Source organism: Artemia sp. Qi Xiang Cuo, chromosome 14, assembly GCF_049724085.1.
Source record: "Artemia sp. Qi Xiang Cuo chromosome 14, ASM4972408v1, whole genome shotgun sequence".
Lineage (NCBI taxonomy): Eukaryota > Metazoa > Arthropoda > Branchiopoda > Anostraca > Artemiidae > Artemia > Artemia sp. Qi Xiang Cuo.
In genome coordinates, this window is record NC_142807.1 from 33,322,196 (window position 1) to 33,442,195 (window position 120,000).

At 34.8% G+C, this 120,000-nt stretch overlaps 1 protein-coding gene across 1 annotated transcript; it reads left to right on the forward strand.

The window, feature by feature from the left end:
- Positions 1-30,043: 30,043 nt before the first annotated feature.
- Positions 30,044-79,585, forward strand: Rpp30 (ribonuclease P protein subunit Rpp30). The gene is made up of 6 exons (XM_089100245.1): positions 30,044-30,163; positions 41,115-41,305; positions 43,383-43,463; positions 68,124-68,192; positions 73,959-74,162; positions 79,269-79,585. The coding sequence occupies exons 1-6, from the start codon at positions 30,070-30,072 to the stop codon at positions 79,518-79,520; spliced, it is 891 nt and encodes a 296-aa protein (XP_088956371.1). The 5' UTR covers positions 30,044-30,069; the 3' UTR covers positions 79,521-79,585.
- The last annotated feature ends 40,415 nt before the right edge of the window (positions 79,586-120,000 follow it).

Here is a 120,000-nt window from a genome sequence, read left to right on the forward strand (position 1 = left end):
AAATATGCATACATATTTAGGGTGAGGGGGGGGCAATTATGTTGGGTTGTTCTCTGTGGGGAGGGAAGTTTGCAGGGATGAACTTTTCAAGGAAAAATTTACACTTGTGCGATTTGCGAGATTTCCTATACCAAATTCCTTTTATACGCCTTGCTCTTTTCCTACTCAATTGTCCGGGTAAAACTTCCCCGGGATTGAATTGTCTATAAGGATATGTTCGTTGGGAGGGGGGACTATTCCAAGGAAGTGGAGCCAGATTTCCTGGCATTATTAAAAAACAATCAGAAATTAAATAAGAAAAACAAGTTTTTTCAACTGAAGGTGAGAAGACACGTTAAAACTTAAACAAATAAATGATTAAGTATATGAGGGGGGTTTTCCCTCCTCAGCTCCTCGCTCTTTACGTTAAAGTTTCAATTTTGTCCCAAGTCTGTAAGAACGGCTCCCGAAACACAAGTGTCGCTTAATTAGTACTAAATGACTTAAAAAGCTTTAGTGCAAAGAGCGAGGTGTTGAGGAGGGACAACTCCCCTCATATACGTAATAATTTATGTTCGTTTTAAGTACTAATTTTTTTTATTATCTCAGAGCTTGTCAGACCCTGCGGCAAAAAAAACGTTTAAGTCCAAAACACTTCAAACAGTTTCTTCTCTGAACATATGTATGAGTTCTGAAATACCGGGGTCCAACTCACGAAGAGGTAGAAGAGGGTGGAGGACAAAAGCCCCCTCCTATACGAAATAAATTCTGCTCATTTTGGGGTTTAATGTTACTCTTTACTTTCATAGCAACAGCGTACACCAGAAATATTCCCAGAAATCACAAGGGAGTAGATATCAATTTGATATTTTTGTGTATTTTTTCGTTTCTGTTGCACCCCAGTTCGTTTCTCTTTAGTTCGTCATTAATTTTTTTTTCAATAGCACGATTTGAGATGTCATCACTACATGACTACATGTATCCATGGTTTGACAGAGTCACAAGATAAAGTTCTTTAGAGACATTTGGCGCTCCTGGCGAAATGCTGCCAATTATTGTATTCAGTGGAAAATTGTTGATAGTTTTACCCTGTTGATATTAATATACTAATTAATCATTAAAAAAACTATTTTTCTTTAAAAGAAGAATAAATAACCACAAAGGAATAATCACAGAAGAATAAAACAAAATACATGTTTTTAGCACAGTTGTTTTTTTTTTTTGCCGCAGAAAAAAACATAAGCAGCCGGTTTCTTTCCCCTCCTGGTTTTTTAGCCCTCCCTCTCCTTTCTGTATCCCCCCTCATTTATCCTAGTTGTTGTAATCCCTTAATTAATTCTAAAAAAGAAAAACAGTCCTGATGCTTAGTAACAGTTTCTGTAGCATTTGGTTCAGGCTCTGTATTTTCTTTTGGTTCGCAATATACCAACAATATTCGTTTTATTTTTAAAAGAAAAGCAACAGAGCGAAACATATTGTATATACAGAACTGAATATTATGCTGAAGTAAGCTGCTACCCTGGGGAGGGTATATCCCGGAAATAGGAAATTCGAATAGGAAGTTGGTTGGGCATACAAATCTTAATGGCAATTAAGTCTCTCTGGTTACTTATGATTAATTAAAAACTGAGGATTTTAAAACTAGATAAGTGGAAAAACTGTCATTGGCATTGATTCAGTCAAGTTTTTATAGTGGTACATGCAACATATTTGGAAAACTATAAACAAAAGAAAAATGGAAAACTATGTTGTAGTAAGTGTTGTATGCAAAGTTACGATGGTTAATCACATATATTTAGACTAATATTCTACCAAATATAACAGTAGCCAATGGCATTGCCCTAGACAGAATACAAATATACTGCTGTTAAAATTAACTTGTATTATTTTTAATACTTACTTCTTTTGAACAGTTGTTTCATAGTGCAAATTTGTATTGCTCTAGGCCGTTTACCTCCAGCGGAAAATACCCCCTCATCAAAAAAAACCGTACACCCCCCCCCCGTGGAAAATAAGGCTTTCCAAATTTGAGAATTTTATTTGAGCTTTGTTTTTTTATTTTCCGCAGGGGGAAAGGAATTTTGGTACTTGTATGTTATACGCCACTCACTCAAGTTTACGCTGTGTAAAACTTGAGAATAAACCGGTTTCTTCGTCAATTTCTTTCAGCTTAGCGTGATACATGATAAAGACAAGTTACAGAATAATTGGTAAATATATAATTTGGGCTATATATTTGCACATAAAAGGGGGGGGGGCGTAAAGTATTTGGACACTTTGAAGTCAGAAAACAATTCTTAGTTCATAATATGCAGAATAATTGTACCGACCACATTTTGCATGCAGACCCGCTGTACTTTGCCCCCCTCCAACCTAATGTGCAAATATATAGTTCAAATTTGTTTCTATAGTAACGAAAACACTAACGAAGAAACCGGTTTGTTCTCGAGTTTAACACATCCTAACCGGAATTTTTCACAGAGAGAGAGAGCCGGATTTCCCGATATTATTTAAAAACGATCGGAAATTAAATAAAGAAAACAATTTTTTTCAGCTGAAAGTAAGGAGCAACACCAAAACTTAAAACGATGTGGAACGGGCAACTCCCTTCATATACATAATAATTTGTTTGTTTTAAGTTTTGATGTTGCTCCCAACTTTCAGTTAAAAGAACTTGTTTTTTTTAAATTTATCTTCTGATACTAAAAAATAATACCGGGAGATCCGGCTCTCTTCATGAAAAATTCCGGTACTTGTGTATTATACGCCACTCACTCAAGTTACCCCTCCCCCCTTATGTGCAAATATATAGCCCAAATTATATGTTTCCCCATCTGTTCTGTCACTTTTCTTTGTCTTGTCTCATGCTAAGCTGAAAGAAACTAAGGAAAAAACCGGTTAGTTCTCGACTTTTACTCAGCGTAAACTTGAGTAAGTGGTGTATATTATACAAGTACCAAAATTCTCCCCCCCCCCCCTACGGAAAAGACTCAAATAAAATCCTCAAATTTGGAAAGCCTTATTTTCCACAGGGGTGTTTTCTGGGGGGGGGGGTAAACACCAGCCCCCCGTAGAAATTAAATAAAAATTAAAACCAATGAAACCCCCAGGCCCAGATGGAAACTTAAATTTAATTTTGAAAAAAAATATGAATGTAATTGTACCAACTCTTTTGAAAATTTTAAGCGCGTGTTTGAAAGTTTCGTATTTCCCTAAAGAATGGAAAAGGGCTAATGTGATTGTAATAAATAAAAAGGGTAACACAAATGACGGCAACGCCCGATCGTATCGCCCTATAAGTCTGCTTTCTAATTTAGGAAAATTTTTGGAGAAGTTAATAATGGGTAGACTGAATAATTTAAGTAATGATAAAAATTGGATTCCTGATTATCAGTTTGGTTTTTCGAAAAATAAAAGCACGGTAGACGCGGCTGATAATTTGGTGACTATGATTGAAAAAAACAAAAAGAAGAAGTTATTTACATTGTGTGTATTTTTTTATATAAAAGGGGCGTTCGATAATGCTTGGCATCCAGGAATTATTAAAAAGTTAAAGGAAAAAGAATGCCCTTCTGGCTTAATAAAATTAATTCATAGTTATCTATCAGATCGAACAGTCGCAAATGAAAATGGAAACTTACATTTACTAGAAAAGTCATGTCCACAAGGTGCAATCTCCTTTTCTTTGGCTTGTTAATATTAATGATATTCTTGAAATTAATATAAATGAAAATTGTTTGATTCAAGCATACGCTGATGACATATAAGCTATTATTACAGCAAAGAATGTAGGTACACTGGAAAAAGTAGCAAATAAGATTTTCGAGAATTTTGACAAATGGGCAGTAAATAATAAATTAACATTTGACACATTAAAAACAGAGGCCGTCTTATTCACAAATAGACATGAAACACCCCACGTTAATTTAGTATTTGGAGGCGACATTATTGAAGTTAAGGATAAAGTTCGATATTTAGGTGTAATTTTAGATAAGAAACTTCTTTGGACAGAACATGTAACATGCAGAATTAATGAAGCTAAGAAATATTCGAGTCGTCTTTTAAGCGTGGCAAGGATGACCTGGGGCTTAAAGCCTTTCGCTCTTAGAAAATTGTATAAGTCAGTAATTGAAAGTACTATTTTGTATGCTGCTCCAGTATGGATTGGGGCCTTAAGAAAAAAAAAATATACAGAATATGTTACAGTCAGCACAAAGATGTTCAACCCTTAGCATTTCAAAGTCGTTTAGAACTGCTCAAAATCATGTAATTACATCCCTTTCTGGTGTCCTTCCAATCGGTCTAAGAGCAATAGAACTGGCAGTGATGAGGTTTGTTAAGAAGGGACGTCCCCCTTTTTGGCCAGATATTGTGCATCCTAATTTTCCTTTAAATAGATACTCCGTTGATCATAGCGTTTTTACCGATGAAATTATTTCATCATGATTTTCAAAAACGGGAGAAACACCCCGTAAAAGTCAAGGATACTTAATGAGAATTACATCATCAGATTCGACGTATTTGAGAACACTGTTGTAGAAGTTTCAAGCTCCTATCTGCAGTGTGAATTTTTTTTTTTTTTGCCACAGGAAATATCACGGATGCGTGTTTTTTTTTTTTTTACTAATAGTCCTAGAATATCGAAAAAGCGCTCATTTGAATGAAAATAAAAAGTTCTAGTGCCCTTTTAAAATGAACAAAAAGATTGGAGGGCAATTGGCCCCCCTCACACTCAACTGTTTCCCTTAAAGTCATCTGATCAAAATTTTAAGATAGCCATTTTTTTCACCATAGTTGAAAAGCCCAGTAACTAGGTCTTTAAGATTAACAAAACCCCCAAACCTCCTGGATAAAGGTTTGTAAGTCATGAAATTTTTCCATTGTTTGCGTATAGTATTTGTTATTGGGAAGTATACAGACATTTTTGGAGAGGGGATGAATTTTCTGTACGGGGTATTTTCCACGAGGATAATTTCCGGTGATAAGGGAATTTCCAGGGGGGTGAACTTTCCAAGGAAGATTTTACATTGGGGAGAATTTGCCTGAATTCCTATGCAAAATTCTTTTTATTTGTCTTGTTTTGTTTTTGACGACTCAATTTTACATGTGAAGAAATTAAGAGGAATTGTCCTGGGGAAATATCTACCGGGCTAGAATTGTCTAGAGTATTTTTTTTGTAGGTAGGGGGAAGGGGGCCATGGGAGAAATTCTCCATAGGGTAGTTTTCTACAGGAAAAATTCTCCAGAGGAAATTTGGTGAGGGAGCCCTTTTTTTACTTGGGTGTGGGGGTGGGGGGATTTTTGGGAAGAGTTATCCATGGAGGTAAGGGTGTATTCTGGCATGATTTTAAAACAAAGAGGAAGTAAAGTCTTTTTCAAACGAAACCGGGCTAAGAAAAATAAAAAATCAGCCAAAATTGTCCGCAAGAAATTTCATGGGGGCAATTTTCGGCTAAAATGGAATTGTTTGGGGGGAATTATCTGGGTTGGTAGTTTCTGGAGGTAGTCTCTAGAGGTGAACTTTCCAGAGTAAATTTTACACAGAGGAAACTTTGCCAAAATTAACATGCCAATTTCGTTTTACTTTTTCATGTACGGTTAACTAAAGTTAAACCAGTAGTAGTTGAAAAACGTTCTGAAATTAAATTAAAAAAAGCAAGAACTGAAAGTAAGGAGCAAGATTAAAACTTCAAACAAACATAAATTATTCCGTATATTACTATTGAGCCGGGTCACTCCTTACTTTACAGTTCGTTACCACGAACTGTTTCATCACTTGACTAAATCAACCATCTCCTATTTACATGATTTACCATTTTTTTTTAATTAATAAAAAAGTGATTAACAAAATTGTAAAACAATTTTTTTCAACTTAAAGTAAAGAGAAACATTAAAACTCATTAACAGATATTATTCCTTATGTAAAGGGGCTGCCCCCTCCTCAATACCTTGCTCTTCACGCTAAAGTTTTTATCCCTCTTAAAAAAGCTTCTTATTCTAATTAAACGGTCACTGTGTTTCAGGAGCCGTTCTTAAAAAATTCGGACAAACAGTTAAACTTTAATGTAAAGAGCAACGCATTGAGGAGGGGGCAACCCTTCATTAACGGAATAATTTCTGCCCTCAATGAAAAATTCCCTCCCCTTACTGGAAACTCCTCCGTGGAAAAATCCTCCCACGTAGAATACACCCCCCTGCAAAATTCCTTCCGAACAATTCCATCATCGATGAAAATCCCCCCGTCAGTAAAATTTATTGCTGAAGATTCCGCCTGAAAAATTCTCCTTAGCATACTTTCATTTGAAAGTATGCTAAGGAGAACGCCTCTTTTTTCCAAAAATCTTCCGATCAATCAATTTTGTTAAGCATAGTTGAAAAGCCCAAAAACTACTAGGAGGTGGCTAGTTGCCCTCCAATCTTTTAGGTCACTTAAAAAGGGCACTGGAATTTTTAGTTTCCGTTCAAATGAGCCCTCTTCCGATGTTCTGGGACCATTGGTTAGAGTTAGATTAGAGTTTTAGATTAGAGTTTCTAGTTTAGTTTGGTATTAGTTAAGAGTTTGGAGTTTTAGCTTTGAGTCTTAGCTTAGAGTTTTAGTTAGAGTTGAAGTTTAGTTTAGTAATAACTAAGAGTTTAGAGCTTTAGCTTAGATTCTTAGCTTGGAGCTTTAGTTAGAGTTCAAGTTAAGTTTAGATTTAGTAAAGAGTTTTAAACTTAGAATTTTAGACTAGAGTCGTAGCTTAGAATTTTAGTTAGAATTGAATTTTAATTTGGTTATAGTTAAGAGTTAAGAGTTTTAGCTTAGAGTCATAGCTTAGAGTTTTATTTAGAGTTGAAGTGTAGTTTAGTTATAGTTAAGTGTTTAGAGTTTTAAATTAGAGTCTTAGCTTAGAGTTTTTGTAGGAGTTATTGTGTAGTTTAGTTTTAGATAAGAGTTTAGAGTTTTAGCTTAGAGTCTTATATTATAGTTTTAGTTAGAGTTATTTTTTAGTTTTTTTTTAGTTAAGAGTTTGGAGTTTTAGTTTAGAGTCTTAGCTTAAAGTTTTAGTTAGAGTTGAAGTGTAGTTTAGTTATAGTTAAGGTTTTATAGTTTTAGCTTATAGTGTTAGATTAGAGTTATAGTTAGAGTTCTTGTTTAGTTTAGTATAGTTTTAGTTAAGAGATTACAGTTCTAGCTTAGAGTCATATCTTGGAGTTTCAGATGGAGTTCTTGTTTAGTTTGTTCTTAGTTAAGAGTTTGGAGTTTTAGCTTAGAGTCTTAACTTAAAATTTTAGTTAGAGTTGAAGTTTAGTTTAGTTTTAGTTAAGGGTTTAGAGTTTTAGCTTAGACTCTTAGCTTAGAGTTTTAGTTAGACTTGAAGTTTAGTTTAGTTATAGTTAAGGGTTTAGAGTTTTAACTTAGAGTCTTAGCTTAGAGTTTTTGTTAGAGTTCTAGTTTTGTTTAGTTTAGTTTTAGTTAACAGATTAGAGATCTAGCTTATAGTCATATATTGGAGTTTTAGATAGAGTATTTGTTTAGTTTGTTTTTAGTTAAGAGTTTGGAGATTTAGCTTTGAATCTTAGCTTAGATTTTTAGTTAGAGTTTAAGTTTAGTTTAGTAATAACTAAGAGTTTAGAGCTTTAGATTAGATTCTTAGATTGGAGCTTTAGTTAGAGTTCAAGTTAAGTTTAGATTTAGTAAAGAGTTTTAAACTTAGAGTTTTATCCTAGATTCCTAGCTTAGAATTTTAGTTAGAGTTGAATTTTAATTTGTTTATAGTTAAGAGTTAAGAGTTTTAGCTTAGAGTCGTAGCTTAGAGTTTTATTTAGAGTTGTAGTTTAGCTTAGTTTTATTTAAGAGTATTAGCTTAGATTTTTAGCATAGAGTCATAGCTTAGAGTTTTAGTTAGAGTTGAAGTTTAGTTTAGTTAAAGTTAAGAGTCTAGAGTTTTAGAGTTTTAGCCTAGAGTCTTAGCTTAGAGTTTTAGTTAGAGTTTTAGTTTAGTATAGTTTTATTTATGAGTTTAGAGTTGTAGCTTAGAGACTTAGCTTAGATTTTTTGTTAGAGTTGAAGTTTAGTTTAGTTATAGTTAATAGTTTATATTATTAGCTTAGAGTGTTAGCTTAGAGTTTAGTTAGAGTTGAAGTTTACTGGAGTTATAGTTAAGAGTTTGGAGTTTTAGCTTAGAGTCTTAGCTTAGAATTTTAGTTAGAGTTTAGTTTAGTTATAGTTAAGAGTTTAGAGTTTTAGCTTAGAGCCATAGCTCAGAGTTTTTGTTAGAGTTCCAGTTTAGTTTAGTTTTAGCTTGTAGTTTTAGTCTGGACTCTTAGCTTATAGTTTTTGTAAGAGTTTAATTGTGCTTTGGTTATAATTAGGAATTTAGATTTTTAGCTTCTAGTCTTACATAAGAGTTTTAGTTATAGTTATATTTGAGTTTAGTTTTGTTTAATAGTTTGGAGTTTATCCTGGAGTCATAGCTTAGGGTTTAGTTAGATTTCTACTTTAGTTCAGTTTTAATTTAGAGTTTTAGTCTAGAATCTTAGCTTAGAGTTTTAGTTAGAGTTGAAGTTTAGTTTAGTTATAGTTAAGAGTTTAGAGTTTTAGCTTAGAGTCTTAGCTTAGAGATTTATTTAAAGTTCTAGTTTAGTTTAGTTTAGAGTCTTAGCTTAGAGTCTGAGCTTAGAGTTTTTTTTAGAGTTATAGTTTATTTTAGTTTTAGTTAAGAGTTTTGAGTTTTACTTTAGTGTGTTAGCTTAGAGTTATAGTTAGAGTTGAAGTTTAGTTTAGTTTTAATTTAGAGTTTGGAGTTTTAAATTAGAGTCTTATTTTAGAGTTTTTGGTAGAGTTATAGATTAGTTTAGTTTTTGTTAATAGTTTTACATTATAGTCTTATATTATAGTTTTGTTAGAGTTATAGTTTAGTTTAGTTATAGTTAAGAGTTTGGAGTTTTAACTTAGAGTGTTAGCTTAGAGTTTAAGTTAGAGTTCTAGTTTATTTTAGTTTTAGTTTAAGAGTTTAGAGTTTTACCTTAGAGTCTTAGCTTAGAGTTTTAGTTAGAGTTCTAGTTTAGTTTAGTTTTAGTTAAGAGTTTAGAGTTTTACCTTTGAGTCTTAGCTTAGAGGTTTAGTTAGAGTTCTAGTTTAGTTTAGTTTTGAGTTATGCGTTTAGAGTTTTACCTTAGAGTCTTAGCTTAGAGTTTTAATTCGGGTTGAAGTTTATTTTAGTTATAGTTAAGAGTTTATAGTTTTAACTTAGAGTCTTATTTTAGAGTTTTTGTTAGAGTTCTAGCTTAGTTTAATTTTAGTTAAGAGTTTATAGTTTTATCTTGGATTCTTATATTATAGTTTTAATTAGAGTTCTAGTTTAGTTTTAGTTAAGAGTTTAGAGTTTTACCTTAGAGTCTTAGCTTATAGTTTTATTTAGAGCTCTAGTTTAGTTATTTTTATTTAAGAGCTTAGAGCTTTTGCCTAGAGTCTGTAGCCTAGAGTTATAGTTATAGTTCTAGTTTAATTTAGTTTTAGTTAAGAGTTTAGATTTTTACCTTAGAGTCTTAGATTAGAGTTTTATTTAAAGGTGAAGTTTAGTTAGGGTTAAGAATTTTGAGATTTATCTTTGAGTCACATATCAGAGTTTTAGTTAGAGTTCAAGTTTAGTTTACTAATAGTTGAGAGTTTAGAGTTTTAGCTTAGAGTCTTAAATTAGAGTTTTAGTTAGAGTTCAAGTTTAGTTTAGTTTTAGTCAAGAGTTTTAACTTAGAGTTTTAGCCTAGAGTCCTAGCTTAAAGTTTTAGTTAGAGTTGAAATTTAGTTTAGTAATATTTAAGAGTTTAGATTTTTAGCCTAGAGTCTTAGCTTAGAGTTTTAGTTAGAGTTCTAGTTTTGTTTAGTTATAGTTAAGAATTCGGAGTTTTAGCCTAGATTCTTAACTTATAGTTTTTGTTAGAGTTCTAGTTTAGTTTACATTCAGTTAAGAGTGGACTGCGGGGCCCAGGGAGGGGGGCCTTTGGGGGCCCAGGGGTAGGGGGCCCCGGGGGAGGGGGCCCTTTGGGGGCCCAGGGGTAGGAGAGCCCTTTGGATTGGGGTAGGGGACCTTAAAACACTGTTCAAATGGAACTTGTGTATTATAACGACCACAGAGTTTCATCCCAAATCATCTTATAAAATGTCTCAAACTGTTTCGCCCAAAAAATCCCTAAATGTCTCAAACTGTTTCGCCTAAATCATCTTCTAAAATGTCTCAAACTGTTTCGCCCAAATAATCCCTTAAAAGTAATTCCTTAAAAAAAAACTTATTTTCTGTTGGGTTCACTTAGAGTGGCGCGCCACTCTAGACACCCACAGACACCACACACAAACAGAGTCATAGTGAGAGAGATATCCAAAAAGTTGTGTTGATCTAGGTTCACTTAGAGTGGCGCGCCACTCTAAGTGATACTTGTCACACATACTTGTCAATACTTAGTCTTAGCTTAGAGTTTTTGTTAGAGTTCTAGTTTAGTTTAGTTTTAGTTATGAGTTTAGAGTTTTAGCTTAGAGTTTTAGCTTAGATTTTTAGTTAGAGTTGAAGTCTAGTTTAGTTATAGTTAAGAGTTTTGAGTTTAAGCTTAGAGTCATAGCTTAGAGTTTTAGTTAAAGTTTTAGTTTGGCTAAGTTTTAGTTAAGAGTTTCGACAATTAGCTTAGAGTCTTAGCTTAGAGTTTTTTTTGTTAGAGTTCTAGTTTAGTTTAATTTTAGTTAAGAGTTTGATGTTTTACCTTTGAGTTTCAGTTAGAGTTCTAAACTATAAACTCTAACTAGAACTCTAAAAAAAACTCTAAGATAAGACTCTAAGCTAAAAAACTCTAAACTCTTAACAAAAACTAAACTAAACTAAAACTCTAAGTTACGTTTCTAAGGTAGAACTCCAAACTCTTAACTATATCTAAACTAAACTAGAACTCTAACAAGAACTCTAAGCTAAGACTCTAAGCTAAAATTCTATACTCTTAACTAAAACTAAACTAAACTAGAACACTAACTAAATCTCTAAGCTAAGACTCTAAGGTAAAACACCAATATCTTAACTAAAACTAAACTAAACTAGAACTCTAACAAAAACTCTAAGCTAAGACTCTAGGTTAAAACTCTAAACTCTTAACTAAAACTAAACTAAACTAGAACTCTAAGCTAAGTCTCTAAGGTAAAACTCCAGACTCTTAACTATATCTAAACTAAACTAGAAATCTAACAAAAACTCTAAGCTAAGACTCTAAGCTAAAACTCTAAACTCTTAACTATTACTAAACTAAACTAGAACTCTAACTAAAACTCTAAGCTAAGACTCTAAGCTAAAACTCTAAACTATTAACTAAAACTAAACTAAACTAGAACGTTAACAAAAACTCTAAGCTAAGACTCTAAGCTAAAAACTCTAAACTCTTAACTAAAACTAAACTATAACTCTAAGCTAAATCTCTAAGCTAAAACTCGAAACTCTTAACTAAAACTAAACTAAACTAAAACTCTAACTAAAACTCTAAGATAAGGCTCTAAGGTAAAACACCAAACTCTAAACTAAAACTAAACTAAACTAGAACTCTAACTGAAACTCAAAGGTAAAAATTAAACTCTTAACTAAAATTAAACTAAACTAGAACTATAACAAAAAAACTCTAAGCTAAGACTCTAATGCATAACTAAAAACTCTTAAATATTACTAAACTAAAATTTAACTCTAACAAAAACTCTAAGCTAAGACTCTAAGCTAAAACTCTAAACTATTAAATAAAACTAAACTAAACTAGAAGTTCAACAAAAACTCCAAGCTAAGACTCTAAGCTAAAATTCCAAACTCATAACTAAATCTAAACTAAACTAGAACTCTAAGTTAAGACTCCAAGGTAAAACACCAAACTCTTAACTAAAACTAAACTAAACTAGAACTCTAACAAAAAAAACTCTAAACTAAGACTCTAAGCTAAAAATATAAACTCTTAACTAAAACTAAACTAAACTAGAACTCTAACTAAAACTCTAAGCTAAGACTCTAAGGTAAAACACCACACTCTTAACTAAAATTAAACTAAACTAGAACTCTAAAAAAAAAAACTCTAAGCTAAGACTCTAAGCTAAAACTCTAAACTCTTAACTAAAACTAAACTAAACTAGAACTCCAACTAAAACTCTAAGCTAAGACTCTAAGCTAAAACACCAAACTCTTAACTAAAACTAAACTAAACTAGAACTCTAACTGAAACTCAAAGGTAAAACATCAAACTCTTAACTAAAATTAAACTAAACTAAAACTCTAACAAAAAAACTCTAAGCTAAGACTCTAAGCTAAAACTCGAAACTCTTAACTAAAACTTAGCCACACTAAAACTTTATGTAAAACTCTAAGCTAAGACTCTATGCTAAAACTCTAAATTTTTAAATGTAACTAAACTAAACTTAAACTCCAACTAAAACTCTAAGATAAGACTCTAAGGTAAAACTATTAGCTAAAACTAAACTAAACTAGAACTCTAACAAAAACTCTAAGCTAAGACTCTAAGCTAAAACTCGAAACTCTTAACTAAAACTAAACTAAACTAGAACTTCAACATAAACTCTAAGCTAAGACTCTAAGCTAAAAACTCTAAACTCTTAACTAAAACTAAAATAAACTAGAACTCTAACAAAAACTCTAAGGTAAGACTCTAAGCTAAAATTCTAAACTCTTAACTAAAACTAAACTATACTAGAACTCTAACTAAAACTCTAAGCTAAGACTCTAAGGTAAAACACCGAACTCTTAACTAAAACTAAACTAAAAACATAACAAAAATTCCAATCTAAGGCTATAATCTATAAAATTACAAAATCTTGAATAAAACTAAACTAAAGAAGAACTCTAAGCTCAGTCTCTAGGGTATAACTCATAACTCTTAACTATATCTAAACTAAACTAAAACTCTGAAAAAACTCTAAGCTAAGATTCTAAGGTAAAACTATAAACTCTTAACTAAAACTGAACTAAATTAAAACTCTAAGTAAAACTCTAAGCTGAGACTATAAGTTGTAACTCTAAACTCTTAACTAAACTAAACTTGAACTTCAACAAAAACTATAAGCTAAGACTCTAAGATAACACTCTAAACTCTTAACTAAAACTAAACTAAACTAGAACTCTAACAAAAACTCTAAGCTAAAACTCTAAGCTAAAACACCACACTCTTAACTAAAACTAAACTAAACTAAAACTCTAACAAAAACTCTGAGCTAAGACTCTAAGCTAAAAAAACTCTAAACTCTTAACTAAAACTAAACTAAACTAAAACTCTAATCTAAGTCTAGAAGTTAAAATTCCAAACGCTTAACTATATCTAAACTAAACGAGAACTCTAACAAAAACTCTAAGCTAAGACTCTATGATAAAAACTCTAAACTCTTAACTAAAACTAAAATAAACTAAAACTCTAAGTAAAACTCTAAGCTAAGACTCTAAGGTAGAACTCTAAACTCTTAACTAAACTAAATTAGAACTTCAACAAAAACTCGAAGATAAAACTCTGAACTCTTAACTAAAACTAAACTAAACTAGAACTCTAACTAAAAATCTAGTCTAAGACTCTAAGGTAAAACACAAAACTCTTAACTAAAACTAAACTAAACTAGAACTCTAACAAAAACTCTAAGCTAAGACTCTAAGCTAAAAACTCTAAGCTAAGCTAAGACTCTAACTAAAACTAAACTAAACTAAAACTCTAACAAAAACTATAAGCTAAGACTCTAAGCTAAAAAACTCTAAACTCTTAAATAAAACTAAACTAAACTATAACTCTAAGCTAGGTATCTAAGGTAAAACTCAAAACTCTTAACTATATGTAAACTATACTAGAACTCTAACAAAAACTCTAAGCTAAGACTCTAAGATAAAAATCTAAACTCTTAACTAAAACTAAACTAAACTAAAACTCTAACAAAAAGTCAAAGCTAAGACTCTAAGCTAAAAACTCTAAACTCTTAACTAAAACTAAACTAAACTACAACTCTAACTAAAACTATAAGCTAAGACTCTAAGGTAGAACTATAAACTATTAACTAAAACTAAACTAGAACTTCAACAAAAACTCTAAGATAATACTCTAATGTAAAAAACCACACTCTTAACTAAAACTAAACTAAACTAGAACTGTAAATAAAACTCTAAGCTAAGACTCTAAGGTAAAACACCAAACTCTTAACTAAAACTAAACTAAACTAGAACTTCAACATAAACTCTAAGCTAAGACTCTAAGCTAAAAACTCTATACTCTTAACTAAAACTAAAATAAACTAGAACTCTAACAAAAACTCTAAGCTAAGACTCTAAGCTAAAATTCTAAACTCTTAACTAAAACTGGACTATACTACAATTCTAACTAAAACTCTAAGCTAATACTCTAAGGTAAAACACCAAACTATTAACTAAAACTAAACTAAAACTCTAACAAAAATTCTAAGCTAAGACTCTAAGCTAAAAAACTCTAAACTCTTAAATAAAACTAAACTAAACTAAAACTCTAAGCTAAGTCTCTAAGGTAAAAGTCCAAACTCTTAACTATATCTAAACTAAACTAGAACTCTGACAAAGCTCTAAGCTAAGATTCAAAGATAAAACTCTAAACTCTTAACTAAACTAAACTAGAACTTCAACAAAAACTCTAAGCTAAGACTCTATGATAACGACTCTAAGGTAAAACACCACACTTTTAACTAAAACTAAACTAAACTAAAACTCTAACAAAAACTCTGAGCTAAGACTCTAACCTAAAAAACTCAAAACTCTTAACTAAAACTAAACTATACTAAAACTCTAAGCTAAGTCTCTAAGGTAAAATTCCAATATATTAACTATATCTAAACTAAACTAGAACTCTAACAAAAACTCTAAGCTAAGACTCTAAGATAAAACTCTAAACTCTTAACTAAAACTAAACTAAACTAAAACTCTAAGTAAAACTCTAAGCTAAGACTCTAAGGTAGAACTCTAAACTCTTAACTAAACTAAACTAGAACTTCAACAAAAACTCTAAGATAAAACTCTGAACTCTTAACTAAAACTGAACTAAACTAGAACTCTAACTAAAACTCTTGTCTAAGACTCTAAGGTAAAACAAAAAACTCTTAACTAAAACTAAACTAAACTAGAACTTCAACATAAACTCTAAGCTAAGACTCTAAGCTAAAAACTCTAAGCTAAGCTAAGACTCTAACTAAAACTAAACTAACCTAAAACTCTAACAAAACTCTAAGCTAAGACTCTAAGCTAAAAAACTCTAAACTCTTAAATAAAACTAAACTAAACTATAACTCTAAGCTAGGTCTCTAAGGTAAAACTCAAAACTCTTAACTATATCTAAACTATACTAGAACTCTAACAAAAACTCTAAGCTAAGACTCTAAGATAAAACTCTAAACTCTTAACTAAAACTAAACTAAACTAAAACTCTAACAAAAACTCAAAGCTAAGATTCTAAGCTAAAAACTCTAAACATTTAACTAAAACTAAACCAAACTTCAACTATAAGTAAAACTATAAGCTAATACTATAAGGTATAAATATAAAATATTAAATAAACTAAAATATAACTTAAAAAAAAACTCTAATCTAAGACTCTAAGATAAAACTCTAAACTCTTAACTAAAACTAAACTAAACTAGAACTATAACTAAAACTCTAAGCTAAGACTCTAATGTAAAACACCAAACTCTTAACTAAAACTAAACTAAACTAGAACTCTAACAAAAACTCTAAGCTAAGACTCTAAGCTCAAACTCGAAACTCTTAACTAAAAGTAAACTAAACTAGAACTTCAACATAAACTCTAAGCTACGACTCTAAGCTAAAAACTCTAAACTCTTAACTAAAACTAAACTAAACTAGAACTCTAACAAAAACTCTAAGTTAAGACTCTAAGCTAAAACTATAAACTCTTAACTAAAATTAAACTATATTAGAACTCTAACTAAAACTTTAAGCTAAGACTCTAAGGTAAAACACCAAACTCTTAACTAAAACTAAACTAAACTAGAACTCTAACAAAAAATCTAAGCTAAGACTCTAAGCTAAAAAACAATAAACTCTTAAATAAAACTAAACTAAAATAAAACTCTAAGATAAGTATCTAAGGTAAAACTCCAAACTCTTAACTATATCTAAACTAAACTAGAACTCTAAAAAAAACTCTAAGCTAAGACTCTAAGCTAAAACTCTAAACTCTTAACTATTACTAAACTAAACTTCAACTTTAACAAAAACTCTAAGCTAAAACTTTAAGCTAAAATTATAAACTATTAACTAAAACTAAACTAAACTACAGCTTCAACAAAAACTCTAAGCTAAGACTCTTAGCTAAAACTATAAACTCTTAACTAAAACTAAAATAAACTAGAGCTTCAACAAAATCTCTAAGCTAAAACTCTAAGCTAAAATTCTAAACTCTTAACTAAAACTAAACTAAACTAGAACTCCAACTAAAACTCTAAGCTATGACTCTAAGGTAAAACACCAAACTCTTAACTAAAAATAAACAAAAATATAAATCTAAATTAAAATCAAAGTTAAGAAATCAAAATCTTAACTAAAATTAAATTCAACTAGAACTCTAACAAAAAAACTCAAAGCTAAGACTCTAAGCTAAAACTCTAAACTCTTAACTATCACTAAACTAAACTTCAACTCAAACAAAAACTCTAAGCTAAGACTCTAAGCTAAAACTCTAAAATATTAACTAAAACTAAACTAGAACTTCAACAAAAACTCCAAGCTAAGACTCTAAGCTAAAAACTCTAAACTCTTAACTAAAACTAAAATAAACTAGAACTCTAACAAAAACTCTAAGCTAAGACTCTAAAGTAAAACCCTAAACTATTAACTAAAACTAAACTAAACTAGAACTCTAACAACTCTTAACTAAAACTAAACTAAACTAAAACTCTAAGCTAAGTCTCTAAGGTAAAACTCCAAACTCTTAACTATATCTAGACTAAACTAGAACTCTAACAAAAACTCTAAGCTAAGACTCTAAGCTAAAAACTCTAAACTCTTAACTAAAACTAACAAAAACTCTAAGCTAAGACTCTAAGCTAAAATTCGAAACTCTTAACTAAAAATAAACTAAACTAGAACTCTAACCAAAACTCTAAGCTAAGACTCTAAGGTAAAACACCAAACTCTTAACTAAAACTAAACAAAACTAGAACTCTAACTTAAAATCAAATGTAAAAATCAAACTCCTAAAAAAAATTAAACTAAACTAGAACTCTAACAAAAAAACTCTAAGCTAAGACTCTAAGCTAAAACTCTAAACTCTTAAATAATATTAAACTAAACTTCAACTCTAACAAAAACTCCAAGCTATTAACTAAAACTAAACTAAACTAGAACTTCAACAAAAACTCTAAGCTAAGACTCTAAGCTAAAACTCTAAGCTAAAAACTCTAAACTCTTAACTAAAACTAAACTAAACTTCAACTCTAAGTAAAACTCTAAGCTAAGACTCTAATGTAGAACTCTAAACTCTTAACTAAACTAAACTAGAACTTCAAAAAAAACTCTAAGCTAAGACTCTAAGATAAAACTCTAATATCTTAACTAAAACTAAACTAAACTAGAACTCTAACGAGAACTATAATCTGAGACTCAAAGGTAAAACATTAAACTCTTAAGTAAAATTAAGCTAAACTAGAACTGTAACAAAAAACTCTAAGCTAAGACTCTAAGCTAAAACACTAAACTCTTAACTAAAACTAAAATAAACTAGAACTCCAACATAAACTCTAAGCTGAGACTCTAAGCTAAAAACTCTAAAATCTTAACTAAAATTATTTGAAAAAAACTACGTTTTCTAAAGAGTTAAAGAGGCTGAGTTACAAGGTCGAACCTTAAAACGTACAGGGATTAGGAGGCACAGTTGGGGGGCTGCCGCCCCCAAACCCCCGCTTTCGCAGCCTTTAAATAAAAAAAAAGTTTTTTAAACTGAAAGTAAGGAGCGACATTAAATCTTAAAACGAACAGAAATTATTCCGTATATGAAAGAGGCTGTGCCCTCCTCAACGCCTCGCTCTTTACGCTAAAGTTTTTATTGTTTAAAAAAAGAGTTGTGAGAAAGTCAAACTTTAGCGTAAAGAGCGAGGCGTTGAGGAGGGCACAGCCTCTTTCATATACGGAATAATTTCTGTTCGTTTTAAGATTTAATGTCGCTCCTTACTTTCAGTTTAAAAAACTTCTTTTTTTATTTAAAGGCTGCGAAAGCGGGGGTTTGGGGGGAGGCAGCCCCCCAACTGTGCCTCCTAATCCCTGTACGTTTTAAGGTTCGACCTTGTAACTCAGCCTCTTTAACTCTTTAGAAAACGTAGTTTTTTTCAAATAATTTCTGCACGTTTTTGTACAGTTTATTACTTATTATTGCTTGACTAACTGTTAGATGATTGTGTATTATTCTTTTCTTTCTCGACAGGGTGTTTTAAGGGTCGACCTTGTAACTCATTTTTTTTAACTCTTTAGAAAACATAATTTTTTTCAAATAATTTAAAAAAGAAACTGAATTTTTTTTTTAAATTTAAATTCAGTATATAAAAAATTTGATCTATAGGTGAATCGAACTCGGGTTTTCCGCCCGACACCCAGAAGTCTCACTGCTACACTAAAGAGACCTAATTGACTTCGTTTTTTAGTGAGGTGATGAATCTTTTTGACGCAAGCAAAACTTGATATTTGGTTTTTGGAAAATAGGGAAGGAGTGATCAGATTGAGCTGAAATTTAGAGGATAAGCTCCCAGGCCCAAGGAAAACTTATCCTCCAAATTTCAGCTCGATCAGACAACGTTACCGGGGGGTTGTGGTGGGAAAAATTAACATGGGCTATTATAAGAAAACAAGGTTTTTCGTAAATGTAAATTCGGGGGATAATGTTTTCGGTCTGAAAATATCAAAAGGCCCTAACAGGTCAAATTCTGCTTCGAATGAGTCCTCATTCAACCGCATCCGTTGCCAACTGTGGCCTGTAGGCGTGGCTAAGAAAAAAAAAAAGAAATGAATTTTAAGTGGCTATATTTGGTTTTTTGAAAATTGAGCTGAAATTTCGAGGATAAGCTCCCGGGCCCTAGAAAAGCTTAACCTCTAAATTTCAGCCCAATCGGACAACGTTAAAGGGGGGCTGTGGTGGGAGGGTCCAAACTTCCGGCCCAGTTTACCCCATGAAGATAAAGTCGGAGGAGAATGAAATTTTGCAAGTTTCTTAGTTTGAGCTTGGGCTACAAAATGCGATTACCGTCGTCTCTCTGCGACCTCTAGGACCTGAAATCGCTTAACATTGTGGTGGGTCACCTCTTTATAGAGGCACAAGTGTGCCTCCTTGACTAAAATAAACTAGAACTCTAACAAAAACTCTAAGGTAAGACTCTAAGCTAAAATTCTAAACTCTTAACTAAAACTAAAATAAACTACAACTCTAACTAAAACTCTAAGCTAAGACTCTAAGGTAAAACACCAGACTATAAAATAAAACTAAATTAAACTAGAACTCTAACAAAAACTCTAAGCTAAGACTCTAAGCTAAAAAACTCTAAACTCTTAACTAAAACTAAAATAAACTAAAACTCTAAGCTAAGTCTCTAAGGTAAAACTCCAAACTATTAACTATATGTAAACTAAACTAGAACTCTAACAAAAACTCTAAGCTAGAACTCTAAGATAAAACTCTAAACTATTAAATACAAATAAACTAAACTAGAACTTCAACAAAAACTCTAAGCTATGACTCTAAGCTAAAAACTCTAAACTCTAAACTATAACTAAACTAAACTAAAACTCTAAGCTAGGTCTCTAAGGTAAAACTCCAAACTCTTAACTATATGTAAACTAAACTAGAACTCTAACAAAAACTCCAAGCTAAGACTCTAAGCTAAAACTCTAAACTCTTAACTATTACTAAACTAAACTTCAACTCTAACAAAAACTCTAAGCTAAGACTCTAAGCTAAAACTCTAAAATATTAACTAAAACTAAAATAAACTAGAACTTCAACAAAAACTCTAAGCTAAGACTATAAGCTAAAAACTCTAAACTCTTAACTAAAACTAAACTAAACTAGAACTCTAACTAAAACTCTAAGCTAAGACTCTAAAGTAAAACCCTAAACTATTAACTAAAACTAAACTAAACTAGAACTCTAACTGTAACTCAAAGGTAAAAAATCAAACTCTTAACTAAAATTAAACTAAACTAGAAATCTAACAAAAAACTCTAAGCTAAGACTCTAAGCTATAACTCTAAACTCTTAACTATTACTAAAATAAACTAATACTCTAACAAAAACTCTAAGCTAAGACTCTAAGCTAAAACTCCAAACTCTTAACTATATCTAAACTAAACTAGAACTCTAACAAAAACTCTAAGCTAAGACTCTAAGCTAAAACTCTAAACTCTTAAAACTAAACTAAACTAGAACTCTAACTAAAACTCTAAGCTATGACTCTAAGGTAAAACACCAAACTCTTAACTACAACTAAACTAAACTAGAACTTCAACAAAAACTCTAAGCTAAGACTCTAAGCTAAAAACTCTAAACTCTTAACTAAAACTAAACTAAACTAAAACTCTAAGCTAAGTCTCTAAAGTAAAACTCCAAACTCTTAACTATATCTAAACTAAACTAGAACTTTAACAAAAACTCCAAGCTAAAACTCTAAGCTAAAACTCTAAACTCTTAACTATTACTAAACTAAACTTCAACTATAAAAAAAACTCTAAGCTAATACTCTAAGCTAAAACTCTAAACTATTAACTAAAACTAAACTAAACTAGAACTTCAACAAAAACTCTAAGCTAAGACTCTAAGCTAAAAACTCTAAACTCTTAACTAAAACTAAACTAAACTAGAACTCTAACTAAAACTCTAAGCTAAGACTCTAAAGTAAAACCCTAAACTATTAACTAAAACTAAACTAAACTAGAACTCTAACTGTAACTCAAAGGTAAAAAATCAAACTCTTAACTAAAATTAAACTAAACTAGAAATCTAACAAAAAACTCTAAGCTAAGACTCTAAGCTATAACTCTAAACTCTTAACTATTACTAAAATAAACTAAGACTCTAACAAAAACTCTAAGATAAGACTCTAAGCTAAAACTCCAAACTCTTAACTATATCTAAACTAAACGAGAACTCTAACAAAAACTCTAAGCTAATACTCAAAGCTCTTAACTAACACTAAACTTAACTAGAACTCTAACTAAAATTCTAAGCTAAGACTCTAAGGTAAAACTCGAAACTATTAACTAAAACTAAACTAGAACTAGAACTTCAACAAAAACTCTAAGCTAAGACTCTAAGCTAAAAACTCTAAACTCTTAACTAAAACTAAAATAAACTAGAACTCTAACAAAAACTCTAAGGTAAGACTCTAAGCTAAAATTCTAAACTCTTAACTAAAACTAAACTAAACTAGAACTCTAACTAAAACTCGAAGCTAAGACTCTAAGGTAAAACACCGCACTCTTAACTAATTCTAAACTAAAACTCTAACAAAAATTCCAAGCTAAGACTCTAAGCTAAAAAACTCTAAACTCTTAACTAAAACTAAACTAAACTAAAACTCTAAGCTAAGTCTCTAAGGTAAAACTCCAAACTCTTAACTATATCTAAACTAAACTAGGACTCTAAGCTAAGAACTCTAAGCACCAAACTCTTAACTAAAACTAAACTAAACTAGAACTCTAACTAAAACTCTAAGCTAAGACTCTAAGGCAAAACTCCAAACTCTTAACTATATCTAAACTAAACTAGAACTCTAAGCTGAGACTCTAAGCTAAAACTCTAAACTCTTAACTATTACATAAAGAAAGAAAAACGAGCAAAAATGGGGTTTTTATAGGCCAAATGACGATACTGAAAAAACAAAGCGAATATTTCGAGAGGACAAACGCCTCTCTTCTTCAGCGCGAAACAAAACGGTGTATCAATAAAAGCGAAGAATTAAAAGAATTAAAACCAACTACCTAACAACCATAAAAGCGAGTTATTCGCCAATATCCGCGATTTGCACAAAATCCAAAAAAACATGAACTGCCATCGACGGATACTAGCGAGCAACTGACAAATGAAAGGAATCAATTCATTCACTCGAAAAAAAAACTAAACGAACCAGCAATTAAATAAGTTGGAAAACTATGTCATTTGATTTCGGATTTTAATTAAGGCATTTCTTGCAGACACCCTTTGAGACCTAAGGGGTTGTTCACGTGTTTGATTACGTGTTTGATCACGTCTTTCTTTATGTGATGTCAGGCCAATGTGGTTTAAGAAATTATCTTCTTAACTATTACTAAACTAAACTAGAACTCTAACAAAAACTCTAAGCTAAGACTCTAAGCTAAGAAACTCGAAACTCTTAAATAAAACTAACCTAAAATAAAACTCTAAGCTAAGTCTCTAAGGTAAAACTCTAAACGCTTAACTATATCTAAAATAAACTATAACTCTAACAAAAACTCTATTCTAAGACTATAAGCTAAAAACTCTAAACTATTTACTAAAACTAACAAAAACTCTAAGCTAAGACTCTAAGCTAAAATTCGAAACTCTTAACTAAAACTAAACTAAACTAGAACTCTAACTAAAACTCTAAGCTAAGACTCTAAGGTAAAACACCAAACTCTAAACTAAAACTAAACTAGACTAGAACTCTAACTGAAACTCAAAGTTAAAAATCAAACTCTTAACTAAAATTAAACTAAACTAGAACTCTAACAAAAAAACTCTAAGCTAAGACTCTAAGCTAAAACTCTAAACTCTTAACTATTACTAAACTAAACTTCAACTCTAACAAAAACTCTAAGCTAGGACTCTAAACTATTAACTAAAACTAAACTAAACTAGAACTCTAAGCTAAGACTCTAAGGTAAAACACCAAACTCTTAACTAAAACTAAAATAAAATAGAACTCTAACTGAAATTCAAAGGTAAAACATCAAACTCTTAACTAAAATTAAACTAAACTAAAACTCTAACAAAAAAACTCTAAGCTAAGACTCTAAGCTAAAACTCGAAACTCTTAACTAAAACTTAGCCAAACTAAAACTTTAAGTAAAACTCTAAGCTAAGACTCTATGCTAAAACTCTAAATTTGTAAATGTAACTAAACTAAACTTCAACTCTATCCTCTAAACTAAGACTCTAAGGTAAAACTCTTAACTAAAACTAAACTAGAACTCTAACAAAAACTCTAAGCTAAGACTCTAAGCTAAAACTCGAAACTCTTAACTAAAACTAAACTAAACTAGAACTTCAACATAAACTCTAAGCTAAGACTCTAAGCTAAAAACTCTAAACTCTTAACTAAAACTAAAATAAACTAGAACTCTAACAAAAACTCTAAGGTAAGACTCTAAGTTAGAATTCTAAACTCTTAACTAAAACTAAACTAGAACTCTAACTAAAACTCTAAAATAAGACTCTAAGTTAAAACACCGCACTCTTAACTAAAACTAAACTAAAACTCTAACAAAAACTCCAAGCTAAGACTCTAAGCTAAAAAATTCTAAACTCTTAACTAAAACTAAACTAAACTAAAACTCCATGCTAAGTCTCTAAGGTAAAAGTCCAAACTCTTAACTATATCTAAACTAAACTAGAACTCTAACAAAAACTCTAAGCTAAGACTCTAATATAAAACTCTAAACTCTTAACTAAAACTAAACTAAACTAAAACTCTAAGTAAAACTCTAAGCTAAGACTCTAAGGTAGAACTCTAAACTCTTAACTAAACTAAACTAGAACTTCAACAAAAACTCTAAGCTAAGACTCTAAGATAACACTCTAAACTCTTAACTAAAACTAAACAAAACTAGAACTCTAACTAAAACTCTAAGCTAAGACTCTAAGGTAAAACACCACACTCTTAACTAAAACTTAACTAAACTAGAACTCTAACAAAAACTCTAAGCTAAGACTCTAAGCTAAAAAACTCTACACTCTTAACTAAAACTAAACTAAACTAGAACTCTAAAAGAAACTCTAAGGTAAGACTCTAAGCTAAAACTCTAAACTAATAACTAAAACTAAACTAAAATAGAACTATATCAGAAACTCTAAACTAAGACTCTAAGTTAAAACACCAAACTCCTAACTAAAATCAAACTAAAATAGAACTCTAACTAAAACTCTAAACTAAGAATCTAAGCTAAAAAACTCTAAATTCTTAACTAAAACTAAACTAAACTAAAACTCTAAATTCTCAAATATAACTAAACTAAACTAGAACTTCAACAAAAACTCTAAGCTAAGACTCTAAGATAACACTCTAAACTCTTAACTAAAACTAAACTAAACTAGAACTCTAACCAAAACTCTAAGCTAAGACTCTAAGGTAAAACACCACACTCTTAACTAAAACTAAACTAAACTAAAACTCTAACAAAAACTCTAAGCTAAGACTCTAAGCTAAAAAACTCTAAACTCTTATCTAAAACTAAACTAAACTAGAACTCTAACAAAAACTCTAAGGTAAGACTCTAAGCTAAAACTCTAAACTCTTAACTAAAACTAAACTAAACTACAACTATAACTAAAACTCTAATCTAAGACTCTAAGGTAAAACTCAAAACTCTTAACTAAAACTAAACTAAACTACAACTCTAACAAAAACTCTAAGCTAAGACTCTAAGCTAAAAAACTCTAAATTCTTAACTAAAACTAAACTAAACTAAAACTCTATGCTAAGTCTCTAAATTAAAACTCCTAACTCTTAACTACATGTAAACTAAACTAGAACTCTAACAAAAACTCTAAGTTAAGACTCTAAGCTAAAACTCTAAACTCTTAACTATTACTAAACTAAACTTCAACTTTAACAAAAACTCTAAGCTAAGACTATAAGCTAAGACTCTAAACTATTAACTAAAACTAAACTAAACTAGAACTTCAACAAAAACTCTAAGCTAAGACTCTAATCTAAAAACTCTAAACTCTTAACTAAAACTAAAATAAACTAGATCTTCAACAAAAACTCTAAGCTAAGACTCTAAGCTAAAATTCTAAACTCTTAACTAAAACTAAACTAAACTATAACTCTAACTAAAATCCTAATCTAAGACTCTAAGTCAAAACAACAAACTTTTAAATAAAAATAAACAAAAAAAGAACTCTAACTGAAAATTAAAGATAAGAAATCAAACTCTTAACTAAAATTAAAATAAAATAGAACTCTAACAAAAACTCTAATCAAAGACTCTATGCTAAAACTCTAAACTATTAAATATTACTAAACTAAACTTCAACTCTAACAAAAACTCTAAGCTAAGACTCTAAGCTAAAACTTGAAACTCTTATCTAAAACTTAACTATAACTTCAACAAAAACTCTAAGCTAAGACTCTAAGCTAAAAACTCTAAACTCTTAACTAAAACTAAACTAAACTAGAACTCTAACTAAAACTCTAAGCTAAGACTCTAAAGTAAAACACCAAACTCTTAACTAAAACTAAACTAAACTAGAACTCTAACTGAAACTAAAAGGTAAAAAATCAAACTCTTAACTAAAATGAAACTAAACTAGAACTCTAACAAAAAAACTCTAAGCTAAGACTCTAAGCTAAAACTCTAAACTCTTAACTATTACTAAAATAAACTAGAACTCTAACAAAAACTCTAAGCTAAGACTCTAAGCTAAAACTTTAAACTATTAACTAAAACTAAACTAAACTAGGACTCTAATTAAAACTCTAAGCTAAGACTCTAAGGTAAAACACCAAACTCTTAACTAAAACTAAACTAAATTAGAGCTCCGACTGAAATTCAAAGGTAAAGAATCAAACTTTTAAATAAAATTAAGCTCAAACACAATTCTAACAAAAAAAAACTCTAAGCTAAGACTCTAAGCTAAAAGTCGAAACTCTTAACTAAAACTTAGCCAAACTAAAACTTTAAGTAAAACTCTAAGCTATGACTCTAAGCTAAAACTCTAAATTCTCAGATATAACTAAACTAAACTTCAACTCTAACTAAAACTCTAAGCTAAGACTCTAAGGTAAAACTCTAAACTCTTAACTAAAACTAAACTAAAATAGAAATCTAACAAAAACTCTAAGCTAAGACTGTAAGCTAAAACTTGAAACTCTTAACTAAAACATAACCAAACTACAACTTTAAGTAAAATTATAAGCTAAGACTCTAAGCTAAAACTCTAAATTCTGAACTGTAACTAAACTAAACTAAACTAGAACTCTGAATAAAACTCTAAGCTAAGACTCTAAGCTAAAATCTCTAAACTCTTAATTAAAACTAAACTAAACTAGAACTCTAGAAAAAACTCTAAGATAAGACTCTAAGCAAAAAAACTCTAAACTTTTAACTAAAACTAAACGAAACTAAAACTCTAAGCTAAGTCTCTAAGGTAAAACTTCAAACTCATACCTATAACTAAGTTGTGGGTGAAAAGGATGGGTACTTAAACTTGTAAAATGGGTTTAGGAGGGATATTAAGAAAAGAACTTGTTCTGAAATGCCTTTTCAAAAGCATTGCTTGGTGTTGGGCATTCAATAAGCTGTAAAGTAAAGTTGTGGGTGAAAAGGATGGGTACTTCAACTTGTAAAATGGGTTTAGGAGGGACATTAAGAAAAGAAGTTGTTCTGAAATGCCCTTTGAAAAGTATTGCTTGGTGTTGGAGCATTCAAAAAGCTGTAAAGTAAAGCTGCGTGTAAAATGGATGGGTACTTCAATTTGTAAAATGGGTTTAGGAAGGACATTAAGAAAAAAACTGGTTCTGAAATGTCTTTGAAAAGTATTGCTTGGTGTTGGAGCATTCAAAAAAGCAGTATAGTAAAGCTTTGGGTGAAAAGAATGGGTACTTCAACTTGTAAAATGGGTTTAGGATGGACATTAAGAAAATAACCTGTTCTGAAAAGATATAATAAAGCCTTAAAAAAGTATTAAAAATGGGGGCTCAGGGGCCTTTGGGACGCCGGGGGTCCTTTGGGAGCCCGGGGGACCTTTGGGGACCGGGGGCTTCCTTCGGGGTTGGGGTGGGGTATGAGGGCCCTGTGGGGTTGGTGTAGAGGACCTCACAACACTATTCAAATACAACTTGTGTATTATAACGACCACAGAGTTTCACCCTCAAATTCTCTTCTAAAACATCTTCTAAAATCATCTTTTAAAATGTCTCTAACTGTTTCGTCGAAATAATTCCCTAAAATGTCTAAAACGGTTTCGCCCAAATAATCTCTAATCGTAATTTCAGCGAGTTCCTTTTGTTTTTGGCATCCCTGCGCTTTCACGTTTGAAATTACTAAGAAACCCTTTTCCGCGTTAATCACTTCATCGCTAAGATCAAAACATTCGCCCAGAAACGATTCTCTTGGTAGAACTCCAAAGACATTAATAAACATTCGCTCGGAAACAATTCTCTTTGGAAATACATCAAAGACATTAATAAACTTCCCCGGAAACAATTCTGACATATGATGTCAAGATTGATTGATTTGGTGTGGGATTGGGACTGGCATCACAGGTGTTCTTCCTAGGGACTCAATGCCCATATAAGGAGTCCCGTCACGAGTACTAGGGTCCTCTCTACTACTAGCCCTTTGAATTTCCAATCGAATGAGCCTTTTTTGAAGTTACAACGACAACACCTTCTATAAAAACCTTATATGCTCCCCAGGGCATAACTTATATCCCTTGCCCTGAGGGCTGTGGAGGTGTGTCCTCCTCAAAAGCATATTTTATATTTGGAAATCAACTACGCTGAACAAAATGGCTATCTCAAAATTTGATTGGATGTGTTTGGGGGTATGATGGACGTGGGGGGGCTAGTTGCCCTCCAATCACTTTCGACTATTGAAAAGGGCACTAGCCCCTTGAATTTCCAATCAAATGAGTCCTTTTTGAATTTTCTATGACAACGCTTTCTATTAAAATCTTATATGCCCTCAGGGCATAACTTACAACCCGTGCCCTGAGGGCTCTGGGGGAGTTTCCTTCTCAAAACAAATTTTCTATTTCGATATCAAATACGCTGAACAAAATGGCTATCTCAAAATTTTGGTTGGATCAGTTTGGGGGAATGATGGGCGACGGGGGGGGCTAGTTGCCCTCCAATCACTTTTGACCCTTTAAAAGGGCACTAGAACTCTCGATCTCCATTCCAAATGAGCCCCCTTTGAAGTTTCTAAGACGACTCCTTCCATATTAAGTGCCTCTGGAAAAAAATAAATAAATAATAATAATAAAACATTGGAGCCGTATGGCCTTTACTATAGGCAACGCTATAGCGTTGCCTCTGACTGGGGCAAGTCTGGCTTGACAACTTTCTCTCAATTTTTTAACATGTCAGTACAATATTTTAATATTGTGCCGTCTAGCTGCATCTTCCAGATCCTCGGCAATTTTATCCATGGCCTCAACTTCAAACCTCCTTATTTCATATTTTAATTCTTTCTCCGCTTTCTTTTCATTCTCTTTGTTTTCATATGATCTATTACTCAGATAATTCTTGCAAAAGTTCCTTCTCCTCTCTATTAAACATAAAACCATTAAAAAGGATTAAAAAATAGTAAAGCCGCAGGTGCTATCTGTGTGGTAAATGTTTTAAATGTGGTGTTATGAAGGAAGAGATAAATTACGGAAGATTATGAATATGATATTTTTAAACAGCACGGCAAACACTTACCAATTTTAGAAAGACTTTAATTAAACCCCTCTTTAATAAAAGGGGATGATGAGAATGAGATTGCCAATTATTAAAGCATTAGCTTGGTTTCTTTAGAAAGCAAGTTCCTTAGTGTGATGATACTATTTATACTTAGAGACGCTGCAGATAAAGTTCAAAGGGAAGAAAATGTGGTTTTAAGAATTGGAGCCAAATTTTCACCCTTTATTAACAATTGAGAAGTGTCTGAGTCATCTAACTTTTAGCTTTCAGTTTTACAAATTATGAGCAAGCGTTTGATTCAGCTGGTAGAAGAGCTTTCGCGAAGGTCCTATCCTTGTATGGTATACCGCATAAATACATTAAAGCAATTATCGTTATGTATAAGAAAAACATTGCTTCGGTTAAGGTGCTAGCTGGCTTCGTATTCAATCAGAAGTTAAGTAGGGTTGCTTCTTGTCCCCTGTTACATTGATTATTTTGATGGACGTTCTCCTAAGGAACACAGCAAAGGCATTGGAAGGACAAAGAACCAATGGAGGAAGTAAAACTTCCCTGGACTTAGATTATGGTGATGGTGACGATTTAAAGTGTCTTAGATGAAAAAGTTTGCAAAATGAATAAATTTTTAGAGGTGTTGAGAGTTGAAGGGGCAAGAATAGGTTCAAAAAATTAATATTAAGCAGACGAAGTCATTAAGTCTAGAAACAAATGAAGGTGAAAAGATGATGTTGGGTAACGAGAAGATCGATCGAGCGAACAGCTTCACTTATCTAGATAGTATTATTCGTAAAGACAATGAGTGCAGTGAAGATGTTAAAAGTAGAAGAAATAAGACCCAGGGTGTTTTTTCACAATTGGAAAAGTATGGAGCAATGCAGATATAAGTCTGCGAACCAGGATTAGAATGTTGGAGGATACAGTAATGACAGTAAAGAGTGGGCGCTCCGAAAGACAGAGGAGGATTTGCTTGATGTTCTCTAAAGAAATTGCCTACGGATTGTTTTGGGTACGTGATTTACTGACCGGATCTCACACAGTAATTTGCACGCAACTGTGGTTCAGTCCTACTTTCTAGGGCTGTAATGAGAGAAAATTTGAGATGGCTAGGATACGTTCTGCGGATGACAGATTACCAAAGATCGTCCTTGTCGGCTAACCGTTTAGGGCCAAACAAAAAGAAAATCGCCCTGAATGGGATGGGAAAATGTCAAAAGGAAAGACTCAAGGGTAATGAAAATCTTCTGGGAGGGTTTAAAAAGGAAGGCTTTGAACGGATTGAGATGGAGAAAAATTGAGCTTGCCTGCGTTGGCCTCAGGTGGCTCAGTGCTGCAGTGAGTTGTTAGTAGTATACGTAGTACTTTGCGTTTTTTTTATCTAGATGTCTATTGATTCTTTTTTCAAGTGAGAGAGTCGCAATCATGACTAACGCGAGTCTGATTTAAAAATATAAAAGATGGACGTTGGAAGAGGTTTTTATGATCTTGCCATTCCTGCCAAAGTATCTCCTTTTACTACGCTGAAAGAAGTTTTGATCAGAGCTTTAAAGCGTAATATATTGTTCTATACAAGTTTAGTGTCTTGGGTAGGCCTACTGTCTGATGTTGGACCAGGTTATGTTAGTGGATTCTTTCCAAATTTTGGTCCAAGTTCTTTGATCATGACAATTTATTGGTATTATAACATTTGTGGGGTAACAATTATTAAGAACTTCTTAATGAAACAAAAGTAGTACCATTAGCCTAGATTCCTTATCTGATGCTACTTTTCAGTAGGGTACAATAGCTGTTAATCTGACAGTACACCCCATTGCCCCCCCCCCTCCATGATTTTAAAAATAGTTTTGGTAAAATTATACTTGGTAAAATTCTACTTTAGCTACTTTTGACTATCTTGGAAAGGGGTTAGGTTAAGAAAATAAAACTTTCAGGGATGGGTCTACAGGCTAAAATATGTCCCAGGAAGGTATTTGAAATACCCACCTCCACTCCTTCTCCCTCTATAGGGTCCTGACCTTTGATGACCTTTAAAAATATGTGAGTTATAGCAGTGAAACCATGCAAAATAGATCTTCTGCTTAAATGAAGTACAACAAAATTGTTTTCAGCTTCACAACTTAGCTCAATCCCAATTTATAAGGTTTTAAAAATATGCAAATACATTTCCTAAATTTTGGAAATAAACTATTTATATGTCTTAAAATTCTGCTCAATTAACTGAAATTGCATTTTCAGAGCTAAAGCCAGAGAAAAAGTAACTGATAACTGAAAATTAAGGTAAAATGTTGTTTTGTAAAAATTTCAATGGGTATAGACCTGTCATGTAGGCAAATTTCATGACCCTCTAGAGGGAGAAGGAGTGGAGGTAGGTACTACAAAATACCTTCCCGGGACATACTTTAGCCTGTAGACCCATCCCTGAAAGTCTCATTTTCCTAACCTAACCCCTTCCCAAGATAGCCAAAAGTAGCTAAAGTAGAATTTTACCGCCTTTTTTTATGCTCTTTATGAATATAATAATCATTTTTGTCTGAAATGAATTTTAGCCTCCACCCCTATATGACCAATTCTGGGTATATATTTGCACATTAGGGGGATGAGGGAAAGTTTAAACTTACCTCTCATTTATATCAGAAATAAAATTGGCAAATTTTTACCAAATCATATTATTTAGTTACAAATAAAGTGAATATACCACTCAATTTGTTTCTTTATTAGGCTAAATAAAAAAACAGGTATTTTTAACTGAAAGTAAGGAGCAACATTAAAACTTAAAACAAACAGAAATTATTCCATATATGAAAGGGGCTTTCCCCTCCTCAACACCTCTCTTTACGCTAAAGTTTTTTATTGTTTAAAAAAATAGAGTTGTGAGAAAGTCAAACTTTAGAGTAAAGAGCAAGGCATTTACGCTAAAGTTTTTTAGGAGGGGACAGCCCCTTTCATATACCAAATAATTTCTGTTCTTTTTAAGTTTTAATATCGCTCCTTACTTTCAGTTAAAATAACTTGTTTTTTTTATTTAATTTTCAAATGTTTTTGAATAGATGCAGGTTTTGATCTTGGCTCACAGTACATGAATAATTGAAACAAAATTTTCATATTAATTTGCTTTTATTTGGTTAAATGGCTTTCTTGAAACTTGTTTCATTTTATTTACAAACGTTTTTATTAGTAATAAATATAAATAACATACAAATTAACTAACATAAGGAACTTCTATATTCATATATTTTTAATACATATATTTGGGGGGTTCACCCCCTAGTCAATACCTTGCTCTTTAAGCAAAAGTTCAAATTTTGTTCCAATTCTTTAAAAATGACTGCTTAATCACAAAGGCCGTTAATTAGAATAAATATCTCTTATGAAAGTACTAAAAAATCTCTGGCTTAAAGAGTGAGGTATTGACTAGGGGGTGAACCCAATCATATATGTAATATTTTCTGTTCATTTAAAGTTTTGATGTTGCTGCTGTTGCAGTTGAAAAACTTGTTTTTTTATATTTAATTTCTGATCTTTTTTTAAATAATGCTGGGAAGTCTGGCGTCCCCTTCATAGCAAGGTCTCTTCCCCCTTGAAAACTTCCTTCATGGAAAGATCCTCCTACATAACCCCTGATCCCAGGCACATACACAGGAATTTGTTTGGGGGGGGGGCAAATCCTTCAAACCCATTATTCTGTGAGAAAAATCAGAAAATTATGGGAAAATGAAAAAATCGTGAGATTTTGGGGGGGCCCTGGCCCAGAGGCCCCCCCTGTGTACATCCCTGCCTGACCCCCCCCCCCCCACTACCAGGAAAAATCTCCCCTGAAAACGTCTGTACTGTATACTTCCCAATAACTAATACTATATGTTAACATTGGGTAAAGTTCATAACTTTCAGCCCTCCTCCCAGGAACTTCCGGGGATTAAGTCATCCTAAAAGACATACTTATAATATTTTTGAACATGCTGAACAAAATGGCTATCTCAAAATTTTGATCAGGTGACTTTGGGTAAACAATTAGCATGGGAGGGGGCCTAGTGGCCCTCCATTTTTTTTGGTCACTTAAAAAGGGCGCTAGAACTTTTAGTTTCTACTCCAATGAGCCCTCCCATGATATTCTAGAACCACTGGGTTGATACAATCACCCCTGGGGAAAAGAAATAAACACAGACCCGTGATCTATCTTCTGGAAAAAAAAATACAAAATTCCACATTTTTGTAGATAGGAGCTTGAAACCTCTACAGTATGGTTCTCTGATATGTGGAATATGATGGTGTGATTTTCATTCAGGTTCTATAACTTTTAGGGGGTCTTTCCCCCTTTTTCAAAAATCAACCAAATTTTCTCAGGCACATAACTTTTGATGGGTAGAATTAAACTTGATGAAACTTATAAATTTGAAATCAGCATTAAAATTCGATTCTTTTGATGTATCTATTTGTATCAAAATACCGTTTTCTAGAGTTTTGGCTACCATTGAGCCGGGTCCCAATAACCAATACTATATGTTAACATTGGGTAAAGTTCATAACTTTCAGCCCTCCTCCTGGGGGCTTTGAGGGATTAAGTCATCCTAAAAGACATAGTTATAATATTTTCGACCATGCTGAACAAAATAGCTATCTCAAAATTTTGATCAGATGACTTGGGGAAAAAAATGAGCAAGGAAATTTGGCTGATTTTTGAAAAAGGGGGAAAGACCCCCTAAAAGTTATAGAACCTGAATGAAAATCACACCATCATATGGTCATATGGTTGCCCTCAATTTTTTTGGTCACTTAAAAAGGGCACTAGAACTTTTAATTTCCGTTCCAGTGAACCCTCCCATGATATTCTAGGACCAGTGGGTTGATATGATCACCCCTGGGAAAAAAAAAATGAAAAAACAAATAAACACGCATCTGTGATCTTTCTTCTAGCAAAAATTGGAAAATTCCACATTTTTGTAGATAGGAGCTTGAAACCTCTACAGTAGAGTTCTCTGATATGCTGAATATGATGGTGTGATTTTCATTAAGGTTCTATAGCTTTTAGGGGGTCTTTCCCCCTTTTTTCGAAAATCAGCCAAATTTTCTCAGGTATGTAACTTTTGATGGGTAAAATTAAACTTGATGAAACTTATATATTTGAAATCAGAATTAAAATCTGATTCTTTTGATGTACCTATTGGTATCAAAATTCCGTTTTTTAGAGTTTTGGTTACCATTGAGCTGGGTCGCTCCTTACTTACAGTTCATTACCACAAACTGTTTGATGCTCTTGACAAATATAATAATCATTTTTGTTGGAAATGAATTTTAGCCCCTACCCCTATATATACCAATTCCGGGTATATATTCACATTAAGGGGGGGGGGGAGTTTAAACTTACCTCTCATTTATATCCAAAATAAAATTTACCCCCACCCCCCTACTGTGCCAATATATACCCTGAATTATATAAATAGGGGTGGGGGTGAAATTCATTTCTGACAAAAAGGATTATTATATTTGTCAAGAGCATAAAAAAGGTATTGAGTGATATATTCACTTAATTTGAAACTCAATAATATGATATGGTAAATATTTACCAAAGTATGTCCTGGGAAGGTATTTTGAAGTATTTACCTCTACTCCTTCTCCTATTAGAGGGCCTGTTAAATTTTTACCAAATCATATTATTGCCTTAGGAATAAACTGAATATACCATTCGACGCCTTTTTTACGCTCTTTCCAAATATAATAATCATTTTTTTCAAAAATATATTGCATCCCCACCCCTATATACCACTCATGGGTATATAATTGCACATTAGGGGAATGAGGGTAAAGTTTAAACTTACTTACAATTTAGATCACAAATAAAATTTTCCAAGACCCCCCCCCCCCAAATGTGCAAATATATACCCTGAATTGGTATATATAGGGGTGGGGGGTAAAACTCATTTACAACAAAAATGATTATTATATTTGGAAAGAGCATAAAAAAGACATTGAGTGGTATATTCACTTTATTTGTAAGTCAATAATATGATTTGGTAAAATATTTACCAAGGGCCCTGACCTTTGATGACCTTTAATAATTTGTGTGTTATAAAAGGGAAACTTTGAAAAATAGATCTTCTGCTTAAATGAAGAACAACAAAAATTTTTTCAGCTTCACAACTTTGCTCAATACCAATTTATAAGGTTTTAAAGATATGCTAATACATTTCCTAAATAAATAAAAAAAAAAAATACTGATATGGCTAAAATTCTACTCAAATAACAGGAATTATATTTTCAGTTTCAGAGTAACAATAAATGTGAATCTAAGCAAAATAAACTTCTAGAAATAGAATATGCAGCTCAAATGACAACAGTGATGTTTTGTGGTCTCAACTGTAATAAAACAATGTTAAATTCATTAGATTTAGGAAATGTCAATGAATTATAGGCTAGGCTTATTCTATATTGGATCCCAGCATAAAGATTATACAGTATAGAAAATTCCTGTCTTAGATGTTAAAGATTTTTGGGTCAGATCAGTCTTGTACACTTCTCATGACTCTTCCTATGCACATGCATGGGAAGGTGCCCAATGGATATTCTTAAAAAAAATCATAGGCCTATTCTTTAGAATGTAAAAATAATATCCAACTACACTTAGTGGTAAATTTTTGGCAGTTCATATTATTGACTTAGGAATAAAGTGAACATACCACTCGATGCCTTTTTTATGCTTTTTACAAATATAATAATTGCAGTAAAATCCTACTTTAGCTACTTTTGGCTATCTTAGAAAGGGGTTAGGTTAGGAAAATGAAACTTTCAGGAATGGGCCTACAGGCTTAAGTATTTCCTGGGAAGGTATTTTCAAGTAGGCTACCTACTTCCACTCCTTCTCCCTCAAGACAGTCTTGACCTTTGATTACCTTTAAAAATCCATGTGTTATAAAAGTAAAACCTTGCAAAATAGATCTTCTGCTTAAATGAAGCACAAAAAAATTGTTTTCAACTTCACAATTTTGTCCAATCCCAATTTATAAGGTTCTAAAGATATGCAAATACATTTCCTAAATTTTGAAAAAAAAACATGGATATGGCTTAAAATTCTACTCAAGTAACAGAATTTGTATTTTCAGAACTAAAGCCAGAGAAAAAGAAACTGATAACTAAAAACTTAAGTAAAATGTTGTTTTGTCAAAATTTCAATAGATATAGACCTGTCATGTAGGCAAATTTCAGGACCCTCTAGAGGGAGGAGTGAAGGTAGGTACTTCAAAATACCTTCCCAGGACATACTTTAGCCTGTAGATCCATCCATGGAAGTTTCATTTTCCTAACCCTAACCCTTTTCAAAGCTAGCCAAAAGTAGCTGAAGTAGAATTTTACCATAGTTTTTTAGAATTTTATGCTGTTGCCTTTTTGTTTTATCTTCACTAGCATAATTTTTTAATAATTAGATTATAGTTGTTTCCCATTTACTTGCATCCTAGCCCCCTCCAAACTATTGTGTGTATTTAGCCCTAGGCTATATAAAAAATTTTGCTAATTTCATTGGTTTGTATCATTTTTGGGTGTAAACATATGACCATTCCACCTCATAAGGAGACATGTTAAGAAAACTTTTCTTATCTTATAATATGGAAAATAATCCTAGTTGACATATTTTGCAGAAGGAGAACCTTTATCATTGCTTCTTTCACTGCTGTAAAATTTTTTTTAACGAAATTCTGAAAAATAAACATAGATTTGACAACATTTAGGCTATCCATTTTCAAATAGTCTATGTATTAAAGTTAAACACCATCACTGCCATCTACCAAAAATATGTTAATAGGCAAATATTGATAAATTAGGTTAAGTTAGGTTAGATTTGCTAGATGCCTCATAGGTGTTTGTTTTATAAACAATTTTCAAGACTTGGAGAACAGACATAAATATCAAAGAAATTGGAAATACAGCGAAAGAAGTGAAGATAAAGATTCTCCCACTAGAAAATATGCTAACTAGGATTATTTTGCATATGATATAACATGATATGATTTATTAACACTAAAAGCCCTACTGGGCCATGGTTAATACACAATACACTTCAAAAATAATAAATAAAAACATCCTTATTGTAAACAAAACAACAACAACAATAACAAAAAATCTAAAGAAAATGATCAATGATCTATTATGAAGTAAAAGTTGTTTTCTTAACATGTCTCCTTGTGTAGTGGAATGGTCTTATGTTTACACCCGTTTTTGAACTTACTTCTGCCAGGCCCCAGCACTTGACACACTGCAGGCTTCTATATATGGATTCTCATTGTTACCTGTCTTCTAACTGCAGACGATTTAAGCCTTTTCTTGATGTCATGACATCACCAAAGGTTTGTTACAGCCACCCTGGGAAAAACACAAATTTGTTCATAAAGTCCAGACCTATTTAGATTGTTGTTGTGACATGAAATGTCCATTATAGTAATATATAAAACTAGTAAAAAAAGAAATATAACTTTAACAATAAGACATTTTGTTGGCAGTTGTCAGGGCTTCCTTCCACACTTCATTATGTGTTTGTTGTTCATTTTCAGGGGGTAGCAGAACTTTTAAGCTGCATTGTCTTTTAACATGAGAAAATGCCACATATAACACACTGTGATTAAAAACAGGAGAACTAAGGTCAATGCCAACAAATCCAAAAGTTTCCCCTTGTGACTTATGTATAGTCATGACAAATGTGGCTTGAAGTGGAAACTGATGCCATTGAACATTACATCCAAGTTGACATTTACTAGAATCCACTGTAAGTCAAGATATGTGAACTTTTCCTAAATTTTTCCCAAGTTATATTCACTATATATGAATATTATATTCAATTATATTCACTTTAATTATTTTGTTACATAATTCAGTAAAAATAAGGCAGGTCCCATTAAACATCCCTTCTGCAATATCTGAGTTATGCAAAAGCATAACTATTGTATTTTCTTTATTTTTAAGTCATGCTGTGGTAAATCTGTTGTTTCAAATTGAATTGAGGAATTCTTGAATAAATTCAATTCCTCCTTTTTCTTTATCTTTTACAGAATCATAACTTTTTTATAATTTGTATTTTCCTGGGAGGTGATTGACAATTTTTGCATTGATTTTCCCAGCTTCTTTGTTGATTGAAGCTAAAATAACTTGATCCTTCATTAAATTGAAACTTTGTTTAGAAAAACATTTTCCAAATTCTTCCTCAATTGCATTGCCACTGGAAATTATGTCTTGCAGTAATTCAGTTTCATTAAGTTCATTTTTAGGAAGATTTCCAATTCCCAGTTCAGGGATGTACTTTGCAAATGCTCCCTGTTCAGGATCTACCCACATATTTTTCCATAGAACTTGCTCAGATTCTCAGTGTTGCTTGTCTTCTAGCCACAAGTGTCTAGACCTTTTTTTGCTTTTCATTTTGGACATATTTTGATACTCACTGTTGCATACCTTCTAACCACATTTGTTTTTCTTCTTCATTTTGGATGTTGATTAATTCAGAAAAATTGTCAATGTCCTTGGCTATAGTTTCATGCATTGGTCTTGTCTTATTTGATGGTCCAGGTTTTTGATTTTCACTCATTTTGAATTTAATTTGTTCAGGCCTTTCTCTTGGTCTTATCAAGTTCAATAGTTCTGGTGGTTCCATAGAATCATCATTTGTAACAATAGCCAATTTTCGTTTTTGGGGTCTGTCTACACACATTACATAACTGGTTGCGTTGAAAACTGAAAGCTTGCTGGTGTTTATTCTGTTGTATCTCTCTTTTTATGCTATAAGTGGATTTAACTAAATAGAAAATAAAAATTATTTTAAAATTTTCAGGTGTTTCTCTAGTTTCAATTAAAAAATTGGCATTTTTGATGAACCATCATAAATATTTTTGCAGTTTACAAAATAGCTTTAGGGATTCAGAACTGAGAACTAAGATAAAATAGCATTTATTAAGAAAACAAATAAAGATACTCTTAAGTTCAATTCAAAATTATGTTAGTACATGATGTCTTTGCAATACTGGTGTACATAAAAATGACATCACTCACATAAATATTGTTTTCCAAATTAAGGCTGTTAAAAAATTTCTTCAAACTTCTGACCTATATAGATCATTTTTTTTTAATCCTGAAAATCCCACGATGCCAATTTACCCCCCCCCCCCCCAAAAAAAATGGAGTCGTTTTTGAGAAAAATATAAATACATACACAATTATTGCTCACTTATAAACAAGGCCATACCCAGGATTTTTTTTTGGATGGGGTTTTATTCAAAAAAAAATTTTTTTGGGGGGGGGGGGCGTTACACGAAAAAACCTCAGAAAATGTGTACAAAATTCGTTTATATCAATTTTGTTACTTTTTTATGAATCGAAAAACATTTTGGGATGGGTTCAAACCCCACTAACCCCCCCCCCCTCCCCCTCTGGGTACACTCTTGCTTATAAAGATAGTATATATATATATATATATATATATATATATATATATATATATATATATATATATATATATATATATATAAACTGAAACAACTCCAGCATTCTAATAAGTATATATCTTTTAATGTAAAGAAGTAAGAATTTGATAATTATAGTGTTTAGTTCAGAAGAGAGCATAATCAAAACTGTTAACCCAAATTATGTTCCTGTTACTTTAAGGCATCATACTAGACTATAAAGAACATGTTTTTGACTATAAATAAACATAGGTTAACTCATAGTTTAATAAAATTCAGAAAATATATACCAGTGCATAGGTTATAAGAAAAGTTCTACTTCTGAAAATTTCTTTTACAAGCCCAGATGCCACAAATTTGCTCTTTTGGGACAAGCAGCACACACACACACACACACACACAAAGAAAAACAAACCAATAAAATATGGCTTGGAAAAAAAAAAAACAGATTAAAAACATTAAAGAAAAATTCAAATTCAAAGGATTAAAAGGTGCTGTTAACTTTTGTGATGCTATTGCTTATCAGTTCTTGATTTTAAGCATTACTAAACTGTATTTCAACAGTTTAAAAATGTATACTGCTATTGCCACCATGACTGGTGTGACCAATATGCTTCCTTGCAAACCAGTCTTTTTTATTTTTGTAGGCTGCTTAGTGACTTTTTTGTTACTAAAATTACATTTCTTTGTTTCAGTTGAGTTTTCAAGAGAATTTAAGTTATGTGGTAAAAGTTCTGAAAACATCAGTTTATTTATGCTGATTTTAGAGATATATGTTGCACAGCATAAGAAGCTATAATTTAATTATTCCAAGTGTAAATTTTTGGTTGAATTTTTTTTTTAAATATTTGTAAGACAGGGTTTAGCAGGTTTGAAACCTGTAGTGCTGTGTGTCAGTAATTTTTGATACAAATGATTCAGCATTCTTTCTAATATTTTCACTATTTTCTCCTCTGGAGTATGTGTGTATATTCTTATTTTCCGCTTCTCAATGAGCTCAGTTTTATTTAGACTTTGATCCAAAGAAGCCTCAAATGCCTAAGGATTTTATAGGCCTTCTTTCTTCAAGCTTATATGATGAGCTAAGACAAGATTGCTTTGGCAACTATTTTTTAGTTTGTATTTTGTTTTTCCTACTTTTTCAACCACTTCCCACCATCCCTCAAGATACTGATGTCTAACTTTTCCCATCTCCAGTTTTAGAGGAACAGTTTGTGATGACATAATTGCTGATAACTGAGAAATTATATTTCCCTTTTGAGTCTAAATATTACTCAGTATTCTTATCTAAATCCAACACTAGTTTTGTTACCTATTCTTCATCTCAGCCCATCCTTCAGATTTATATGAAATATTTTTATCATGTTCAACTCAACTTAGAATTATTTAATATGCAGGCATTTGTTAGAAACCTCAAATAAAATGGAGCATTTGGTCATGGAGTGCTCATGGGGAAAGTAACATCTGTTGTGATTTTGTTCTGCAGACTGTAAAAGCATATTCTTTGCATCTCTCTACACATCCCATTGTTTTAGGATGTTTAACTGGTGCCTATATTCCCCTCTGTCCCACAACGTTTGCAGAGATTACACATTTGAACTTTGAGATGGGTACTGCTGTTTAGTCTTGCTACTAGATGGGTACTGTTGCTTGTGTCCAGGCTAGCCCTCAATGGACACTCTTTTGGAACCCTTAGCTGAGCTGATTGTTATTAATTAGCTAGCCTAGTTATTATGAAACTTTACACCAGTTCTTGGGACTTTCATTGCATTTTTTTTTTGTTCATTGTAAATTACAAGTGTAAGTAATCTCCCCTGACTTCTGTATCAAATATTTGGCTTTTAGTTGGGATAGCCCTTAGAATATGATCACTTATTGTTCTGGATACAAATGTCTATTTAAAGTTGAATGAAGTTTTCATTATTGTGGTGAAATTTGGTGTTATCCATTGTAGAATTCGGATTCTCTAGAATTAAAAAGCTGATACAGTTTTTAGTTTGAAAACAGATGTTATTTTATTTTGTTGCTCTGTAATTTTAAAATAGGAATTTTTGTTTTGTTTTTTGTAGTGGGATATTCAACTGTAGCAATTGAAACAGTCCTGGATGAAGACTTTTTCACAGAATTATTGAAACCAAGGAAAGGGAAGAAAAATAAGTCAAAAGGTGATCAAACAAAGCTTGAAATGGATAAACAAAGGCCATCTGTTCCCATTGCGAAGAAGTCTCCTATTCCCTTGGATGAACTTGCAAACTATACTGTAAGTATATTTTCTAGTTGAGTGGGTGAGATGTGTGAATTGCTTTAAAAGGTGACTTTCAGGCCCACTAAACCCTCAACTGAAAAGTTTTCGATTGTATTAGATTGTAATATAAACTCTTTTATTGTACATTACTTCTACTACAAACTTGTCACATCACTTAGCTGCCCAAGACCAACACACTTGTGAATGTGTCTCTTTTCTCTCACCCTCTTCAAGGCTTCAGTTCTGATCCCCCCCCCCCCCTGATTTTTATTGTTTAATCCCTGCCCAATTTAGATGATCTTTTTTTCTTGTCTTGCATATTGATTCATTTTGTACTGAACTTGATATATTAACTTGTAACAAATTGCAAATGCACAGACTTTGGAAAACTATTAACTTGCAACAAACAGCAAATGCATAGACTTTGGAAAACTCAAATGATTGCAAAGCCTGCAATTTTCTTTAGCCAATGTGGGTCCTTTAAGAATTGCTCTGTCTTGTCCATTATAAACTTTTTTTATTTTATGTGGCCAAGCAATTTAGAATCGATTAAGGGGTCTTGCCATAGCTTGTAGAGCTTGGATCAGAGGTCTGAATCAACAACTGAAAACTAACTATGAAACGGGATTTGCATCTATAGTTCTTGATATAAATAATTTAAATTATAGGTTTATTTATAGAGAATGCTCTTCTTAGAGACTGGATCTTGGTCATCAAACACCATATGAGCTCAATTAACAATAAGTCTGACTGGTCATTCTAAACTTCTCAATCAAAGCTGGACAAAAGAAGGCTTTGAAACTTGTATTTAAGGAAGAACAGCCTTAGGCCCAAGGCATAGTTTGTGTTTTTTTTACCCAGGGTTTTTTTTGCTGTTGCCTCTCCAGTGCGTACACACTGGGTGCAGCATTCTACCATAGCGTCTTCTTCAATTGATGCAATTCCTCTGGTAAGTTTTTTCGAAGAAGTTGCCTGTTAAGCAGGAGAAAGTTTAGAACTAATTATTCCGTATTTGTTCATTGAACAAAACCTATTTATATTTTCATTGAAAATAATTGGTAAAACGACAAATTTGCCCCCCCCCCCCACCATACACATTAAAATAAATTATATGCCCCCCGTGATCCGTATGAATTTATTGCACGTGCAGGCATCGGGGGGGGGGGTACAATTAAACTAGAAAATATATTGAAAACCAATACTTAGAAATTTTCTTAATCAAAATTAATTCAAATTTTATTAAAATAGTATTTAGTTTAGGGCACATTCACAGATTAACATTCATTTATGATAAATAGGCTTTGATTTGCCTAGGGTCGAAGGCAAGAGCTAGTGAGGGTCCAGTCTCCTGACACTTTAAACTTTCTTGAATTTCTGGGCATTTCTTAATCAAATTATTTAGTATTTTTTTCTCCCTTCTCAGGAAAAGAAGTTCATTTATGACTTCCAATTTAGTTTTTTTTATGATCTTCTGTTAACACACTCTCTCATCACCAGTCGTCAGAGATAAAAAATGTCGAGTGTGCGCTTTTGTCTAGTTCAATAAGTCACTATCTCGGCGTAGGCGTTAAAATAGACGATCGTTTATTTTGTCGTTCGTTAATTGTAGTGACAATGGACGGCTGCATTGTTGCTATGGACGCTTGTTTTACTGAGCGTTTTTTTTTTTTTTTTTTTTTCGTCCAATGTCTACGTCTCAATACTATCCTATACACCTCTAAGAAATTCTCGGTAAAATACGCCAAGTGTGTTTCGGACCTTATACATACTTTCTATATAAAAGGTAAATGTTCAAATCCTGACTTAAGTGCGAATTCTTCTCTGCTCTTGTTAGGGCCAGATAGAAGACCAGAGCAAATCCAAGAACAGACAATATCTTACTATCCATCTACAGTTCTTTTTAGCCTTGTTGTAGGGAATTGTGTGTAATATTTATGATTGTAGTTTTTTTTTTTTTTTTTTTTACTTTCACGACAATAAATAATTGAGCTGTGCTGATTTGATTTCAATAGTTGCGAAAGCCATTTCTCGTAATATATTTTATGTTGCCTTATTCAAAGTCTTCTGTTAATTGTTTTTTTTTTCTTTTTAGGCTGACAAGCGCCAGCCCTCGGTTTTCAGCCGGCTCACTGTCTACTTAGGTGAAAATCCCACTTTGAGGTGGATGACAGTGGTAAGTGGATTATGGTTATTACCTGAAACTCAAGGGCGTTTCTCTTATTTTCATTATTTTATAACAGAACGAAAATAAGGATTTCGAGCTCTTCATGAGAGTATTTTGTTTTTCAAGAAGATTTGTTAAAATTACTGTGTATAGCTGAGTAATCTGGCGTGAATATAAAAGACGCGCCATTCAAACAAGGATCCGGTCTATCAGAGACGGAGGTCCTCAATACTGATCTATCTAACCCTTAGGTAATTAAATGTAAAGGATACGGCACTAGACTTTTAAAGGCGTAACCAGCGGTGCTGATCTCTGTTTCAAGGCCCTTCAGCCAGGAAGTGCATTGGGGGGCTGGGGCAAGCCATCCTGTGCTTTCGCACACCCTTCCTGCTTACCTTCCCCAGATTTCTTCAGGTACCCGATTTAAAGCTAGGTCGACTTTGGCTGAGCTTACAGAGTCACGCAACTGACCCCGTCCCAAACCAAATAACTGGCCACACCAGGGATTGATCAACGATCATAGCCAATTTAGGAGCTAATTAACTGTAAATATATCTTTGGGCTGACTCTGATTTAATACAAGCTGGCCTACTTGGGCTTTTGACTAAACGGAAAGCTGTAGAGTCCTTTTTTTGCTGCTAGTTTAGAATGCCATTGCTCCAAAATAAAAAAATTAAGTATGAGTATTTGCTTATCTTGAAAACTTTGTAGCTTTAAGAGTAATTAATCTTGTAAATTTTATCGGGATATCTCAATGGCTGTGCTACATCTCTGTAGGTTAAAGTGTTTGACATCGTGAATTTTGTAGAATTAAATTTTAAAGTAAAAAAAAAAAAATACATAGTGAAAAATTCTCCTGTTTCTGAAAAAATCCAAATATATAGCTTTCATTTATATGAGAGTTATATCTAAAGAATAATTAAGATAATTTCTTATACCACATTGGCCTGACATCACATAAAGAAAGAAAAACAAGCAAAAATGGGGTTTTTATAGGCCAATTGAAAATACTGAAAAAACAAAGCGAATATTTCGAGAGGACAAACGCCTCTCTTCTTCAGCGCGAAACGAAACGATGTATCAATAAAAGCCAAAAGTTAAAAGAATTAAAACCAACTACCTAACAACCATGAAAGTGAGTTCTTCGCCAATATCCGTGATTTGCACAAAATACAAAAAAACATGACCTCCCATCAATGGATACTAGCGAATAACTGACAACGAAAAGGAATAGATTCATTCACTCAAAAAAATAAAACGAATCTGCTCTTAAATAACTTGGAAAACTATGTCATTTGATTTCGGATTTTAATTAAGGCATTTCTTGCAGACACCGTTTGAGACCTAAGGGGTTGTTCACGTGCTTGATTAGATGACTGGGAAAGTGGTTCAAGGTTTATTTCAGGGATTACTAACGTATCGGCTTCTATTTTGAGAAAACCGAAATATGACTCGTTTATTCTTAAATCACCGGAATCTCTGTTTAAAGCTAGACCTAAATGTTGGTATTTATAAATTTCAACAGCTTCTCTATAGTGCTGGACAATACCTTTATCATGCGAAATAAGACTAGCTTGATTAAACAAAATAGTATGGTCTGGTTTTTCAAAAATGTGCTCTGCAAGGGCAGAATCAAAAGCTTCTGTTTTTTTTCGCTTTTTAAGTGAATTATTAATTGAACTAGAGTGCTGGGTTAATCTATCCGTTAGTCGCTGATTAGTTCTTCCGATATACCAAAGACCACACGAACAAGGAATTCTGTAGACACCGGAGTTTTCACCTATCGGGATAGGGTCTTTACCTTGATAAATTTGGGACCTGATAGTTTTTCTGGGTCTATAATAAGTGTAAATGTTATTTTTCCTTAAATTTTTTTAAATTTGGTCTGAAATCCCTTTAATGTATGGGAGACCAAGATAAACTGAATTTTCCCTTTGATTTGTGTTTTCTGTGGAACTATCTGATAATCTTTTAATGCGTTTTGCAATTACAGAATCTATTAAACTAATTGGATAACCATTCCAAAATAAAATATCTCTAAGGTGGTTGAGTTCTAAATCCAAGAAACGTGTTGAACAAACTTTCAATGCTCTATCAACTAGAGAAGTGACAACTCCTCTTTTCGCAGCAGGAGAATGATTAGAGGAATAACTTAAGTAACGGTCATTATGTGTGGGTTTTCTATAGACACTAAACTCGACAGATGAATCATTTCTGTGCACCATAACATCTAAGAAATGAAGACCCCTCTCTATCTCTGATTCCTGAGTAAATTTCAGTTTTGTATCCAATGAGTTGAGCAAGTGAAGAAAAGAACCCAGAGACTTGTCACCATGCTACCATAAATAAAAAATATCATCTTTAAAACGAACCCAAAATTCAGGCTTACAAGAACTTTGCAAAATAGCCCTTTCTTCAAGGTCTTCCATGAAAATATCAGCCTGTATTGGAGAAAGGGGGGCACCCATGGAGAGTCCATATTTCTGTCTATAAAAAATGCCTCTATAATGGAAGTAAAAAGTAGTTCTGTTACAAAGGGCTGTAAGCGAAAGAAGTGTCTGATTCAAAAGAGTAGATTTTTCTGATATAGATGGGTTAGAATTAAGTTTTTGCTCCAAAAACAGTTCGGCGGATATTGGAGAGATTGCTGAGGTTAGAGCACAATTTGTTGAAACTTTGTTGGATTCGCCTTCTATTAATATTCGAAATTCAAAAATTTTAGTAAAAATGTACACTTGGTCTTACACGCATTAAAAAAAGATCATTCCAGGATTATTACGAAAGCCGATAAAGGCAATACTGTTTGTACCGGGAGTAAAACACGATATACTTGAAATACCAAAATAAAGTTCCTTCTTTAATTCGGACTCCTATAATTAAGCTAAATCTAGTTTCAAAAATGAAAAAGTCCTTAATCAGCAAAGACAAGAAACTGCAGTCTTTGGATTTCGCTAAGACAGTGAGCACTAAGAAAAGTGCTACGCACAATATTTTTAAGGACGTTTAAACGATAAGAACCGTGTGAACGCCTTAATCATCACAAATATTTAAGACGTATTATTGGACGAGGGTTCGCGTCCTTGGGGCACGCGAGCCAATGGCAGGCAGTCCCTAGAGCGCAGGACGAAAGAACTGCGTTTGGGAGTGGGGTAAATGTGTTTTTTAATTTGAATGTTAAGTTGGATCTAAAGGAGTTCGCACCGCAACCATTATTGTCTTTGAAGTGACCCAGTGCTGTACAACTAAGCATGTAAGTCTAATAAATATATTGTCTTTTTATAAGTGTTCGTGTCTCTTGTATGTCTTAGTCTAGTCAGGTAATAGGTAACTAGTTCGCCAGTCTCCAAGGTTCATGCTCACAAAGGACTCTGATCTCCAAGCGGCGCTATAGGAGAAATCTCTATCGCCACGAGCAAAATCCTTGCTATTACTGCAACCAATTCTTCAATGGTACAAATGGCGCGTGTCGGAAATTGGAGGAAAACTGCGAACTAGTTAGGCTGTTTAAACTTTGTAATTCAAATTTAATTTTTGGAAAGATACAGACATATAAGAAAATTGATTAGGCCTATAACCGCTAGGCTACTATAGTAAACCCCTTATATATCATTGTATTTAATTGCCTACCCAAAAATAGTTTAATTAAATTTTAATATAAATTTATATAAACCAAAAAAAAAAAAACGAAAATATTGACGATATAAATTAATTAATAATAGTGCAAAAGTTAGTCGCAAAAAATATAGAAATTTCGAAATCTATCACGGAATACAATGGTCAATCAGATATTGACGAATTTAATATCCAATTGACCCAGTTTGTACAATTAACAAAAACAGACGTTGGAGCGTTAAAAGACATGCTCCTACTACGATTAAGAGGCCAGGCCTTAACCTTTCTAAAACAGGTCGAGCATACCATAGGAAGTAACGCCAACTTGCCAATAAATACGGTTGATGACTTGTTAAAAGCATTCAAAGAGAGATTTATAGAAACCAGTTCAATAAATAAATTAAAACATGGAGTAGTGACCTTTGATTTTTCACAAAATATAAGGGAATATCTGGATACTATACGCATTTCTGTAGAAGCAAAATACGGAAGTGGTTCTGGGCAACTGTATGAAAAAGTCATACTAAATACCTTTTTGCAAGGGCTACCCCCAAAACTATATAGAGTAGTAATATCCAAAAATATTCAGACGTTGGATCTTGAAGTCCAAGAGGTAGAACGACTAATTGAAGTTGATAAAATGGTTGCTAATCATAGTAATACAAAAATAAACAGCCTAGGCGACTCACACGCGAACCTAATCTTCAAGGGCGATCAGACATCCCCAAATTTCTTTTCACGGGATAACTCCCCAGTAGCACAAAGAAAAAAAACGCCAGAACCCGCTAGACAGAAAACAGTACGTTTTCAGCCCTTTAACCCTACAATAATAAGGTGCTATAACTGCAATCGTGTTGGCCACATAGCAAGAGAGTGCCACTACGTCACCAATCCCATACCAAGAAATGCTGTCGGTATTGCGCAAAATTACGGTGACCATTTGTTCAGAAGAACAAATATTAGCACCGATCGTGCACCAATCTATAGTCAGGGGGGATTGCGCCAATCAGTCCCTTATAATAAGTACCAAACCAATTTGTATAGCCCTTTCCCCAACAGGCAAATTAATTACCGGTTTGAAAACCCAAATACTCGCCAAGGTCAATATAATGCGAGAATGCAATATAGAAATCATGAAAATTTGCCGATGAGAAATGAAAATTTTACAAGCCAACGGCACTGGCAGTCAACGCCAGCAAATGGCACTGACACGAGACATCCACGCTACCATAATAATACATGGCAAAGACAGGCAGACGAAAGTCATTTAAATATACCTACGGAACCTAATACGTCTGAATATCTGTTACAGGCACGGAGAAATGAAATAAATTCTCAGGGAAACGTTTCAGGCCCCTCAGAAACATAAGTTGGACCCCGAGGGTGCCAAGGATATTTAATAGGTCCAAAACAATACTAGTGCCTTCTTGTAGTGATATTATTAACAAGTTACCTATATTTAATGATTTTTGTGTGGAAAAAGTTTAATTTACGGCCTTGATTGACAGTGGTGCTACAGTAAATATCATAAACTCTTGCGTATTTAATAAATTACCTCTGTAAATTAGGCAAAACAAGAACACTAGAATTCCCAATTTAACAAGTATCACAGGCCATAAATTAAATGCAAATGGGTCAATGTGCCTAAACGTAAAAAGAGACAACAGAACCTTCATGACAAATTTCATTATATGCGATAATCTCCCATATGAAGATTTTATAGGGGCAAATTTTCTAAGGTCTAATGAAATACTATTAGACGTAGCCGACGAGAAGTTTGTATACCCAGCGAAGGTGGGGGAAAATAGTTCTACCTTAAGACATCGTAACAGAAGTTACGAAGATAACATAACAGTAAACAAAATTTCTAGTGGTATAAGGTAGAATTATTTTGAGACTCCTTTCTCTCAAAGACAGGTCATAAGTTTAATTTTGTTCAATTATAATGAAAATTATCTAAGGCATATAGTAAATTCAAATAACCTCGTCAGTGACTACGAGCCCATCCTAAGATAATATCTTATCCCGTAAAGGTAACAGCACCGGCTTAATATAGTGTACTTTTGGACAATCAGAGTAAAACCCACCGAGACGCCGCAGGACGCCGCAACAGCGCAGCATAGCGCCAGCAGGAATCTAATAAACAATGAAAATGAAGAGAAAGATTACGGATTTGCGATAAGGAAAACAAAAATCTCTCCCAAAACGATGCAAAAAATTCAAATATCACAAATGATCAAGCCAACAATTAGCAAATCATAAATATGGTTTGCGACACCGTCTGAAATACCCGAAAATCTGTCATGCGAGGAACAGATTATATATTATATCAAAGGAGAAGGTTTTATTTGGGTAGCCAATAACCATGAAAACAATACAATTACAATTAAAAAGGGGACTTGTTTAGCCCAAATCCAGGTTTTAACGGAAAATGATTTAAATACATGTGAAAATTAAAAAATAAACCTAGTTAACTGTATTAAAACTTCAAATAACGAAGATCCTTTGACTAAATCTCAATTTGTAAACAAATTTAATATGTATAATATTACGTATATGTAAATTAATAAAAAATTATGCTAATTATTATGTATTTTTATGGTTTTATTTTCTGAATATTAAAATTAAATCGGTTTTATCAAATTTTACAAGAATTCAATTTTAACGACTGGTAATCCCGTAGCAAAACAGCCATATCGCGTGCCATATAAGCACAAAGAGTGGTTAAAGAATAAAATCCATGAATTAGAAAGGAACGAGATTATACGCCCAAGTATAAGTCCGTATAGTGCACCAATAATCTTAGTGCCAAAAAAGAATGGAGAGTTTAGACTCGTTATAGATTATAGGGCTCTCAACAAACAAGTAGTTAGCGATAAATTTCCTCTACCAAGAATAGACGAAATTCTTGACTCAATCTCAAACAAAAACAAAATTTTTACTTCTTTCGACCTTACCCAAGGCTACCACCAAGTGAAAATAGCCGAACAGGATGTCCATAAAACTGCATTTTCAGCATCCGAATATGGATCTTATGAATACTTGAGAGTACCATTTGGGCTTAAAACAAGTTCAAGCGCGTTATGTAGACCCCTATTGCACCTGTTAAGAGGATTAAAGAATATAATTCATTTTGTTGATGATATTATATGCGTGGGGGAAAACACTGAGCAACACTTGGCAACTTTAGCTAAGGTGTTCGAGAAGTTCAGGCAAGGCAATTTAAAATGCCGGCCTGAGAAAGTAAATTTATTTCAATCCAAAATTAAATTTTTAGGAGTAATAGTAACCCAGGGAAAGATATCCCCAGACCCTGATAAAATAAAATGTGTTGAAAACCTCAAGCCCCCCAGAACTATGAAAGAATTAAGGGGAATTTTAGGACTTACTGGCTACTTTAGAAAATTTGTACGCAATTATTCCCAAATTGCGAAACCCCTCACGGAATTAACTAAAGGAAACTCCCATAGTGTTACCTGGTCCCAGGAAGCTCAAACTTCCCTAGACCAACTCAAAAAGGCGCTCACTTCTGAACCAATTTTATCACTCCCTGATTTCGAAAACGGAAAATTCATCGTTACCACCGATGCTAGCTCACAGGGCATAGGCGCTATCCTTTCGCAAACAATACCAGGAGAAAACCCTAACCCTCTACAGGGGACACCCAAACAAATTGAAAAAGATATATGCTATTCGAGTAAAACTTTAACAAAGGGCGAAAGCAGTTATTCCGCCACAAACTTAGAATTATTATCTATTATCTACCACTTGGACACATTTAGACATTATTTAATTGGTAGAAAATTTATATTACGATCAGACCATAAAAGCTTGCAGTACCTGCGCACATTTAAAAACCCCACGGGCATTCTAGCTAGATGGATCATGAAAATCCAAGACCTAGATTATGAATTTGAACACTTAAAGGGAAAACACAACGCAGCTTGCGACTTTTTGAGTAGATATCCAGAAAATGATACGTCGGAAACTGAAAAAAATTAAGTTAATGCTATCAATGCTAAAAGCAAACATGGATATAAGAAAAACAAAGTCAAAGACGCAGTAAAAGAAAATAAGATTAACTATTGTCCCTTGTACTTTGAAAATATAAAAAGAAATCAAAAAAAGGACGAAATGTGCGTAGCGCTAATCGATTATTTTGTGAACGATGAGGCTTTACCGGATAAATTCAAAACTATTAGAAAAGAGATAGATAATTTTTACTACGACCTTGATGAAGAAATACTGTGTAGGATTGTGACTGCTGAGACAAATAGAAACCAAACCTCCATTATACCTGTGTTACCACAAAACTTGATAGGGCCTGCATTTGAATATTTTCATTCGGACACAGGTGGACATTTAGGAGTTATGAAAACGTTCCATAAGTTAAAACAATACTTTTACGTACAATCGGCACTGACAAAACTTAAAGAATTTGTAAGTACATGCGAAGCATGTAATTTGAGAAAAATACCCCCAGCTTATCCAAATCCCCCAATGGGAAGGGTCCCAGTAGCAAAGTACCCCTTCGATATTATCTCATTTGACCTATACGGGACAAATGGAGGCTTACCTGTTTCTAGCAGAGGCCATACGTGTATTCTTTAGGTTGTAGATCATTTTTCAGGATTTACTTTTGCAAAATCATTAAAAAATCAAGGTGCTTATGCCACAAGTAAGTCATTAGCAAAATTATTTTTACAATTTGGCATTCCTAATAAAATTTTGAGCGACAACGGGAGCAATTTTGTTGCAAAAGTAACAAAAGATTTAATGAGTTTCCTTAATATAGAGAAAATGGTGACAGCGCCGTACAATCCACAAGATAATGTCAAAATATAAAACAGACATAAAATATTTTCGAACGTAATAATTATTTATACTAAAGACAATCGGAGCGACTGGGATAAATTCTCACTTTATTTAACTAACTTAATCAACACTGCTTATTCAGAAACAACCAGACAAAATCCATTTTATTTACTTTTTGTTCGATATTTTAGAATCCCGTTTGATGAGATTTTTGAATATCGACAATTTTAACAATAATCATAATATTATAAAAAATTATTCGATTAGATAACGATTAAAAATTCTAGAACAGTTAGTAAAGAGTTGGAAAAATGTAAAATAAACAACGAGCTACGAAACCAAAACACTGTCAGGTGGGATACATATGTCAATGTAGGAGACTTTATTTACATCAGGAACAAGGCGAAAACGGAAGGAAAAAAACTTTCCAACAAATACTCTGGTCCGTAAAGAATAGTCAAAAAGTACGATAATGAATATACCTTTAAAATGGAGAACCCCGATAGTGGATAAAACTTACAAGGCGCACGTTAGCCGAATAAAAACAGCCAAATTTCCAGAGAGATGGGTGTCCCATCCCTCTTCTACTGATTCGTCAGATTCGGAAAATGAGCCCCCTAGGTCAAGATTGGCAGAGCTAAAACCTTTCAATTTTAAACAAGATTATTTTGAAAATGAAAGTGATGAACAAAACTTTGAAGAATTTTTGGCTATGGAAAATCTAGTTATTCCAGATAAAAAATCCGTAACACCAGTAAGAATAAGAACGCCAAAAAGCCCAAAAAGTTATTCATCGGCAAACGCAGGAGATTTAGATTATACAATATCTCCAAAAACCCAATTTTTTCCCGATAGAATCTAGACCCCATGTCCCCCCAAAAGATGTCCAGACGATGTGGTTTCCCCGCCAACACCAATAGAAAGGCCCCTGTCATTACAGGAAGAATTAAACAGAGCTGTAGAAACCCCCGGTATTACCGTAAAGAAAACTCCTCTCAAAGAGTTAATTAAAACAAGCCTGCGAGAAGCTATGAATTTAACAAATTTTCCCATAAAAACGAGTCAGAGTACATGGCCCAGGACTAAAACTCCAAAGGATGACCAGCACGGTCGATAGCATGATCTAACTGTGTCCAAGGTCAAACCTAAACACGACTGGACGTGGTCTTCACGGAGTGAATCCCTATTGCAAAGAATACCCCATCCCCCTGAAGACATGGCCTTCAAACACGGGAGGAACCCCGCTAAAACTATTGATTCCTCCCAAAGCTCTCAAGAATCTTTCAAATCCCCCGAGTTGAGAACTCAAGGCGAGAACTTAGAGACTAAACCTTCTACTTCCAGGGGAGTAGAAATTTACGAAGGAATGGCAGGTGATACCACAAAAAGTGCCACCTCTAAAAGTTCCAATCCAGATTCGTCGGCAACCAGTTCTGAAGAGTCTGAAGTCGAATCAGACCAAATAGTAGCTAAAGAAATAGGTAAAGCAAGGCCGACCTCAGCATCCTCACACGGTAAAAAAACTACATTAAAAGGTCATTATTTTTTTAAAAAGCAATAAAAAAAATTTTACATTTTTTCTCTAGACAACCCGAAAACTAAAAAACAACACGAACCAGCGTAGAAAATCAAGACACAGTCAGGTAGAACTGTTAAAAAACCTGACAGATTTAAATATACCTAATTAAATAAAAGACAAATTTAAAATATAATAAATGTAACAACATAATATATTTAACAGTTTGCCTTTAGATTTAAACTAGGATTTATTTTATTAATTTTTAGATGTATTATCTTCTTTTTATTTATTTATATGCACTTTCAAATTATAAAAGAATGGATGTAACAGAAAATAACAAAAGGTATTAAGCTCTTGGTATACCTAAAATGACAACTGGCGTTGGACCACGTCTTGTGGGACGCCTGGGGAGGACTTCATGGCCCATGATTGTTTTGTATTTTTTTGTGTTTAAATTAACGAAGGAAGGAATATTTATCAGTCCTTAAAGTGTAAGAAATTCGTATTTTTATGCAAACCAGGGCCAATCAAAACAATACTTAAAGGTTGAATAGAAACTTCGGTGAGCTAGTTAAGTTTTCGTTTTTGAATCAGAATGCTTTGAAAGAGAAACAGAGAGTTTACTTTCTTATAGCTCCGAGAAAAAAAAATTTGATTTCATTAGTTTATATCTATGACGTATACAATAACAGAGAGATCACCGTTCTATAGTTCGGTGAAAAAAATGTTCTCTAATTTTATTGGTTTATATATGACATATCTTGTGCTCTAATTTCTGTGACATATTTTCGCAAGTCAGTCACGTTATATCTTACCTACACTAACTCAGGTTCCTCTCGTATTTTACATGAAAAATCGACCCATGTCCTAACCAAGATGGATATTATCAAAAAAAAAAAACAAGAAATTATCAGTACAGAAGCGTCTAATTATATGAAATATTTTATCTTAGTGCAGATTATAATTATTTTAGGCCTACCAGTGTAATTAAGCGCCGCAAGTTTGCTTATTCATGTGTTTCTTACTCGAGAAATATAATGTTTCTTACTCGAGTAATATATGTACCAATAGCCAACTATTGGTAACTATAACCAAACAACCTAGTTGTACGTTTATATGCAGAATTTCACGGCGGATGTGAAATTATATCTCAATAATAGTTTGTAAAATTTTAAAACCATTTAATCAGTTAAGATACACGGATTGAAACCCTGTGAATGTCCAATGGCGACTAAGTAAAACCCACACGGAATTCCCTATTAACGTGAAGGTGTTTCTCGCTTAACGGATTCTAATAAGACTTTAATATAATATTTATTTATTTAGTGCTGAAGGATTTGCTCAAACAATAGCCTTCTAAAAAGATATTGATATCAGTATCCATTATGCTTATATTCTTTGCCAAGCATTAACTGGAATCTACGGAGGCAAGCTTGGAAATCCTGCATCTAATGACCTTATTCGAAAAGCGAATATGAGGCACCAATGTTGACTTGCAATTACGGAAAAATCCTGAGACTAAGGACCTCGGCATTTCAGCCGTTAAACCCGGAACCCCATGAGAACGTCTAAGCCAAGAAATAGGCAAGACATCAGAAAACTAGTGGGTAGAGAGGTCTCCACTCGTCCTTGTTATGTCTTATCCCCCCATCGTAGTACCGTTTACGTAAAACAGTGTGGTTATGACGCTGCAACATGCGTTTCTTATACAACACGGACTTGCGTGAACAATGCAGGCATGAAAAAATATTGTAAAAACAGACCTCAAACTTAATAATGTAGGGTAAATTATGTTTATTTAATATCGATATTGTCGTTATCAAAACAAATTTGAAGAAATTTCTGTTTTAGATTTTTATTTTGAGTGCTAATAATAATGAATCTATTTTATTCTGTCTCATAGCTAAGAAATTATAACACAATTAATTAGTGAATTATTGTATGTGTATTTACTTAAAAGAACATGTGATCCTGCCGCGTTGTTTTTATTACAGGAAAGTAAATGGACACTTTGGTCATCGAGTATTACAATAAGCTGCCCAGTACAGATACGACCCAGTAACATCTATTTTTACCATATCTCAACCAACGAAGAGTACTCACCAGAACTCCAGGCAATTTTCATCCCAACTTCATCTACTAAAATAACAGTTACCTTCGATCATCGTTTCTTCGACTATGAACCATATTACATATCAGGTAAAGCTATATTTGAAACTTAGAATCAAGTGCTTTAACGAGATATATAATCGCATAAATGCTAAGAAACCCATCGGTCAGTACAAGATATAAATACGTAGATATCGCTGTTGATACTCACTATGGACCCCAGAATAATTTAACAGTATAGTGATGATATTTGAAGCTAAACGATATTAAACGATATTTAAAGTTAAATGATACTTAAAGACATTTGAAGATATTTGAAGACGAAATTAAAGACAATTTGAAGTTTAATTCTGAGGACCCCATCGATCATCAGACGATAAACGTTATTTAAAGCTAAATGACACTTAAAGACATTTGAAGATATTTGAAGACGAAATTAAAGACAATTTGAAGTTTAATTCTGAGAACTCCATCGATCAGCACACTATAAACGATATTCGAAGTCGTAATACACTTAATGATATTTGAATATATTTGAAGCAGAAATTAAAGAAAATTTGAACCTTAACTCTGTGAACACCATCGAGAAGTACAAGACGAACGATATTTAACCATATTAGAAGTTGAAAGATACTTAAAGACAATCGAAGATATTTTAAACTGAAATTAAAGACAATTGGAAGTTTAACTCTGAAAACCCCATCGAGCAGTACAAGATAAACGATGTTAGAAGTCAAACGATATTTTAAGATGTTTGAATTTGAATTGAAAGACAATATATTAAGAGGGTCACTATAAAATGACGACAATCCGTTTCAAAAGGCACAAATGAACAATTTTACGCGAGAATACATTCTTTATGTGCCTCAAAAATCCTAAAAAAAATATGCCGAGAAGAAAAACACCAACACCTGTAGTGGGAAGAATCATTTCCCAGTTAACTATTAGAACTATATTCAACAGTCATTTCCCAGTTGACTATTAGCGGAAACTTACCGTGTAAAGACAACTAGACTTGAACTGTTCCATGAAGAAACAATAACGTAAGCGCTTCATAATTTTTTCCACGGCGAAGGGAGTGAAGGACAGTAATTTACAACAGAAGGTTGTAGTACACTAACGACTCGAAAGGTGATAACGAGATGCAAGGCTAAATGTGTTGCTTCCTAATAACTTTAACAATTCAAAAATCTCAATAGTGAAAGTGTTTTAATGTCATCTGTGAATATGTTGAACCAAATATTGTATGTTATAAATCATTTATGTATGTACCACAAGTAGAATTAGGTGTAATATTATTATGTTATTAATTTAAAGTTGTGTAGATATTACTTAGTACTTCATATAGACAGCAAAAAAAAATATAACTAATGTAAAATTATAATATTCCAAACCTTATTTGAAAAGTAAAAGTAATAATTTTTATATATAGAAAAAGAAAAAAAAAAAAAATATTTAGTATAGTAGCAGACCTAGAACCAAAAAAAATCTAAGTCCGGTATATGAATTTTAGATAGGGATGTATAATAAAACAATAAAAACAATTGAAAAACTTTAAAACTCCTGATGGGCAATAACTAATGACGGGGCGTCATTATTTCATGGGAAGGGTGATATGTACCGGGAGTAAAACACGATATATTTGAAATACCAAAATAAAGTTCCTTCTTTAATTCAGACTCTATAATTAATCTAAATCTAGTTTCAAAAATGAAAACACCCTTAATCGGCAAAGAAAAGAAACTGCAGTCTTTGGATTTCGCTAAGACAGTGAGCACTAAGAAAAGTGCTACGCACAATATTTTTAAGGACGTTTAAACGATAAGAACCGTGTGAACGCCTAAATCATCAAAAATATTTAAGACGTATTATTGGACGAGGATTCGCGTCCTTGGGGCACGTGAGCCAATGGCAGGCAGTCCCTAGAGCGCAGGACGAAAGAACTGCGTTTGGGAGTGGGGTAAATGTGTTTTTAATTTGAATATTAAGTTAGATCTAAAAGAGTTCGTACCGCAACCATTTATTGTCTTTGAAGTGACCCATTGCTGTACAACTAAGCATGTAAGTTTAATAAATCTATTGTCTTTTTATAAGTGTTCGTTTCTCTTGTATGTCTGAGTCTAGTCCGATAATAGGTAACTAGTTCGCCAGTAACTAGTTGTATTAGATTCAGATGATTACGACAAAAAAATCAGAAAAATTTTAAATGATTCTAACACATAAGAACAATTAGCTACCGATCCTACAGAAAAATTTGTATAGGAAGTCCGTAAAGAGCTGTCTTATCTAAAAGGAAAAGGTGAAATTACAGATCAGTTGTACAAAAGGTTTTACCCACTTGGATGCACGTCCCTTCGCTTTTATGGTCTTCCTAGACTTCATAAGCCCGGTAACCCACTTCGACCCATTGTTTCTTCTTTTAATTCTCCTACAGCAAAAATAGGGAAATTCTTATCAGTTGTATTTCGCCCACTAATTCAGGCTAAAAAATCCTATATTAAAAATTCCGCTGATTTTGTTTCCAAGGTAAAGCAAGTTTCGGTTAAACTAAATAAAAGAATTTGCAGTTTTGATGAAGATTCAATGTATACCAATTGCGATCCTCAAAATGCCGAACTGTTTTTGAAGCAAAAACTTAATTCTAACCCATCTATATCAGAAAATTCTACTCTTTCGAATCAGACACTTCTTTCGCTTACAGCCCTTTGTAACAGAACTTCTTTTTACTTCCATTATAGAGGCATTTTTTATAGACAGAAATATGGACTCTCTATGGGTGCCCCCCTTTCTCCAATACAGGCTGATATTTTCATGGAAGACCTTGAAGAAAGGGCTATTTTGTAAAGTTCTTGTAAGCCTGAATTTTGGGTTCGTTTTAAAGATGATATTTTTTATTTATGGGAGCATGGTGACAAGTCTCTGGGTTCTTTTCTTTATTTGCTCAACTCCTTGGATCCAAAACTGAAATTTACTCAGGAATCAGAGATAGAGAGGCGTCTTCCTTTCTTAGATGTTCTGGTGCACCGAAATGATTCATGTTTCGAGTTTAGTGTATATAGAAAACCCACACATATTGACCGTTGCTTAAGTTATTCCTCCAATCATTCTACTGCTGTGAAAAGAGGAGTTGTCACTTCTCTAGTTGATAGAGCATTGAAAGTTTGTTCAACACGTTTCTTGGATTTAGAACTCAACCACCTAAGAGATATTTTATTTGGGAATGGTTATCCAATTAGTTTAATAAATTCTGTAATTGCAAAACAAATTAAAAGATTATCAGATAGTTCCACAGAAAACACAAATCAAAGGGGAAATTCAGTTTATCTTGGTCTCCCATACGTTAAAGGGGTTTCAGACCACATTTCAAAAAATCTAAGGAAAAATAACGTTTACACTTATTATTAACCCAGAAAAACTATCAGGTCCCAAATTTATCAAGGTAAAGACCCTATCCCGATAGGTGAAAACTCCGGTGTCTACAGAATTCCTTGTTCGTGTGGTCTTTGGTATATCGGAAGAACTAATCAGCGACTAACAGATAGATTAACTCAGCATTCTAGTTCAATTAATAATACACTTAAAAAGCGGAAAAAACCAGAAAATTTTGACTCTGCCCTTGCAGAGCACATTTTTGAAAAACCAGACCATACTATTTTGTTAAATCAAGCTAGTCTTATTTCGCATGATAAAGGTATTGTCCAGCACTACAGAGAAGCTGTTGAAATTTGTAAATACCAACATTTAGGTCTAGCTTTAAACAGAGATTCCGGTGATTTAAGAATAAACAAGTCATATTTCGGTTTTCTCAAAAGAGAATCCGATACGTTAGTAATCCCTGAAATAAACCCTGAACCCCTGTCCAAGTCATCTAATCAAACACATGAACAACCCCTTAGGTCTCAAAGGGTGTCTTCAAGAAATGCCTTAATTAAAATCCGAAAATAAAATGACATAGTTTTACAACTTATTTAATAGCTGGTTCGTTTTGTTTTTTCGATCGAATGACTCGATTCCTTTGCTTTGTCAGTTATTTGCTAGTATCCGTTGATGGCAGTTCATATTTTTTTCGATTTTGTGCAAATCGCGGATATTGGCGAATAACTCGCTTTTATGGTTGTTAGGTAATTGGTTTTAATTCTTTTAATTTTTGGCTTTTATTGATACATCGTTTCGTTTCGCGCTGAAGAAGAGAGGCGTTTGTCCTCTCGAAATGTTCGCTTTGTTTTGTCAGTATCTTTATTTGGCCTATAAAAACCCCATTTTTGCTCGTTTTTCTTTCTTTATGTGAAGAATAATTGGAGGGAAAATTCTAAAAAACTGATTTTCTCTCGTTAATTGTGCACAAGTTTCCTTGGAGGCTGTTTTTAATAAGTATTTCCTATATCGTTAAAAATTAGATATAATGATTCAGTGACACATGGGGTTTTTACACTGCATGTTTTGTCAGATTTGAAGCTTTGGTTAATTTAGGGATCACTGTGGTCATTCCGTGAAGACATAGAGTCGCAATTTGGTGTGTGAAGATACTTTTGAAGATACTAGGAAATTTTAAGATTAAAGAAGCTTACTTCTTTTAGATTACTTGTGGATCCTAGATTAATCAGGACCTTATGAATAAAAACAAAATGAGTAATATGCTCTGAGCCTCTGAACTATCCTAGAAGAAAACCTTTGAACTATCCTAGAATTTTGTGACCATGGTGGGAAATGGAGCAGGTATTTAGCGAACCTGATGAAACTTGAACAGATTTTTCTCATATCGAACCTGGTAAAAATTGCCCAAAAGGGGGCAAAATCCAGAATGTGGGGAATGGCAACTGAATTAAAAAGGATTGCCATAACGTGTCAGTTGAAGGGCAATTTTGAAGTAATTATGGATGCATATGAACTGGCAATTCTACGAAAATGTGGCTAATCAGAAGTTATCGAGTATGAGAGAGAGTTGAGCTGGTTGGGAAGACAAGATTGGTGATACTTTCAACTGGCTGAACCATAGAGGGACCTGCTTTCACGACATTTGAAAACGAGGAACTCTCACTTCCCAGTGTGAAATTTAAGACCAAGGTTTAGGTATTCATCTTGCAGGTTTTCAAAAATTTCAGAAAGTCGTTAAGAATTTCGGCTAATATTAAGGATATCATCAGCATATGACACAAGAGAAGCATTGATACTATTGGAAATGCAAGAAGATAGACACTTTTCTTGGGGATCAACTAAATAGTTGTTAAATAGAACGGGAGAAGGGCCTGCACCTTGGGTGGGCTCCTCTTCGGACAAGGATTCTTCTCGCTCGGGGAGTCGACTCCTTAGATTTTGAAAAAAAGGAATCTTAAGACGTATTTGAAGGCAAGAATACATGTCACGAAAAGCCTTAATAATGCAATAATTTGTACCCCTTTTAGCAGCAAGAAAGAGCATTGCCGAATGGATAAGGGAGTCAAAAGCTTGACTGGCATAAAGTCTTCCAAGAAACAGGGAAAACTCAAAGCTTCCGATTCAATAAGCAAGTTGGCAACAGCAGAAACTGCACCAGGACAACCGAATCCACGCTTAAAGCCAAACTGACGAGGTGGAGCATAGCACTTAGTCTCAAGCTCCTCGATGATGACTAATTCGAATAGTTTGATCAGAATAGCTGATACGGTAATAGGCCGAAATAAAGTACATTGAACGGTAGGTTTAACCTTCTCGGGAATAGGCGTGACGTCACCAACACAGAATGACGAGGAGACAATAACTAGAGTAAGGATCATCTGTGTCAGCAATGTTAGATGGCACTTGAGGGAAGAGCCATGTTTGATAACGGAAGACAACTTTGGCTTCAGGCTCTTAATTGCAGATTAAACTACAGATGCCATTGTACAATATCGTCAAATGGACACTGAGGCCTATTTAATAACTCTTCAAGATTAGACTCAAATTTTGACTCAAGCGAGGGATGTGGTGAAGAGAACTCAGCTGTTTAATAATTACACCGTTCAGCATCAGGTGTACCAGAAGCAAAAGATACTGGGGAGTAATCAGGTTTACGAAGCACCTTCCAGAGAAAATTTCTGTCCAAAGTAACCCTAGATGAAAATTCTGAAATGAGACGCCTTAGATGGCTTGCTAATTCCTGAGCGAACTTTCTGTTAGTATGTGAGTGAGCAAAATTAATGGCGCCACTACGAGGGCGGCCACATTGATTCCACAAGCTAAGCCAAAAATTAGGCAGAAGAACAAGGTTGTGCAAGTGTCGGGTTATCAAACCATTGTGGAACAAGTCCCATACGGATTCGTCTGTCAGGGACTGCAGCCTTTTCTGTATACAAGAGAGCACGAAAAATTTTCTTACAATAAATATCTAAGAGGAGGTGATGTTAAAAAATTGAAATAGAAGGCTTATCCATCAGCAAATGAAATGGCGGACGAATTTGACCTAAAATATCCTCAGATACTTGAATGCAAAGATTGGTATTAATGCTTTTTCAATCCCTTAAAGTCAGAGGCGAAAGAATAGGCTGAGGGGAGGAGGAGACCCATCAGAAGTTGAAGCCAGGGAGAGAAAAGTCACAAGAGGCTGATGATCAGAAAGTTGACCAACAAATAGGACACAAACAGGGGCAAGACTTAGCGAAAGTGATGCTACAACATGGTCAGCATTCGAAGTTGAAAGTGACTTGGGAACATATGTCATACCACATATTTTTTTTTACTGCCAGACAAACCCCTAAAATCTTCGAAAGCAAAGTAGCACGAACGGAAGGGTTTGAATGAACCACAGACAGATCGCAATTAAAATCACCCATAGCAGCACAAGGCATAGACAGCGAAGGAGCTCTGACAAGGCATTCAGCTAACTTGTCACACGCTAGTGCAAATGATCTCTACGAATGATTATCCCGGTAATCAATGAGTAAATACACATTTATAACTAAAAAATCTTCAATTCGAACAACAAGAAAATATTCAGACGCATCAAATAGACTAGACCTAAGATTAGCTGACACAAAAGTTACTAGACCACCCGAGAATCTTCCTCGATAATTTTTCATTTTTGTCGGTACAGAGTAGTGCACTGAAGAAACACCAAGGTTAAGCACACTGCTTCTCAAATTTAAAACTAAATTTTCCTGCAAGGGAAAAAGCTGAAATTGACCGCAAAGGTCACGAATCACAGACTGTATTGAAACAAGATTATCATTAATATTATAAGTTAGACACTTAACATCCGGGCTGCCGTCATTGGGGGAAATCATTACTTTGTTGTCAGCCTATTGATGCTCATTTGTTCAAAGGGCAGTTCACACTGAAACTATGAGGATCTTGAGTCTCGCAGTTGACGCAGAATAGATGCGGCTCACGCGGCATCTATGTTAGACTTGTGGGCGGAGAAGCCGCATTTAGTACGCATAGGGTGCTTTGAGTAATCTACAGCTTTATGGTCAGTCTGGTCGCAGCTGAAGAATCTACGAGGCACAAATACTAAGTCCTGTATAAGAAGTCTCTTGTATCATATTACGATAGACTTCTCCAGAAACCGATCTTTGTTAGAGTTAGACTCAAGGAAAGTTTTGAACTCTTGGGAAGAGCCAAACTGGCTAACTTTGCAGTATTTAGGAGTTAACTTTCTCAATGAGTCTTCGTATAGAGAGCCCGGAACATTTTTTACTACTGCTGTGAAAGGGGCGTTTAAACATTTACCACGGTGTTAGCTCTCATTTTCGAAACATTCTCAGCAAGTCGATCAGCAGCAGCTCGGTTGAGTAAACAACGAGCTTCCATTCTTTCTGACTATTTCGTAGCTCAGTTATTTCATTGGTGGACTCCTTACCCATATTTTCAATGAAGGATTTATGTTCAACTGGATTCGAAATGTCCGTAGGGAAGTTTTTCAACACAACTCCATACGATGGATGGGGAACAGTAAAAACTGGAACTGGATGTGAGTAAGCAGCGCAAGTGTGCTATTAACCCATCTAGTTTACGCGACATTTCATTTGTTTCGCTAGTCACTTTAGCGGCAACAATGTCACTGATAGCAGGAGTTTCACATGGGTCGAAAATCACAAATTTTGGAATCAATTTCTCTTCTTTGGCTGCTGTAACTAGAATCTACATATTTTGGATACACTATCATCATCTATCACGTCGGAGATGAGCCGAGTTTCTACGTTAAGCTCACCGAATAAGCCCTATTGGCCGAAATGTCCGTAGGGCAGTTTTTCAACACAACTCCATGCGATGGAGGGGGAACAGGAAAAACTGGAACTGGATGTGAGGAAGCAGTGCAAGAGTGCTATTGGTCCATAAACCCATCTAGTTTACGCGACATTTCATTTATTTCGCTAGTCACTTTAGCAGCAACAGTGTCACCGATACCAGGAGTTCTACGCGGGTCGAAAATCACAAATTTTGGAATCACTTTCTCTTCTTTGGCTGCTGTAACTAGAATTCTAAACATTTTGGGTGCACTATCACCATCTTTCACGTCGGAAATGAGCCGAGTTTCTATGTCAAGCTCACCGAATAAGTCTTTTTGGCTATAATTATCGCCTCATGATCGAAAAATCTGACTGCTTGTGCTATAAACTGGATGTACATCCCATGTAATGGTGCAGAAAGGCGTTTTCAACATCATACCTTCATTGCTTCCCCAAAATGTTCTCGGTCTTAAGTTCTTGGTATCAGTCAGAAGTCGAATTGCTGACTTGAATGACAAAAACATACTTTGATTTCAGCTAACCAAATAAGCTTTTACATTATCGTACAAAACTGTCAACTGTACCTGCCTTGGACAAAACACTACAGGTTCTGAGATAAAAGTTTTTACTTGACTCGAGAAATAAGAAAGGTGTCTTATTTACGAGCTACAAGCTTGATGGCAAATTTGGCTAGTTTAAAATACGTAAGACGGAAGGCTAGATTGTTGCTGTTTCTTAGAAAGGGAAAAAGTAGAATTACATTTAAATTCCACAAGGTGAGAAATACTCACGCACAAATAAACGAATGAATAAATACAATTTCATTCAAGTGAAAGGTTTATAATTGAAAATTAAAATAAACACAATATCGTTGAATTAGTTCCTGTTGATTTAAATGCGGATTGAGCTGCATGAGGAAGAGTTGAGTTGACTAATGGGAGTTAATTTACATGGAGTTCAGTTCTGTCCAGACTAGGTTAAATAAGATTGTGTTGGAGTAAATTACCTTCGGTTAAGTAGGGTTACATTGAATTATGGGTTTAGTTAAATTGGACTGAATTAAACAGGATTGAATTAAACAGGATCAGTTATAGCTTCAACTGGGTTAACTTGAGCTACAATGGAGTCCCCACTTTCATGTAAAATCAGTTTTCTCGGGGGAAAAGGGATAGAAATGAAAACTTTAAAATATCTTACAGGTCCCAATTTGGACTATATATCCGCTCTTGAAATTTTCATTTAGGGATTATAACAGTTTATATTTATACTAGAAATGTATAAAACGTTGAACCTAAACGAAACTAAACTGATAGATTTAAATTGTATATCTATCCCTATGAGTTCCATTTACATAGCGTAGCAACCCATGGTGATGTTTGACTAGCTTGAGCAGTTTTTATTTTATTTTTCTAGTTAAAAAAGCCTAGTCATTTTTCTAGATAGAAAATGTTCGACATTTTTTTTTTTTTTGTCAATAAAAGGCAAATGGCTGTTCTTTTGGTTCTCTTTTTTTATGGGGGAGGGGGTGACATCACAGGCATTGGTGGTTGTTTCTGTTTCGTTTGAAGTTTGAATTCATTGTAATTTATGTTCATTTTAGCTTCGGTTTCTTTATCCACAGTAATTTTTGTTCAATAGAAGCTGTTCATTTAGAAGTTCTTTCATTTGTTCATCTAACTTGGACTTACTTTTAATTTTAATTTCAATATTTACTTTTCTTTAAAAATTGTTGTTTTTTTTTCATGTATTATGAACAGAGATAAACTGTAGTCTCTAAGGAGAGGTGACATTTCCAGCCGTATCCTTCCCCGGTATAAGGATATTTAGATTCAAACTACTAAAATGTAATGTGACGTAAATGTAGTATTTATACCTCAGTATATTCTAGTATATAGTGTTTAAGTAAAAAAAATATAGTGAAGCAAGTAATACCTATCTTTATGCTACTTCTTTTCTAGGGGGGGGGGTTGAAAAAAAACCAAAAAAAAATCATCAAAAATCTGTTTATATGCAGGTTTGTTGCATTATTAGGGGACGGACATAAATTTCGGGCCGGGGGGGGGGGTCAAACCTCCCTAACCACCCTGGATACTGCTTTGTTTTTGTAATTCATCATTAGTTCTATAAAATTAACTTTCCAAACTATGTAAAGGTTGTTACCTGATTGAGAAGGCTTGTAAATTCAAAAAATTAATTAGCATTAAATCCAGAGGAAGTTAGGAATGTTGAGTTCCAGTTGACAGAACAAAGTAACTCTGAGTTTGCCTCTTCACTTAGACAGATGTAATCCTCCGCAAATGCATAAACAGTCAGGTATTTACAATGCCTGAAAGATAATATTTAGAAAGATAAACAGACAGTTATGTACAGTCAGGTATTGCTGGAATTCCAAGTAATGGATTTAGATAATGAACGAAAAATGATGGACAAAAAATTGAAATAAAGCATGTTTATTTTCATTACAACGTTCAAAAGTGGTATTGTTTTAGGATTATAAATTTTTTCACTATTCGGGTTTTCGTAAAGTCACATTTTTTTTCCAGTCCCCCATTTCGATTAATCTTTCTGTCACTATAGAAGCTGCGAAACATCTTCTCAGACCCTAATTTGAATTATAGATCCATTTCTGGAATTGTAGCGACGTTGCATCACAGCTTTGTGAGATAGCAGAATACCACTCATCTACACTTATACTGCACTATTTTCCTTCTGACACTGATCGGTTCCCGTGTATTGGTTGCAGCAAAATTGACAAATTGAACCGTTGCATCTGTTAAAATTCAACCAAAAAATAGAAATACGTGATCAAGTAGAAAGAGAAAGAAAAAGGTTTATACTAAATATGCAAGAGAAGTCTTGCATGAAATATTTGCATCACATCGAACTTGGCCAGTAATTTGAATGCTTATATTGGACAGCAGTTCGTTTGTCTATGTGAAAGAAAAGAAAATTATCTTAGATACCTGGTTTTCAGGTAGCCACGGTGAGCTAACATGCTTATGGTTGCACAAAATAGCACTTTTGTTATTATTTTAGTAGGTCTGTTTTTGAAACTTCATGTTAAAATGAAAATTTTTATCAAACTTTTTGAGTACACATGCCTGCCTGATGTATATGACATGTATGTTTTTCTAATTGAAAATATCATTCATTAAATCTATGCTATAGAAACGTTTACTGTTTGTTTTACCGTCCGTCACGAGAAGTTGTTTGGCAACCAATCAAAGTCTTTTGATGAGATGATTCATCAAAAGACTTCTTGATTCAATCATACAGCCCAACCAACCATCAGCATCAGGAATAGAAAATTTGAATAAAATTGCAAGAGATGCAGAAGTGATGATATCGGAAGAAAACTTAGAGGTGCATCAGAGGGGTGAACTTCTGAAAACAAAAGACGAAGTGAAGACGAAAAGGTCAAATGGCAAGAGCGTGGAATCGAGCAAAAATGTTCGAATATTAGCCTCAAATATGGTTCTGATGAGGATAATCATTGTACTCAGGATACTATTCAAAAAAGTTGAGCGAAGCATTGAAGAACCCAGTGAGCAAAGGAGAGTTCCCAGATTAAATGAGTGCTATGCCGATAGGCAGAAAAGGTTAATATGCAGGAAGGGCAACAGGTTTTCCTTATGAGGGAAAGCTAAGTTCAGGTTTCTTCATTGTGTGGTTGATACATACGTTTTTGAAGGACCAATCAAGCTAGTGGGAACCAGACGGTTTAAAACACATCAAGTTCGTCATGGTATTGTGCTGTGCAAGGAAGTCTCTGGCAAGCGTCAATAGATATTTGTTTTACGGTCATAAATGTACAATAGCTATGTGTAATTTCTGGAGTCAAACCTTAATTTTTGTGTTACGTTTTCGGTTTTCAATACAGCAAATGATTTACATTCAATGATTTTTTTACGTGGGGTAAGATATCTGTAAGATTTTCCTATTGGATAGGTCCGATACACAGTGGCAAAAAAAACCGTGGTCGTGGTCAGGCGCAGTATAATTGAAATCCTTTAATTTCATTAGATGGGAAAGAGCTGAAAAAGAATTCGATAGAAGGTAAAATCAGTTTCCCCACGTCACTATAGATTTTCACAAATCATTTTTTTTTTGAAATTCCAGTTTTGATTGAAAAGAATTCTGTTAAATTTGTAATGAGACTTTTTTATCGGCAACTTATTTAAGATGTTCCTACTTAATCGGTGACCCGTTGTGACGAATGGATTTCCATAAAAAAGGGAATAGATTTGATACAAATCCAAAAAACAAGAAACCCGTGTTTAGTCAAGTGCCAACGGAGCATTGTGAATTCAGGGAAATTTGTTATTTCTAATAATAGTTTTCCCCTTTTTAAAGACTTTCAAATATGGGGAAAAAATAATGAATGTCTTAATTTTTCTTTGTAAGTTTTCCCAAGAATGTTTTTTTTTTCAGGTTCAAAAGCCAGAAACTAAGAGCTATGATATCCTCTCTGTGATCCCTACAACGATAGAAGCCATGAAGGTGTAGTATGACGTGAACAAAATAATTATATTCAATGAGTTAATTTAAAATACATTTATTTAAAATATGCTAAAAATATGAACTCATGCGTAGTGCAACTAAATTAATTTATGATGCAGTCTGCATTTTAGCTAAATCAAAATTTATTTCAAAGTATAATAAATCTGATAAGATTGTTAATAAGGATAATAGATTATATTTGTCTGTTAATTTTAGTACTAAACCAATAGAAGATATTAATTTACCCGGACTCTTAAACCAGCGGAGAGTGAAGAATGCCCTTCCATGTAATTTGGTGTATAAAGATAGTCCAATTTTAACATATAAATTTTCAAAAACGATTGGTCAAATGATTTTTAACTATAATTTAATACTTAAAAAACTTGACAGGGAGAGTAATTGAAAACCGGTTTTTAGTGGCGAGCAATTTTTACCGTATGTGGATCAAACTTACGAACATGTTGTAACGGGGGATTTGTCCATTATAAAGCATCTTGATCTTCAAAATAAAATGAAAATGGAAGCTAAATTCCGTCTTTCCTACCACATAAAGCCAGCAGGTATTCGTAGGGGATTAAAGAACGATTTAAATGTATTTATTGATAAATGGGGCAAGAAGGAGAAAATTACTAAAGAAAGATTTCAGAATTGGATGAAATTGATTTTGACTAGTGCACAAAATAGCATATATAGAATTAATCCAAATAATTCTGAGAAAAATTAAATATTTTATAATGCAAATATGAAAAAAGCAATTGCTAATACAGAATGAATTTGTGATTGTACCAGTTGATAAAGCTGGCAATAATTTTGCCATAATTTGTCAGAAACTCTACTGTGGTATTTTATCAAAAGACTTACAAATAACAAATACATACGAAAAGGCTCATATAGAGGAAAATAGTTCAATTGAAAATATAGAAGATAGAATTATGAAAACATTCAATATTAAAATTAATGATAATGATAAAAAGTTTCCTTTCTTATATTGGACGGTAAAATTCCATAAAAATCCACCAAAACCACGTTTTATTGCTGGGGCAGTGAGGTGCCCAACCAGAATTGCAGCCACTGACCTATCTTTAATTTTAGGAGATATTAGAAATAAATTTAAAGCATATTGCTCTGGAATTAAAAATTTTTCTAACTTTAATCCATATTGGAGTTAATAATTCATTACAAGTGATAGATTCTTTGGCTATTGTTTCAGCTAAAAGAGTCGATTCATTTTATGTTACTATTCTGTATACAAATATGTCACTTAATTTATGATTAGAAAAATTGAAAATTGTCACGAAAGAAATCTTTTCTTTTTTCTAATATAAGATTATTAAAAATTGATACTTTTAATAAAAAATCCCGATTGACGAATTTCTTTAGAGATACTTTTATTTCAAAATGCTATAGCTTCGATAAGGTATACGATTTATTGGGATCGGTTTTGTTCACTATTTGTATTAGGTTTTATTGTAATTTATATCAATAAATTATTGGCATTCCTATGGGTGGGAATGCTAGTCCATTTATAGCGGACTTGTTTTTAATTCAATTAGAATATGAATATATGATAAATAAAAATAGGCCAAGTAATGTAAAACATTACCTTTCAAATAATAAAAGATATCTGGATGATCTCTTAGTAATAAATTGCGCGGAGTTGATTGAGATTTCAAAAAATATTTATCCACAAAAGTTAATTCTGGAGCCTAGCTATGGGACAGGACGCTCTGACCATTTCTTAGATTTAAATATTAATATTTCAGATAATAATAAATTAGTTTTTAAAATATATAATAAAACGGATGATTTTAATTTTGAAGTAATTAATTTTCCATTCCTTGAAAGTAATATACATTCAAATATTACTTATTCAGCGTATTATTCCCACTTATCTAGGTATGCAAGAATTTGCAGTAATTACACAGATTTAAAAAATAGATGTAAAAAGCTTAGCAAAAAACTGACCTTAAGAGGTTTTTCTGCCAATAAAATTAGTTGGCAATTTACAAAATTTAGTTTTCTGTATCATGAACTTTTAGGTAAATATACAAAAAATTATAAAGAAATTTTGAATGATATTTTAATATAATTTCTCTTTCACTTTTTTTCTTTGGAATTTCGAATTTGCACATTGTTTTCAAACCAGCTTGAAGGACTTTAAATCTATATTTGGTTCCAGATACCAATAAAACACTTTGTTTTATAATTCATGTCCGGACCAGTCTTTATTTGTTCCAGAATTGTCTTTGCTTTCATTGACCTATGGGATTTCACTAAGGAAAGAACCAAGCTCATTTTGTATGTATTTTTTGAATAGTTTTACTAGTATGCATGTGTTTCACAAGTTTTACCTAACATAGGGATACCATAAAGATATTATGGTAGAGGCTCCACTATGCCGAGTAAAGAAAGTAAAGCCTCGAAACCTGTTAAGGCAGGTGGTATTTCTTCTGATGAGCCCTAATGAAAGGTACACCTTGGAAATATTTCGCTAGATTTAAGGTGCTTTTGCTTGTAAATTTACAACGACTTGTACATTTACAACATTTATTGATGACGACTTTGCATGGATTTGGACATTTCGATTTGGTTGATGGTTCGGTTATACTGTTTGGTCCTAGGTAATTGGATAGATGAGTAAGGTTAAAACCTTGTTCAAGCCCACATTTATATCAATTGTTGTATAAGAATGACAGTCCTTTTCTTCTTCTTCTCTCTCTCTCCTTTTTTTTAAGTAATTACCTTATAATATACATATATATATATATATATATATATATATATATATATATATATATATATATATATATATATATATATATATATATATATATATATATATATATATATATATATATATATATATATATATATATATATATATATATATATATATATATATATATATATATATATATATATATATGATCTTTAGTTTTGCTGTTTATGAGGCGACGTGGATGAAATTATGGGTCATTACTCATATAATGAGTGAGTTGCGAAAGATGTGTGTGTGTGGAGAGTGCATGTTTGATGAATGATAGCTGGCGTGTATAGTGAGTAATGAGTGTTTTGTAAGCATAATTTTTGTTGAAATGTTTGGGTGATTTCTCACGCTAGCAATGGAGCATAGAAAGGAGCATAGAAATACATTTTTGTAATTTGTGTGATGTCTGTGTACATGTAAAAAAAAAAAAAAACTTTTTCGTATGCTCACCAGTGGTCTCTGTAGTGCAGGCACTGATCTGCTGATTTTTGCCTCCGACCGAGTATGCAATGCTTGGTTGTCAGCATATCATCCAACACTTCTCCTGTTTTTTTCCCTAGATTTATCCAGGTACCCATTTAGATCCAGGTTGCTCTGGCGGAGCTTACAGAGTCACATGATCGACCCTTGTTGCAAACTCAACAACCAGCGACACTAGGACTCGAACCACTGTCCTCAGGATTTCCTGAATAGCGCGGTAACCACTCGGCTAGGACGGCTTGTTCATGTAGCATCAATTAATTAGAATTAAATTTTCATTTCGTATTACAATGGCTTTTAGAGCAATAAAAGTAATTCTAAGTATAAGACATCAAACAGTTCGTGGTAACGAACTGTAAGTAAGAGGCCACCCGGCTCAATAGTAACCGAAACTAAAAAAACGGAATTTTGATACCAATAGATACATTAAAAGATTTTTATGCTGATTTCAAATATATAAGTTTCATCAAGCTTAGTTTTACCCATCAAAAGCTACACGCCTGAGAAAATTTGTCTTATTTTCGAAAAAAGGGGGAAACACCCCCTAAAAGTCATAGAACCCTAATGAAAATCACACCATCAGGTTCACCGTATCAGAGAACCCTACAGCAGAGGTTTCAAGCTCCTATCTGCAAAAATGTGGATTTTGTTTTTTTTTGCTAGAAGAAAGATCACGGATGTGTGTTTATTTTTTTTTTTTTTTTTTTTTGTTTCTTTTCCCTAGGGGTGATCGTATCATCAAGCTTAGTTTTACCCATCAAAAGCTACACGCCTGAGAAAATTTGTCTTATTTTCGAAAAAAGGGGGAAACACCCCCTAAAAGTTATAGAACCCTAATAAAAATCACACCATCAGATTCAACATATCAGAGAACCCTACAGAAGAGGTTTCAAGCTCCTATCTGCAAAAATGTGGAATTTTTTTTTTTTTGCCAGAAGAAAGATCACGGATGTGTGTTTATTTGTTTTTTGTTTTTTTTTTTTTCTTTTCCCCAGGGGTGATCGTATCGACCCAGTGTCCTAGAATATCGCGGGAGGGCTCATTCGAACGGAAATTAATAGTTCTAGTGCCCTTTCTAAGTGACCAAAAAAACGGAGGGCAACTAGGCCCCCTCCGAGGCACATTTTTTCCCAAAGTCACCCGGTCAAAATTTTGAGATATTCATTTTGTTCAGCATGGTCGAAAAATATAATAACTGCGTCTTTGAGGATAATTAATCCCTCACAGTCCCTGGAGGAACGGCTGCAAGTTACGAACTTTGCTCAATGTTTACATATAGTATTGGTTATTGGGAAGTATTCAGACGTTTTCAGGGGGGATTTTTTCTGGGAGTTGGAGGGGGTCGTGGATTACATGGGAGGATCTTTCCATGGAGGAAGTTTTCAGGGGGGAGGGACATTGTTATGAAGGGGGCACCGGATTTACCAGCATTATTTAAAAAAAAAATCAGAAATTAAATAAAATAAAATAAGTTTTTCAACTGAAAGTAAGGAGCAACATCAAAACTTAAAACGAACAGAAATTATTACGTATATGATTGGGTGCTCCCCCTAGTCAATATCTCGCTATTTACGCTAACATTTTTTTTTGTACTTTCATCAAAGCTATTTATTCTAATTAACGGCCTTTGTGATTAAGGGGTCATTCTTAAAGAATTGGAACAAAATTTGAACTTTATCGTAGAGGTCGAGGTGTTGAATAGGGGGCAAATCCTCTAACATACGTTATAAAAATATACGAAGATAGAATTTCGTTACGTATGTTTATTCGTAAGTTATGTATATTTATTACCGATAAAAACGTTCGTAAATAAAATCAAAAAAACTTTCGAGAAAGCCATTTAACCAAAAAAAGTAAAATTAATATGCAAATTTCATTTTAATTATTCATGTACGGTGAGCCAAAATCAAAACATGTTTAATTCAAAAACCTTCAGAAAGTAAATAAAAAAAAACAAGTTTTTTTTAACTGAAAGTAAGGTCGTTACTATGAAAGGGGCTGTCCCCTCCTCAACCCCTTGCTCTTTACGCTAAAGTTTTTTATTGTTTTAAAAAACAGAGTGGTGAGAAAGAGTCAAACTTTAGCGTAAAGAGCAAGGCGTTGAGGAGGGGACAGCCCCTTTCATATACGGAATAATTTCTGTTCGTTTTAAGTTTTAATGTCGCTCCTTACTTTCAGTTAAAAAAACTTGTTTTTTTTATTTAATTCAAACAGATGATTATCGGACCTTTGGTCAGTGAGGTTTGTTTACTACGAAGTAGTTAAATTTCTGCTCTTCGATTTCTTTCTGCTCCAAACAGTTTTAATATCCCTTTCTATGTAGCCTTGGAACCTCAGTTTACGATTGCTTAACACTTGGCTTTCGTAAAGAATTTTTCTTGATTTCGCATAACTGCATTCCGGCCTTTTTTCTTTCTTTTTTTTTTATTCAAAACTTGATTTTTGTGTGTAGCGTTGAGTATTTTGTCATCTAAATATTAATTTCGGTAATGCTTTTAAAACATTGTTTCTTTTTTCAGTTTGCATGTGGACATGCCGACATTGACATAGTTTCATTTGATTTTTCTCAACAAGTCCCGTACCTTCCAAGAAATTCGTATGCTCAAGCCCGTGCAAGAGAGGTTCATTTTGAGCTTCGTTACTTCAACCTGATTAGACAGAGTAATTTGCGGCAAGATTTAATATGCCAGTCTCATAGACTCAAAACTCTAGGAAGATCAAAGGTATGGTAATTGAACTAAATGTTCAGTGTTTTTATTTTTATTCAAACTTAGACTGAGGGGTGTAGGGTTGTACAGCTGCTCGCCTATGCCTGATAAGCAGTGTTGCCAGATCATAAAGAGAGGATTGTGATTTCTTCAGCCCAAAATTATGCTTTTTTGGATAGAATTATGCTACGCTTTTTGTTTTTTTCCAGAATTCATGAACAAGTTATCGGTTGTATTTAGGCATCTTTTCTGATGAAAAACAAGTCCGAATCCGTCTTATCTTCATAAAATCTCTGAATAGAATATAATTTTATAATAATATTAATCTATTTCTAACTCACTAAGGAAGCGAAAGCACGGTAAGGAAGGAACTCTTGGCTAGTTCTGCTATGTCTGAAAAAAAAAACTCTTTAGTCAGTGAAGTTGCTTGTTTCATGTTTCTTTACATCAAATGTGTAGTCATTTTGCTCGAGTCTTCCTTTCTCGAGTCACTAAAAATACATGGTAGCTTGCACCACCGGGAGTCAGTATCTGTTCAGTTTTTGTATGAAACTTAGAAATCCGTTCACTACTACACTTAGTGATGGAATACTTTTTCTTTTGGTTCCCGGAGCCATCTTGGCATTTAAGAACTGAAGAGACTTTAAAAAGCATCACCGTCCTCACAACCGTCCTCGCAATTTCTTCGACAGTCTTTGGTTTCTCAGCTGTAGTAGCACATAGATGGACCGAATAGCAAATACTTTTCAAAAGCATCAAGTTTGTTTATTTTTAGATGTGATGTTATAAGTTGTTTTACATTTTCTTAGATCATGCTACTTTAAGGAGGATTATGCTTGAATGCTTTTGTTTCCTAATTATGCTACGTTCAGCATAATTATGGCACATCTGGCAACACTGCTGATAAGGCTAATAACCTATCACCCTTGGTAATTCAACTGAAATTCTTTTTTTTATCTCTCTCTCTTTCTTTTTGGGCATCGCCCGAGTACTGCTGGCGATCTAGCTGCCATGTTGACCAAATAGCAAGTTTTCGTCAGCATGACGCCAAAAACCAGACGACGAAACGGAATTTTTATCAATGAGTTACTTTCCTCTAAAGAGATTCTACAATATACGCTAACGGATTTGAAATTTAGCTTGTCGCGTTTTCTTTTACCTGCCATCCGGACAACATCGAAAATTCCGGATGTTACCCCAACGAGTTTTAGATCTTTGAAATCAGTTATAGATTGTTTCTAAAGATTGTATTTAACTAGCAAAAACTTGATCTCTCCTAAATTTTGTACCATGTAAAGAAGTTGATAATCAATTAGAATCGATTTTTACCGGAAAATACATCGTCTGGATTACTTAAAAACTGAAATATAAAATATCATAGTATCATTCAACATCATAACGGCTTTCAGTTGCCCTGACGAGGATAGGCTGGGTATAAGTCCCGTCTTACGTTCCTTTCTTCGTCCCTATCCCCGATAGGGAAGTCCTTGCTTGCGTGGCCTCATAGGGGCGTTAGGGTTGAACTTTCGCTAGTTTTCCTAACCAAAACTGTGTCTTTTAACAGGGTTGCATGGTAACCCTGAGGAGTAGCGCCCTTCAAGGAAATTATAGCCTAGTAAACGACAGCATTTGCACTGGATTCTTAATAATTCAGAGGTTTAGTCTGTTTTGGTGGGCTTTTTTCGGCTGAAGAACCCTCTTCTTAGCTAATTTATTTATTATGGGTTGCCTCTCCGTAGGAGCCTAAATATTTGTAGGCATGAATATATAATGAGTCGGAGGTAATAGGCTTGAGATTGTCTGTGCTGGATTTCGAGTCTTGTTGATAGAAGAGGATCGCCAAGTATGGGAAACCAAATTGTGACCAAGATGGGCTCAGGATTGTACAGAGCCTCCATTCAACTAAAGGTCCCAGGGACTTCTTGCTGTCTGGTTCTGAGCCAGCTGAAGCGCTTCGTGTAGACTGGACAAGATGTGTTAGTCCTCGTCCTACACTGGTTCTGGGACAATTGCTTTTTCTGAGGCCAAAGTAATTTCAATGATTTAAAAAATATTAAAAACTTGCAGCTTGGAATAATACAACATTAAAAAGTAACTATCGTATCGGCATTTTGATTTACGAATTCAAATGCTTCTTACTGGACTTTTTAGAAGTCTCAGAAACTAATATCCCAGGGGCAGGAAACATGAAATTAGGTAATATAGAATTTATTTACTCGGACAGGAAAGATGGGGTACATAGACAGGGAGTGACGAATAATGAAGCTGCTAAGTCTTGTTTAAGTTGGAAAGGCATTAATAATTGAATGCTAGTCGCTCATTTTATGACGAAAAAGTGCAAAGTATCAGTCAGAGTAATATATGCCCCTGCAGAACCAACTGACGGAGATAGTAGTGACTTAGATGAACTTCACTTACAGCTACAGGAACAAGTAGACAGGGTCCCGAGATATGGTGTTTTCGTTGGGAAATTTTAACGCCCAGGTTGGTAGAAATAGGGATAGATGGTATCCTAGCCTAGGAAAATTTGGTGTAGGAAAAGAAAATAGTAATGGTTATAGACTGCAGCGATGTTGTAGGTATAACAATATAGTTATAACCAATAAAGTATTTGGTCATAAAATGGGCCATAAATGAACATGATATTCACATAATGGTAAGACAGCAAATCTTATTGATTATGTTATTGTAAACCGAAGACTGGCAGGATCAATACAAGATACTAGGGTATATAATAGTGTTATTATTGATGTTAAAAGTAAAGATCACCATCTAGTAGTCTCTAGGATTAATTTAAACCTGAAATTTTAGAATGGTAACTACCTTCCGGGAAGCTATGATAATGGTAGACTCCAGAATGAAAATTTGAGAGAAACTTTCCATGAACAGTTGGATACTAAAGTAGAGATTTTAAAATTTTACAATGTAGAACATGGATGGAATAATTTTATCAAAATAGTTTGTGAAGTTGCTGATGGTGTCTTAGGGAAGATTGTTAAGAACGCAGCTAGGACTATTAGTGAAAATGCTTTATGTTTAATAGAGAGGAGGAGGGACTCGTACAAAAATTATTTGAGTGGTAGATCATATGAAAATAAGAGGACTGTAAAGAAAATGGAGAAAGAATTAAAATATGAACGAAGGTTGGGAATTGGAGGCCATGGATAAATCAGGAGTTAAGTAGGGCTACGTTCTATCCCCATTTATATGGATCATTTTGATGAACTTTGTTTTAAGGAGCACAACAAAGGCAATGGGAGAACACGGGATCAAAGGGGGAAGTAAAACTCTCCTGGACTTAGGCTATACTGATGATTTAAACATCCTAGATGAAAGTGTTTGCAGAATGAATGACCTTTTAGAGGTTTTTCCAGTTCAGGGTGCAAGAATAGGTTTGAAAATTAATGTTAAGAAGACTCAGTTGCTAAGACTAGGAATAAGATAAGATGAAAAGGTGATGTTGGGCAACGAGAAAATCAATCAAGTGGAAAATCAACTTCACTTACCTTTGTAGTATTATTAGTAAAGACGCCAGGTGCAGTGAAGATGTTGAAAGTAGAATAGCCAATGCCCAAGGTGTTTTTTTTTCACCGTTGAAAAAAGTTTAGAAGAATAGGAAGATAAGTCTGCGGGCCACGATTAGAATATTGAGAAGCTACGTTTAGAATTGGAAGCTACAGTGATGACAGCTCTTAAGTGTGGTTCTGAAGCATGGACGCTCTGAAAAACGGAGGATGATTTGTTAGATGTTTTCCAGAGAAATTGCCTACGGATTGTTTTGGGTGCCCTACTGACTGACCGTATCTCAAACAGTACGCTATAAGAAAACTGTGGTTCAGTACCACTTTCTAGGGCTCCAGTGAGGGAAAGGTTAAGATGGCTAGAGCACGTTCTATGTAGGAAGGTTCAAAGATTGCCAAATACTGTCCTTTTCGACCAACCATCTAGGGCCAAACGAAAAGTAGGTTGTCTCTGGTTGGGGTTAGAGGATGTCGTAAGGAAAGATTTAAGGGAAATGGGAATTTCCTGGAAGGGTTTAAAGAGGGAGGTTCTGAATAGATCGGGGTGGAGGAGGAGCTTGCATAGCTCTGTTGGCCTCAGTCGGAATGGTGCTGCGGTGAGTTGTTGGTGAGGGGTAGGGTATTCAGTGGGAATTTCTTGAGTAAAAGTTTAATTATTACTTAATATAAACGCAAGTAAATAAACCGTGACTTCTATCTTGACAAGATTAGTTTTTAGTTTTTCCTTGATGACAGATTCGTTTAATTGGATTTGTTTTCATTTATCGTCTTGAAATCAAAGTAGCTTGGCGAATGAGTGTTCTTCGTGATTAATATTTTTACCACACCGTGTAATTTGCCCCCCCCCCCACTCTCTCCTCTCTCTCTTTCTCCCTATCCCTCTGCCCATCCATTTCCCACAAAAAAAGAGCATAATTTTTCTTCGGAAAACTTTACGAATTTCTCCTTAATTTCACAGACTGACTTCAGGCTTTTCGTGTTTTCTCGTCTGAACCATCTGCAAAAAAAGCTAAGCTTAGGGAAGATCCAGTCTTGTATAGACCACTTTTTTGGGGGGGGGGGGAGGGGGGCTAAAGTATGTTGAAACAGGGAAAAACTATTTGTCTAAAGAATAAAAAAAATGTGTGAAAATTTGTAAGGATTATGCAATTTTGGAGAGACTGAACCCCTGAGACCCCCTCCCCCTTCTAATGCGCTGTCTTATTCCACATTATTTGGTGTTGTGTATCCTGTCTCAGTCCCATGTTATTTTGAATATAACTATTAATATTGTGTTTCTTCTTGCTAAAAGAAAAAAACATAGCTCAGCAGTCCAAAAGTCAATATTTATTGACCCCTTTCTGTAAAAAAAAAAGAAAAGAAAAAGTAACGGAGACTAGTACCGATCAAGTTGGGTCTGTTGGTGTACAAAAACAGCCAAGAACATTGGTTTTTCTTAGTATTGCTGAAATAAAACCGTGGCTTCAGAAAATAGAGGTTTGTAAATTTGCGAAAAGTGTTTTTTTTTTTTCCTCTTTCTTTATTATTGTTTTGAAAGGTTGGACTGTTCTTCTTGTTTCGAGAAATAGTTTCCAGTTATATTGTATTATAATTCTTTCAGAATATTATATTGTCAAGTGGATCGGATACCCTTTGGGATCTTCGAAGTCCTATAGATGTTCATCACATGTGTGCACTCCTTAATTTAACAGAAGAACAGGCAAAAGCTTCCAATACAAAGCTTACACAGAAGGTCATTGCAAATTCTTATATGAGAAAAACTGTCAAAGGATTTTGCTTTGTAAGAGCAATTCCTTGTGGAGATACTGAAGATACTATCGAACCTCAAGGAAAAAGGATGAAAGTGTCATAATGTGTTTGTTTTATTTCCAATTTAAGCCAGTAAATTTAAAAAAAAAAGGTTAAAATTTTTCTTATATTGTGTTAAAGTAGGGTTCTGCGGTATATCTAAGTTGATATACAAAAAATCAAAATACAAAAAATCGAAGCGTAATAATTGTGTATTTTACACGTTTTATTTAAAAATGCAAGATTCCACAAACAAATTACTGCTTTATTCTCCATAGTCATGGGCAGCAGAAAGAGTAAAGAGCAAAATGGGCTCTATGTGTTATTAATTAAAAAAAACTCCGAAAAAGAAGTTTTTCGAAGAAAAGTAAATAGCCATATTAAACTTAAGACCAGCAGAAATAAGTTCCTACAAAAATTCTAACTCAAATCGATCAAAAGTTACTATTAAAGGATAAATGAAACCCAAAACGAACAGAAATTAAAATAAACGATCTTAGAAAACACAGAGATAGTAGGTAGCCTACTAATATAGACGAATAAATAAATCTTAAAACGAGTAAAAATTGAATGTTCAAGTCAAGCTTAAAACGAACAAAAATTACTACACAGGAGTTTGAATACTGCCCTTTTTACCCTTCCCTAACCGTAAAAGTCTAAGGCTTGTTTCGTCACTTGCGTTTTATTGAAAACTATATGTATTTTGAGCACTATAATTTTGTTTTCAAAAAATCGACTAAAAATAAATATAAAACCACAATAATAATCAAGACGACTGTGAAAGAACAAATGAAAATAAACTGAATATTTGATATATAATGATATTAGTTCTTGGAAAACTCAGCAATTTAAGATTTAATTCACTGCAATTTCTATTTTTATTCTTTAATTTTGTAATTATAAAAGAAATATGTAGATTTAGAGATATATTTCATTATCTCTATGTCGTTATCTCTAGTGCTATTTCTATGTTTTGTATGATCGTTAATTTTAATTTCTGTTCGTTTTAGGTTTCATTTATTCTTCAACAGTAATTTCTGGTAGTTTTGAGTTTGAATTATAATAGAAGTTTATTTCAGCTGGCCTTAAGTTTAATATGGCTCAAGTTTTCTTTGAAAAACTTCTTTTTTCGAAATTTTTTTAAATTAATAAATAATAAAACAAAGAAGCCTTGTGGCTCTTTACTATTGGCAACGTGCTTATATTTTTTTTTATCAAGACACTTTGTATTGGAAGGAGTTGTAGAAATTCCCGGATGGGCTCGCTCGATTGGAAATTAATAGTTCTAGCACCCTTTTTAAGAGCCAAAAGTGATTGGAGGGCAAGCAGTCCCTCCAAGCCACTTATTCCCCCAAAGACATCCGATAAAAATTTTGAGATTGTCATTTCATTCACATGGTTGAAAGATCCAATAACTATGCCTCTGGGGATGACAACCTCCCCCTCCCCCACAGCCCTTGGGGCAAGGGCTATAAGTTATGCAATTCACCCGTTGTTTACATATAGTATTTGTTCTTGGAAAAGGGGGGCAAGGTTGACCCTTGGCTTCCAAAAAGGCTAAGGGTATTAAGCTTTCAGGGAGTGTTGAACTAAATCAGAACACACTCTGGGCATGCAGGTTCTTAAAAGGGTATATCTCTGGAACGGTTTGGAGTATTAACTTGGCACTTTCGGGGAATGATGAGGAGGATGATCAGTTGACCAAAAGGCAATATGTGCTTAATGGTACTGCTGCCACTGTTACCGAATTGACCAAGTGTATGCTGCTACTACTACTACTACTGCTGATGCTACTACAGCAACTACCAATACTGCTGCTACTACTACTTCTATTGCGACTACTACTAAGGCTAAAGGTGAAAATTTTTAGAAATATTGATTGGGAAGTTGAAATATAAATCAAAACACTATGTATAGAGTTTGTCAAAAGGGCGTATCAGCAATATTTTAGGAATGGCTTAGAGTATTAAGTTAAATCTTTCAGGGCATGATGAAGAGGTTCAGTTGACCCTAAGGCAATATGTGCATACTGCTACTGCTGTTGCTACTACTACCAAGGCTAAGGTTATTAAGGTGAAAATTTCAGACAATATTGAGGGAGAAGTTGGACTAAATCAAAACACATCACGTGCACGCAGGTTGTCAAATGGGCGTAACATCAATATCTTGAGAGATGACTGACACGCCGTTATGTATAGCAATATAGGATATTGCTATAAGGTGCTGTGTGCATACTGCTACTACTATTGTCACAAATGCTGCTGCTGCTACTACGACTACTACTACTTCTGAGGCTAAGAGTATTACCGTGAAACTTGAACTAACTCTGGATGTTGAACTAAGCAAAAGGTACTATGTGCATGTTGCTACTACTACTTCTACTGCTACTACTACTGCTGCTACTACTACTATTACTACTACTGAATTTAAGCGTATTAAGGTCAAAATTTCAGGGAATGTTGAACTAAATCAAGAACACACTATGTGCATGCAGGTTTTCAAAAGGGAATTCTTAGACATGAAACTTTCAGGGGATATTGAACTAATTAAAAGGCACTATGTGCATGTTACTACTACTATTACTACTGCTAAAGTCATGTGTATCAAGGTAAAATTTTCAGGGAATATTGAGGAAATGTTGACCTAAATCAAGACACACCATGTGCATGCAGGTTTTCAAAAGCGAATGTTTAGAGTTGAAAATTTCATGGAATGTTTAGGGAAAGTTGAACTAACCGAAAGGCACTATGTGCATGTTCCTACTACTAACTTTACTGCTACTACTATCACTTATGTTACTACTACTACTAAAGCTAAGCTTTTTAAGGTGAAAAATTTTATAGAAAGTTGAGGGTATGTTGAAGTAAGTCAAAACACATTATGTGCATGTAGGTTTTCAAAAGGATGTATCAGCAATATCTCAGGAACGAGTTAGTATTAAGTTGAAACTTTCAGGATATGTTAAAGTAACCAAAAGGCTCTATGTGCATACTACTACTACTGCTACTAAGATTACTAATACTACTGAGGCTAATTGAGATGAAAATTTCAGGGAATGTTTGAGTTTGAACTACATCAAAACACACCATGTCCATGCATGCTACCAAGAGGGTTTATCAGCAATATCTCAGGAAAAGCTCAGAGTACTAATTTTAAACTTTCAGCACTTGTTTAGGGGGATGTTGAACTAACCAAAAGGATCTATGTGCATGCTATTACTACGACTTCTACTGTTAGTCTACTATTTCTACTTAAGGTAAGGGTATTAAGGTGAAATTTTCTGGAAATGATGAGAGGGATGTTGAACTAAATCAAAACACACTCTGTGTGTGCAGGTAAGTATCAGCGGTATCTAAGGAACAGCTCAAGAGTATTAGGACTTAGGACATTCTAACAGTACTATTATAACTGCTATTGCTAGTAGTACGACTACTACTGAGGCTAAGGGTATTAAAGGGAAACTTTCAGACAATGTTTAGGGGGATGTTGAACTAAATCGAAACACACTATGTGCATGCAGGTATTCAAAAGGGCGTATCACCATTATCTTAGAAATGGCTTAGGGTACTAAGTTGAAACTTTAAGAACATGTTGAGGAGGATGTTGAACTAACCATAAGATACGATTTGCATACCACTACTATTGCCGCTACCACTACTACTGCTGTGACTTCATACTGAGGCTAAGGGTGTTAAGGTGAAACTTTCAGTGAATGCTTAGGGGCATGTTGAACTAAATCAAAACACACTATGCTCATGCAGGTTGTCAAAAGGGTGTATCAGCAAGTTCTACGGAACGGCTTAAAATATTAAGTTGAAACTTTCAGGGTATGTTGAGGGAGATGTTCAGCTGACCGACATGCAGTATATGCATTCTGCTACTGCCCCTACTGTTAGTACTACTATTAAGGCTAAGGTTATTAAGGTGAAAGTTTTAGAGAATATTGAGGGAGAAGTTGAACTAAATCGAAGCACATCATGCACACGCAGGTTGTAAAGAGGGCGTATTAGCAATGGATGCGCCGCTATGTATAGTAATATAGGATATTGGCATAAGGCGCCATGTGCACACTGTTACTACAATTGCTACAAATGCTACTGCTGCCACTACGACTACTACTACTTCTAAGGCTAAGGGTATTAAATTGAAATTTTCAGGGTAATGTTTAGGGTATGTTGATAAGATATAGACAAGATATTGTTTTTCACTTAGAACTAACGAAAAGGTGCGAGTGCATACCGCTACTGCTTCTACTACTAATAAGGCTAAGGGTATTAAGCTGAAACTTTCAGGGCACTGGGGTGTTGAACGAAATCAAAATACATTGTGAGTATGCTGGTTGTCAAAAGGGCGTATCAGTAAAATATCAGAAACCGGTTAAAACTTCCAGGTCATGTAAGGGGGGTGTTGAACAACCCAAAAGGCACTATGGGCATTCAACTACCACTATTACTACTACTACTACATCTACTACTGCTAAAGCTATGGACATTAAGGTGAAACTTGGGAAATTTTGAACCAAACTGAAACTTAGTATGCGGATGCAGGTTTTCGAAAGGGCGTTACTATTATATCCTGGGAACAGTATTAAGTAGTATTAAGCTGAAACATTCAGTGCATTTTGAGTGAGATGTTGAACCAACCAAAAGGTACTATATGCATACTACTACTGTTGCTACTACTACTGGCAATGCTACTGTTACTATTACTACTAACATGTCTAAGAAGGATATAAAGGTAAAAGTCTTAGGAAATGTCAAGGGGGTTGTTGAATGAAATCAAAACACACTAAGTGCATGCAGGCTGTCAAAAGAGCTTATAAGAGATGTCTCGGGAACGGCTTTGAGCATTAAGTTGAAACTTTCAGGAGATGTTGAACTAATAAAAAGGGACTATGTGCCTACCACTACTGCTACTGCTGCTAGTACTACTGTAATTAAGACTAATGGTATTAAAGTGAAACTTTCAGGGACTATTGAGGGGGGTTCTTTGACTAAATCAAAACACACTATGTACATGCAGGTTATCAAAATGGCGTACCAGCAATATCTTAGAAAGCGCTTAGAGTGTGAAGTTCAAACAATCAGGGTATCTTTAGAGGATTTTGAACTGACCAAAAAGGCACTATGAGAATACTACTTCTAATACTGCTATGACAACTACTGCTATCACTACTGCTCCTACGAATGCTTATGGTACTATGACCTCTAGTATCGCTAACGCTAAGGGTATCAAGGTAAAACTTTCAAGGAATCGGTTGGGCGGTGTTGAACTTAATCAAAACACACTTTGTACATTTGTGTTATCAAAGGGGTGTATTAGCAATATTGCAGGAGCTATTCAGGGTATTAAGCTTAAACTGTTAGGGCTACTAACTTTACAACCACTTTTGCTGCTACTTCTACTAATGATACTGATACTATAAAACTAAATCAAAATAATTTAAGTGCACGCAGGTTGTCAAAATGGCATAGGTGGGTTATATTAGGACTGGAATAGGGTAAAAGTTAGAAACTTTCAGTGAAAGTATATGTTGCTATGAAATTAAGTTAAAAAATGCTTTGTGCGTGCTGGTTGCCAAAAGGACCTATCAGTAATATCTCGAGAACGGCTGAGAGTATTAAGTTGAAACTTCACGGCTACTACTATTACTACTGCCACTACTACTGCTGCCACTACTTTGGAGTTACATCAAAAGGGTTTAAGTGCATCCAAGATATCAAAATGGCATAAATGCAATATCTCGGGAACATAATAGGGCAATAAGTTTTATATTTTTGGGAGATTTCAGTGGGATGTACAACAAAATTAAAAAGAACTATGTGTATCCAGATTGTCTAAAGGACGTATGTGGAAAATCTCAGGAACAGCTAGGGCTATTACCGTTGGAACTTCTAGAGCATGTTATTGGGGGTGTTGAATTAAATTAAAAGACGCTATGTTCATCCAAGTTTGTCATAGAGAACGGATATTTAAGAAACAGATAAAGGTATTAAGTTGAAACTTTCAGGATGTGTCGTGAGGGGATGTTTAACTAAATATGGATGGTAAAAAGACGTTTCTGCAATATATCTGGATTGGGTAAGGATATTAAGGGGAAATTTGTGACAGCTACTGTGACTAAGGCTACATGTGACTGTGGCTACTTTTACTGCAACTGTGACTACTTGCGACTGCCACTACTACTGCTGCTATTGCTACTACTACTACTGCTATTGAACAAAATCAATAGAGTTTAATTGCATCGAGGTTGTCAAAATGGCACAGATGCAATGTCACAGAAATAGGGTATTAAGTCGAAACTTTCAGGAAAGTTGAGAGAGATGTAAAGTTAAATCAAAATAAACTAAGTGTATCCAGATTGTCAAAAGGGTGTCTGTGCTATATCCCAGGAAAAACTGAGGGTATAAAAACTGACGTTGGAACCTGAGGGTATGTCTTTGGGGATGTTAAACTAAAATATAAGACACTATGTGCATCCAATTTTGTCCAAAGGGTATATTTGCGATATACCCAGGGACGGTTAAGACTAGACCCCGGCGCCGCGTCGGCGGATCGACCGAATGCCGCCAACAAGAGGCCCAGTTGCCCGCCGCTGAAGTGTCGCTACGCCGCCGGTAGAGGCGGCGGCGTTCGGGTGGCTTTAAATTAATTTTGCAGCAATTCTTTATTGCGTCAACCACAAAGTCGGAGCTTTTCTTTCTCGTGTGGTTTAATATTTCGATTTTCCTGATTAGAAATCAAGCAGGGCTTGCACAATTCCCCGAATTTTTGAGTATTTCCCTGAAAATATATGCGTCACCCCGAATTTTTTTTTTGTATTATTTCAAATTATTAATTTAAGTAAATTATTACCTATAGGGGGGGGGGGATAGGGATCTATCATTTTTAAATGATTACCTTACCTTAAATTACCTTAAATCGCACTAGCCAGCGATAAGGACGAATCCTGTAGACGCCGGTCAATGATGATGGTGGCTCAGCTCATCGGGCGCATCCCAAACTGTGCGCCATGGCTTGCTGTACCAATCTCTGTCAACAGCTGACTTGAAGGCTTCAGTATTAGGGGACATGACTGCATTCTGGCTAAGGGAATTCCATAAGCCAACCACACGGTTGGAGAAAAATTTGTTTCGCAGCCTGGTATTAGCGCATTTCTAGTAGAGCTTTAGGGGGTGCCCTCTTGTTCTTGACGAACTATCTAACTGGAATAAGTCAGGGATGATATCATGGTTGCAGATCAATTTGAATGTCATCAATACATCTCCTCGCTTACGTCGGTATGTGAGAGATGGTATTTTGAGCCTCTGGAGTCTGGTAGAATATGGCAAATTTTGAAAACCCCTTATGCATTTCGTTGCTCTCTGCTGCACCGATTCCAGAATCGATTGGTCAAGCTTGTTAACTGGCGTGGCAATGGACATCCCAAATTCTAATTTTGGTCGGATCAGGCCCTTTAGGAGCTTAGTAATCACTGCTGGAGATCTACTGCAGAATGTTCTCTTTATTATACCGAGAGTTTGGTTGGCTTTGGCTCCTGCAGACTGCGTGTGTAAGTTGAATTTGAGCTTGTTATCAACCAAGACTCCCAGATCTTTTTTGCAGTGACTGGTTGTAAGTGGCTGTTTAAAACCACAATTGGATTCCATAAAATACTGGCTGAGAGGGTTGTTTGCTCCAAAGTGTATGACCTTGCATTTCTGGATATTAAATTCTAGTCGCCAGGTTTTTGCCCACGTTGAGAGTGCGTCGAGATCTGCTTGGATGTCTTTGGTACTTTGGGGGTCATAAATCGGACCGATGATAATATGATAATACCTCTTTTTTTTATTAAAAGCAGGGATGCCAAAAAGATCATTATTATTTTTTTTTTTCCATTTAAAGTGGAGGCGGAAGAAAATGATATCAAATTCCCTGGGAAACCATTGAAATATTTTGATAGACCCAGGGCCCCCAATTGGGACTTATTCATTGTCTTGGGTATTTTGCAATTTCTCAGAGGCTAGTGGCCTAATTCGGCTTTTGTGTGTGCTCCTTTTTAATTAGATTCTTTGGATCTTATTGAATGCCATGGCGAATCTATGACTCAGTTTTCCAATAATTTGAGGTATAACTAAATAATTTCGACATTTTTGTTGTTGTCATTGTACCTCTTTATTCATACCCTCAATTTTTTTTTCAAGGAACACTAAGCTGTTTAACGTTATTAATTAAAAAAAAAACTTTCCGAAAAATAAGTTTTTCAAAGAAAAGTAAAGGCCATTTTAAACTTAAGCTCAGCACATACAATTACCTTTTAAAATTCAAACTCAAAACGAACAGAAATTAAATAAACAATCATAGCAAAAACCTACAACAAGTAATAATACAAATGAATAAATAGATCTTAAAGCGAGTAATGCTTAGATTGAATATGAATATCAAGCTTAAAAAAAAATGACTAGTTAATTATTAAGTATAATTATTAATTAATTTTTTTAATGTAAAGCTGAGACGCTATCCTATCAAGGTGGTATCGAGAGGGAGGGGGTAGGGAGGTATTACATTTAAATGATAATATCTCGAATGTTTTTTTATTGAAAGCAGGGATGCCAAGAAGTTAAATTTTTTCTTTAATTTGAAGCAGAGACGGTATTCTATCATGGTGGTATCCAGAGGGGGGGGGGGGTAGGGAGCTATCATATTTAAATGATAATACCTCGATTTTTTTCGAAAGCAGAGATCCCGATAAGTTAATCATTTTTTTAAATTTAAAGTAGAGACGGTACCCTATCATGGTGGTATCTCCAGAGGGGGGGGGGGAGGGTAGGGTGCTATCATATTTAAATGATAATACCTAGATTTCTTTTTTTTGAAAGCAGGTATGTCAATAAGTTATTTTTTTTAATTTAGAGCAGAGACGGTATCCTATCAAGATGGTATCCATAGAGGGAGGGGGGCATAGGGAATTATTTTATTTAAGTGATAGTACCTTGAATTTTTTTTTATTGAAAGCAGGGATGTCAAAAAGTTATTTTTTTTAAATTTAAAGTAGAGACGGTATTCTATCAAGGTGGTATCAAGAGGGGGGGGGGTAGGGAGGAATTATATTTAAATGATAATATCTCAAATTTATTTATTTTTTAAAGCAGGGATGCCAAAAAGTTAGTTATTTTTTAATTTGAAGCAGAGACGGTATCCTATCAAGGTGGTATCCAGAGGGGGGGGGGGGGTTAGGGAAGTATTATATTTAAATGATAATATCTTGAATTTTTTATTGAAAGCAGGGATGCCAAAAAGTTAATTTATTTTTTTTAATTTAAAGAAGAGACGGGTCTTATAGAACATTTTATGGCTGCTTTAAAAAAATACGAAAGGGAGGTGAGAGACTTTTACAAGAATATGACAGTTTGGTTGCTACCAGTAGCTACTAGGTGGAGTATCCTATGAAAGTGTACTGTCAATGAGTAGAGAAAGTAAATTTGTAAATTTAAGCTGTGATTTGAGAAAGACTGATGAAAACATTAATGTTTGCGGTCAACATTGATCGCGTCGTCGACGCACCGCCGCTGCTGTTTTTGGCCCCGCCGCCCCTGGTCTTCCCTCATCGGCGCGGCACCGGGGTCTAGTTAAGACTATTAAGCAAATAAATCAAATTGCACTAAGTTATGCTTCCAAGATTGGCAAAAGTGTGTATATTTGTCTAATATTTGTCTATACTCAATGTTGTAACATGGATGGAGGTCGGAAATCCGTCAGCCCTATAGAACTCCCAAAATTATGCAGATGTTTAACCCATATATTTGAACAATTTTCCCTATACACATCAGTCTAAAGCATTATAGCAGAAGTCTTATAAAAATTGTCGAACATATATATAGTAAGCCAAAACCTTGATCCTTATAGAGAAAACCCGAAAAGATCAAAATATTCGTTTTATTCATCCTCTTCTTTAATATTCCCTCCTCAGTTTGGTTCTCAATAAATTCGTCAGATGAGCGAATAGTTAATAGAGCTCAGTGAAGGGCTAAAAGGATTATTCAATATTTGAAAGCTCTTTTCTACTTTCAAAATGATCACCAGTATTCAAATTCCTTCTGTTCATTTTTCAGACAACTTGCAAATCTAATTAATTTACTTTGAACGACTAGGAATAGGCCTATTGGCAACTTCCTTTTCTTTTATTATTATTATTATTATTAACAAATATGCCACCAAAAAAAGAGAATAGTTGAATCTCCATATAATACTAGCAAAACATAAATCAACATTATCACTTACATTCAAAATAAGTCCAGATGCATATTAGCGCGTTTGGGACGACCCAAAAAATCACATTAACTTGATTGGATACACTTCCTCAGTGAAAAAATATCTTATTCCTCCCCCTCCCTCATACCTACTAAACAGTAATTATACAATTCCTAAATTAATACATTTACAGGGAATTTAAATTAATCCGTACCGACTCTAATCCAATCAAACATATAAATCAATTTCTCTTTTAAAAACTCGCAAGTATATAATCACTCCAAAATCATTCTCTCAATCCATCTCTTGAACTATAGTTAAAACAAATACATCGCTAAATTCCTCAAGGACCTTCTTACCTTTAATTTTCGCAGGTAGCTTGTCCTACACTTAAGGGCTTATAAAGCTAACGGAGAACTTAGATATGGTAATAATCGGAATGGTGTTTTAACCAGTTCAACATTTCTAGTTCCATAACTATGTTCCCTTTCTTTATAAAAATCAAAAATCACACAGGTAACAAATTAGAAAAAAAAATATACACAAACAAATCTACGGAAAATTTAACCTAACCAAAAATTTTCAATTGGTGATACCTAGATCTTACCGAATTCCAAGACAAATCATTGGTCCAAACTCTTACAGCTTTATTTTGTGACACACGGAGTGGGAATAAATGGTTAGCGAACGTTGACGACGAAACTATAACACAATACAATAGATATGGATGAATAAGAGAAAATACAACATTCTAATGACCTTTAGGTGGAAAAGTTCTTCAGTTTCCACAGAATTCAACATTTTCGACCATTTAAGTACTTTGAAACTTATGTGTATGATCTTTGAAACTTACGCATTCATAATAATCGGAACCAATAATATCATTCAAGACTCAAACTTCAATAGCAGCTTAAAGGAGGGAAATGTGAGGGCCTAGCGAGATTACTATCGCAGCAGAAAGATAAAAGTTCATAAAATAAATCTGTATTCCTGAACAGATTTGAATTCAGGCCACCAGCAACCTATACACCATAAATTTTTGGAAGAGAAAAGCACAAACCTAGAATACTGGCAAGCACAGATCGGAACTTGGACAAACTATCCACATCGCACAACGGCATATAAGTGTTTTAAGAAGTAAAGTACCTTTATCACACCTTACAAGCCCAGCCTAGAGCCGACTGTCATGAATTCATCATAAATTGCTATTTGCTGAAAACCATTAGAAAGAGACACGTGAAACATCAAACGCAGACCATCAGATGAACAGCCTTGCAAAATACATATGTCACGCCTTTCTGATGGTTTAAAAAAAACTTACAAAATCAATGCTAAGATTTTCAAAGAGACCAGAATGAGCGGGAGGAGCATTGTTTCCTGAACAAGGGTCAATTGATGAGTATTCCACAACGAAAGACCTTGCTGGGTAAGAAGATGGGTGGAGCAGCAGTTGCAGCTGGCAAGTTTACTTGTCATCGTATTGGGAGTTACTCACCAAGTCCCAGTTTCTGGGTTTTTCATGAAACTTGCGTGACAGTACACTCGCAGAGGATGGCTTGCGAAGATGTAGAATATTTGAGAATAAACTTTCGCTTTGAGAACCTCATAAGATGAAGTAGGAACTGGACAATAAAAGTGCAAGATATCAGGATTGGCATTCGAGCAGTTTAACGTCAGTAAAAATACGCAAATTGCCGGATCACATTGTTCAGGCATGGAGTATGTCTAATTAAGAATTGGTTATTCAGAATTAAGCCCCAGTCAAGTTTTGACAAAAATCTTTTGACAACTTTGCAACGAGAAAGGCAGTTGAAAGAGGCACCAGTGCAGCCTTCACACAAGTGATCTCATTTAGATTATAAAATCAAAGCAGAGCTACAGAAGGATGTCTATCAGGGTACCACTATTGATACAGGAAATCAAAAAGTTTTATTGTTCAGGAACAGGTTTGAAAACGACTATTACTATTACTTCTAGTCATCACGATACGCAAATAGACTAATAATCAAACCAAAAGTTGCACAGCAAAATGTTTTAGCACACTTTAATTCGTTCATGCTCAATTTGTTCTTCAGTATCCAGACAGAGAACGAATGAAAGTCTCGGGTGATATTTTGTGAATAGTATCTATACCGTCTGTCTTAAGAAGAGCAGGCTGTTAGATGCATGGTAGATTGACTTTATGGTTGAGTTAGTTTTGAGTTAAAAAACTGTGACCAAAAAGTTCTCAATTTCAGATTTCACATAATCACTGCACGCGACGCACACCGCAAAGCGTGAGATTTACTGAAATGTGAAAGATGGGACTTATTGAGTGGAAAAAACTCAGATTCTTGAGTAAATTCAGCAATAATTTTTGTTTATTGCATATTTGTGTCTTATAAATCCATCAGTGGAAGACTTTATCCATACAATTATGCTACATATTCAGTTTATCTTTCAAATGGTCGTGTTTAACTACTCGAATCTCCTATTTTCCGATAATTTAAAACTTTTCAAGTTTAACATGGAACAAATGATGTAGACAGTAAATAAGGAATGAGGTGATTTTGAATCATTACTATCATCTAGCAGAATTTTTAGCAAGATAATCATCTCTGCTTTCTACACTTTTGGTAAAACAGACAATTTTGTGTTTTGAACCTAAAACGAACATAAATGAAAATGAAAAATCAAAGCAAGTTTAAAAATAATAGATTTCCCCCATGCAATGATAGATGAAACCTAAATATCACAAATTAAAATGAATTATTAAGTCAAATTTAAAACGCACTTACCAAATATAAGAGTAGGGGTACCTACCCCCGAAACATGTTAAGGCCATAACGTCAATTGCGCTTTAATGAAAATGATCTGAAAATGGACAGTGTGTTTTTATTTGTCATGAAATCTATAAAAAAATAGATCCACAATTGTTAATCATTGTTTACGTATAAGAGCTACCATAAATAAGGGTCGGGCTATCCCCATCTCTCTCAAATTATACTCTTCAAAAGGCTTAACTTTTATTTGTGCTTTACTGAAACAGAATGCATTTTGAACATTGTGGTTTCTTTTTATCTAAACATCAGCAACAAAAAATAAAACGGTACTGCACGGGAAAGAAGAAAATATTTCTAAGAAAATTAAACTTGTTACTTTATTAGTTTAATCAATTTAATTTCACCATTTTAGAGGGACACTTTTTGTCAAAACTTTTTCGGTTGGCTATATTTAATTCAAACATGAAGAAAATTGATGCTTAAATAGAACTTCAAAAATGAACATCCGTAATCTCCTGCTGAAAGTAGCAAAAGTACTCTAGTTTACCAAATATGCTCTTGTCCATCTCTTCAAGCCAAAGGATGTCTATGCACTTTCGTTACGTTCAATGGCATTCCAAGATTTTCCACAGAAATTTCCCAGCATGCCTTTTTGGCGTGTTTCAACAAGTGAGTGAAGTCAGCCCATGTGCAGTTCGAAATTAGGAGGATATACTGGTTCCTTCCGTCCCCTCATTGCGTTCAGACTTTGGTCTTGCTTTTGCTGTGGGATGTGCCTGGAAATATATTCCTGCTGGGGTTCAGGAATCCTATATCCTTGGTTGCTTTAAAAACACCTAAAAATATTTTTATTGGAGAAGAAAAATTGAAATAAATATGTTAGACTAATGAGACTAGATTGATTCTTTAAAATATAGCAACATTACTTCCTAGAAGTCTAAGAAATTTAGATTTTTCAATGTCATAATATAAAAGGAGAAAATGTTCAAAATACATCTAATTTTTTACACAAGCAATGAGTAATATTTTTTGTTTGTATTCATTGAAGTTTATTTGACCCTGTCTACATGCCCTGTAATTTTCAAACCAATTAAAGTAAACATCTTTTTTTTCATATTCTTGCTAAACTGATGGATACAAAAATTGTGTAAACTTTTTTTTTCTGCAGTCGCTGGACCAAGGGGACTCCAGTCTAAGCGCCTTGTATGTTTAAGCCAATGGGAAAAAGCAAAACTTTTTGACCCAGTTTCAGGTGTCACACATCGTTTCAACCAAATATATAATTGCTTTTTCTTCATTGAGGTCTACCTGGCACTCTCTGCATACCTTTTAAGGTCTGGGTTGTTAAACGCCCAAATTCAAATGATAATTTTTGTTCTGGGCCTAATAAAAATAATCCGAGTCCTGTCTGATAGGAAGAAAAGTCTTGGCCCATTTTGGGGTGATAAAAATTATTTTTGAATATACCCTTGACCCAGAAACTTACGAATATAAGTTTTCGACTTTTAAAAAATAATTTCAGGTGAACCAGTACTAAAGTATTCCAAGTGAACCAGTATTTCGAAGACAAAGATTTTTTGACCCTCTCATCTCTTCCGCCAAATATAAAATCTGGAGTTCTCTGACCCTCCTCCAACCCTCCACGAAAGTTTCAGCCGAATACCAAAAGTTATTACTACTAGTACTAAAAACAACTCACTCATAGATATGACGTAAATAATTTCAGAGACCACACTACCTTTCCACGGAACTGCTCCTTACTTATAGTTCATTATCACGAACTGTTTAATATAGATATCATGAAGACTTAAATTTTTGTCAAAACAAAAATTGTGCTGTCGCATTACGAAAGCGGATAAAAGATAATAAAAAAAAAATCTCTATTCCCTGAATTGGAAAAATATAGAATTGAAATACCATAGGCAGCGCAATAGAGCTGCCTAAGTAAGGAACGATGTTGGCACAATGTATTATTTATTTATTTATTTTTTGTTTAGACCAGGAAACTTCGTATCGAAGGAGTTGTCGCAGAAACTTCGAAAAGAGCTCATTCGATTGGAAATTGGAAGGGCTAGTGCTCTTTTTAATAGTCGAAAGGGATTGGACGGCAACTAACACCCTTTTACGCCCACCATTTCCCCAAACACATCCAATCAAAATTTTGAGATAGCCATTTTGTTCAACGTAGTTGAAAGATCTAGAAATTGTGTCTTCGAGTGGACACTTCCCCTACAGTTTTCAGGGCAAGGTTTGTAAGTTATGCCCTGGGGGCATATAAAGTTTTTATTGAAAACTTTGTCGTAGGAACTTGAAAAAGGGATCATTAGATTGGAAATTCAAAGGGCTAGTGCCCTTTTTAGTCGAAAGTGATTGGAGGGCAACTAACCCCCCTCTCACGTCCACCCTTTCCCCAAACACGTCCAATCGAAATTTTTAGACAGCCATTTTGTTCAACGTAGTTGAAAATTCTTAAAATTATGTCTTTGAGGATGACAAACCCCCCAGAGCCCCCAGGCCAAAGGTTTTTAAGTTAGGCCCTGGGGGCATATAAGGTTTTTATAGATAGTGTTGTCGTCAAAACTTCAAAAAGGGCTCAGTCAATTGAAAATTGAGAGGCCCTTTTTAATAGTCGAGAATGATTGGAGCGCAACTAGCTCCCCTCTCACGCCCACCATTTCCCCCAACATATCCAATCAAAATTTTGAGATAGCCTCAAAAAGGGCTCATTTGATTTGAATTTGAAAGGGCTATTGCCCTTTTTAATAGTCGAAAGTAATCGGAGGGAGAATCCCTCCACACGCCCATCATTTCCCCAAACATTTCTGATAAACATTTTGATATTGACATTTTGTTCAACGTAATTGAAAGGTCTAGAAATTATATCTTTGAGGATGACAACCCTCCCCCAATAGCCCTCATGACAAGGGCCGTAAGTTATGCCCTTGGGCATATAAGGTTTTTACAGAAAGTTTTGTCGTAAAAGCTTCAAAAAGGGCTCATTCGATCGGAAATTGAGAAGACTAGTGCCTTTCTTATTAGTAGAAAGGGATCATAGGGCGAATGCCCCCCCCCCCCATGCCTATCATTTCCCCAAACACATCCAATCAAAATTTTGAGATATCTATTTTCAGGGATGTCACCAGCTCAAGAAAAAAAAATCCTTGGTAAGTGTAAGAAAAAAAATCCTTGTCTTGTCCATGGCAGCCCACCCCCAGGGTTGCCACCAACCAAAGAAAAAATATCCATGGTAGGCACTGTTGCCAAAGGTGCGAAAAAATTTACCGCTCGCGACGCTTCGCGTCGCTCCCAGGTATGGCTTTTCGATGACATGGATCTTCGTTCATATAGATGCAACGCGAAAGTGCACGGTTTGCATTTTTTTTTCATGTGAAGATTCCTCGAATGCGCTGGAATATTTCAACGCATCTTGCAAACCAGCAAAATGTAGAATATTCCGTCATTAGGGAGAAACCGTGAGTAAATGCAAAAACCGTGAGATCGCATCTGTGTTAACCAAGAGTAAAGCTAGGTTCTGACCGAAAGTACGTAACCGTAAAAGAATTAGGAAACTGCCGTAAGCGCAATGCTGGTCTCAAATCGGCTTGACCCTCGCGTCTGTTTTCTTCCAGCTGATTTCTTCGTACGAAAAGATAGGCGATTCAGAGAGAAAACGTTTGCATGAAGAAATGTGGGGGGTCTACCTTGATGCAAATACATTCTTAGACCACACTTGCTATACATGACAAACGAAACTCAGAGAAGAGAGAAAGTAACAAAATGAAAAATAAAATCAAAAAGGGTGAAAAAACGAGGATTTTGTCAGCCAGCGAACCATGAAGAAGACAAAATATAAGCAAATATTTCGACAAGGACCTCCGCCAAGTCGTCGTCAGTGCTGAAAAAAAACAAAAAAGAGAAGAAAAAAAAACGAGAATCTAACCTTTCGAAGTTTCCTGTACAAAGACAGAATAGACACTGAATAAAAAACCAGGCCGGAATCAATGAAAATGAAATTTACCAAGATGATTGTGTAAGGATCTTTCGTCTTGCATTAATTTTGGCTGGTATACAATTTCGGTTTTCATTAGATATGCTAATATGTTCTTTTAAGTTTTTTCGGGTGAAAATATTGATTGAGTCCTTCAAGATTAAACTGTCGTAAATTGTGCTTAATGAAATATCTCCAGTATCTCTATTTATTGATAAATTTTGTTTCATATATTTTTTTATCTCAATTACCTCATTAAAAGTTTGTGGTACGCCATTAACAGTTGATATTAAAGTTGCCTCGTCAAACAGAACTAGATGGGTCGGGTTTACGAAAATATGCGAAGCCAATGCCGAATCAAAGTTGTCATTGTTATTTTTTAATCTCAGGGACTTGTCTATTGAAATTTTGTGCTCATGCAAACGTTCACCTAGTTGTTGATGGGTTCTACCAATGTAAAAATTTCAACAAGAACACGGGATTCTGTAGACACCACTACCCAGTAGAGGGTCTGTTTTATACTTTACTGAGTTAAAAAAATGTTCAACCTTTTGTTCGGTTCTGAAAGAAACAGAGAGATTATGTTTATTTAAAATTTTTCTAAGTTTATCGCCAAGTTTCGGGATGTATGGTAAAACGATGAAAGTTTTTTTTCAATTGCCGGTGTAACTGAATCAAGGGGGACAAGCTCCCTATTTTGTTCTTTTATCTTTTTTAATCGTCTATCTATTAAATTTTCAATGAGTTTGATTGGGTAACCATTGCAAAAAAGAATATCTTTGACATAATTTAGTTCAGAATTTATATGATTACGGGAACAAATTTTTAAAACTCTGTCGACTAACGAGATTATAACCCCTCTTTTTACAGAAGGAGGGTGATGGGAAGAGAAATGTAGATATCGATCATTATGAGTCGGCTTTCTATATATAGAAAATTCAAGACCAGGATTAGTTTTTATAATCAAAACATCTAAGAAAGGCAACTTACCTGAATCTTCGAGTTCCATTGTGAACTGGAGATTCGAATCAAAAGAGTTCAAATGTGCCAAGACTGTTCTATGTTTCATAGAACAGTCTGCTTTGAATAGTTTCCACTTAAAACACTCCATCTGGTTTCGTTTTGTTGATGATATCGTTTCTGTTTGGGAACATGGACAAGACTCTCTAAGAGATTTTTTGGCACATTTGAACTCTTTTGATTCGAATCTCCAGTTCACAATGGAACTCGAAGATTCAGGTGAACCAAAATTTAGCAATAAATAGAGATACTGGAGATATTTCATTAAGCCCAATTTACGACAGTTTAATCTTGAAGGACTCAATCAATATTTTAACCCGAAAAAACTTAAAGGAACCTATTTGCATATCTATTGAAAACCGAAATTGTAGACAAGCCAAAATTAATGCAAGACGAAATATCCTTACACAATCCTATGGTTAATTATCATTTTATTTGATTCCGGATTTTTTTCTTATTCATGTTCTATTCTATCTTTGTACAGGAAACTTTGAAAGGTTAGATTCTCGTTTTTTTTTTCTTCTCTTTTTTGTTTTTGTTTATAACTGAGGAAGACGTGGCGGTGGTCCTTGTCGAAATATTTGCTTATATTTTGTCTTCTTCATGGTTCGCTGGCTGACAAAATCTTCGTTTTTTCACCCTTTTTGATTTTATTTTTCATTTTGTTACTTTCTCTCTTCTCTGAGTTTCGTTTGTCTACCTTGATTAAATGCGGTCAACTTCCCCACTTCTGTTACGGTTATTTGCTTTTGGTTCTGACAGAGCGGGATTCCGATTCGTGCCCCGACTCGACATGCCCCCTAATCGATGCATAACATTTTGAAAATACAAGAAAAAATTATGTATGGATTCTACATTCTATAACCAGTATTCCAATTCCAATCAGAAATGGTTTATTCGTGAACTTCAAATAACAATAAAGACGCAAGTTTGCATATCCTTGGTAAAGTGTAAAGTGGTAAAGTGGTAAAGATAAACACTGACAAAACCGTGTAAATCCATATCATAATTTTAGAACATCGACTTATCTTTGGGATTAAATTTGGCAGAACATAGAGTCAAGATTAACCATGATTTCGCGAAGAAACTTGACTCCCCTTTTGAAGGTCTAACGAACCGGCCGTCAGCGGCCGAATTAAGGCAGCTTTCGGCAAATTCTCTCTAAAGCTTGACCTAAAACTAAGAGTATCTGGAACAACTAGCTGACTAAGCTAAAGAGTGTACTATCACAATGTGGCTTCTAGGATGCTTCAGTCTGTGTCAAAAGTAAGGAAAGGGGAGAAGTAGACGCGGGGATTCGAGCTTTTAGTTTAGCTGTTTGCATGGGTCTAACGTTCTATAGTAATTCACCCTCCAACTGCTGCCCACACTGACCTCCATAAGCCGTTGAAGAGGACTATCGGCAGAATGGTCGAAATATCCGCGTTTAGAAAGATATCAGTTCTCAACTCTCCAAAGTTTCAGTTACTCGCTTAATGTCAGTACGAACCGATAAAATTCTATATTATCGTCATCAAATCATCATTAATTCATTTATAACCCATCACAAAAATCTAGGCAGTGCCCATAAAAAGACAGAGTAAAAATTAAGAAAACAAAAAAGAAACAACATAAACAAAACCACACACAACTACAAACAAGGGATAAACAGAAATGACCAAAGATGTGAAGACTTCTGATATTCAGTAGAGAAATCACAGATACGCTTCTCAATAACCCCAGCTGGGTTTACCAGTTGATACTTTCTTTGCAAGAAAGAGTTACTTGTCCAAGTTGGAAGTTCCATTAAATACTTTGCAAATTTAAAATGAAGGCGATGAACTTTTTTTCTCTTGCCACAATTACAAAAAGACCAAAGAGGAGCAAGGGCAAGTAAGTGAGGAACTGTTAGTAACAGTAAGTGAGGCTATTATATAACTGAGAACGGTGAGATCTAGTCATATACGACATGTTTGAAGCCAGGGAGGCATACACTGCCTGGATCTTGCTAGCATAGTTTTTTATTTCCAGGTTTACAGTTTCTTTCAGGTTTGCTCTAATAGGCATGCCCAGGTAAGTAAGGCTGCTAGCAAAAGGAACCTCAGAGCCAGATAAACTTATTGAATTTATATTCCCTTTAAAATGAATGATAGAAAAAGTGTTTTATCAGTATTAAAGCTCAAACCAATGTGTTTGTACTCATCTTGGAGAAGCTCAAAAGTTATAGAGCATCCTTAGAAAGTGCAGGAAATGTTCAGTAAGTCATCCGCAAACGTAACTAACGAAAGATTTAACTCCTTTGAAAATAAATGTACAGTTCAACTCATCCTGAGCACCAGTAACACAATTATTAAATAAAACTGGATAAGTCAAAGCTCCTTGGCGTACACCTTTCTGAATCGGAAATAGTTGACTACCATCTTTAATTCCAGCCTTCATATTTCTATACATGTATCTTGAACAAGTAATTATCAAAGGCTCTTGCAACATCGAGTGTGCACAAGAGTAAGAAATCACCTCTTTCTTCAAAATCCTTCAACCCATTTATAGGAAGAAAGAGAGCGTGCTCTCTACCTAAGCATCGCTGGTGCCCAAACTAATAAGGAGGGGCAGAGCAATTTTCTTCAATATCTTTTATCAAAAATGACTCAAAGAGCTTGAAATTAATACACGAAACGGTGATGGGGCGATAAGACCTGCACAGAAAAGCGTCTTTTTTGCCTTATTTAAGGATGGGAGATATTTGTCCGACACAAAATTGCAAAGTAACTACACCACAGACAAGGATCATCTGAAACAGTAGTGCTAAATGTTGCTCGATTAAAGAGCCTGCAAGTTGCAGGTGCCTAGCTGAAATAAAATCAACACCAGAGGAAGATTTTTTCTTTAATTTCAGAATCAAAGGATGAACAGCACTTGGCGACACAAACAGAAGAGATTTCGACTTATTTGAAAGAAGAAGGTCATGCTGTTTTTCAAAAAAATCCCTCCATGCTTTGGTTGGGAGCACTGAACTCCCTCGCGAAATATTCAACCCACTTTTTTAAAGACACGCTTGCACTCTGGGCTTTGGTAGGCTTCCTGAGTTTTGAGGGGTGTTCAGCAATACGGATTACATTTTTCTGGATTAGCGTTAACTTATGGTTTTTCAGTTCTTTGTTAAATTTCCGTTTCGTAAGGAGTCTCTAGTCATTTACTAAGCAATCTCTCGGACGGACACAGTCGTTCCAAACAGAAAGCCATAGCTTGCCCGAATTACAAAAAATCACTAGATCTGCTTTTTGACCAATCTTCTATCTGAGACTTTTCATGAGCACATCGAAGAGGAACGGCGCTTATTTCGGCACATTTCAACGCGTGATTTATTTGTGTCGAGTAGGAAGTTAGCTCAATTGAGATGTTCTTTTCACTTTGCGGCAGCACAGCACGATCGCATTAAAGATTGAAAGGGACTTTGATTTTGCTCAGCATCTCGTCACAGACTTTACTGAAAAACTCACCTGACACATTTTTCCAATCTCGGTAGGAAAACCAATTTGATTCTTTATTTTGAGCCATAGGTGGGGAGGAGTAAAAGCAAGTAGAGATAGGAAGGTGGTCAGAATATAATCCTTCTTTTAAAAATTTGACCTCGTGACTGCCGAACGAAGCAACAACATGGTCTAAGTTACAGGTTGAGGAAAGCGGCCCAATGTATGAAAAGCTATCACTCTTAGGCCATACACAATAGTCAGGAGGAACACAGCCCCAAAAGATTTGTGATCGGAGACATTGTGTTAATAATATCTACTTTAAACTCTCCGCTAATGATAACAGGTTTAGAGGGAACTTTCGCCTGGACTTTCGCCTGGGATCAAGGGGACTTCTTCTGGCTTAAAAATAAGGAAAGTAGGCAGAGCAACATTATCGTCATCACAAGTCTGTAACAGTTTTATCATTTTTAAAACATTGTAACTCATAGCAACCTGTGTGGACATTCGAGCAAGACAGTTCGCTTCTGTCCATAAGATCTCTTTTGCTTTCATAATGTCTTTTTTTTGGAAAAACTGGACTGCTCTCTTCGCAACTTCATCATGGGTTTTTACAACTTTTACTGCACGTGACAAAAACTTTAATACAGGATTCCAAATGAGCTTACCGGCCATCGCAAATATGCAACAACAATAATACAGCAAGTCCAAAATCAAAGATAGTATTTCACAGTGTAGGTTTTACTGATTGCTAGAAGCAAGTTCACTTACGAGAGAAGTAAGGGAAGCGTTGGAGGCTGTTTACCTTGTCCCCGAAATTTAAGGGGCAAACCCAGCGGGTACCACGGCTCTTACAGACAACTCTCCTACCCCTCTTTTGCTTAGTTCTCTCCTGTCACCTTTATTGTAGCGTAATTGCCTATAAATATCAAATAGTCCTACTTATAATATCACTGCTTGATCTTGACCTATATATCATATTAAATAAAAAAAAAGTTTTTTTTAACTGAAAGTAAGGAGCAACATTAAAACTTAAAACAAACAGAAATTATTCCGTATAATAATAATAATAATAATAATAACTCTTTATTTCCATAATAGCTTATAGCTAGCAGCGGACGTCAAACAACAAGAAAATATAACACATGAGATCAGATAAATAAATATAAAAATAAATAAACTTTTTCACAACTTTTTATAGATTTCCTTTTCAACTAGTTCCTCATTATAGTGGTTCACGAAGTATGGAACAAACGATGATAGGTACCTTTTTGATGCCTTTCAGGGCGGGGGACAAAGGAGTTGGCACGACGAAGCGAGGGCTCCTCTACGTGTTTTTGGCCGACTGGTCTGTGATTCCTGGAAATCCGGTAATATTTTGCGATGGACATCAGAGCTTAGGCATTTTTTTCCGAAACGCATCGTGAAATTGTGGCGCCTTTCAGATAGTTTCTGAAGCCTCAGTTCTGCAGGCTGTCCTCATAGGATGTATAATTTGCCCCAAGCATTATTTGGCATGCCTGCTTCTGAATATTTTCATGCTTTTTGGTTTGGATAGCCGTTAGACCTGGGTGCCAAACGGGACAAGCATACTCGGTTTGCGATCGGACATACATACAGTATAGACTGCGCATAATGGAAATTTGGATATTGAACCGCGTTAGGCAAGCAAAGGATTTTAGGCATAGGGAAGCTTTTTGGAGGATAGACTGTATATGTGGATCCCATTTAGGTTGCTTTTGAAAGTTACTCCTAGGATTTTTATTTCATCTTTAGTTATAAGTCCAGTGTATTCTTGGGACGGAATTGAGATTTTAAAAAGCTAACACGTAGAATATGGGTCTTGGTTTCACTAACTGTAAGCATTACATCTTGAAGATTATATTTTAGCTGGGAAAATATTGATGAGGTGGTGATTTCCTCTGCTAGGCTCGCTAAGGTGCGGAATGATATGCTTGACAGGTCGTCAGCAAACTTGTAGCGACTTTGTATATGTGCTAGGACAGGGTTAAAAACAATCAAAGAGAACCACTAATTTTGTCCCTTGGGGTGCTCCGCACCATATTTCTTGGAATTCAGATGCTTCATCCTGCGTGAGTGAAACACGTTGGTTTCGACTGTGTAGGAAGCTTGCAACAATTCTCACAAGAAACTGTAGAGCATTTAGTTGTTTAGCTCGGTTAATAGCTATCAGGTGTTGAATGCTGTCAAGCACCTTTACTATATCGCTGAGAAGGATTTCTGCGTGTGACCCTTCCTTCTCGAGATGTTTTGTCAGATCGTCACGAAGACATACAAGATAGTGGGTAGTATTATGTCCAGGCCTGAAACCAAATTGTAGCGACTTTCATCAGCAAACTTGTAGCGACTTTGTAAATGTGCTAGGACAAGGTTAAAAACAATCAAAAAGATCAGTGGTCCTAATTTTGTCCCTTGGGGTGCTCCGCACCATATTTCTTGGAATTCAGATGCTTCCTCCTGCGTGAGTAAAACACATTGGTTTCGACTGTGCAGGAAGCTTGCAACCATTCTCACAAGAAACTGTCGAGCACCCATTTCTTTAGCTTGGTTAATAGCTATCAGGTGTTGGATGCTGTCAACCGGCTTTACTATATCGCTGAGAAGGATTTCTGCGTGTGTCTCTTCCTTCTCGAGATGTTTCATCAGATCGTCAAGAAGACATACAAGATAGTGGGTAGTATTATGTCCAGGCCTGAACCAAATTGCCGAGGGTCTAAATTAGCTTCAATATCTCCATATAAATATTCACAGATAAAGCCTTCAAACACTTTGGAAAGGCACGGGATTTTTGAAATCGGGCGCAAATCGTTAGGTGAGAGGGTTTTTTTATTTTAGGAATGGGAGTTATATAGGCTGTCTTGAAGCAATCCGGGAATGTACCATCTATTAGACATTGATTGAAACAGGCAGCCAAAATAGGACGAAACTCCTCAGAGCAATGAGCTATCAACTCAATAAGAATTTCTAGAGGGTAATTACTCTTCTGAGGTCAAGGCGTTTGAGCTTCTCGCATACTTCATGGGGGCGAATGATCGGAATTTGTTCAATGGGTCCATTTTCAGGTAGCACGTCAAGAGGTGGGTGTGCGCGGCAAATATTTGAAAAATGTGTGTTGATCATATCAGCTCTCAGAGGTTAGCCATCAGAGCCATATATTGTCAGCTGCTTTCGAGTCCGTCCCATAATCTCCTGGACCTTCTGGTGGACTCTAGAGGGGTTAGACTTCCAAAGCTTGTTAACCACTTGAGCACAAAATTCTTTTTTAGATTTCTTTATTTTGAGACATATGACATTGCACATTTTTTTAGCCTCATCTTGATATCCCAACTTATAGAGCTCATTTCTCGATTTGATTAGATCCTTAATCTCTTTAGTCACCCACGGCTTATTTTTTGACTTGACCAGGACTGTCTTTTCGGGAAATATTACTTTATATTCATGGAAAAGCTGAGCAGTGACCTCTTGCATCATATTGTTACCGTTCTTCATAGTAGGTACTGTCGACCAATTTTTCCTAGCTAGCCACTCTCGGTAAATCTGGAGTTGTTCTTGAGTTTGTGGGCGGAACTTCACCACTGACTGGGATCTGTCAGGGGGTTTTCTGCTAGGCTTCCATATTACATTGAGGTGGTTAGTCATACCAGAAGCGGGAAGAATGTAGGGGGGATTATATAACTCCTCAATATTGGTGAAGATATGGTCTAGTATCTTTACCTGACATGTTAGTACTTCAACAACTTGCGTAAGTGCGAGTGAACTTGAGAGCCAGCTAGCCTTTAAATCATTAAAGTCACCCAGGATCTCAATGGCAGCGTATGGGTATTGGGATCTTATGTAGTCAACCGAATACTGTAGGTAGAGTACGAGTTCCTTTCGGAACGATGCTCTTGGCGAGTAGTAGACTACACCAAAAATGATTGACGATACTTCTTTTGGTAAGTATCGGGGCCCTGTCCAAAGCCACAGAACTTCGTGCTCAGGTTTCCTAGGGACGGTATATTTAGGGCTCGATTCGGAATTGCAGACTTGCAAAGAAAACCAACTCCGTCACCATGACTCACAATGGCCCCGTCCTTGTTTAATCTTGGGAGTAGATGCACATCGTACCCGAAAATAACCGTGCATGTGTCAGACGTGGACCAAGTTTTGCACGAGCAAGCTACTTCAATGTCATTTTATATGAGGGTAGCTTACAGCTCTTCAGCTTTATTCTCAAGAGAGTGGACGTCTGCGAGCAGAATATATGGAAATGAATAATTCTAACTTGCGTGATTACAATCTTCTTTCGTACCGTGTAGAGTTCGGTGTCTTTAGGCATCCATTTGAGCTGAGCGCTGAGTATACTTGGGGTTGTAATTTAAGGGTGCAACAGGTGTTTTCACTTGTTGAAGGTGACCTTTTTGTTGATTGTAAGGTGGTGGGAGTTGTTCATGGAGTAAAGCTTGATTTGTTGGTGGTGGGATTGAGCGGTGGAAATCAAGAATGGGCTGTATTAGACTAGCGACTCGATGAACTGTGAAAATCTGTTCCTCGTTGGAAAATGAGGGGTAATAATTTGGTGTGCTGGCAGGATAGTTAGTCTGATATCTGGTACGGACCCGTATGGTACAGCTTGCCATCTTATGGGGGGTGCTGGTAGCCAAGGTCTTCGGTAGGGGGAGGGGAAGCTTTAGGATGTATGCTTTGGTCTGTCCACGGTAGCGTGAGTTTCAACCGCATTAAGGGGACAATTCTCAGTTAACGATCTCCTGTTCTGATATCTTGTTTCCCAACTATGAATCTCACTGGGGACCCGTTTTTTGACTGCTTTTGGTGCGTTTTTATTCCCCCTTGCAGGCGACGTTTAGCTGGCAGGTGCACTTTAGGACAGTCATTAACCAAGCAAAGACCACAGGAGAACTTTCGGCAAGGTTCTCTGTGTGCCAATATACACTGGTTGTTGCCACATTACCCCCTATAGAAATCTGTGCAGATGTGCAGAAAGGGACAATCCACACTGGTTTGGCACAGTTCCCGGAGGTGGAAACGGCATACTCAGAGTTCTGTGAGTTTTTCATTTGGATTATGGTTTTGGAACAAATCCTGTGGATTGGGACCCGACACACTTTTTCTACAAATTCCGCGGAGGTGGGAACGGCATACTAAGGGTTCTTTGATTTGAAAGGTGCTGTCCCCTCCTCAATACCTCACTGTTTACGCTAAAGTTTTTTATTGTTTTTAAAAATAAAGTTGTGTGACAGATTCAAACTTTAGCGTAAAGAGCGAGGTATTGATAATAAACTGAATTATTTCTGTTCGTTTCAAGTTTTAATGTTTCTCCTTACTTTCAGTAAAAAAACTTGTTTTTTTTAATTTAATTTCTGAACATTTTTGAATTAATGCAGCTTTGATTTTGGCTCACCGTACATGAGTAATTAAAACAAAATTTACATATTAATTTTACTTTTTTTTTGGCTAAATGGCTTTCTCGAAATTTTGTTCTGACGTAACTTACGAATTAACTTACGTAACGAACTTCTATATTCGTATGTTTTATTACGTATATTAGGGAGTTTGCCCCCTAGTTGATACCTAGCTTTTTACGCTAAAATTTTAATTTTGTTCGAATCACAAACTCCTGAATCACAAAGGCCGGTTAATTAGAACAGATAGCTCGTTTGAAAGAACAAAAAAAAACTTTAGCAAAAAGGGTGAGGTATTGACTAGGGGGCGAACCCCCTCATATACGTAATAATTTCTGTTTGTTTCAAGTTTTAATGTTTCTCCTTACTTTCAGTTAAAAAAAACTAGTTTTTTTATTTAATTTCTGATCGTTTTTTTAAATAATGCTGGGAAATCCGGCAACCCCTTCATAGAAATGTCCCTTCCCCCGAGGAAACATCCTCCATTGAAGGATCCTCCCCCGTAGCCCCCTCCTCCGACACCCCCCATCAGAAAAAAATCCCTCCTGAAACGTCTTTATACTTCCAATTAACCAATACTATATTATGTTTAAGAGGTAATTACTTGGCAAAAAAAAAAAAAAAAAAAAAAAAAAAAAAAAAAAAAAAAAAAAAACTGTCGTCCTAATCCAGCAATTGAGACAAATGTGCACTTGAACGAGGCTTTTACCTTACCCATCTATCCAACTACCTAGGACCAAACAGTATACCCGAACCGTCAACCAAATAGAAATGTCCAAATCCATGCAAAGTTGTCATCAATAAATGTAAGTCGTTGTAGATTTACCAGCAAAAGCAACTTAAATCTAGCAAAATGTTTACAAGTAGAACCTTCCATTTAGGGCTCATCAGAAGAAATACCACATGCCTTAACAGGTTTCGAGGCTTTACATTCTTTACCTAGCACAGTGGAGCCTCTACCATAAGATCTATATGGTAACCCTATGTCAGGTAAAACTTTTGAAATACATGCATACTAGTCAAGCTATTAAAAATTACGTACAAAAAGTGTTTCAATGTTTCCATAATAAAATCCCAGAGGTCACTGAAAGTAACAATGAAAGTAACAGTATGTAAACAATGGGCAAAGTTCACAACTTCCAGCCCTTCCCCCGGTAAATTTGGTGGATTAAGTCATCCTCAAAGAAATATTTATTAAATTTTCGAGTATTCTGAACAAAATGGCTATCTCAAAATTTTGATTGGGTGACTTTGGGAAAAAATGAGCGTGGGAGGGGGCCAAATTGCCCTCCAATTTTTTTGATCCCTTAAAAAGGACACTAGAACTTTTAATTTACGTTCAAGTGAGCCCTCTTACGATATTCTAGCACTACTGGATCGATACGATCACCCCTGGGAAAATTAAAAAAAAACAAAAAACAAATAAACACGCATCCGTGATCTTTCTTCTGACAAAAAATACCAAAATTCCACATTTTTGCAGATAGGAGCTTGAAACTTCCGTAGGAGGGTTTTCTGATACGCTGAATCCGATGGTGTGATTTTCATTAAAGTTTTATGACTATTTTGGGATGTTTCCTTCTTTTTTCGAAAATAAGGCAAATTTTCTCAGGCTCGTAACTTTGTATGGGTAAAATTAAACTTAATGAAACTTATACATTTAAAATCAGCATAAAAATCTGATTCTATTGATGTATCAATGGGTATCAAAATTCTGGTTTTTAGAGTTTCGGTTACTATTGAGCCGGGTCGCTTCTTACTTACAGTTTGTTACCACAAACTGTTTGATAGGTCACTGATGTGAAAATATCAATAAAATCCACAGTCCTGACGGAATACTCACTTTTAAGTTGCAAAGCTCATTCAAATTATAATCTTTTGAGCGCTGAATTAATGATTTTCAAAATATTGGCTGTAGGTCAAGAAGAGGCTATAATCCTTTACCAATTATTAGCGATTGGTTAAATGAAAAAAGAGTACTTAGCACCATGAACTCTGAATCAACACTGATTCAGTGTTTCAAGTTTTATATATAAAACTTATCTTCACGTGTGAAAATATTGCAAAGTCCAACTTCTGTTTGACGCTGAGATTCTTATTCCAAATGGAGAGGTTTATACCAAGCTGAGAAATGTATACCAAATAAATTGAAAGCTTACTCCAGCTCTCAAACTGTTTTCTGTCCCCTCTAAGTCGGCTCAAAGTATCTCTTCTCCATAATACCAATAAAAAGGTGAACCTAGAGAACGTCACTCAACCAGCATAGCTCTCCTGTACAGCCATTAACAAATTACCTTGGTGGGGGCAAAAGTAGGGGCAGAGTTATTGTTTTTGATCATGGTTAAAACAGGTAAAAAAAAATCTCATGCCAGTAGTTTTGAATTTCCCGCAATTCTTCAGCCCGTCAGCTGGAACGCCATCTGTGGCCACAGATGTAAGAATAGTGAGACAGCTGGTACGTTAACCCATTTTGACTCGCCGTAAAGATTGGTATTCTGAGCGAGGTCAATTCCATACCATGTGAAAAGAATTAATATTTTCTTGAAAAATCCATATGTTTTATTGAAAAATCCATGCAAGTCCATGGCATTTCCAAAATACATGGCAGAGGTTGAAAAATCCATGTTTTCATGGATAAATCAATGGCGGTGGCAACCCAATCCATTTTGTTCAGCGTATCAGAAGGTCTCGAAATTACGTCTTAGAGGATAACAAAATTCCCAGCCCTCTGGGTAAGGGTTGTAAGTTATACCCTGGGAACTTAAAGGTTTATATAGAACGCTTGGCCATACAAACTTCGGAAGGGGCTCATTGGATTGGTAATCACACGCTCTAGTGCTCTTCTTAAGAGTCAAATTTATCGGATGGCAAATATCCCCCCACCCACCCTCCCCCCCCCCACACACACACATGTCATATTGTTCTGAACTGCATCTAATAGCAATTTTTAGATAGCCATTCTATTCAAAATAGTCTAAATATCATATAACAAGGCTTTTTGGATTGAAACAAACCCCAGAGATTAGAGACAAGGGCTGTAAGTTATGCCCAGGGGGTATTTAAGGTTTTTATGGAAGGGGTGGCTGATTAAGTTTAGAAGAGGCTTAGTCTTTCTCCCTGAAAAAGACAATCTGAATGTTAAACGAACAGAAATTAATCTAAAAAACTTTTTCAACAAAATATTTTTTTTTAAAGTGAAGAACTCCATTAAACTAAAGTGAACAAATTTGAATCAAGTCATCTACCAAGGATACGAGGGCTATTCAGAAACTAGGGAACGTTTCTGTCTGACGCCACTAGGCGCGCGGTGATCACGTATGTTTTGGTGTGGGCGTGCTCGTAGCTTCAGCCGGCATCCAGCCGTGAGAACGAGAACATCTCCGCGCTGCCCGTTTGCCCAATATTCCAATTTAGAAAGGTGCACTGAAACTTCAAATCCCACCAGTTGTGGAGTGCGGTCCGTAAAATAGTTTTTGTTACGAAAAATCGATAGAAATTCATCGGCAACTGTGCGAAGTTTATGGCAACGACGTAATGAATGAAAGTTCAGTGCGAAAATTGTGTATCCGGTTTAAAAATGGCCAAACCAACGTGCATGATGAAGAGAGCAGTGGAGCATTGTGACACACGATCTTCTTGCCAAAGTTGATGAGAAGATTCGTGAAACTGGCACTTCACAATAACGGAGCTTTAGTTTTGCTTCAGGGACTTCGTTTTATGAAATTGTGACTCACAAGCTTGGCTACCATAAATTTTGTGCAAGATGGGTGCTAAAAATGCTTACAGACCTTCATGAAGGTCAGCGAATGGGAGCAGCCTTAACATTTCTTGACACTTACCCCACACATGGTGATTCTTTACTGGATCAAATCGTAACGGGTTACGAGACGTGGGTGAAGCACGCCAATTGCGAGACAAAATTGTAGTCCATAGAGTGGGGGCACACAAGCTCCCCCCCCCCAAAAAAAAAAATTGTAAACCTTGTCAGAGAGGAAGATCATGGCTACGGTCTTTTGGAATAGGCAAAGTGTGCTGTTTATTGACTTTCTCGAGCGTGGTGCAAAAATCAACTCTGATCGGTACTGCTGATTTTTCCAAAAACGTTTTATTACAATTCTTAATTATTTTAGCTAAAAGTGTCGTTTTCCCCGACATTGATGGACCACAGAGAAACGATCTGAATGTTGTTTTAAATTGATACATGCTGCTGCTGTTGACAACAGTTCGACTACAACTAACTGTAAAGCATACTTGTCTAATGAATGAATAATAATAATAATTTCCCCTTGGATATACCTAGTACGTTATTCAATAGCAACAAGAACAACAAAAACATATTTTTTTCTTTTATTAACAACAGTTTTCGTACAGCAATAGCAACAGTAACAGAACAACAAGAACAATATTTTTCATTTATTCAAAAAAAACAACAACTTAAAATACAGCAAGAACAGCAAGAACAGCAATAGCAACACAGTTGAACATATTTGTAGACTAATAGAAAAATATAAAAACACTATTTAAAACATTTAAAAGATGAGAATTCCCCCCCCCCTCCGGGGTCGAAGGCCGGCCGCGGGCGGGCCTTTTAGCAATAGTACACTTGAACTTCCCCCTCCCTTGGCCATTGTACCTTACACACATTATAAAAGAATGACAACATGAGTTTCTTGGAAATTTCAAGTACTGAACTCCCCCCCCCCACGATATGCTTATTCAGAACAACATTTCTCTTTTTTCTGTGTAGCAGAACCATATTCGTGTCTATGGTCGTGAATGTTGTAAAGTTAAGATCGGCGACAATTCGGGCACATTCTCTGGGGCAGGTTACAACGTCGCAACGAGATCTGTTTCGTACGCTTTCACACATTTTTCCAAAAGCTGAATTAAAAATGTGTTTATAAATTTCTTTTTGAACTTTACTTTTTCCCTTTGAACGTTTACTGACAAAAGTGTCAATAAACGTTTTCAAGTAGGGTTTCCGATCGAATTGCAGGGCTCTGTGCATCTTTGAGACCCTGAAACCATTGGTCACCATCCATCGCAATAGGACATGGTGAACAACAATATTCTGTTTCGGGTCCAAATCTGCAATTAGTTTCTGCTTGTATTGGGTCCAATGCATGCCCATATCCTCGACCGAAGACCGATTGTGCGGGCTCAAAGACTCCTTGGTCACTGGTCTATTTACACACGAAAAAACGAAATCTTTTACAGTGTCGTGGAGTTCCAATGGTGTGTGACCGTCAATTTCAAAAAAACATCCTTGGGGACAATTTTTCCTCGACAGTGTGAATATCAGGGAAATCTAGGGCACAAGGATTTTCAAGCCATTTGTAATTGCCACATGGTAAACTATAGTGAGACATCGCCGAGGGGTAAAGTGAGTTCATGTCAAGAAAAACAGCATTGGACTTTACACCATCAACAAGGTTCTGCCCACTTGGATCAGTTGCTAGAATGTAATCCCCGTGGAAAACATATCCCCTCTTAATTGATCTTTCTACTAATAGGTGTTGATCCACATCAGTGATCAAATCTATTTCCTCCCTACTGATTTTTAAAATTAATTCCGTCACAAGGTGCGGTGTTGAAAAATAATAGCCAATGTCTAGCCCGAATTCTGAATAATTTTGGTCTGTGTTCTTGAAGACAATGTCAAAAAGAGTTAACACATCGCTTGCCAAGTAGATTCTACAATAATCCCAACCATTTTTACAGCCCCCCTTATTACATACCCTTTTGGCAAATTCACAGTCCTCGACAGTGCATTCACTATCGGTTAGAGAATTATAAAATGCTTCATTGGGGGGGGAGGGAGTTTCTCATCACTTAAACTTGCCCTAGAGCTGTAATAGTCATACACATATATGCCTTTACAAGTCAGTAAGTCATATATTTCACTGTCAGGAAAGCGCTGTTTATGCAGAGGCAAACCATTAAAATTGTCACTTTTCTGCACGTGAATAAGTTGACTCACAGCCTTGGGGAAAAAACTATATGAATCTAAAAAACGAATTCTATTCCAGCACGTATGCCCATTATCCAGTGCCTGCCATTTGAATTCTACAAGCAACAACTTCTCAGCAGATTTGGGTATAATATGATTACCCATGGGCTATCTTCACCCTCTCCCTTCTTGTGCATGCAGGCCAAAGCCGGTAAAATAAATTTCAAATCGTAATTTGAATTGTGAATGAAAACTGGTATAAAAACTGCTGGCTTACATTCACATTGCACGATTGGTGTGCTACGCCAGGAAAATTACTACCCCCTAAGGTTATTTCTTGCCATAAGTGATCATGATCTCTGACTTTCCCCTTTCCACCCCCTTAGTCTTTTTTCCCCTAGTCCCTTTCCCCTTAGTCCCCTCTTCAAATTCCCCCTTACATACCCAACAATATTTTCTTATTTTAAATGGCCAGGCGATCCTCTGCTGATAGAAACATTGGGTTGTGCGTGTTTCTCAAACGGGAAATTGCCCCATCCGCAGTGACAATTAATTTAGTCAATACTTTGGTCATGCAATCATTCTCGTCCAACGTCTCAACTATTTCTAAGAGATGCATAGTGTTAGTGCTGTCTCTCTGCGCATGTTCATAGAAAACTGCAATAGTTTGATGTTCTTTGATACGATTTGGAAATAGTTTGTGGATCAGTCACATGTGTGAGCTTAGCTTCACATTCCAAACTTATTTTATCACTTTGCATATCTTTATTCTGAAAATTTCTAAATCGTAAAATTACCCGGTCACCAGCAACTGTCTCCGGCGATTGATAATCGTGTCTTTTGCAGTGTTTCATGTGATTTTGTACCTTTAATTCACTACGAAATCTAGACAAACACATTGGGCACTAGTAACATGCCCCCATCTTATTTCCCCCTCCCAAAGCTCTACTAATATCCGTAATGGGATTGAAATTGCCAACTGAATTAGGTTAACTAGGTGGTGTGTACAACAACCAAACCCAGTGTTTCACAGATTCAATAGATGGCGCTCTTATGGGAAATATTAACCTCTTTTTATGAGAACGCACACCCTCTTCAAATTCCGTTTCATATTGTAGCACTGTAACACCAATACTTAAATAAGTGTTGGGCCGTTCAAAAATATCTATCCCCCTGAGTGTTACAGGAAATTTATCTGTTAAACAGGAGAAATATACTGGGGGAAAATCAGACCCTTCTTTTCCATGCACAGCCAAGTGGTCGAAATTTTTCTTTATAGCTTTTTTTTGTAGAGGTTGGAAAGCCAATATGAAAAATGCGTACATGAAACACTTTTGGCCTGTTTCGAAACAGATTCGTTGAACGCCCTTGCATCCTTCTAAATCAGGATTATATTTTAATTCAATAGCCCTCTCCCTATGCCCCCTCTTAAAATAAAATCTTTTTCAAATTTACATATATTCAGACTTAAATTTTAAACAAATAAAATTACTGAACCACTACCATTATCATTATAATTGTCGAGATGCGTGACAACACTGTCTACCCATTGCATAAAGAAGTTCTCATAATTTTTCAAATGAGGGTGCAACACCAACATTTCGGTTTGCACATAGAGATCATAGACCTCACCATGACTTTCATCTACATAAAATATTTTTTTTAAAATTGAGGCCTTGATGCTGTCCCGTCCCCCCACAGCTGAATTCGGTTTTCTAGAAGTATTCGGATTTTCTCTGCATATTTATGAATAATTTCTAAAGATCACTTATTATATTCCCTGCCATCAATGTATTAAAGGGATCGCCAAATTTTGCAGTGAAGACATCTATTGTATTCAGAATTGAATTTGTTTGCTGAAATTCCGGTAGTGGTGAGAATTGTGTATCATCACCTAAACGCCCTCCGCCATTTTGTTCAACAATAGGGCTGGTGTGTGGAGTAAAACCCCGAGTTCGCTTAACCTTGCTTCTACTGCGTTAGGACTATGCGAGTCAATCCAAGCGATCTCATTTTCTTGTTCAATTAAATTCGATTGGAAAGGGGCAATATTCATTAAATCTGAGGGGGAAGGACTCTCATTTAACTCGCAACTAAAATTGTCTAAAATTCGCATGGTATTTGGGGTCAACCATGGTATATCACTCTGTGAACTAACTGCATTCCCTTGATCAACTATGCTTTTGTCTAAATCTAAAGAATTACTATCAACATTAAAATATTGTCCCAACAAATTATCAGTCCATTCCGTGTCGTTGATAAAATTAGCAGGTGTACCATCTAAATTATCACTACCATCCAAACACCCCTGTAAGAATTTACCATATCCTTCACCGTTATGAAATGGTGTTTTAACAATGTCACGAAATTGCTCTGGTGCTTCAATTTGAACCATTTAATCAATGCGATCATATGATACATGATATGTTTCTTCAGGTGGGGGTGAAGGTAGTGATGAAACCGTTCTAACCTATAAAGAAAACAGCCACTTAATTTCAACGTGTATAAATTACCCTATTTCTTAACAAGGTCAAAAATTGGATCAATTTCAACCTATTTTTTAAATCATTTAAAACACAAGCATTAAAACAAACAAAAAACAAACTTATTGTAGCAAAACACCACCTGTGCGCATGTACTGACATTCGGTTAATTCACTGTTCCCCACCCTAGCAGCTCTATATATCCTGAAAGTTCCAATTTGAAAGTCACCTCAATTGCAATAGTGTTATATAATATTTAAAATCTAAACGGGACATAGTAGGTTCTGAATTTGTTCAAACAATCCCCGATGTCATATTAATACTCTTTATCTGCTTTGGAAAAAACCGGGGTCTTTACTTGCTTTGCAAGTAATAGTCTAATACGTTCGGTCATCTCCTGAAAATAGCTTATTTTCAATGTGTATAAACCACCCTATTTTTTAAAAAAAAGTCGAAAGTTAGATTAATAGCAACCTATATTTTGATATCATTTAAAACACAAGCATTAAAACAAATAAAAAACACGCTTATTGTAGCAATGACACCATCTGTGTGCGTAAAGTCTACTGTTCACTGTTCTCCACCCTAACAACTCTATATATCCTGAAAGTTTCAATTTAATAGCCGCCCCATATGCATTACTGTTATAACATATTTAAAATCTAAACGGGACATACCAGGTTCTGATTTTAATCAAACAATGCCCGAAAATTTCATATTAATACTCTTTATCTCTTTTTGAAAAATCCGGGGTCTTACCTCGTTTGAAAGGGAATAGTCTAACTCCTTCAGGTAATCTCCTGAAAATAGCTTATTTTCAATGTGTATAAACCAACCTATTTTTGATCCTAGAATCACATCCGTTTATAGGAGTCTGTTATTTTCAAGATTTTAGATTTTCTTGAACATACGATAAAAGGGACCGTTAAGTCTCGCATCTCTTATCCAGTGTCCCAAAATCCAGGCAAGCTGTAATTGAAAGTTGACAACAAATATTACGCAAATTAGAACATGTATTATTCTGGAATTATTTCGAAGCCTTTTACAAAGCAACTTGACATCCACATGTGAAAGTAGAAATGATAAAAGGTACAATCCCCGGTCCTTTAAATTCACTTGGGAGAAAAATCATTAATGAAAATGTCAATAAATTTAAAACCTACATTTGCTTTTTGCGAGATTGTCACGCTCGTAGCCATTTCGCCTTCTTGCATAATGGTCCTTGTATTCTCTTCTTGTGCATATATCGTTCCATGTCTGATGTAGTGAATTACCGTAGGACGTAACTGGTTGTCAATTCGAGCCCTTTTGACGGGGGGAGCGACATCAAAATTATCCATAAAAAGAAATTAAATTATAGTTTCCTTAAAAAAATCATTTTTACAACTTTTGGGGGAATTTTATCTTTCAAACTTGCTAAAAGTTGCAAATTCTTATACCCCAACCCACTCCCCCCTCTCCAGCTTCTATATTAATGCAACTTGTATAAAAAATTTCCCCGTTGTTTATGATGGAAAGGCAGTGTGGTCTTTGTCGCTATGCACGTCTAGCTTATAGGGAGCAGTTGACCTATGATATCTTTTAGTTTATTAGTTTAGACAAAAACACGCTAATATTATCAGTCAACAAAAATTTTTAGAATCTTACAGAATTGAAAATCTTATTCCTAACTTTCAAAAGCTAGTCTAGTAGAAAATTAATGCGATCAGAGGTAAAATTGCTAGCTGGCTTCCACTTAATATTTGCTTCATGCAACCCTATCTCCCCCTAATGTGCAAATATAATGCTAGCTGGCTTACACTTAACATAGACTTCGTGCAATCCCTTCCCCCTAATGTTCAAATATATACCCTGAATTGGAATATATATGGGGTGGTAGACTAAAATTCCTTTCCGACAAAAAATGAACATCGAGTTGCATATTCACATTAGTCAATAATATGATTTGTTAAAAATTTACCATGTAAATATCTTAATTAATTATTTATAGAATTTACAGAACTTACATTATAAATTTGCGTAACAATAACATCTAAATCATCCATTGTATTTTATGTTTGCTCCATAATGCTTTGAAACGAACTGTTACTTTAGCCTGGAACCGAGACCATTATAAGCAAAGTCTCAAGGTGGAATTGTGATAGAACAGAAATTACGTAAATCCATGCTAACTAATTTTCCAGAAGTCTGGTGATGTTACCTTGTTAGCCCAGTATTTCTAACCGTTGATTGACCTATAAAGTGGCATGTGATCTTGTATAGTTAGTATTAAAGCCCTCAGATTGACTGTAATCATCTATAGTTAGAAGTAGTTACCCTCTCTCTACTTACATATGAACCAATATTCCTGAAAAACATACTGGAAGGTCTAGATCCAGAAAATTCTTTATTAATAAATCCCTCCTAACCTCGTCGAAGGCTCCCTAAGATATAAAATCGCAGATCATAATCTCTTACCTTCCCTCCTAATATACTTCTTAACCATAGAATCAACTATAATAATCTGATCTACTAAAGAATATTTGTTTTCTAAATCCTGCCTGTATTTTACTTAATTTTCTCCATCCAAACATTGTTTTTCCACCCAAACATCTAATCTTCTACATAGAATCTTACTGAAGCCCTTAACCAGACTGTTCCCAAATGAATAGTTCTATAGCTCTCATGTGAGGACGCATCATCTTTTTTGAACAACGGGACTACAATTGAGGTGGACAATTGCGAAGGTGACTTAGGCTTTTAATAAACAACAGAACATATTGTAGATATTAATGAAAGGGTCTATGCCCTGCTCCATGTCCAGAGACGAGTGATAGTAGAATCTGTTTTAGGTGTAGAAGATCCCTCCATGTTGTTCAACTCCTCCAAATTTCCTTTTCTGAGATTTATGGCTCCAGATCGCATTGGTTAAGCGGTACTTGAAGGGTTTCACAAACCTCAAATATTTTCCGAATCCCACTCCAACCTATTTTTTCTTTTTCTATATTTTCTAGTTACTCTGGCCAATTTTGTACCGGTGGTGCTAAGTGTGCTGGCTTCTGGTTTCCTAACTTTTCTTGAGAAGCTGCCAAAATTTACGACTATTATTGGCATAGAAAAATTTCCTAAGTTAATCTAATTCCAGCTCTTCAAATGTTCTTTTTTTCCTTTTAATCAATCTTTTGTGATTTCTTCTCATTCCTTTAAAATCACTGTATAGTTTATTTTTTCTTCCAAGCAGCAAACTTCAGATTTTTCTGCTGCTAGTTCATAAGGCTTTCTCTAATAAGTGCATTCTTCGTATAAAAAAAAAACTATGTTCCTCTGTCTGTCTTCTTGTTATTTCCTCACCTCCAACATACTTTATTCAACCAATCCTCTCCAGCGAACCTTAGGTTTTTCTTACCTCTGCTATTGCTGCAACCTGTTCCAATTCCTGCTGGAATTCCCCTGATGAAATATATTCTTCAAATTTATTCTTTCCGCCCTGTTCCTATCTTCAACGCTTTATTCTCCATCTCCTTCCGCATCGTAGGATCAGCAATCCTAATATGAACCTTTTTCTTCTGAATTTACCTAATCCCTACCAAATAGTCTTTTTGAAGTCCTAATGGGCATGTGATCGGATTTGGCCCCCAATTAAACCTCAAAAACTATAAAAGGACAAAACAGATATATCTACTAAAAAAAAACCAATAATGCTTGGATATGTCCCTAAAAACATATAAGACTTTCCACAAACTCTTCCTTCCCAGACCTCTCATTCTAAATGAAAAAAATTCTTCTTACCACAAAACTCCAGTAAATACCTGTACCATGTTTTTCATTTTTTTTTACGAAAGTGGTTCTTACTTGTCCTGTGTGCTTTTTTTTACAAAAGTGGCCCTTACTTGTCCTGTGTACTTACTTGATTAAGAAATTCAAGCCCGATTCCGACTGTCCATCCTCTAAGGCACACCCATCCAAACCCCCCCCCCCCCCCCAATAAAAAAACAGTGTAGGCCCAGGTGCGCCAATTAGGGGGGGCAGGGGGGCCATGGCCCCCCCTAGACTTTGAAAATTACCTTCTTATTTATATTTCACAGCTATGTTCTGTTAAATATTGTGTATTGTGAATTTATATTTTTAGCTATATGCTATATTAAACCAGCAACTGGTCACATAAATACGACCAACAAACTGGTGCCCTAATTATATAATTTTGTTTTGAAATGTCTAAGAGCGAGCGCGTCTAAACTATTTTATTTCCGAGTAGGGTTCGTTCAAAACTAAGCTTCATGTGGTCAGTACCCGTTTCGTTATTGTTCTTGTTAAGAATTTGTTGTAAACTATGAGTTTTGTATATTGCCTTTTTTAGTAGCTGGGAAAGGAAATGTGTTCTAGGGTTTCAAGGGTTGTGGGCAGCAGATTCTTGACGTTGCTGAATAGTTAATGGGATGACTAGTTCTAGTGGAGTGTATGGGACTGTCATGAACAGGAAATGTGAGTGGTTTATAGGGTTTCTATGCGGGGTAGTTTCACCGTGGAGTATGGGAGTGATTTTCTAAGTGTGTTTCTACGTGTTTCTTCAGTTCTTCTCTTGCCGTGTCTGAGTGAAGTCCTTGTCTACTACTCGTTTAACTATGAGTAAAAAGCGACAACAAACTTTGGATTTTTTTTTGGTGAAAATGCGGAAGAAAAATGAAGAAACTTTAGTGCAAGAAACTGGTAATAGTGTAAGCGCCCAAAGTCTCGGGTTAGTTGAGATAAATTCCCCCACCTGTGACAGAATTTCGGAAACAAGCGGAACAATAAATGGCTCAGATCAACATGAAAGTTCGGTCTGCATCGCTGAACCCCTTGCGGGTTCCAGTAGCAGTCAAGAAACTCTCTCATATATCTCTGTCTCACAACTTTATTGTCAACTTTATTGTGTCTCACAACTCGATATCCTAAAAGTATTTGATTCAAACTTTTACCTTGAGAATCGATGTTGTTAGCAGAGACCCTGTCTCACAACTTTATTTTTTTAAACAATAAAGAACTTTAGCGTAAAGAGTGAGGCTTTGAGGAGGGGACAGTCCCTTTCATATACGGAATATTTTCTGTTTGTTTTAAGTTTTAATGTCGCTCCTTACTTTCAGTTGAAAAAACTTGTATTTTTTTATTTAACGTCTGCAAAAAACTGCACCAAAATCTCTTTTGCTTACTTTTGGCACTTTTTGAATTGATACATTTTGACTGTGGTTTGCTTTGTCCTCAACATTTTTAAACGAAGCCA

Excerpts from the sequence above, each read along its gene's own strand:
- Rpp30 (XM_089100245.1), top strand. The coding sequence starts at position 30,070 with ATGGACGTTGGAAGAGGTTTTTATGATCTTGCCATTCCTGCCAAAGTA. Across the intron at positions 30,164-41,114 it reads TTTGATCAGAGCTTTAAAGC|TGGGATATTCAACTGTAGCA; the intron begins GTAATATATTGT and ends TGTTTTTTGTAG. Across the intron at positions 68,193-73,958 it reads CAACGATAGAAGCCATGAAG|TTTGCATGTGGACATGCCGA; the intron begins GTGTAGTATGAC and ends TTCTTTTTTCAG.